Source organism: Pelodiscus sinensis, chromosome 20, assembly GCF_049634645.1.
Source record: "Pelodiscus sinensis isolate JC-2024 chromosome 20, ASM4963464v1, whole genome shotgun sequence".
In the NCBI taxonomy this organism is placed as follows: domain Eukaryota; kingdom Metazoa; phylum Chordata; order Testudines; family Trionychidae; genus Pelodiscus; species Pelodiscus sinensis.
In genome coordinates this window covers 18755127-18885710 of record NC_134730.1, presented here as the reverse complement: position 1 = coordinate 18885710, position 130584 = coordinate 18755127, and the positions used below count along the sequence as shown (strand labels likewise).

General features: G+C 44.1%; 3 protein-coding genes across 3 annotated transcripts; 1 reads left to right on the top strand and 2 right to left on the bottom strand.

Annotated features, from left to right (window-relative positions):
• Positions 1-9300: 9300 nt before the first annotated feature.
• LOC102455638 (meteorin-like protein) lies at positions 9301-21608 on the bottom strand. The gene is made up of 4 exons (XM_075903835.1): positions 21385-21608; positions 19505-19917; positions 17243-17302; positions 9301-11759 (listed from the first exon to the last, which is right to left on the bottom strand). The coding sequence occupies exons 1-4, from the start codon at positions 21474-21476 to the stop codon at positions 11443-11445; spliced, it is 882 nt and encodes a 293-aa protein (XP_075759950.1). The 5' UTR covers positions 21477-21608; the 3' UTR covers positions 9301-11442.
• Positions 21609-25590: 3982 nt separating this feature from the next.
• DGKE (diacylglycerol kinase epsilon) lies at positions 25591-58490 on the bottom strand. Its single transcript, XM_006125151.3, has 11 exons — positions 57132-58490; positions 49800-49959; positions 47151-47270; positions 43112-43255; positions 40823-40980; positions 40332-40383; positions 36830-36943; positions 35366-35437; positions 34288-34415; positions 33867-33978; positions 25591-33530 (listed from the first exon to the last, which is right to left on the bottom strand). The coding sequence occupies exons 1-11, from the start codon at positions 57581-57583 to the stop codon at positions 33339-33341; spliced, it is 1704 nt and encodes a 567-aa protein (XP_006125213.1). The 5' UTR covers positions 57584-58490; the 3' UTR covers positions 25591-33338.
• A 5609-nt stretch (positions 58491-64099) lies between these two features.
• C20H17orf67 (chromosome 20 C17orf67 homolog) lies at positions 64100-77166 on the top strand. Its single transcript, XM_006125150.4, has 4 exons — positions 64100-64240; positions 64996-65096; positions 73641-73760; positions 76449-77166. The coding sequence occupies exons 1-3, from the start codon at positions 64186-64188 to the stop codon at positions 73755-73757; spliced, it is 273 nt and encodes a 90-aa protein (XP_006125212.1). The 5' UTR covers positions 64100-64185; the 3' UTR covers positions 73758-73760; positions 76449-77166.
• Positions 77167-130584: the final 53418 nt, after the last annotated feature.

Genomic DNA, 130584 nt, shown 5'->3' with positions numbered 1-130584 from the left:
GACTGAAAAGGCCAGAGGCTGGGCAGTGCTTCAAAAGGGAGACAAACGCATATTTTGAACCAGCATGACTAAGGACTGCAACACTGGGCCTATGGGCCATAGAGCAACATGGAGAGTTTTGTGAAGGGATCGTTACCCATGTGCATGTAATTTTGGGGCTGAGAGGATCGTATGAAATTCTAGGGCTTGATTCCCATCTCTCAAATGCCAATTTCATGCCACTGCTTCCAGTGAAGTTTCTCCTGATTAACCTTAATACAGTAAACTTCCGATAATCCGGCACCTTTAGGACCCAGGGGGTGCCGGATTATCAGATATGCCGGACTATCAGAAGGGGGGGCTATGAGGGGTCTGGAGTACGGTGGGAGGGGATGCCACCCCAGATCCCTCATAGCCCCCCCCCTTACGATAGTCAGGCTCTGCCCCAGGAGTCCCTGATTCAGCCGCTGCTGGTCAGTTTCAGCAGCAGCTGAATCGGGGATGCCTGCAATAAAGCAGCTGGGGTACTGCAGGGTTGGTCCCGCAGCACCAAGGGGCGGCGCTACAGCACCAACCCAGCAGCACTCCAGCTGCTCTTGGAGACCCCTGGGGCAGAGCAGCTGGAGTGCTGCTGGGTTGGTCCCGCAGCGCCACCCCTCGGCGCTGCGGGACCAACCCGACAGCACCCCAGCTGCTCTGCCCCGGGGTCCCCAAGTCAGCCGCTGCTGAAACAGCTCAGCGGCTGATTCCAGGAAGCCTCAGGCAGAGCAGCTCTGCCCCGTCCTTTGGCGCTGCGGGACCAACCTGGCAGCACTCCAGCTGCTCTTCCCCAGGTGTCCCCAAGAGCAGCTGGGGTGCTGCCGGGTTGGTCCCGCAGCCCCGAGGGGCAGCGCTACCAGACCAACCCGGCAGCACCCCAGCTGCTCTGCTCCCAGCTTCCCCGATTCAGCTGCTGGTCAGTTTCAGCAGCAGCTGAATGGGGGAAGCCTGTCCAGCTGCCCCAGCACTTCCGGGTTCCTGATGGTGCCGGACCATCAGGAGTCCCGGAGCATTGGATGCCGGACTAATGGAGTTTTACTGTATTAGTGTAAGAGTCAGATTGCAAAGGAGAGCCTGTGGAAGTTTTCTGAAACTACTTCTCAAATGGTTGGCTTCCAAAGGTTTGCTCCCCTCCAAATAAGAAATAATTTTAGCCTTTTTACGTGGTGCCACATTCACCTCCTCTCCACCGCCCTTCAACGGAGGGGCTGCAACTTCTCGAATAATATGTCAGTTAAAAACATGTCCCGGTGTGCCTATTGTTTGGCTCCCATTCAAAGGCCGTGTCATTTAGACTTTCATTGGCAGCTATTTTGTCCCACTAAGAAGTTCAAGACAGCAATTTGTGAATCTTGCTCAGCCAAGTAGAACTGTGAAAAAAGGAGTTATTTTAAAAGTCAATTAATTGTGCTCTATCGGAGCCCTCCTCATTCACCGTTTTTTTTTTTTTCCAAGCCTTGTCCCTGGCTCACATCTGTCAGCCCTGTGTTTCCCAGGCTGCTATCAGATGCCGTTACATTGTAAATAATGGCTTTATTCAGGCCCTTTATGGGACTCTGTGTGGTGGACACATTTGTATGTCATTTTACGGTGTAACAATTCCATTTACATAAAATATAGGCAATTATGGGAGCCAGGCCAAAGCACTGGGAGAGGGAGGGTGGAGCCACCATTTAAAATAATAAAAGCAAATTGAAAAGAGGCAGATAATTTAGGTGAAGATGCCAACGTGAGCGAGTCTTGATCCCGAAATGATTCACCAGACGTTTAGGAACAGACTTGCTTGGTGGTGTGTGTGCACGTGCATGAAACACTTAATTTTTGCCTGTGGATTAAAAGAGTTTGTATTTTTAAATAACGTACTGAGCACTAAAACATCAAATGACTTTAATGAAGTATGAGAGAGAGAGAGAGAGATCACACAAACTACGACCATATTTCAGCAGTGAGTTGTAACTAGCTTGGCAGTATTACTTCTGCTGGGCTTGCAAACCTAGATTTGTCCTTGTAATTGCAATGGGATGACTTGCATGAAGCCCTGTATATGGAAAGTAAGAACAGAAAACGTTTGCTGTGTTATCCTGACAGCACTGAATAGACAGAAAATGACTGGAACTGGTTGTAGAATTTGGGATGGTATGGTACAGCTCCTGAAACATATTCTTCCCCCTTCCTGTATCCTTGTGACAATACATCACTGTCATATCATACTGAAATACAGGCATTTTAGCTGTCAATCTACAGGGAGGATATGTAACTTTTTTAGACAAACAGGTGAGTGCCATACCATTTTCCTGCTAATGTTTTCCATCCATGGGCGGATTATGTGCTCTGAAGCATGTACGAATGTGCACCCCAATAGGAACACAAAACCTAGCTGGGAGCACTCTGCTAATCAGCTGGGCAGCACTTGAATTTCTCCTGAGCGGCCGCACAGATTACAGGGAACACTGGTGCCGTATTCAGGTTGCCTGGGGGCTATCATAAGATTTTTTTTTGGTGAAGTCTTATGTGATGATAAAGCAGCATAGGTATTCCAATAGGATCAAACTGATTCCATCTTAAAAGTCTCGTTCATAACCTTTTGTAGGATGCATTGATGTATGTGGTGCGGTTTTTTTTTAAACAAGATACAAAATTATTAAACCTCTTTTATATATTTTGATATTAAGATCCTCACTATAGTATTTTCAACACATTTTTTTCCTTAGAAAGTTTTGAATGCTGAGTCAGCATTGTTTACTTGGTCCAGCATCAATCCGGTATGAGGATAAAAGTCCTTTCCTCCCTAATTAAAAAAAGATATAACCCTTCTGAGGAGGAGGTTACCCCTCCCTAGGGGGAGAGACCCTTACTTGGGAGGAGGCTACCCTTGTCAGGGGGAAACTACCCTTACCAACAGAGCAGAAATTTCTTGGGGCTTCTCACTCCACCCCATACGGGGGGAGGCGCCCTCTGCATTCTGCCTGACAATCCAAGCCCATTGCTGATTCTCACCACAAGGAGATGAGGGTAGAACTTGCCAGCCAGAGGTTTTTCCTCTAGGAGGAGGCTCTGTCAGCTTAATGTCGAGCCTTAATTGGAGTGTGCCCGAGACTCAGGTCTTGGCAGAGAGTGGCCCATGTGCCAGGAGTCACACCCTTCTCCACCTCACTGATGACTCAATTCACCATCAGCCCTCAGGTATAAAAACCATCTGAGCTCAACAGATGATCAGGGTCCAGGGACCCATAAATGGCCTTAAGAGTGTCAAAATGGGTGTTACAGTTGCTATGCAAGTAGTGCGGTTATTCTTTCCCAGAGCTGAGAGACAGGGTATGTCTACACTAGCCCCTGGTTCGAACTATGGTGGCTAATGTAGGCATTGGAACTTGCAAATGAAGCCTGGGATTTAAATATCCTGGGCTTCATTTGCATGTTCCTGGGCGGACACCATTTTTAAATCCCCTTAGTTCGAACTGACTGCCCGCGGCTACACGCGGCAGTCAGAAGTTAATCCGAACTAAATCCTTAGTTCAGATTAACTGTTACACCTCATTGCAGGAGGAGTAATAGTTAATCCGAACTAAGGACTTAGTTCGGATTAACTTCTGACTGCCGCGTGTAGCCGCGGGCAGTCAGTTCGAACTAAGGGGATTTAAAAATGGCGTCCGCCCGGGAACATGCAAATGAAGCCCGGGATATTTAAATCCCAGGCTTCATTTGAAAGTTCGAATGCCTACATTAGCCACCCTAGTTCGAAGTAGGGGGCTAGTGTAAACATACCCACATTGACAACCTTGAGCTCTGGTCTGAAGACTGCTGGAGCTTATTAAGTGGTTTGCTTTAAAAAGAAAAATCAAGTGCAGAAAGTGGGAGTTACTCAGACGTATGGCAAAACAAGTAAACTCGTATTTCTGTAATTGATCACAATCACCTGCACACAAAATGTTAAAAGTCGGCTGTGTTTCAGGAACGTGCGTGAAAAGGTCTGTCTGGCACGAGAAAAAGCCCCATTGCTCGCTGAAGGGGCCAAATTTCACACTGTTGTAAGCAGGCATAAATCCTGTGAGGTCAGCAAGCTGATCTTGGCCCTAGAGTCTATTCATGAGCTTGTTACTTGATGGTGTTGGTCCAGTCATTCAAAAAGTCATTACCAATTCTCAAGGCTGTGTTTGTCTCTTTAATGAATCAATGGAGATGTTCTGTTCCTCTTTTTTGAGTCTGGATCTACAGAGCAGCTCTCGTGTCCTGGAAGGAACAATCCATGTAGCTGCATAAAGATTTTTGCTGCTTTATGAAATATTACAAATCAGACAATTTACAGAGACAGCGTCCCTCCTTTCTTGGAACAGACTGATTTGCAATTGTAGGGAGGAAAAGGCAGAACACACTTTGTGAGTAAACCAAAATCCACTGGTTTAAATGTAGAAAGTCTTTGTTTTCACAAGCTTTGGCGGAGTAGCCGAGTTAGTGTGCAACAGGAAAAACTTTAAAAACAACGAATAGTCTGGTAGTACTTTAAAGACTAACAAAATATGTAGATGATATCATGAGCTTTCATGATCTGAAGAAGTGGGCTGTGCCCTCGAAAGCTCATGATGCCATCTACATGTTTTGTTAGTTTTTAAAGTGCTACCAGACCATTTGTTGTTTTTGTTTTCACAGGCAGTGGTGGGAATGACTTAGTTATAGCGGAGCTGTGCAAGGTCACAAGATCCGCTTCTGCCAATGTGACTGATTTTGAGGGCTTCCATTTTTGGGTATCTGACTGGAGATGCCTTAAGTCAGGGGTGAGCAAAACTTTTTGCAGGAGAGACCACTTAATGAATTTTGGTACACAGTCATGAGCCGGCTCACCTTGCCCCAGAAGGGGCGGAGTCTGAGGTGGAAGGGGCGGAGCTAGGGACTAGTCTCCCCCAGAGTTGTCTGGGGTTGGAGGCTTTGAATTAAAAACACAGCAAAGGGCTCAGGGCTCCTAGCCCTGCCGCTACTGCGTTGCCTGCTGTGTGAGCCGTCCCCTAGAAATTGGATGGCATGGGCAACAGGATGTAAATAGAAAGTGGGCAGATGCAGTCCGCGGGCTAGATCAAAGTGTTAGCTGGTTGGATCTTGCCCAGCCCTGCCTGAAGTCCTCTGAAACGAAGGTCCTTGAGTATGTTGCAAAGTGGGTGCATAAACTCATGAATCACTCGGGAAACTTCAGGTCCAAAGTGACTTTTGTCCCTCCCCAATATGAATGTGCTATTCCATTGTGTATGCATCAGGGTAGCCTGAAGGCTGAAAACCGATATTTATTTGTTGCCAGTGATTGGAACACTTGCGATTTGAAAAGCTCTCCGTGGAGTGCCTAAGTATCTGTATTTGGGGAGAGCTTTACTGGCAGGCACTGGGGTCCAATTCCCCACCTGTCTCACACTTGGAAAAAGGAGGCGGATAAAATGCTAATGGAGTCCGTGGCATGTTACTCACCCTGCACAGGTGTAAATGGCTATGCAAGGGGCAAGAGGATGACAAATCAGGCCTGTTTCTCCCATATCCCAAACCCAAGCGATCTGTCTTGAGGCGCTGGCAGGGAAACAGGCAACCACTGAGCATCCATCTGCCATGACCCTCTCCTGTCCTGGCCCTCTCTGCCTCCCCAGTCACCTACAGGGCGTGTGAGGCTTGCCCTGGTAGCACTTGTGCCTTTATGTTTCCTCATTTCTACTGCTACAATTACTGCAGAGGGCCCAGTTCTTCAAGAAGCTGTGCGCATCATCCCACCAGAGACATCAAGCAGTTGCACGTCACCTTGCAGAATTGGGCCCTTTTCAGTGGCAGAACAAGCACAGCAGCCACCATGTTGTTTCAAAGGAAGAGTTTTGAAGCTACCACTGCCCTTCCTTTGGGGAGATCTTCTGTGGGGATCAGACACTTGGCTGCTTGGGGCGCAGACTTTTCGGACTATTATAGATGCTTATTTCAAACTTGTACCCTCTTTGTTTTTAGGTGGGGGAGGGGGGATTTCTCTCACAGGCTGTGTCCAGACTCAGGGGTTTTTTCGGAAAAAGTAGCCTTTTTCCGAAAAAACTTCACCTGCGTCTAGACTGCAGCCGCGTTCTTTCGAAATTAAATTGAAAGAACGCGGCTTTTCTTTCGACGGCGGTAAACCTCATTTCACGAGGAAGAACGCCTTCTTTCGAAAGTGCTCTTTCGAAAGAAGGCGTTCTTGAATGTAAATAGGGCTTCTTCGAAAGAGAGCATCCAGACTCACTGGGTGCTTTCTTTCGAAAAAGCGGCTTGCTTTTTCGAAAGTTCCGTGTGCAGTCTAGACGCTCTCTTTCAAAAGAGGCTTTTTCGAAAGTATCTTTCAAAAGAGCCTCTTTCGAAAGAGGCTTGCAGTCTAGACATAGCCACAGAGACTTTTTTGAATCATCTTGAAGATTTGCATAGAGAGTGATGCCCTTTGTGTGCCATGCTAGAGGCTGGATCAACTCACAGAAAGGAGAGGGATGATTTTAGACTAATTTCTGTACGCTCTTATTGCTTATTTCCTGCTCAGTGATGTTCAGCAGGGTTTCAGAATTCCTGCTCTTTGGGAAATGTGCAGGGAATAGATTTTACATGGATGCCCTTTCCCTTGCCAGCTTCTTAAAGATGACCGCACATCTATGCTTTCAGCATGACTTCAGGCCAGCTCTTCACCTATGGGCTGTGTCTAGACTGGCAAGTTTTTCCGCAAAAGCAGCTGCTTTTGCGGAAAAACTTGCCAGCTGTCTACACTGGCCGCTTGAATTTCCGCAAGAACACTGACTATCTCATGTAAGAAATCAGTGCTTCTTGCGGAAATGCTATGCTGCTCCCGTTCGGGCAAAAGTCCTTTTGCGCAAAAGCTTTTGCACAAAAGGGCCAGTGTAGACAGCTCAGATTTGTTTTGCACAAAAAAGCCCTGATTGCGAAAATGGCGATCGGGGCTTTTTTGCGGAAAAGCGCGTCTAGATTGGCACGGATGTTTTTCCGCAAAAAGTGCTTTTGCGGAAAAGTATCTGTGCCAATCTAGACACTCTTTTCCGCAAATGCTTTTAACGGAAAGATTTTCTGTTAAAAGCATTTGCGGAAAATCATACCAGTCTAGACGTAGCCCATGTTTACATAGCTCCCTGTTTCTTGACCTATCTTGCAGGCTTTCCGTTGCCTGGTTATGTCAACTGTGTGATGTCTTTGACGCAGTTTCTCCTTAGTGCTTACCAACTGGAGCCAATGAATGGATTGTGTGTGAACTTGCATTGAACACCCTACATAATGCAAATCTGACACCCTGAACCAACGTCTAAAGAAACACTCAGGCTACGTCTATACTGTAGCCTTCTTGTGGAAAAGCATATGCAATTGAAGCGCTGTGTGGAATATTGCCATACTTCATTTGCATAAGTAATGAGCAGCCGTTTTTGTGCAAGAGACGTTTGTGCAAAAACGAGCAGTGTAGATGGCTCCCTTTTGCGCAAAACCCCTTCTTGCGCAACAGCCATTCTTCCTGAGGAAGAGGGGGATTTTGTGCAAAAAGGAGCCGTCTACATGGCTCGTTTTTGGGCAAAAGCCTCTTGCACAAAACCAGCTGCTCATTACTTATGCAAATGAAGCACGGCGATATTCCACACCATGCCTCATTTGCATATGCTTTGCCGAAAGAAGACTACAGTATAGACTTAGCCAAAGAGTGCTTCTCACTCCAGCAGATAATTTCCCATTCAAGTATTGTCACCGTCTCACCACTGCTGGAGATGAGCGGCATCCACTCTGATTTAATTAGCACTGATGCCACACTCCCATCCCTGTATTTTCTTTCTGTCTTTTCTCTTCAGCATCTGAGGAAGTGAGTTGTAGCTCACAAAAGCTTATGCCCTAATAAATGTGTTAATTTTTAATGTGCTACCAGGATGCCTGCTACATAATGCAGTTGTGGGCATTACAAACTGCTTGCATAATTTGCTTTGTGTAGGACTGCTACCCCCTTACTGTTGGGATGACTACAATAGACACACAAACATTCTCACTGTCTCCTATTAGGCATGGGATAATCCAGCTAATGCCAGGAAAACTCTTCCCTTTTAGTCTAGTGTGGCTTCAGACAGCATGATTCCCTGTGACTCTTCAGAAACTGGGGGGATGAAGGGAGGGACAGAGATAGTATTTACGCCACATTCTGAAATGAATTGGTGCTCAGGAAACCTGGTGGGCTGCCATTCCAGCTTTCCCAAATTGGCTCCTTAGAAACCAAGGGCCAAAATCCAAATTCCTGACCTAATCACAACCACTGGACTCATTAGCTTCAACAATGACTGTCTGTTTGTCAGGCCAATGAAATTGACCGTTACGATCTAACTTCCTGCTACTCTTTCCGTACGTTGCTGCTTGGGCAGCGTTTTTTTAACTGGCCTTTTTATCCAAAGTGAACTATGAGGGATGTTGCCCATTTATTACACATGAAGCCTCTTCTAAAGCTGGACACCCTGGATCTTGCTGTTGAAACACTTAGGACAAGCTTAGCCTTGATGTAAGAATCAGCAACTATTGATGTCAAGCTTACTACACCAGGACTGTTCTGGGTGCTAGCCCAGGCATCGCTCGTTACAATTCACACAGCATCACTTCACAAATACATGGGCAGGGAACACTTCTCTCCATGAAGCTCCCTCTTTTTTAAGTTCTTTACCTCTGAGAATTGTTGCTTTAGCACCTGGGTCTATTTGTTATTAGAATTTGTCCCCGCATGATAAAGTTTATAACAAATTTGAAAATGTCAAACTAATTTGCATTCTGTATGTTTTGTTTCTGCTGTGAAGTTTTTTAGTGTTTGTTTCCCCTCCCCTTTCTTCCCCCTTTTCAGCACAGGAAAAGAGAAGGGGGAAAGGAAAAACCCACCATAATTTTTTGTAAGTTTTAATTTTTTGCAGGGGAGGGGAAGAAGAAAAGGGGTTTTTCTCAATAAAAATGTTGGTGAAATTCTGTAATTTCCCCCAAAAGACCATTCTTTTAAACAGCAAAAATTAATCTGAAAAATTTCAACCAATTCTACATGTGACATTCGAGAGCCTGGACTTCAGAGCTCTTTTCATGCATGATGTGTATAGACTATGACACCACTGGAATAGGAACAGACTAATGAATAACACGAGAGATTGTGCATGTCAGCTCTCAGCCCGCACGCAGGCCAGGTTGCTAAATTCAAGATTGGTGAGTCATTGCAAAATTCTATATTAAATATCTGATATGTACATAATGCATGTGTATCTCTTTATACAGTTTAATTTCATAGGGGATCATTTATATTTAAAAACATTTTAACACTTGGAAAAACACCATGCCATGTCAAGTTCTTCTGAAAGACTGACACAGTGTTGAGCTATCATCAAGATTTTGAAAGCAAAATATTTTATTTTCCGGGTAATGTTGATATATAGATAAGGGCCTTTGTAGTCACAGGCAAAACAAATCCACGATCCTTCATAAGATCAATGTACAATGTTCCCAAATATACAAAACAGTCAAATACAGTAAATAGGTGATCAGCACACACAATGCTTGAAAGTGCGAAGGACAGCAGGGAAATGTGAACTGCGCTTTAAAAAAAATAACCAAAAAACACTAACCTTTAAGAGTAGTCCATTCTATCTGACTTCTAAAATCCACACCAACGGGGCTATGTCTACACTAGCGGCTTCTTGCACTAGAACATCTTGCGCAAGGGTTCTTGTGCCAGAAATCTTGAGCAAGAAAACGTCCCCACTGCCATGTGCGCGCTGTGCTTTTGCGCAAGAGCTCCCATGGCAATGTGGACGCTCTCTTGCGCAAGAAAGCTCCGACGGCCATTTTAGCCATAGGGCTTTCTTGCGCAAGAAATCCCTGCCGAGCGTCCACACTGCCCTCTTGTGCAAGAGCTCCTGCGCAAGAGGGCATACGCCTGTTAAAAAAGAGTGTAGCTCTTGCGCAAGAAGCCCTCTCTTACCACGCCGTACTGTCAATTTCCTTGCGTAAGAGTGGGTGGGCAGTGTAGACGCTCTGCGGATTCTTGCGCAAGAACAGCCATACTTGCGCAAGAAGCCGCGAGTGTAGACATAGCCCAATAGTTTTCAGTGGGCACGAACTTTCAGAAGAGCAGAGCAAGTGTTGATGCTGGGTTGTATGCAACCATCTCTGAAACATAAATGCCTGTTCATTTTAGCTGAGCAAAGTTCACAGGGCAAACTGTAACGCAGTAACACTGCTCATTGAGTTAATCACAATACTAAAAAAGCCCAGGAAGATCAGACTCAGTAACAGAACACCCATTCCACCTTTTTTCTGATACAGCACAATCTTCAGTTATGTCTCAGCTGGCTCTTTTTCTACATACCAACTGCTAGCTACAGTTCACTGTGATCCAAATGCATGGGGCTAAGGGCTAGCCAGGCATGTCTGGCCTCACACTGAAATAAGCGGTTTTTACCCGCAGTCCCTTTCTGCTAGAACTTGGATGAACTGGGGTATTACATCATATTGGTCACTTATGTTACCCAGGATGATGATAATTCACTACAGCGTTTTTCTATACTTGAAAGAAGGTCCTCAGCAGCTATAAACTGGTAAAGCTCCACAGCAGACATGGGAGCTACCCAGATTTACAACAGCTGAACGTATGCCCCATGTGTTGTAATATTCCAAGAAAGAAACCCACATAGAGCCATCAGGAAACTCACAAACCCACTGATAGGCTGTAGGCTGAGTAGTTCAACTCAAGCTCTGTGTTGCTGAGTCTGCCTCCTCCTTACAGGGAGGGAGGGGGAGGTTCAGTGAAGCGGGAGGGAGTCTAATGGGTAAACATTAAAACAGAGTGAAAATAAGAGGAGTCTGCGGAGAAGAGGGAAGAAAATGCTAATGAAAAATACAATACAGACAGGATGCCCACTTACAGCTTCCTAGATTTTGTGAAGCATTTCCTACCTCTAAACCAGGGTTTCCCAACCTATGGGTCAGGACCCAAATATGGGTCACCATTACATTTCAAAAGGGTCACCAAGTGTTCCCCCCAGGTGGCTCTGTCTCCTCTCCTCCCCCCATTTTTGAATTGCCTTGGGTCACCAAGTCTTCCTGAGTTGTCAAAATAGGTCCCCATCTGGAAAAGGTTGGGAACCGCTGTAAAAACACAGCACATGCTACTCTTTAGCTAGGGGGGGAAATCCAACCCTTTAAAAAAATGCTGGTGGCAGGAAAACCATCTGCATTTGAATTACAAGGCAAAGCAGTTCATGAATTTAAACCATTTTGCGGCCTCACTGTCCCTGTTTCAGAGAGGCTCACAGAATCAGAAACCTCTAGAGGCTCTCCCAGCCCTAGATCTATTGAACACTTTGCTGTCAACCTTTGCTGAAACTCTTGAGTAGCACCCCGAGCATCCTTTTACTCAGCTCTCCTGTGATGTGCATTTCAGCTAACCTGAAACTCACATGGGTTTGTTCCCTTTTCTCTGGCTGTTTGGTAAATAGAATTGAAGTCCTTAAATCTAGGGGCACAGCCCAACCAAGCTTCTCCGAAATGTTCATTGCCAGTGAACAGGAAATCCCCAGCACCTTTCTTCACTTTGCACTGCAGCAGGGTTTTTATGGGACCTCGCCATTCACCAGTAGCTTCATCTGGTCGGAAAATTCGGTTTTTCTGCCTGTAGACTTTCTGGACACTGACTTCAATCCAGGACATGTGATTTTCAGGGTCATGGGAAACATTCTGGATAGCTCCTCTCACCACTAGATGGGAAGACGACATGAAGACAGAGTTGGTTATGGCACAGCTATCTCGTGAAAATTTCAACTACCAGATGCTGATGTGGCTCATTCAACAAACTACATTATCTGAATGCTCAGTGCTTGCTCTCTTATTAGTGTTCATAATGGCTCCTGCAGGGTTCCTTGCTAGAAGGAATATTTTTCTGGTATTACAAAGCACCTTTTATACAGATGGTTCCAAATTCCTATATAAACAATTGCCTGTTTGAGAGCAGGGCTTACTGCTGCTGACATGTAGCCACTTCTGGGCTACAACACAGAAGCTGATTGATAGCGTGCACCAACACACAATCCTAGACTCATAGAATCCTAGAACTAGAAGGAACCTCGAGACCCTCATAGCAGGACCAAGCGTCATCTAGACCATTCCTGACTGGTGTTTGTCTAACCTGCTCTTAAATATCTCCAGTGATGGAGATTCCACTACCTCCCTAGGCAATTTATACCAGTGTTTAACCACCCTGACAGGACACTTTTCCTAATGTCCAACCTAAACCTCCCATGCTGCAATTTAAGTCCATTGCTTCTTGACCTATAATCAGGCATTAAGGAGAATAATTTCCTTATGAGAGTCTGGTTCAAGGGTGCCCTGTTTTCAGTCTCTGTCCCCAGTGAATGATCATCACCCCAATTCCCCACTATACCTTTTGTACACCAGTTGAAATACTGTTGCAAGCAGTAATAGGGTCAGAAGTCAGGACTCAGAACAGGGCTCTGGCTAAACTATAATTTCTTGTGTTACTGCCAGTGGTAGATTTGCATTGATAGACACCAGTGCAAATACAACTGAAATGTTTCCCTCTGAGACCCCCCAGGGAAGGGCTTTGCAGACCTCCGATGCTCCATCTGTCATAAATTGAGAACCATATGTTAGGTCATTGATTTTATCCTTTAGAATTCCATTTTGATTGCTACTGTACTATGTTACAGGTTTCTTAAACAAACACCATAACTAATAAAGCACATCAGAAAATACTTGAAACTAGACATTTATGTCATTCATTCATTTATATAACTGGACAGACATCAGACTTGAAACAAAATTTCCCCCTTATCACAATTGGATCAGGAGACTTGTTTTGACAAAAGTTTGATGTGACTTAATCAAAATCAATTAGCAGCCATGTTCTACCTGCGTAAGGCCGCGAGGGCACTCAATTAAAAAAAATATTGCCTAATATGAAAGTTTCCTATAGAAAAAATAAAATCAAAAGCTAGTGGACAGGACAGACATTTTAGGGTCAGCTGATATAAATCGATAGCCCCAGTAAAGTAAATGGAAGTATGCCAGTTGAGGATCTAGCCTAGTGTAAATTAGGTCTTCAAGTCAAAATAAAACAGGGAACAGCTATTCCTGGAGCCCTATTTTGGGATGTGGCTGTGGGTATCCACGGCTCATTTTTGCGGCTACAGATGCCAATACACATTTTGTATTTAGAACCCTGCAATTCTGCAGATATGCACTTTTTAGCTGAGGATAATTTTTGCAGTTGTAGATGCAGATACAAATGTTGCATCCACGCAGGGCTCTAAGTTATTACAATGGTTTGTGTTCTGTTGGACACAGTTGGTGATTTCCAGGGGAGCTTCCTGTGGATGCAGGGATGCTAGTGGACTGGAGTGCAGAATTGGAACCTTAGGTCTAGACTATGCTAGAAAATCGTACCACAAAAACTCAGCCTGGTGGGCAGCCACACCTAATTTTGTCTCCTACTGACAAAACCCTCCATTTTTCCCAGCATACTTATTCATTCCTGTTTTTTCAGAGCAACAGAAGCCTTTATGCCTCATTTAAATCATGTCATTTGCACACAAATCCATCCTCCCATAAAAGCTGGTATAGCTGATTTGGGAAATAAACATGAAATAAAGGGCTACGGAAGTGTAAACATTTGTGGCCACAGCATGTGGAAGGTCACCCATTGCACAGCAGCAAAACTCAGGTCTGTTGTTCGCCAGTGTAAAAGTCCGCCCCCCGGCCCCCGCAACAATGGGACCTGACCGTTCTTATTACATTTCTTCAAGAACAAATTCAATTTGAATCCAGAATACAGGGAATACTCAAGAGTGACCCTCACCCATTTTACCAACAGCCCCTGAGCAAATGAGAGGTTACACATTTAGCTGGAAATCTGCAAAATATCGGCCATGTAGCTCTTTCCTTTGGGCATAATGGTCTCATTAGGGTAAGGGGCACAAAGAGCTTATTTCTGAAAAGCCCACGAACCTCCTTAGCAAATTTCATTTCCAAGGGAGGCAAGGGCTCAGCACAACAGATGTCTCGGCTTTGCTCTTCATCTCCTTCTTTGTGTGAGCATCTTTAATCAGATGCAGTCAAGTCTATTGACAAGCTATAATGCACTTGTTCCTGTTGCTCCAAGTTGCTCCTGCCTGGCTCATGGTTTAGTGACTGAAGACCTCTGCCTTCAGAGGCACCATAAAGCCCCCATTCACTCCCGGTGTCATTTACACTTTCATTAGCAGCTATTTTCTCTAATCAAAATAGTCGATGATAGCGATTTGTGAGCTTAGGGCAAGGAAGTCAGGTCATAAATAGAGTCCGTTAAAAGGGCTATTGCTTCTGGTCTGTTGATGCTATGAGTATAAATGCCCCCCATTGTGTGCCCTAGGCCTCCACATCTGTCAGTCTCTGCGGCTGTAGGGCTGCGCAGAGGGAGAGCAGTTTGCATGGGAACTGATAACTTCATCAAGTAGAAACAATGAGGTTGATTGCATCAATTAGTTCAAACAAAGAAGAAAGATGACTGGCACAGGAATACATGTTGGCTAGACTCACTTTTGTACTAGTCTATCAGGTATATATATTACTAATACTGTGCGATCAGAACAAACCCTAGAATGAATGTAGTTATGTTCATCTCAAGATTCCTTGCACTAATTTCATTTATAAGTAGCCATAAGGAGTAGATTTTTATCAGTAAGGATTGGTCAATGTCCTCACAAACTCACAATGGACAGCATGATCATCAACATGTACAGAGAGAAAAAAGGTTTTTAAAAAACCCTGCCTGAGAACTTATTAGTTTGATGTAAGTATTTTTTTTATACTCCGACATATGATAGACAATTTGTGTTTTAATAGTTAGAAAGCTTTATCTTTTGAATCTCAATAGCTACTTATCATTACATCATTTCCCACATCTGTGAAAGTTTAAGTTGATAAAAGATACTTAAATTGATAAAAATTGAAAAATCTTAACTATAAACATTGATAGTATTTGCTGAAATGATGAAAATATAAAAGTCTAATTCTGCCAATCTTAGATATAGGATATCCATCGATATATAGATAGAGATAGATAGAGATATAGCCTAGTTATAAGCAGATTTAACTGTATTCACTTTAGGGATACTTGTACGACTTTAAATTGACCAGTGTAATTGATATGGTACAATTTTTTAGTATAGAGGGAAAAAAATCAGTGCAATAAAACTTAAAAAAGCATGTTATAGAGAAGAGACAATACTGAGAAGTAATAAGATCAAGAGAGATTTTGCAAGATGAAATGAAGGTGATAACCCTTTGCTACAGCATCATGTTAACTGTTTCCCATATTTATTACTTTACCACCTATTAGAGCATTTGTTTTCTCAAAGGCATGTGTAATGCTGTGACAGAAAGACGGTGTCATTAATAAAAAGTAAATCTTTTCATACAACTAGGTTCATACAAACAAGGATGTGTCTACACTGCACCCATAGCTCGAAATAAGTTACGCAATTTGAGCTATGCAAATAGCATAGCTTATTTCAAGTGTATTTCAAAATAGCTTATTTTGAAATTTGGTGCTGTCTACAAAGTGCCAAATTTTGAAATCGAGCACTATTTCGAAACGTCCCTTAATCCGCGTGGAACAAGATTTATAGGGATATCAGAATAGCGAGCCTGTTATTTTGAAAGCTGTTTCAAAAAACTGGCTTGTTTAAAAAGATGCGGAATAGCTATTTCTGGATACTGGAAATATCCCAAAATAGCACCGCTATCTAGTCACACTCCAATGGTGTGTCTAAACTACATGGCTCTGTCGACGGAGCCATGTAGATTAGGCTGATCGGCAGAGGGAAATGAAGCAGCAATTTAAATAATCGCGGTTTCATTTAAATTTAAATGGCTGCCCCGCTCCGCCAATCAGCTGTTTGTCTACAGAGCGGGTCAGTCTAGACGTTCCCCTGTCGACAGAAAGCCCTTTTGTCGACCGCCCTGGTAAACCTCATCCCACGAGGTATAGCGGGGAGGTCGACAAAAGGGTTTTCTGTCGACAGGGGAACGTCTAGACTGACCCGCTCTGCCGACAAACAGCTGATCGGCAGAGCGGGGCAGCCATTTAAATTTAAATCGCAGCTTCATTTCTGCCGATCAGCCTAATCTACATGGATCCATCGACGGAGCCATGTAGTTTGGACACACCCCAAGTGACTCCCTCAGAACGTGTGTGTGTGTGTGAGAGAGAGAGAGAGAGAGAGTGCGTGCTCTCGTGCTAAGTTTAGTAAACTCCATTGAGAGCACCATATGAAAAAAACTAGAATAAATGGTATCATGAGCTTTTGTGGGCAAAACGCACTTCATCAGATCATCTTTTTTTTTGTGATCTGATGGAAGGCAGTGGAAATGGGGCAGCGGTGGGTTGCCATTGACTTCAATGGATGCGGGATTAGGGCCATTAAAATAGCTTTGTGGGGTTGCAGCTATAATTAGACTCATTACTGGAAAGTTTGATGGAGGGTATAATGTACTGCCCGGGCTTAAATTCTCAGAGTATTTCCTGGAGCCCCCAACACACTATAAAAGCTGCAGGGGATTTGATAGTATCTACGAGAGCTGCACTCGGGACAACTCCATCTGAATTGAAATCCTCTCAACAGCTACATAGTACGACATAGTCAGAAACAGTCCCAGCATTTTAAAGATGTGATCAGTTTGGAAACAGCCAGCCAGCATGAATAGGTTTAAAATTCTTCATATCTGTGCAATTAGATGAAATGTAAGTAAAGAAAATTTCTGCTGCATAAGTGGCATGTGTGTAAGTGTGTAAAATTATCAGGACATGAAAGATACGGGAACAGTAACAAAATGATTCCAGCAAAAAACTTCAGGTCAAAGAGGGACTGTGTGCGGTGTATGTGGAAAGAAAAAAAAATGGCTTTGCCTTTCCGCCTACCTAGATTCATTGTGTTTGCTCAGCAGAACTGACTTATCCCATCTCATTATAAATCTTTTTTTTTCATTCTTTGACACAAGCTAGTGACGTTTTGAGACTGAAGAGCAAGAAGACTGAGGCATTTAAAGAAGAGGCAAGTAAAGGGGAAATAATCAGTGCATAATTAGAAGCAGAATCATAAAATGGCAAGGGACCTTGAGAGGTCATCAAGTCCAGTTCCCTGCCGTCATGGCAGGGTCCATGTTTTTCTGTAAGTCTGCTTACCAAAATCACTGCTGCAAATGGCCATCAGAAGCTCCGTGTTGTCACAGGGGCGGCACATTGCTAAAGAAGCAAAGAATCAGTTACTGATGAATAAAATAATGATTGTGAACAGACTGGTGAGTGTGTGAGGATGACAGCCTGATCCATTGATTTTAATGGACTTTGGATCAGTCTCTTAAACAATATTCTTACTTTCTTTACTTCAGTTCAATTGGTTTTGGAGATATAGCAGAAAACTTTGGTACTTGCTGCCATATACTTTACTCATCCATCTACTTTGAACCCTGAAAAATGTCAAGAATTCCAGGTCGGATTCTTGTTTAATTTCCAAAGTGAATTTCATTGGAAATCTTACAATGTAGCACCAACAGTTACAATACTCTGTATTTCTTAGCCTCTTCCATCCATTGCATGACATATTATATTCATTGCTGGGAATGCTGCAGAAACACTCTGGTAAGAGGCGGTGGGAGAGAGACCGTTGCTCTGAAATCCTGGAACATTTTTATAATCAGGATTCTGAGAGTTTCCAGACACTGTCTGAAATTAACAACCTAAATCTCCCAGAGAGAAGTGACTTGCTCACAGCCACACAATGAATGAGTAGCCCAGCCAAAAATAGAACACAGAATTCTTGACTCATAGTCTGATGCTTCAAGCACAGAGCAAAAGTCTTTCTTGCTGACTTTGTTACATTCCTTCTGGTCTTAGTCTAGGGCAGTGATATCCTGGGAGTTCATATGGCTATTTCCTCACTGTTGAAAGTCACAAATCTGAGGCAAGAATAATCAGAAGGTCAGAATCAAGGAGGATGTCTCTAATGACTCTGGGGCCACCATCCTTCAATGCCAAGTAAAGCATTAGGGTTGGGATTTCCAAATGGCCATAAAGGGCATTAGTTGCTCCACTACTATCTGAAGTCAATGAGAGTTGAGGGATTAATTCTGGAAATCCCCATCTGTGGCTCAAACCCTGTTTCCCTCAGGGGCTTTCCACTTCCTCGATAATGCATGGGTTTATTCAGGAATAGTTATGATTTTGTATTTGTAATTTACACATCCAGGCCAAGAGGATCACACACCTGCTTATTTCTACCTAATTCTAATTTACTCCTGCCTTTTGAACATACCCCTGGGAAATCAGGTAGTTTCTGTCCCAAATAAAGATGATTCCATTATGTACAGTCCAACACAGGGGAGAGGCCAGTGAAAAAGTCCTTTTTATTCAACCTCCTTCCCTCCACTTTCCTACAGCCAGCCCCAGCCCTGAGCCAATGCCATACAGGCAGGGGTGGATATAGGGCAGGGTGAGCGGGGCGGCCGCCCCGGGCCCTGCGCTTCAAGAAGCCCCACACATGCGCCGTGGCAAAGGGGGGCCCCACAAAATTGTGCTGCCCTGGGCCCTGCGAAATGGTCATCTGCCCCTGCCTACAGGTGGACGACGCTGTCCGAGTGCCAGCCCTTGGCTAACAGATCTGAGCAGCTCTGAACGCTCCTTTCCGTGGTTGTGTCACAGCCGCGATAGCTGGGCACCAATCCCATGGAACGGGGAAGACGCCCTGTCACTTTCAGTGGGCCTTGGTGACAGCGCTCCCGCAGGGTGCAAACGGGAAAAGAGCCAAGGCAAACATTTCAAAAGCACTTGAAGGACTTGGGAGCCTAACTCCCCTTTACAAAAGATACTCAGCTCCAGATCCTCAAAAGGATCCTCCAGGTCCTAATCTAGCCTTTGTGGATCTGGACTCCTGTCATTAGGAGTCTACATCCCACTGGCTTTCAGGGAGATCTGGGCTCCTAAAGTGCCTAAAGTCTTTTTTGAAAAGGGGACTCAGGAACCTAGTCACTTAGATGATGCTTTTGCATACATGATCTCCCCCCCGCTCCATTTCCCAGTGAATCTTGCTTAGGTGTCCAGAATTAAATTAGATGACAAATATGGGGACAGGAAAGAATTCCCTCTCATGGCACTGGGAGCATTTCCTGCTTTTGTAGCACGGAGCAGGCATACCTAGAGAGACTCTCCTGCTGTATCCCTCTCCCATAATCCACGTGCTGCATTAACAAGCGGATGGGGGTTGGGGTTCCTGGGGAAGAGATGATCCTTCTCCTGCTAAGAGACACTGCAGCCCCATTTGTGAAATTGGCTCCCTATTAATGAAGCCCTGCACCAGAGTGGGAAACCTATGGAAGTGGATTGCATGGGTGGACCCGCACAGATCCATTTGCAGGATGGATCAGGGCCCACGGGAGATCTCAGCCTTACCTTCCACAAGGGCCATTTTCTGGACATCAGGGCCGGCGGCGGTGCTCTGGTTGCTCAGCAGTTCGTATTGGAAGCTGGCCGTCCTGCGGCTGATGTCCCTCTGCGGGCTGGCCTGCAGGAAAAGGGCGACCCGCTGTGGCGTTTGGGCGCTGAAGCAGGCCACAGGGCGCAACCGTGCCGCCTCGGCTTCGCTCACCACCAGGTGCAGCTGGCCAGCGCGCTCCACGTAGATGCTGGCACCTTGGAAGTCACGCGCCGGCTTGATGCAGACGGTGGTGTGTCTGCTGCTCGACAGGTTGGGCTCCAGGACGACGCGCAGGGCTCGTGCGGGGTACAGCCATTCCAGGGAGCCCTCGGTGCAGCGTAGGTGGACCTGCTCCACTGTGCGGGAATGCGGCTCCCAGCTTAAGCCACTGCCAAGACAAGGCCAGGAAGACAGCCTTAATAATCATCAAAACCTCGGCAGCACAGGCTGGTGGCAGTTCCTGAGGCCATTCCCTGCTCTGCCACCAACCTGCTGTGTAATCTGGGGTAACCCATTTAATGACTGTGCCTCTGTTTCCCTTCCCACCTTTGGCCTTGCATATTAACATCGCCAGTTCTTCCAGATAGGGACTGTCTTTTTAAGTGTGCAGTGCCCTCTTCTCAGCTGGGCTTCAGAACACAGGTAAGAAATAACAATGCCCTTTTTTTGCACATGAAAGAGGAAAAGAACTGCCCCTCAGGAGTCAGAGACAGCCTGGATGATCTGTAAATCTCTTCTAGCTCCTGGCACCTGGATTGTTCTGTCTTTTCTCCCCGTTTTCAAGAGGAGCCAGCAATGTGCATCGAAAGTCCTGTTACAGCAACTACTGAACGTAGATTCATTGTCTGTATTGATTATGATTATAATCGAATGCTACTATATTTAATTCTTTCCCTAGGGGTTGCATGGCAGTTAATAAAGGAGAGCCTCTTCTGTGGGAAGCAGCACGGTAGCAGATGCAGGGTAACGTACGCAAATGTGTGGCAGAGTACATCTCCCAGCCCGGGGTGACACGGTGGCGTGGGGTTTGTTAGTGCTCTAAAAACAGCTGTGAAGATAGCACTTTGAAGCTGGAGGCTGGGCAGTGAAGCCCTCCCCTTGCCCTATGCTTCAGAGCTTGAATTGCAACTTCAACGCTCAGCCTATGTCTCCTTTTCCACAACGGATTCGGGGTAGAGTTTTCAGAAGTGCCCAGTAGTGACCTACCTTTGCTCCCCAGTCCAAACCAGGACAAAATCCCCATTGCTTTCAGTGCCTTTCAATGAGAATTAGGAGCCCATACGCTTAATCACTTTTGCAAATGGGCTTAGACTCCTAAATCAGGTGGACTTTGAAAATTTAAAAGCGGGCCGGGGTTAGTCCCCAGCTCGGCCACAGACTCGCCCGGAGGGGTGCCCACAAAGCTGCTGCCCCGTGCCTCAGTTTCCCCATCTTCAAACACAGCAATAACTCGCCACCTGCCAACGGCAGGTGGGTTCTGGCTCCCCTGGGAAGAAGCCGGCGGCCCGACCCACCTCGGAAAGTGCTTCCCACGCCCCATGCACAGTCTCCCTCCTCGCACGCCCCAGGCGGGGGAGAACACAGCGCCCCCAGATTTCCCTCTGCCCGCTGAGCAGCGGGGGGAGAATTGTGATCAATCGGGGGGGGGGGGGGTAGGTCAGACAATGCCCCCCCCCCGGCCAGTCTCATTTTTTTGGCTTTTCTGGGGAGTTTTCTGAGGTTTTTGGCAGCCCAAGTCCCCCCAAACCAACCACCTCCGTTGTGCCGGAAAACACCCCAGTCCCGGCCCGGGAGAGGGGACACGCCCGGTCCGTGGCCCGGCTCTCGGGGCTCCCCACCCCCGGCCGGCGCTTACCTCCCCTTCCAGCTGCAGCGATCGGCAGCGCCGGGCGCCAGCCCGCTCCCCGCCAGCAGCAGCAGCAGCCGCGCCGCCTGCGCGAGGGACATGGGGGGGGCCGCCCGGCCCCTGGAGGAGCGCAGCCCGCACGCGCTCGCTGCAGCCCCGGGACGAGGGCGGGAGGCGCTGCCGCCTGGCCTGGGGCCGCGGCGTTATAAACCTGGGCGGGGTGGGGGGAGGCTGTGCTGGACTCCCCCCCCCCCCCAGCCCTGTGGCGCTGGGCTGGCGGCAGGAGCAAGGGGGTGGGTGGGTGGGGGGGCTGCAGCTTGGCAGCAGAACCGGTTGCAATAGCAAATGACCCCCTTCCCCTCCCCCCTCAGGACGGGGCAGACTGGGGAGGGCGCATGGGGACTCCGGCCACCTGGTCAGGTGCCCCCCTTGCTGTCTCAACCTCCCCCCCCCCCCAGGATTGTTGGGACAATTTGGATAATGAGGGTATGAAGAGCCACTGAACCAAACTGACACCTGCATAGAATAGGAACCACTTGAAGCCAGGGGGTGCTGCAGCACCCATCCCCCTCTCCCCCAGCACTCCAAGGTCTAGCAACTATGCCCCCCCCCCCACCAGCCAGGAAAGGCAGCAGCCCTTGTTAGGTGCCCCCCAACCCTGTCAGGCTCTCGCAGGGGCTATGGCGAGCTGTTGCATCAGAGCTGTCCACCCAGCAGCAGGCCATGCAGCCCCCCCACATTCCAACATAGCTCGCACCCACAAGGTGCCTTCAGCCCATGGCTTTGGGATAAAGCTGCTTCCAGCCGCCAGATTCCAACCCTGTCCCTGCCCAGGGGGCTTGTGTCGCACCACGGCATATCCCTTAGCAATAAGCTGCTTAGACACACAGGGCCTGGGTTTATAGGAACATCCCCACCTGAGCCCTTGCCAGCAGGACGGTTTTTCATTGTCGCCCCGGCCCCGACTGCAACTTGGACCTTACGATTTGCTAACAGCACTAGTGGCTTTGGGTCATTTTTAGGAAAGCAAATTTAGGAACCAAGGAGCAGCTCCTCAGCTGGCGTGAATTAGCCTTGCCAGGCACTGATGCCAACAAAGCACAGGGATTGACACCAGTGGAGTAGCCTGCCCGAAGCTAGACTCCCCTTTGGTTTCATGCAGGGATTTGTGTTGCCCAATAGGAAATAAAGAGATATATGGCCATCTACATAGCACACAAAGTATCCTTTCTTAGCCCTTTCTGCCTCTCATTATGGAGACAATCCCCTTTTGTCTTAAAATATTTTAAAGTGATTAATAACACTTTTCTCACTGCAATTTAAGAACAAACAAAAAAATCATGTCAGCATAATCAAAGCGGACATTGAGTGACTGATGGAAATTCAATCGCTTTAACTTTGGCTTTCATGATTACCTTTCAGGGGGCCATGCACAAGAAAGCACGAGGGCCCTGCGATTATCATGTTAAAAGCTGGGCTGTGCCTGCCAATAATTAGATTTCTATATGCATTGCCCTTTCCATATTTTCAATGCGCAACATGGGGAGCTGCTCTTTTGCGGGTTAGAGAGACTGAGGGTCTTTTCTGCAGCTCTTAAGCGTGGAATTAGGATTTTACACTAGGATTACCACAATGTGCCTGGACTCTGTTGGGTGGCACAAGCTGATGTGCTTGGCATTGTTTCCTCCTCTCAATAAGACAGGGCCCATGGTCACGAAGCTTCCTAGGCCATCTGTTACCTTGTGGCTAACAGAGCATTTTCCTCAGCTGCATGTAGAGAGATATGGGGCCTTCGTGCTTCTGCCACAAGCTTTTTTCTTCTGCATGAGGAAATGTGATAATAAAAGGCTTCCAGAAATCAAGGAACGCAGGTCAAAACTTTCACTTTTAAAATGTCTAAAAACAAGACTCCTAAATCCTTCTTTAGACCCCTAAGTAAGAAAACACAAAAACAAAAACCAAGGAGTCCAGTGACACCTTAAAGGCTAACAAATGTTTTAGGGCATAAGCAAAGATGAGTTGCAGCGCTGTACTGAGCATTCCACTATTTTGATCATGTATTTAGAACCCTAACTTTCTTCACTCATTTGAAATCCTTGGGCTTAGCTTTCAGCTTTGTGAGGCTCTGAATAATACTCTTCACCTAAAGAAAGCTTTATGCCTAAAATGTACGTGACAGTGGATCTAACAGTTGGTGCAACCCTGTGGTCCTTGCATATTGTAGATCTATAGTTTACTTTAGTATATTGCATGAAAATATTTCTAAAAAATAAGAGGCAAAAAAACCTCCCCTGGCATTGTAGAATAAGATCTCGTGTGAACGATTGTGTTATAATGATGACCAAGCTTCTGTGAACCCATTGTTTCAGGCATTTAAGAAGAGAGCTGCTGAATATATATGACCTGACCCCATCCCGAATAAAAAGCAACATGCAAATAGTCTTTTAAAAGGTCTGATTGTAGCACAATATAAGAGTTAAGATCCTGGAGCTCCCCTCCTTTGTGCTTGTTAGTCAGGGTGGGGACATGGAAAGGAGAGGATTTGGGAGGAAACTGACATTATGATGAAGTGGCCCCGTAGGAGGATTTATTTAGTCACAAAGGACTCCACACCCAAACCAGCCCATCAGGAGAAAGCATTTAGCCACTTGATCTCTGAACCGCTTCCAAAAGGAGACCCACAGCGTTCCCTTTCCGCCAAGAGTTTGGCGTATACTTTGACTTGTTCTCAGGATTTTTTTTCTTTCCTCGCCTTCATATTATCACAGGTCATAACCAAACATTACCTGGTTCTGGTGGGGGGGGGGGGGGGTTATGAATCCTTGGCCTCCCCAGAGATAAGGAATAGGTGCCACTTAAGGGACTGATCAAAAACAAAACCAAGACTTTCCCTTCTGATTTCCTGTTAGTAAACGCACACCAGGGAGACATTTCAAGTTGTTGTACCTTTCATTTTAACGAAAATCACTCTGAAAAGCAACCTCCCTATTTGAAGACTGTGTAACAGAAATCTCTCATCATCTCCCAGAGAACTGACATAGTTTAGCAAGCATCAAATTATATAGAGAGATGTATATGTATTTGAGTGTACTTCCATATTACTAGCAAAAACTTAAACAACAGTCTAGTAGCACTTTAAAGACTAACAAAACATGTAGATGGTATCATGAGCTTTCGTGGGCACAACCCACTTCTTCAGAAGTGATTAAAAGTACTGTTACCTCTGAAGCAGATGAAATTCAGAATTGCAAGTCCGGTAAACAGCAGGTAAGAAATCAAGGATGAATTGGATTTCCAGTTTTTGAATTGAAATAAAAAATGCACAATTTCCATTTCCTTATATAAATGACTGGGAATTCTTAAGAGAGGTATTTAAAAAAATAAAAAGGCTTGACAGTTAATCATTACCATTCAAAACCTGGAGCAGTCTCAATAAAAACACCCATTAAAAAGCCACCACACATCCATTACTAATACATAGAATCATAGAACACTAGAACTGGAAGGGACTTTGAGGGGTCATTAAGTCCAGTCCCCTACCCTCACCAAGCTCCATCTAGAGCAGTAGTTCTCAAACTTTTTGACCCCACTCAACACAAGCCTTTCCATGGGCCACCAGTCAACCACCCATAATGACAAAATGCCTTTGCTGACACATTCATATTATGCTACTGGAGCATAACAAATTTAAATATGCAGCTATACTATAGGGGGGCATATATAAATGGTAAGAAAGGAAATATTATTAATCAAAATAATTAAACAGATTAAACACTATCATGTTAGTTTACCAAACTTCGTTTTAAACAAAGTAAAATATTAATTTATGTCCAAAACAAAAGGTTTCAATGTTGTCTGTTATTTATGGTAGGGAGAGTGTGGGGAACCTTTTTTGTGTGGGGTCACTGATTCACAGAAAAATCATTTGGGAGCCCACACAAAAGGCAACCCCCCAAAACACAATATCCCCCAACCTTCACTGATGTGGCCACCAACTAAGACACCTCACTTCCCTGGTGCTCCAGCCGGGGGAAGGGGAAGAGAGGACTGAGGTTCAGGGCTTTCCACAAGCCATATTGGGATAGGGGTGCAGGAAGGGGTGAGGAGTGGGGGTCTAGGTAGGATGTAGAGTGCTGGAGTGGGCTGGAAGTAAGGTGTCTGGCCGGGGGAAGGGTGTAGGGTGTTCAGTTTTGTGAATGATCATGAAAAACGAAACAGTTTCAAATGTTTTAATCCACACACATTTTCTTCAATCTAGTTTATACAGAGAAATACAATACAGATCAACAAGACATCAGAAAGAGGCTTTAGGAAATTCAGCAACAGAATCAGTGGTATGAAAACAGTTTTAATCTAAAACAAATATGAAGTCATCCTTTCAAAAGTATTCCTTTCTGCATATCTTCTAAGTCATAAAAACAAGCAGGGCATGAAACTGACCAATGTAAATCTGAATAACTCCACTGAAATCAATGGAGTTCTGCTGACTTCCCTAGAATTACTTTGAATTTACAATTGCTTACAAACAGAAGCTTGCTCAAATATTTTTTACTTCTCAACAAAATACACAACACTTGTATGCAATGATTAACCAAACTTGTCAGCACACTGTTGGAGCAACCAAACATATATTCCTCAGGACAGCAAAACTCCCATTCAAGTCAATGGGAGTACTGTCTCCTTAAGGAGAATATGATCAAACCCAAAAAGTGCATAAACATAAAGCAAAAAGTTTGACCATATTTTTTTCCAAAATTGCATTGCTGCTTGTGTATAGCAAGAATACAGATTATTTTAAAAGAAAAAAAAATAGTTCCTTACTTTTACGACTAGAATTTTGTATAAAACTTTACCATTTCACACACAGCTTATTCACTCTTTTTTGAAAGCAGAAGAGCAACTAATTCTATGAGGGGATTAAAAAAGATAAGTTTATCTTCCACCGTTTTAAAGATACTTTGGAGGTGCAATCCCTAGCTGGTTGGTCATTTTTTCTTACAAATAAGAACTCAAACACTTTGCAGCTGTGAATACAAAATGTCTTTTTTTTTGGAGGGGGGCTTGAAGAGGTGGTGGTGGATAAATGGGCATTTGTTAATTACTGGACACTTTACTGAACGATAGCCACATATTAATATGCAAAATGATGTCCCAATTTATGTTTCTGAATAAATTGATTCCCATATTAATATTCCATGGGAAAACAACTAACCAACCACACATCACTTTTACTGGATAAAAAGAACCCTAAAATGTTAGAAATTCAGCATTTTAACCCAGTGCTTGAATTAATAAATAGCTCTTCTTTTTTCTTATTTAGTGCAATTTTAGAATCTGCATGTGCACATTGACTACAAACATATTACAATACCAGAATTTTTTCTAACCTAAAGAACAGGCTTTTGTAAACCTTCAACATGCTGGTATTTTCTCACAAATATTGTTTAAGTGACTATGGCTAACTCACAGTTAAAGCTCTTGAAATTCACATTTTTACAATATTCAGAATATGGTTTTTGAATAGTTATTTCTGCTATACATACTGAAGATATATGCTACAAAAATAAAAAAAATCTGTTTTACTATAAAAACATCTATAAAGATTAGATGGCTAGAGTTCTGCAAGCTACAGGAGTTAGTCGTAAACATACATAATGAGGGATGTAAACTTTGAAGATACAGACTGAAATCCTTACAACAGTAGTTTTCTTTTCCTCTTTAAAGAGGAGTCAATACTATAATCAGTTTTATGTCAGATGGCTACAAATATTTTAAATTAACAACTCTGAACTTGGAAATGTAAAGACCATCATAGATATTGTGGGCACAGAAGACAGGACAATGTTAAAGACAAGCAAAAGATCATTTTAAATTACAAAGGTAATTGAGACTTCCAGAACATTACAGCTGGTGGAAGTCAGCCTAGCGCCACTTAGTTCAATGGACTATGCTGATTTACTCCAGCGGAAGATCTAGCTCAAAAGACCCCAATCCTAAGATCAGTGACTATTCAGCACTTAGTGCTTGCAGGATTGGACCTTAAACATATGGAATGAGAGAATACTGTTCATACCAACCAAATGGCGTTCTGTTACCCTACACTGTGCTGTAGGAGCAGCTACAGTTCCTCAGAACAAGATTGGAGCATTTTTTTAAAGTGGATAGTTCAAGTTCAGAAGGATCAGTCACACTATTGAAAACACTACCATAATCTCCTTTAAGTCTAAAATCATTCTAATTATTTCTAGTTGACTGTTTAAAAAAAAAGAAATCTGCAGTCACACTGTGGAATGAAATAGGAAAATAAAAGCAGGGGATTTCATAAATGTATTACTCTTATATCTGAAGTAACAGCAGTACATTTTCAACAACCGGACATTCTTTACAAAGTCAACGTGTATTACATTAACATTTTTAATGCTGTTGAAAACTATGGAACAATAGACCTACAGACCTTTTTTTTTCAGCTATAAGACAATAACTTGCACTTTGTAAGGAGGCTATTTTGGATCTCAACTTGCTTGCTTACCCAAATGAAAACCACTGTAAGCACATTGCTGATTGTCTTTGCTAGAGTGAAAAAAATCAAGGTCCTGGTCCTATAAAAACATATGCTCTAAAAATCAAGTTCATAAGTCTTTGAAGGTTTCAGGGCAAAGACCATAAAATCCAATGGAAATAATCAGCACTCTCTCCTTAGTCAATATTGTCCTCTGAAAAAAAGTGCACTGGACTACCAGGTAGAACCTACACTTATTAAAATATACCATGCCTAATACCACAATAACAAAAAAAAGCACAGGACACAAGTCTACATACACAGGGAAAAATGCCTGACTGAAATGCAATCTAAATATAAGCACAGAACTGTCCACTGACGTCAGAATGGCTCTGATTTACAAGGACACCAAAACCCGAAAAACTAGTTAATTACACAAACACACAAAAAGAATTAGAAGGACGTTTCTAGAATTACAACTGCCCAGGTACCCTCATCAATTTTAGTCATTTTACTATCATGTTTTACCATTACCAAATATTTTTTTATTTCCCTTGTTGCTGTGTGGAAAAAAATAGAGCAGCTTAATACAATTGTGAAAATCAAGTGAATTAACATAATATCTGTACTGATAATCATGACTATGGTTAATGGAAGTCATGACAAAGTTTAATCATCATCATGACAGTTAACTGGGATTAGACTTTGCTGGGACTAGGTCTTAATCCTGGTCTGTTAATACGGTGCGCAATAAGATTTACCTTGTGTACAATGATTGCAAAGTCATGGTTGTCTGCATCCTGTTATCAAAATCAGGTTCTCTCACTTACATTCTTATAGGATACAATGTGAAAATATAAATAGGGCCCAACAGAGAAAAATAAGTAGGGGCCTGTTTTTCAAAGATATTAGCATCCATGACTCCAGTTTATGTGAATGCAATCCAGAACAATTAGTAGATTACAAAAATGTTCAAAACACATTTGTGATTTTAAATTTGGTGTGGCCATTTAAAATGGGAGCCTTCTCAGTGCATTGGAAAAGAGAATTTGGACCATATTATTCACCCATTGTGGTAGTTTTGGGTGCTATGCTGGACTCCACTGTAAACACATGACCAATTAAATACCAGGTTATGAATATATCACAGCCAATAAGTAGCACAATTTCTTATAAAAAAAGATAAACGTGATTGGCAACTACTTTCAGAGCTCAACTATTTTATTTCAAGAGGAAAAAAGAAAGGGTGTAGGACCCATCTTATGGGCTAGGAACACTGCTTTTAAAAACAGGCTGCAGAAGACCAAATGTCAATAAAATCAGACATGTGTCAACACCCCTCCCCCCACCAATTTACTCTGATCTATAAATTATTCTAAGAAAAAGATATATAAATAATGCGAAGATTAATAAGGGGGTTGTGAGAGGAGAAAAAGAATTCACTCAATAGCTAGTCTTTGTGTGAAAGTTTAAGCCCATCCAAAAGATTTTCACTTGTAGGCTATAAATCCAGGAAAAGGATTTATAACAGATGCAGTGACCAGTCTTTAATTACACTAGCATATACTGCAATGCAGTCTCAAAATAGTTTAGAATTACTGCTTTGTGAATACTCTGAATGCTTGCTAAATTAATATCTTTATATTTCCATATCTGTACATTTTATTCAAATTATCAGGGTTATGAAAGCCTCTAAGAAGTTACATGTATTCATAATTTAAGTCATCCTAAAATGCTGTGTTGCTTTTCCTATAGTAGGGCATGAATTTCAATAGCAGAGCACCCTCTTCTGAGTAACTAATATATTGCAATATTTTTATGTTTCCAGTTGTCAACACCTATTTTTAATTAAAAATATTAGGATAATCAATAGACAATATTGTATCAGGTGCTTCATGTTTTTTACACCAGCTATTATTTTAAAATGTGAATTTTATCAGGTTCACAGCCATAATATAAAAGAGCACATGAGCAACTAACATTAAAAATGAAAGTATCTTTATCTAATTCATATGCAAATTAGGCATGGAGGCAAATGATAATGCCTTATAACTAGTGTAGTCAGACTAACGTGACTACACTAGTTGCGAGAAACTGACAGCAGAATCTGACTCTGAATTTGGGTGCACATAAACTACACCCGTGGGTTGAAATAAAGCGCTATTCCAAAACATCCCTTAAACCTCATGGAACGAGAGTTACAGAGACACCAGAATAGTGCACCCATTATTTTGAAATCTATTTTGAAATAACGGGCAGGTTTATAGACGCGGTGTTGCTACTTTGGAACAATTCTGGTATCCTGAAATAGCACTGCTATCTAGACGCAGCCTTTGTGGTGAACTGAAACGTTTTGATTAAAATAAAACAGTTAAGCAAGAGAAGTTAAAAAATCCCACAGGATGGTAAGATGGGAAGTCCTATGTTCACCTGAGATATTTAAACTTTAGCCTTAACATTTATATTTTCAAAAGTCCTCTGGCCTGCAGACAGCTAGACACAATTACAGGAAAACTGGGCCTGGCATCTCTGACTTTGTAATAGCTATCTATATCCATATCTAGTGACTACAATCGTCTCCAATCTTCAAATAAAGTTTTGTGAAAGGCTTTCCAAGCTTACAACACCTCAATGCGTTACCTATCAAATGCCCTCAGCAATCTCAACAGTTACTTCTAATTGCTCAGGGATGCAGCACAATTCTCTTCCCATCAGCATGCAAACAGCCATGATCTGGCTGAGACAAACAGGGCAATCCTCAAAAAGCAGCTCTCCAAATTTTCCAAGTTGTCAGATGACCCGTTGCCCTCATTGCCCATTCTCCATCTATACTACACGGCTATTCATGGATTTGTATTACCCAGAGTATTTCACTCATGTGGCTCCAGATCCTGAGAAGTGCTCAGCGAGTTACAGTCAGTGGAAGGATAGAGCTCGTCTGCAATCAGGGATGTAAAATCCCATTTAATTGGTTAACCAGTTAAACAGAGTGTTTAACAAGTTAACAGATTAAAAGGGAGTGGGCGAGGGGTTGCCTATTGCTGGGTACTAGTTAATTGTTACCCAGTAACCATCACCCAGCAAGGGTGATTCTTACTGGGTAATCGGTCAAGTGTTCCCATCTCTAGTTTGTGTACAGTACCACCACTGCAATACCCCATTTTCTGAGGTGCTGAACCTGCATTTCCTTCCTCTAGCCCTGAACAAAACAAATTGGGAGACAGGCTGCCCTCACCAACTGTGCTGTCATCTAGAGTAGTTTCTCAACAATCGGCCTGTGAACTAGCGCTAGTCCCTGAGATCTCCCTTGACACAGCTGAGGATTTCAGCAAGATGGTCCTTGATATCAAAAAGGTTGAGAAACACTGATCTGGAGAGACAGGATGGATTTTTCATCTTCACTGGGCCAGGAAAAAAAAGCATTTTTATAAGCTTTGTTTTAAGGGTAGGGTAGGGATTCAAACTGCTGAACAGTTTTTGATCCTATGAATACTGAAATAGATCTTGCAAATTTCCAGAAAAAATGTTAGATGACTCTTTCCAACAGTTTGATAAGCATAGGTCAAGCAACCCTGTCATTGTCTAACTTATCTGCATTTCAGAGCTTTATAATTTATCTATAAACATTAGTACACAAGCATTAGAGCCTAATACATAAATAAATACTTATTTTAATAAGTGTCAATAACTTATTCAAATATAAATAAAATAAAACTTACCAATTTAAAATGATTTCTAAGCTAGTATAACCTAAAGTATGCTTTAACTAAAGAAGATCTAGCTATAACATGGAATATCTACTTTGGGTATTTTTAATTTACTCTTATGTGGAATTTTGTGTCTCAACTCGCTCTATGCATTTACATGATAAATTATAACATCAAAGGAGGTATACAAGGCTACTGAGCATGGAATTTACATTTTTTGTCAACATTTACAATTCATTACATTCTAATCACATCTATAATAAACATCTTGCAAATTTGTCTAAATAAGAATGTATTAATGTCAGTAGTATACAGAATGTAAACTTTTAAGGGACACTGTCAAGTTAAAACATTTTTAACTTGCAAGATTATTAAAAATAGAAGAATTTCAAAAAACATAATTAACTTTTTACACATAAACTATGTTTGCTTTTTGCATTTCACTCAGCATGGAGAATTTAGGACATAAAGGGTTTGTTTTACTTCCTGGTCTCTGATGCACTGATACAATGCTGTTGTGTTCAGTTTCCATAAACCTGTATGAAAAGGCTTAAATAAACTGTTTAAAAACCAAACATTTTCATTAACATTAGGTAATCCACTGAGCCTTTTTTTAGATTTTGTAAAATTATATATAAACTACCCTACTTGAAAGTGTCCCTTTAAACTAGCATACAGAAAACAAAAGGAAAATTATTTGAGGATGCTGCCTTAAAATGACAAAAGACGTTAAACAACAACAACAACAACAACAAAATTCAGCGTTTAGACCAAGACTATTTCCTTAGCTTCTCACTGGGTTTAATGTATGCAGCACATATCTACTATACATTCAGTTACTATTTTGCAATCTTCAGTACATGGAACTGGAACGATTAGTGACAGGTTTACTCCTCCGCTTCAAATTCTTTTGTAGGGTTAAGTTACTTGCTAATAAAATAGCTGAAGAGCAACTACTGATTTTGGCTGGGTTGGCCATGAAGTTTTAAACCTGAGATGCTTTAACCTCATCAATATTCATCTTAAGAAATTTTGCTGGTTATCTAAACAGGATGTTTATATCTACTGTTACATCTATTCCATATTTTTGTATCACATGTCTGTAATAATGCTCTTTTCTGGTCATAAATTTAAAATGGGAGATAAAGTTATAACTCTTGCAAAACTATTCTTCATCTTGCATGACCTTGTCAGGAAGTAAACATTACTTCCGTTCTCTATTTGTTTTAGCAGATAATACATTTTTACTAAATTAGATCATATATGTATAAGGGATCATCATCAGACAAGATCAGTTATCTGTAGCAGTTTTTAAAAGGGTTGCTAACTGTCACCAAAAACAAACAAAAAAACAAATCTTGTGATACAGGTCTTAAAAGATGGCTGTGCTATACAAAGTCTCATTTCAATATCTCTTTTAAGTGCACCTCACAGTATATTGTTGAATTGAGTAAGACATCACTTATTTAAAAGAGAAAACAGTATTCAAGACATACTAAAACATTTAGCTTAAAAAAAAATCAGTTTAAGTTATGGTTTTCATTTTGACAGTATACACCTAAGTGTTTTACTAAAGTTTAGCCCAGAGGTTTTTACATTGATACTTGAAAGCATGGCTTTTGTTTTTCACCTCTCCGCCACTCACAAGTCTATACCTTAGTGCATAAAGGTTTAGTTATTGAGACAGTTAAATAGATATTAAATGTTCTAAGTTAATGAAAATTAATATATTATGTAAAATTATTTAAAAAAAAAATCTATACGTCTTCATCTGTCTGTTCCCTTGTGTGTTCCTGCTCAGACATGCTGGAAACATCATCATCTGTTTGTTCACCCGAGTGATATAACATCAGTGCATGTGTCTTATGAGTTATGGTAACAGTGCAGGGTCCCTGTGCCCATGGCTCTCCATCCACCTGCATTGGCATCTTTGAATTCTTCAGAATCAACTGGTATTAAATAAGAACATATATATAATCAGAACTGTTCACTACAAGCAAAGATATCTCAATTACAATGACTGCCAATGATACAACAAGGTTTCAGCCTCCCAGCAGGGAATCTTAGTATATTGTTGATTACACGCATGTATAGGGCGCCTATCACGGAGTTATGTGGGTGCAATTTAAGTGGCAATTCATCTTTCTTGGAAAAGTTAACACCAGATTTCCTGACAAACTGCAGCTTTTGAAGACAATAACGTGATCGGACAGCTGAGTGCCTAAAATAAGATGATACCGTTGACTCAAAAAACCAATTAAAGGGTAAGCATAAATGCTACCTACCCTCACAGTGTGTGCCCGTCCTAGTCGAACAGGATTTGCTAATTTCACCTGAATCTGTGCACAGTGGAAAGAACCATAAACCCCAGCAACTTCCAGAAGTCCATCATCATACCTAAATTTTAAAAAAGGAGACATTTACCATTAAAAAAATCCCAGTTGTGAATAACACTGAAGTAACTAGGAAACTACAGTGTTTCAGATACAAATAATGAAGGTGACTGATAGAGTATCTAAGCTTAAACCAATGCATTTGCCTTCTGTTGTATAACAAATTCAACACACTCTGTAAAATGTGGTGGCCCAGTTCTGCAGCACCTACTCATGAGCAATCCTTCTGATTAATGGTATTGCTTACTGAACCCACTTGCCATTACGCTGTAATAAAAAAAGCACATATTATAGCCCTTGAGGCACTACATACCTTGCCAGGGGATAAGTCTCATCCCCCATTCCTTCCCACAATCTGCAGCCACCTCCCCAATATCCGATATTCAGGACGATGATGCCTTCCAAATTCGGCAGCTCAATTCTCTCACCATCCAGCTCTAGCTTTACAGACACACAAGAGATTGTTAGTCAGTTATTGGGGGGCGTGTCAGTTCTCTTCATGCATTAGGGTAGGCATCCCACTTAAATCAATGGGCATGGGTCCCACATGATCAGCATGTGTGTTCTTTATAAAATACAATTGCTTTAGAAAAAAAAACATTTTTGACTTTATAATATGGTAGCCTTGCCTACAACCCTCATTTCCATTAACTATTACACTACAGTTGCAAGGGTTTGTGACTCAGACTTGTGCAGCCCCTCTACATTCAAGTCAATTTTACCTATGTATCAGGATTTTAGCTACACAGGCCTGGTATCGGGGGGCAGGGTAGGGAGGAGCAAAGAGGGCAACTGCCCTGGGACCCAGTGATTCAAAAGGGCCTGGGGCTCCTGGCTGCTGTTGCTTCGGCAGGAGCTGTGGCAGCGGGAATCATGGGCCCTTTCAATCTCTGTTGGAGTACCAAGTGACGCGTTCTGGACAGCCCTGAGGGCTGAAGGGGAAAGGGGGAGCAGCGTGCTCTGGGAGGTGCTGAGGGCTGGCTGCCCCAGCTCTGTCATTTTTGCCTGAAGCCCCGTCCCTTCCAGGGGCATGGTGCTGACCCGTCTCACCTTCCCCAAGAGCTTGGCAAGTCTGTCAGCCCCACTGTAACTTCACCAGGGGCTCTCAATCCAAAGTCTACAAATGTAACTAGGAATTTTTAATGGGCTTAGGATCAGGCACCAGATACTGTACAGTTAGTCCTGAATAGTTATTGCCACAGGTTAGTTTTGTTACTCTAGAAAAAAGGTAAGCAATATATGGTGTGCTTTAAGAGACTTGGGCTTTGTTTAGATTTTTTTTTTTTTAACAAAAAAGCAGATCATTTCCTTTTAAGATCCTACTTTCTCAAGAGAGGGAGAATGTATGTTCCCCAGGGAAAAAAGTGAATTAACTCACAAGAGAATCTTACCTCAACTTTTTTGTTAAGATCTTTACATTCCTGTACTAAACAATCTTTAGTTCCATAGAAAAAATAAACAGCCTACAAAAAGTTAAAGAGAAACCAGTATCAGAAACAGGGAAAAAAATGAAGGTAATTTGATTATGCAAGAGCTTGATCTGAAATTCTTATTTAAGATAGATACATGTGTGTCCTTTTTGCTTTTAAAGTTTTCAGGAAGAGGACTACCCTACCTAGCACAAGTAAGAGGTTTCCCCTTTTAAAATAAAATCCATATTACATTTTTAAATAGAGTTGGGCAATGCCATTGCTCTGTGGAATTTAGGAAGCCACAGTGGGGGTAGCGGTCGGACCCTGCACGAGCTGGGACTGAGCCAGCGTGCCGGCTCTCAAGTTCTTTAAACGCAGAACCGCTGTGGGGTAGCTGTCTGACCTGGTGTGAGCTGTGACTGAGCCAGCGTGCTTGCGTACAGACTCCCAAAATACTTTAAATACAGAGCTGCAGGGGATGGGAGAGAACTGCATGTAGCGGACAGCATTAACCAATAAGCGTGGCTACACTATTACATCCGTACATTGCTCCAGTCCATTAAGTTTCCAAATGACTGAGAAGGTCTATAGAAGAAAACATATTTAGGACTGCCTTGCAGGTAATTAAAGAGGCTTTCCCTCTACTTCCAGAAGGCAAGAGCAACCCAAGCAGATGGAACCTGGCTGGAAATGCATCTGATCCACCATAAGCTCCTCATGGAAGTTTATCCACAAGAGGATTAGACCTCTTCTAAAACTGGGAACTAAGTACTTTCCATTGTCAGTATTAGAGTGTACATTCTCAGTCACTAGTGTATAAACTTGGGATATGGAGACATAAGTAAGCCAACAGCAGCATGGTGGTGGACCAGCAGGACAGCTACATAGGGACAATAGTCCCCCCGGTTGACCAAGATCCCAGTGCATCTCAAGACATACTCAAGAGAAATGAACATCCTGACCAAGGGAGATAAATGGAATGATAAGGATGAAACTCCATGAGCTAAAACTCACCCATGTAGAAAAGTTTCATGTAATGGAAAACATGGCCCACATGGCAGTTTCCGAGGTTGGACAAAGCTCCAACAGTGTTAGTCACAACTGCAACTAGTCAGTGGCCTCGGCTGTTCCCATGGAAGTGATTTTGCGATAGTATTGGAATGCAATGCCATGATATTGAACAACACAATAAAAATGTAAATACACATTAGACTAAACTAGACACTAGTAAGGCACAAGCTCAGATTAAGTTGCAGAAAAATGTTTAGCATGTTTTCTGCTACATTTAAAAAAAATCCAAGTTTGTCTCATACTGTTATGCAAAACAGCCTATACTTAAACACTTGCATGAATTAATGGAGGCTATGTACAGCCTTTGATTAAAGGGTGCCAATCCTCAATATATATGGCAAGAAGTGGGAAATGCTATTTTATCAATCACACCTTATTAATAATTCTGCTGGAAAACAGAGAGGGAGTCTTCTCACGATGCGCATGAAAGTTGAGAGCCATGAGAGCATCAGGTCCTATAGAAAAATAGTTGTTCATTGTGAACACCTGCGGGACATAAGGACATAAGAACATAAGCATGGCCATTCAAGGTCAGACCAAAGGTACATCCAACCCAGTATCCTGTCTGCCAACAGTGGCCAATATCAGATGTCCCAGAGGGAGGGAACACAACAGGTAATCCTCATGTGATCCCTCTCCTGTAACTCATTTCCAGACAAACAGAGGCTAGGGACACCATTCCTACCCATGCTGGCTAATAGCCATTGATGGATTCAACCTCCATGAAGCTATCTAGCTCTTTTCTGAACCCTGTTAAAAATTCCTAGTGTTCTCCACATCCTCTAGCAAGGAGTTACAGGGGTTAACTGTGCACTGACTAAAGAAAAACTTCCTTGTATTTGTTTTAAATCTGCTGCCTATTAATTTCATTTGGCGACCCCTAGTTCTGATATTGTGGAACATACATAACATAAGAACATAAGAACGGCCGTACTGGGTCAGACCAAAGGTCCTTCTAGCCCAGTATCCTGTCTACCGACAGTGGCCAGCACCAGGTGCCCCAGAGAGGGTGGACCAAAGACAATGATCAAGCAATTTGTCTCCTGCCATCTCTCTCCAGCCTCTGAAAAACAGAGGCCAAGGACACCATTTTATCCCCTGGCTAATAGTCTTTTATGGACCTAACCTCCATGAAATTATCTAGCTTCTCTTTAAACTCTATTATAGTCCTAGCCTTCACAGCCTCCTCTGGCAAGGAGTTCCACAGGTTGACTACACGCTGTGTGAAGAAGAACTTTCTTTTATTTGTTTTAAACCTGCTACCCATTAATTTCATATGGTGTCCTCTAGTTCTTCTATTTAGGGAACTAATAAATAACTTTTCTTTATCGGCCTTCTCCACACCACTCATGATTTTATATACCTCTATCATATCCCCCCTCAGTCTCCTCTTTTCTAAACTGAAAAGTCCCAGTCACTTTAACCTCTCCTCATATGGGACCCGCTCCAAACCTCTAATCATTTTAGTTGCCCTTTTCTGAACCCTTTCCAAGGCCAAAATATCTTTTTTGAGGTGACGAGACCACATCTGTACACAGTATTCAAGATGTGGGGGTACCATAGTTTTATACAGGGGCAGTAAGATATTCTGGGTCTTATTTTCTATCCCTTTCCTAATAATTCCTAGCATCCTATTTGCCTTTTTGACCGCCGCTGCACACTGCGTGGAAGTTTTCAGAGAACTGTCCACGATAACTCCAAGATCCCTTTCCTGATTTGTCATAGCCAAATTAGCCCCCATCATACTGTACATATAGTTGGGGTTATTTTTCCCAATGTGCATTACTTTACACTTATACACATTAAATTTCATTTGCCATTTTGCTGCCCAATCACTGAGTTTGGTGAGATCTTCTTGGAGTCTCTCACAGTCTGCTTCTGTCTTGACTATCCTAAACAGTTTGGTATCATCCGCAAACTTTACTACCTCACTGCTTACCCCTTTCTCCAGATCATTTATGAATAAGTTGAAAAGGATTGGTCCCAGGACTGACCCTTGGGGTACACCACTAGTTACCCCTCTCCAATCTGAAAATTTACCATTTATACCTACCTTTTGTTTCCTGTCTTTTAACCAGTTCGCAATCCAAGAAAGGACCTTCTCTCTTATCCCATGGCCATGTAATTTACACAAGAGCCTTTGGTGAGGGACCCTGTCAAAGGCTTTCTGAAAATCCAAGTGTACTATATCTACTGGATCCCCCTTATCCGCATGCTTGTTAACCCCTTCAAAGAACTCTAATAGATTAGTAAGACAGGATTTCCCTTTACAGAAACATAACTTTTTCTTATTCAGTTTTTCCACACCAGTCATGATTTTATAGACCTCTATTATGTCCCTCCCCCCTTCATCTCCTCTTTTCAATCTCTCTTCATATGGGACCCTTTCCAAACTTGTAATAATTTTTGTTGCCCTTTTCGGAACCTTTTCCAATGCCAATATATCTTTTTTGAGATGAGGCAACTACATCTGTACACAGTATTCAAGTTGTGGGCATACTATGCTTTTCTATAGAGGCAATAAGATATTCTCTGTTTTATTCTCTATCACTTTTTAAATGATTCCTAACATTCTAATCTGCTTTTTTCACTGCCGCTGCAAACAAAAGCTGTAGTTAAAAATTCTAGAGACAGAAAAACAAAATCCTAATAACTTCCAATTTGCCAATTACAAGTGGGTAATCTGAAGTACAGATAGCCGTTTGTATATTAGCTAAGAACTGGTTAAGGCTCTGAGTTACATAGGTGCTATGATGAGTATTATATAGTGATGGGAGATGTGCCCATGTTACAGAGCGGAATTTGGTCCTATGAAATTAAAATAGTCAAACTTTCACTGACTCTCTGCACTTACCAATACACTGTCTGTGCTTAAATTATTGTTGGATTCATGGAGTTTTGCTAATACTTCTCAGATACCACAGGCTTTGACTTCCTCAGAAAGGAAATCTCTGTGACCACTTTCAAAGAATATTTTGTTTGAGAATGCTTCTTTTGGCACTTTCAGTGCTCACAATGGCACTTTTTAAAAATAAGATAAACATTCTAAATATCAGGTCTGCAAGCAAAACATGTAGGGATCTAGTAAAGAAACAGTAAATCCTGCATTTATTTCTGTAGATCCCTACATTTTCTAACTGACGGTGCTACATCACCTAACTACAATATGCATATATTTGTATGTATGTATCTATCTATACATACATATATACACACACAGTTCATTGAAGTTTAGAATTGTATTATAGGAATTTTGACATATCCTGTGACAAGTCAGAGATCAATTCCCACAACACTATTCCAATATCGTCTGTTCCCGATACTAGGGCCTGATTTTTCTCTCACACTAATGAAAATCAGAGGTAACTCTATGGATGTCAGTCACAAAAGTGTAAACCGACGTGAGAATATATCACTCTTAAAGAAGTGTTCATTTTACAGTCAGGTTACTTATAACCATTTGATGCATAGAAAAGATATCTTTTTTTCCTGAAACTTTGCAGAGTGGCAACACACAATTTGCAACCTTCTTCACATTTCCTGTTTTATTATTCTAGTTAATTGTGAATTAGAAGACTGTCATGTAATAAGAATAGTATTCTGAGAGCTGCTGTAAACTTGCATGACAGTTTCACTTCGGCATCAGCCAATCAACAAAGCAGTTCAGTGTCTTCAATGCTGTAATATCGTTATTGCTAAATCTTCCATCTCCAGATGCTGTTGGACTATAGAGGTCCAACTTGTATTATTACTACACAACCTTCAAGCCAATTTATTTTATTTTATTTAGAAATCATATGCAAGTAGGATATAAAATAATCAATTCAAATAAGCATCTGGTAAGATCAACGCTTCAATAGTTTTGAAATCATACCTTTAGCTTTCTTAAATTGTAGTATCCTTTGTTTATTATCTGAACCTTCCATCTGAAAAACAATAAGCTATTAATCAACTGACAGAGGATGAACTAGTCTCACTGAACTCAAATTGCAATCAAGAAACTAACAACTGCAATGCACAAAATTACAATCAGAAGATGACTGTTCGTCAGAAGATTCAGCGATTTGGTTTCCTATTTAAAGATGCGGTGCCCAACACGTTAGCCACTAGCCGCATGTGGCTATTTCGCTGGTCGAGTGTGGATAGTTTGCTGGTTAGACATTACAGATTTAAAGGTTCAGCACTGGAGAAGCTTATCAGCAGAGGCTCCTACACCTGGGACATCCATTAGGTCCTACTTTCCCACTGGAGCAGTTACACCTCATTTGTGTTTCCTTACTCTGCTCTCACTGGGTGTTACTGCTGATCGGTAATGCTTTCTAGAGTTTATAGACAAAATAGTTAAGGCGCCGCCGTGTTACTTACCTGTCTAGTTTAATTCCATCTGCCTCCATTACATTGCGTAAAATTTGTTCCGCTGGGACTTCTCCAGCATAACCAGCACCCCAGCCCAAAGTATTAGACAGGTCATTACCTGTTCCGAGAGGTAAGATCGCAACTTGTGGAATATGCCGTTCTTGTCTCTGTGACATAGAAATGTTAAATTTTAAAATCTATTATCCCCAGAAATGTTAGAGATAGCTGAAAATCATTAACCAAAAAGTTGTTTCAATGGTTATTAGCGAGTAGCACAGCTGGTACCGTAAACATGGCAGATGTCAAATCTAAGCACTTGTGATGGAGAAAATGTGACAGGTGGAATTTTTAAACTAGGCAAAAACCAAATGCACAAAATTACACATACCCCCAAATAAGCAGTCCTCCTGGAAAACATCTTGCCCTATCTTTCTCTCTGTAAAGATGGTATATCTACTTAGTTCATAAAGCTGTTGTGAGCTTTTAAGTTTTCAACTGTGAGAAGTAACTTGAAAAACTGTCATCGTGGTTACTGTTGTTTAATTTGGGTATATATGTTTATAAGAAAATATATGTCCTCACTAGGGGTATGTCTAGACTGCATCCTTCTGTCGGCAGAGGGATGCAGATTAGGCAAGCCAACATTGCAAATGAGGCAGGGATTTAAATATCCTGCGCCTAATTTGAATAAAAATGGCCATCACGTTTTGCCAACTCAGCACTTTGTCGGCAAAAAGCAGCAGTCTAGGGGGGATCTGTCGAGAAAGAAAGTATTTTTCGACAGATCCTGTAAACCTCCTTGCAGGAAATCCCCCTCTAGCCTGCCACTTTTTGCCAACAAAGTGCTGAGTCGGCAAAACGCAGTAGCCATTTTTATGCAAATCAGGCGCAGGATATTTAAATCCCTGCCTCATTTGCAATGTCGACCTGCCTCATCTGCATCCCTCTGCCGACAGAGGGATGCAGTCTAGACATATCCTCAGCTCTCTGGTTGCGGGACTGCAAGGGTAAGCTGACAAAGCCCCATCGCTACAAGTCAGCATGTGTGAACGCTGTTGGTCGTCACTTTTGCCAACAAAATACTTCCACCTCCTGTGAGTGGCTTTCACTTTCTTGGCAGGAGTGCTCTCTTGCTGACAAAGGAGCATTCACACTTGCATTTTCTAAGCAAAACTTTATCGTTCACAGGGGAGAGGGAAGGGGTTTTAAGCACCTCTAAACATCGATAGTTTTGTCGATCAAGTGCAAGTTTAGACATAGCCTGAGAGTCAAGTTAGGTTTTTTTCTCCTTTCACTTATCACCAGTAATAAAGATTTCATAGCTAAGCTCTCAGAGGAATAGCTGGATACTTCCAGTGCTTGTAATGTGTTTTCAGGAGCATACCGTTTTGTCAACAATTCTGCTAAGGAGGCATGAGAGGAACTATAATGCAGCTCACACCATCTTCAGCATATTAGCTTTGCAGGGGTAATAAGATATTTTCTTCAATGTAATTCAATGTACCTGCAAATCTATGTCTCTCAAAAGAGTTCACGGGTTGATGATGTGCATCAGGACCCAGTCTCAGCTTTCAGTACAGTACGCTATAATGTATGAATTAGTTAACAAATAAACCATTCACTTTGATATACTCTAGAAAATTGGGAAAAGGGAATTACATTTTTCTTATCCAATCTTGTGGATTTGCCACTTGTTTTCTTTAGAGAAAAGGATGTGCGTGGATACTAGGCAGAAAGTGTGACAACCGAATTAGATACCCTTCAGAGTTTAAACATCCCAAGACTTCTTGTTGACAAGCTCTTCAACTGAAAACACATTTTATTTAGAAACAATACCAAACACACAAAGTTTCATCACTTCTTATCAGTAAGTAATGGCAGAATGAAAACCACTTCTTCAATAATTTATCTACTTCTGTCTATTAATCTCTTTCTGAAGTCACAATCCTGCAATCGTACCATTATTTTGGTGGCTTTAGAAGTTGAATACTGTTTGAGAGAAATAAGCAACCAGAGCAGAAGAATCTTACTATATTAATAAAGCCTTTAACAGCAAAATAAATCTCTTTAGATTACAAGGGAATGCATAAAACAGGCTATGCTCTATAAGCAGAATGGTTTCTAAATTAAATGTTCAGTCTCTATCTCTTTATTATACATAAGCTACTTCACAAATACTTTTCTTAATAGGTTTACTCAAAGACAGGAACCACTCATATGCAGATAAGAGATTAGGACTTTGGCCAGTTACAAAAGGCTTTGCACCACAATACTTGCAAAGGTACTCAAACATCATACCTTTATCTTCATTTCATCAATTGCATCCAGGACCCAGCCTACTGTGCCATCCCCACCACAAACAAGTACCCTTGCAGAATTATAAGGCAGCAAGGTACAAAGCTGGAGTGCTTTGGAAGGTGAAATTTTGCTGAGATCAAAAACCTATGAACAAATTAAAATAAAAGTGAAAAATGTCATCAGTCTAGGGTTTACTTCACAGATCAAACATCTTTATTTTATATATATTACGATGCAAATTGATCTTCCAGTGAACTACTCTGGCAAAGGGTCATACCAGAGACCAAATCCTACTCAAGAGTCATGTGAGTACAGGCAGTCCCCGGGTTACGTACAAGATAGGGACTGTAGGTTTGTTCTTAAGTTGAATCTGTATGGGTATGTCTACACTAGAAAGTTAGTTCGAACTAACGGACGTTAGTTCGAACTAACTTTCCTATGCGCTACACTAGCGCTCCGCTAGTTCGAATTTGAATCGAACTAGCGGAGCGCTTAGTTCGAACTAGGTAAACCTCATTTTACGAGGACTAACGCCTAGTTCGAACTAGCTAGTTCGAACTAAGGGCTGTGTAGCCCTTTAGTTCGAACTAGTGGGAGGCTAGCCCTCCCCAGGTTTCCCTGGTGGCCACTCTGGCCAACACCAGGGAAACTCTATGCCCCCCTCCCGGCCCCGGACCCCTTAAAGGGCACGGGCTGGCTACGGTGCCCGTGCCAGGTGCAAGCCTGCCAGCACCCAGCTAGCAGACCCTGCACCTGGCACGGCACAGAGCCACCCACCCGATGCCCCCCAGCCCACCCCCTCTTGCCGGGACCAGGCTGGCGGCTCCCGGGAGCTTGCCCTGGACCGCAAGAGGCGGGCACCTTCCTGGGCTAGTGCGGACATCGTGGACCTTGTCCACGATCTCCGCACTAGGCACAGGAAAGTGGCCGTCTAGGGCAGGAGAGCTGCCAGCCTGGCCACCCAGGACCAGGTGTGCATGAAAATCAAGGGGGTCCACTGAGACCCCCGACACTGAGCCCTGAGCTTACAATGGCCGTCCTGGGTCAGACCAAAGGTCCATCTAGCCCAGTAGCCTGTCTGCCCACAGCGGCCAACCCTAGGGACCCTGGAGGGGATGGACCGAAGACAATGACCAAGCCATTTGTCTCGTGCCATCCCTCTCCAGCCTTCCACAAACTTTGGGCAGGGACACCACTCCTACCCTCTGGCTAATAGGACTCCATGGACCCAACCTCCATGACTTGATCTCACTTCCCTTTCAACTCTGTTCTAGTTGTAGCCTTCACAGCCTCCTGCAGCAAGGAGTTCCACAGGTTAACTATTTGCTTTGTCAAGAAGAACAACTTTCTCTTACTAGTTTCAAGCCTGCTACCCATTCCTTTCCTTTGGTGTCCTCTAGTCCTTCTTTAGGGGATCTCAGGAAGAACTTTTCTGAATGCACCCTCTCCACCCAACCCCTGCTTTTACAGACTTCTATCCTGTCCCCCCTCCGTCTCCTCTTGTCTAAGCTGAACAGTCCCAGTCTCTGTAGCCTCTCTTCATCTGGGACCTGTTCCCAACCCCTGATCATGTTAGTTGCCCTCCCCTCTCCCAGCCTTTCTCTTCCCCTCTCCCACCTCCTTTTCCCAGTCTCCCCCAGTTTTTTTCAATAAAGACAGAGTCAATGTTGGAAGAAACGTTATCTTTATTTTGTACATCAATAAGAAGGGGGGCTAGGGAAGGGCAAGTGGAAGGAGGTGAGGGAGGAATGGGGTACGAGCCCCCGATGGGGAGGACTGGGCTGGCTCTGCGGGCTTCTGGGGGTGGAAGCTCTCCTGCAGCCCCCCAATTACTCCCTCTCCCCAGATGGCAGCCTGCGGCAAGTGCAGCCGGGCTGATGGCCGAGTGGTGTGATGTGCCCAGTGTGGGCACTCAGGGCACTCCAAGCCAGAACTTCTTTGCAAGCGGGGCACCCCTTAGAACTGTGTGTCCGGGGTGGGGGTCGGGACCCTTTAAGCGCAGCCCTCGGCTAGCCTGAGACAGTATCTCCATGCTCTAAGTCCTCCTTTTATGCCCTGCCGGCACTGCTTCCGGCCATCCTTAAGCCCTGTTCAGAGTCCACTCAATGTGGACTTACTAGTTCGAACTAGCAAAACGCTAGTTCGAACTAGTTTTTAGTTCTAGATGCGTTAGTTCGAACTAGCTTAGTTCGAATTAACTAATTCGAACTAAGTTAGTTCGAACTAGCGCTGTAGTGTAGACGTACCCTATGTAAGTCGGAACTGGCATCCAGATTCAATCGCTGCTGAAACTGATCAGTTTCAACAGCATCTGAATCTGGACACCAGTTCCGACTTACATACAGATTCAACTTAAGAACCCCAGGCGTCCCCAAGTCAGCTGCTGCTGAAACTGATCAGCAACTGATTCCAGGAAGCCCGGGGCAGAGCAACTCTGCCTCGGGCTTCCTGTAGTCAGCCGCTGGTCAGTTTCAGCAGCGGCTGACTTGGGGACGCCTGGGGTAGAGCAGCTCGGGTGCTGCTGGGTTGGTCCAGTACCGCGGCTGCTCCTCGGCGCTACTGGACCAACCCAGCAGCACCCCAGCTGCTCTGCCCCAGGAGTCCTGATTCAGCCACTGCTGAAACTGATCAGCAGTGGCTGAATCAGGACTCCTGGGGCAGAGCAGCTGGGGTACTGCCGGGTTGGTCCAGTAGCGCCAAGGAGCGGTGCTGCAGGACCAAATGGCAGCACCCCACCTGCTCTACCACAGGCCCCGGGCTTTGCTCCACATCTCCCTGGTCTGCTGGGGGGGGGCACTAGCTGCTCTCCCCCCCCCCCCAGCAGACCAGGGAGACGCAGAGCAAAGCGGCAGAGGACCCGGGCCGGACCCGCGGCGCTTCCAGATCAGCGCCACAGGTCCGGCCCGGGTCCTCCGCCGCTTTGCTCCGCGTCTCCCTGGTCTGCTGGCTCCCCCAGTAGACCAGGGAGACGGGGAGCAGCTTTTCTCGCCCCGGAGGAGGCGGGCGGCGGGACCAGGTGTCCCGCCACTCCAGTCCTCCGGGGCGAGAAAATCCCCGTTCGTAACTGCGGATCCGACGTAAGTCGGATCTGCGTAACTCGGGGACTGCCTGTAGTTACTTCAGGGAATATTCACATAAACAAAGCAAGTGAGATTCTGCCTCAAATGAATTTTTTTTTGTATCCACTAATGTCAAACTCTCAACTTTTACAAGCACCAAAAGTAATTAAATAAAAACAGTTTTTAAAAGATTTAAAATTCAGTTTGTAAAAAAGTTTATTCATTCAGACTACTCTTGGCATTTTTTTATTTTTTTTTAGACACAGAGACCTTACTGATTTCTGCCAGTCAGAATTTTAAGGCTTTTGCTTTGAACTTTGGAAGGGGAAGGGAAGAGAATTAAGGTGTAGACAGGAAATCCAGGAATAGCTAAATTACGTCAGAGCATCCTCTGTCTTCCCATTTGAGCTTAAGGGACAATAGCAACACAGGAAAACAGCTGGATAGGTTGCCATCTTCACGAGTAAAACCAGGATTAAAAAAAAAAAAAATCACAAGAAATGAGATCAAACACACCAGACCACTGCACCAGACAGTGACCATGGATGATGGTGTTGCATGAGGTATCATGTAGTGAAAAGAAAAGAATACAAGTTATGATTTTTTCAGGATTTAAAGTTTTTTTAATTGTTCCCTATCTTAAAAATCTCATACCTTCCTCAATGAATTCCGGAGATTTATTGAAAATAAAATCAGCGAGAGGATTGTTGCAAGTTCAACTTCTATAAATCTTAGTGAGACTTAGTTCCTTATCCAAACTCATTGTTAAAAAAACAACAAAAACGCTCCTTAAATTGAGTTTGCTTAAAATCCTGGGGACCATTTTTTTCCAAATAAGAACTGAACCAATCTGTTTCCTTAGCTGGAGATTTGTATCACATTACTTAAAGAGATACTATACTCCATATATAAGCAAAATACAGGTGATTTTAATTGAGTCTTTAGTTTATTACATAGTTATGGCTTTCCCCCCTAGTTACCTGAACTGGGTTTAAGAGAATCTTAAACTCTCCCAACAATGTTTCACCCATGTTGTTTCCACTACGAGTATTAGCCAGGATTATTATTGGGGTCCAGTGTTTACCATAGGAGGATGCCAACTGCAGAAAGAGAAAAAACTCTGTATGTACACAAATATGACAAACCTAAAAGGAACGAGGAACTCTGAATTCCAAATTCATTCCCCATTCACACAAAGGACAGGAAAAATGAATTACTGTACTCCATAATTCTAAATGAAATGTAGCTAATTCCCTCTTTATAGTGAGAAGAGAAACAAGCAATATTTGCTAATAAGTGATTAATTTACAACTTATTTCAACCAGTAGCATTCCAAGTCAATGACGATTAAGCAGAAGTGTCAAAATACAGCTACTAAATGTCTAACTTGTGTTTTTTCAGTTTCTTGTTGCCAGTATTGCTAAACCTCATTATCAATACAAGCTTTCATACAGTCTCTCCCTCTTCTACACCTTGATCTTGCAATTAAATCATTGCAGTGCTATCAGAATAAGCTCCTTAGCAGCACCGAAGTCTTAAATGCAGGACTATTCCTTCACTGAATTAAGACAGATAATGCTTTTGTTCAAACAGATGATTTCCATAATAGCAGAAATATATAGAAAATTAACAGCAAAGTTGTATATTTCTACAAATAGTTTGATCAAATTTACACAAGAATACAAGTCCCCCTCTACAATGAATTCATGTTTGCAGCACTGCTAACTTCAAGGGTTCTAATACCATGAATCAGAACCAAATATTTTTATTTCTTTTTAATCTTGTTTTTCAGTCTTCTGGTTTTTGACTCCCGCTATGAATATCCCAATTGGCATATGGTAATTATAGGTTGAGAATTCACCTTGACTTGTACACAGTAATGCAGGCCCCAACTCTCTTTCCTTTCACCTTTACTTTCCAGCCCTCCAGTCTCCCTACTGGCTCATTCCTGCAGCCATCCCAATTCCCCATCAAGCTCCCCATATCCTCTACAAGCCTATAGGCCCCCTATTTCTCCAACTTCTCCTCTAGCAGAATCCAGCAGTTGACTTGTGGTTAGTCTTCAGGGAGGACGTTGGCTCTATGCTCCTACATCCAAAAACTCTCCTTTCCTGCACTGGAGTGGGGATAGCAAGGTTAAGACTACTGAGCTTGGTACTTGGGCTGGCTCTGCTTTCCTAGAATCTGCCCTGCTTAGAGCACAAACAATTGGCTGGCTGTGGCATAAACAGCACTGCCACTTGTAATGACTGAAGGGAAAGTGCAGGCAGTTCAGGTAAAAATTTTGGGCTGCTTGTGTTTTATTACAAGAGCCCCCTAAAATTGGTCTGAAATCATTCATAGATTTAAAGATCAGAATGGATTATTGGACCTAGTTTAACATCATGTAAATCTTAGGCCACTAAATTTCACCTAGGTAGTCCTGTAACCAGCCCACTAACTTGTGTTTGACTAATGCCTATTTCCAGAAAGGCATCCAGTTTTGGTTTGAAGACATCCACTACTTTCCTTGGTGGTTTGCTCCAATGGTTAAAATGTGTGCCTTATTTTTAATTTGTCTGGCTTCAGCCTCCAGGCACCAGTTCTTGTTCTGTATTTCTCCACAAGACTGAACAGCCATTTAGCACAGGTATTTTCTCCTTGTGAAGAACTGTCACACTGGTCAAGTTACTCAGTCTTCTTTTTGTTATTCTGTTTAGTTTAAGCTCTTTAAGTCTCTCACTGTCAAGCATTTTCTTCAGCCATTCAGTCATTTTTTGCAGCTCTATTCTGTAGTTTCTCCGGTTTTTCTAACATCCTTTTCAAACCATAAACAGCAGCACTGTACATAGTGTTCTAGTACTGGCCTCACCAATGGCATATGCAGAAATAAATTCACCTCGCCTTTCTTTTATTGACTACTCTCTTGTTTATACATACAAGGGTCCCGTTAGCCCTTTTGCCACAGTTTCACTCTGGGGAGTTCATGCTGAGTTGAGTTGCTTGTTCATTATGACCACTAAACCCATGAGACTTTGATTTCCAGGATACAGCCTCTCCCCGCCCCCAGTCACGAAATTTGTGTGAGTACTACAAGTGTTGATACTTTGCATCATGCAACACACTATATTTTGGAACACAGAACATATTTTTATTTGACAGCTGTGCCTCTTTGAAGGGTCACTTTATTTTTTAAACTTCCATTGTATCCTAAATTAAATACAATGAAAACAAACAGGTTTATTCTCATCAGGTATCCCTTTAAAAAGACTTTATAGGATTTCTCTCTAATTCCATGTTTTGTAGGTAACTGTTTTCTTTTACATAGCTTTGTTTACAGATTTTACTAAAGACTTAATGAATATTCTACAACATATAACAGGGAATTGAGCATAAATTACTTTTGGAATTATTGACTAAAGAAGATTATGGGATTTAAACAATTGTGGCTAAGATGTTTTGAGGTACTATAGCTTCAGTGTCACTTCAGAATAATTAAATGTAAAAATCTGTTCAATCTCAACCAGGATGTTAATAAAATGACTAACATTCAAAACGACACACTGAGCATTTATGTATTCGAATACTGATCCAGTGTATAACCAGTCATTGCGCCAATTCTAAATATTAAAGAAAAGATAAGCAGTTACCTTTCCATAGTCAATTCTTTTATCTTTACGCATCTGATTAATGGTGGATAAATAGTATGGTGGAACAATTAAGTTTCTAAATTCTCCAAAACTACACTTTTCGCTCTTTAAAGAATTCTGCATGCATTCATCATGTACAATGTGCTGACACCAAACACACCTGAAAACAGAAACAAAAATAGTTACAACGGTGGTTTAACTTGATTTCTCACCAGCCACTTGGATTGAAAGGTTGACTTTACTTGTATAGGGCAATGCAAAAACACTTTATAAAATAAAGTATATTAATACAGCACAAGTTATGCAATGGGATCATGAAACATGAAGAACTTTGCCTTAGATTCTTTATTAGATACACAGAAAAATTAGTTGTCCTTTTCTTAGAGAATTAACAGAAGAGAATAAGCATGGGCTAAAGATATCTTTTAAATGAGTCAAACGAGAACAGAGGCTCTCAAACTTCATTGTGCCGCAACCCCCTTCTGACAACAAAAATTACTACATCATCTGGGGAGGGGAAGGGGGGAGAGGAAGGGAGGGCAAAAGCCTTAGCCCTGCTGTCTCAGGCGGGGGTACAGGGTAGAAGCCCAAGGGCTTCAGTACAGGTGCCCAGAGCTGAAGATGAAGCCTGTGCCTTGCCACCCAGGGCTGAAGCCAGTGGATGAATCTATCCCCACAAAGGTTATCTGGACAATGCATCAGTAAGGTCCTATTTAAACTTCCCAGCCCAGGCTTTTATAAGCTATACCTGGCCTGATATGGATCTGCTGCACAAGACTGATTTTTTCCCAGTCTGAAGGAAGCAAAGACAAAAAACCCCAAAGAATCTCTGGGAGACTGCTGAGGATTCAAAAGGACTTGAGATACATTTGTATTTTAATGGGAGCAGAATAGAGATATAAAGGCCAGAAGATGACGGAGAAAGATTATAATGGAAATTGTAGAGATGCAGCATGAGACTACAGAACACTATGCAAATTAAAAAATTATGCTAAACAACCACTAATTTTAAAATGTGCAGCTGATAGAGCACAGTAGAACTAATGAAAGAACTGAACCCCTCTCCCCCACCTCAGAGCAGATTTGCAAGAACCTTGGGACAAATGAATTATTATACAATACTCTTGGATTTTTTGTGCACAGTGACCACAACTTTGAATATATTGGCGCTTTTATTAAAGCTGATCTCCAGCAGACCAAAAGAGTATTAATGGGATGAAATTAAGAAAGTAAAAATTCAGACTGAATACTTACACACTTGATTAATAATTTGCATCGTCTAATTCAGGCTCTAAACAGTAGGAAAAACCCATCTCCTTCTCAAAGTAGTTTGGCATATTAAAACTAGACTGGATAAAGCACTAGTAAATGTAACATAGGGAAGCGTCCCACACTGACAGAGATGAGGACTAGCTGACCAAGTAGGTCATTTGCACGTCTAATGTCATTGTATGATACATTAGAAACTAAATACATTTCCTAAACTATGTGAATTTTAGAAGTCGTGCATTCTTGAACTCTAACAAACAGGCTACAAAACAAATATTCTCTGAATGATATAAAATAGGAAATAAAGTTAAGGTTCTTAATATTGCATTGCTCATAATAATAATAATCAAGTCCAAGTAACTACATTGAATACAATTTCCTAAATAGACAAAATGGCATAAACTGTCAGTAGATAATTTATTAAGTGCCTTGAGATGAAGTAGTTCCCCTCCTGCATAAATATTTTCTAATCAACTAACTACTGATCAAATAACTACTTATATAAATCAGATCATCCCTCTATTGGACTTCTACACCCACAATGACATAAGAATAGTGATAGAAATGTAGCCGTGTTAGTCTGGGGTAGTTGAAGCAAAATGCAGGACAATGTAGCACTTTAAAGACTAACAAGATGGTTTATTAGATGATGAGCTTTCGTGGGCCAGACCCACTTCCTCAGATCAAATAGTGGAAGAAAGTAGTCACAACCATATATACCAAAGGATACAATTAAAAAAAATGAACAAATATGAAAAGGACAAATCACATTGCAGAACAGAAGGGGGATGCGGGGGGGGGGGGGGGGTGGGAAGGGGGAGGAAGGAAGGTAAGTGTCTGTGAATTGCTGATATTAAAGGTAGGGAGAGTGGGATGTTTGTGAGTTAATGGTATTACAGGTGATAATTGGGGAAACTGTCTTGGTAATGGGTGAGAAAGTTCAAAGACTTGTTAAGTCCTTGTTGGAGAGTGTCGAATTTTAACATGAATGACAGTTCAGAGGATTCCCTTTCAAGTGCAGATGTAAAAGGTCTTTGTAGCAGAATGCAGGTGGCTAAGTCATTTAGAGAGTGTCCTTTCTGGTTAAAGTGGCAAGAAACTGTTTTCTCTTTGTGATCTTGTCTGATATCTGTTTTGTGGGCCAGCTTTGTCCACATATTCATTCTGCTGATACCATTATTGGACCTAACCAAGTGAGTTATAAGATCAAGAACACATATTCCTGCGCATCCAGAAATATAATCTATGCTATCATGTGCCGAAAGTGTCCGTCTGCTATGTACATTGGACAAACATCTCAGACACTTCGCCAAAGGATTAATGCCCACAAAACAGATATCAGACAAGATCACAAAGAGAAAACAGTTTCTTGCCACTTTAACCAGAAAGGACACTCTCTAAATGACTTAGCCACCTGCATTCTGCTACAAAGACCTTTTACATCTGCACTTGAAAGGGAATCCTCTGAACTGTCATTCATGTTAAAATTCGACACTCTCCAACAAGGACTTAACAAGTCTTTGAACTTTCTCACCCATTACCAAGACAGTTTCCCCAATTATCACCTGTAATACCATTAACTCACAAACATCCCACTCTCCCTACCTTTAATATCAGCAATTCACAGACACTTACCTTCCTTCCTCCCCCTTCCCACCCCCCCCCCCCCCCCGCATCCCCCTTCTGTTCTGCAATGTGATTTGTCCTTTTCATATTTGTTCATTTTTTTTAATTGTATCCTTTGGTATATATGGTTGTGACTACTTTCTTCCACTATTTGATCTGAGGAAGTGGGTCTGGCCCACGAAAGCTCATCATCTAATAAACCATCTTGTTAGTCTTTAAAGTGCTACATTGTCCTGCATTTTACAATGACATAAAGGAGAGAAAACTGTGCATCACTATTGCACAGGTAAGCAGATATGGATTTTATTTATTTTTGCATTTATTCCTGTGAAAAGCACAACTTTTACTTTCATTTCTGACTTATTTGGGGAGGCAGGAAAAGGGAATAAGGGAATTTGTGTGCAGCCATCTTGGTCTTGTATACAAGAGAGCAAGAGTCAGGCTAAGTCTGTGGCCTGACATCGCAAGATCTGTAATTAGACGCTGCCTTCGCCTCTCGCCTCCATACGGAGATAAGGATAGAATGCTGACTCTGGCAGGGACCTTGAGATAAGGAGCATCTGGGTGGAACTAAATAACTGTTAGCCATTGGTGTTTATAATGGGAAGGAGACTAATTGTTATTGTTATTATATTTAATAGACAGTATATAAACTGCTTCATAATTGCTTGTATTCGAAGATCTGCCTTGGAAGGGGGGGGGCTTCCCCCCCCCCCCCTTGTCCGAACCAGTTTTTCCCTTGCTGCAGCTCATAATAAAACTGCCTCTGGCTACTTGTTGCTTACAAACGCAGAGTGAAGACAATGTTTTCTTCCACATATTGAAACTCGTTTACTGTTACTACTGCCAACACAACTGAACAGGCAAATACAGAAAAACTGCTGATGTACAATCAACTAAATCTTCACTCCTTTGTTCTCAGGGTCTACATTCGCTTTTCTTTAAGTTAGACAGCACACTACACAGCACACAGTCTTGGGCTGGAATATCTGAGCAATGACATCATGGAGTGTGCAGGAAGATGTTTATTCCCAAGGAACTGGGAATAAACTCAAATAGATAGATATCAAAATAGAACTAGAAAAGTTTCAAACCTTTGGACAACTTGACAAAACAGCATCCTGGAACACTAATTACATCCATCTAAAAACAGAGCAGATATTTATATCTTAAACCATGTACGAAAAAACTAATTTTTTGTGTGTACTAATTGAAAAAAAAAAGTACTCTGAGTATAATTATGGCAAAATGATGAATATCTAATATTATGAAACATGCTACATATTCATAACTCATTACAAACAAAAACTGAACAAGTTCTCTGTAGAGTTAGGAAAACAAACATATTGTGCTTCAAACACACTCCTGAAAGGTCACTGTCAACTCAAGTTGAGCCAAATATTTAGGATTTTGTAAAAATGGGCTTTTGCAAAATTTAAAACCTTTGGAAACATTAATCTTTTTTTCCAATTCCAAAAGAAATAGTCACTATAAACCTATAAATAGTCCCTTGCACAGCTGAGAACAGCTGACAAACGCTACAGAATTGAAATCACGTAAGCGACTATAAACAGAAGTTCAAATAGCTTTATTAATTTTCCTTAACTGAAAAAAGAAATTTCAAATAGTTAAAAAATAATTAATTTCAAAAATGCTTTTTAATTTAATAATTTAGTGATAGTAAGAAGAAAATACATTTGTAAACTGTCAGTTTTTGAAGATGACAGCATCCCTTTAAATCCTAATCTCTAAGGGTCGTTTAGCATTATGCAGCTCTGTAACAGAAAAATCTCACAGCATATAAGTGCTCATCTATTTATCCTATTCCTACATTTGTCCAGATGACAGCCAAATATAGGGGGAATTATAATAATATCCATTGCCATTCTCTGCAGAAGGCTGATCCTGGTTCATCACATCCAAAAACTGATTTAAGCAGCTGTAGAAGCTATTTTTGGAGTTCCTCCCTTAATCCAGTTCTTACAACCATGGACACTGACATTCCAGGTAGGTGACATTTTTATTCATTGCTGGTCATGAATCCCGCCCTTAACCAAACACATGTGAAGCTCCATTCTGATGAGTTGGTGGTTCACTCTGCTGAAGCTTTACTTCTTATAAAGTGTCACATAAGAGCTGGATAAAAATAGGCAGCAAATATAACCTAGGAATGAAGTAAAACCCTTGTAACATTACAATTATACTTTCTCTACTCTCATATGCACCTACTGATATCTGCATGTCAATAATATTTAACTGAACAATATAGTGAAGTCAGCAGATAATCTAAGAGTAGGTACCTAGGAAAACTCAGAATGCACAGATCTGTAACAGTAGATTTAATTTAAGAGTTACTACTACATCTCCAAACTTTTATTGTTTAGCTCACACTGCTGCTGACAACATGCAAGACAATTCCAATGTCCAGATATAAAGCTATAAAGACAACTTAGGCATTCCAAGAAAATCCATCTGCTCCTAGGGCAGGTTTTACACTGAAAGAGTTCAGACACTACAGTTACGATATGCCAGTTTTGTACATAATTTGCTATTGTTCACATTGAGGACATTTGCAACCTCCAACTCATCTTTTTGCTACCATCTCTTCAACAATGTCTTAGTATTTCCTTAATGCCAACACACTAATTATTTTTAGAAAAACAAAAGAATACTATGCATATCATGGAAGACAATTAACTTGAATCTTATTTAGTGTGTATCCCACTCTTCTCCTCTGCTGTAATCTCTCTGAGTTACTGTATGTATATCACCAAAGTTGTAAATCCCTTGAGTTTCATTCTCTAGGCAAAGCACCATACACAGCTAATTATAGCACTATACAGAAATCTTAAATAACTACATTATTTCCACAAATATTGGAAGAAACAATGAAACCTGAGAAACACAAAAATTCCACTGGAGCGCAAAGAGACAGGAAGAAAAGATGAGAAACAGATATAATTTATGTTATAAACTGCAGATGACTCACATAATGCTGCAACTAGTATTAAATTATTGCTAGCCAAGGCTGAATGAGAGTTTGACAGAAGAAGAATAGCAGTTTTATACATAGAAATATATTAATTGACTATTCAATCATGCTGCTGTACAGTTTCAGAGCCTGGAAAAGATCCCTGGTGGTTCTTCTAATTAGTTTGCCTCATTAAAATTACCTGAAGTAAACATGAAGCAGCAGGCACCTGTCCATCCCACAGAATAACAGACTATATTTTGTTCATGATAGCCTCACAAAAAACAAAGGCACAAAACACAGCCTTGCAAAAAACAGCTACAAAATGGACCACAAATCCTCAGTGCATGATTTACAACAAGCATGTGACAAAACCTATTCACAAACATACATAATAAGACACTGGGGTGAAATCCCGGCTTCAATGAAATCAGAAGCAGAACTCCCATTGACTCTGGTGAGGGCTAGGATTTCAATCTAGACATTTATCCAATAAAATGAGGGGAGTAAATATGTGAGGCCTAATTCTCATCTCAGTTACACTTACGTAAATCCAGAGTATGTCCAGTGAAGTCAATAGATTTACAGTGGGAATAACTAAAGTCAGACCTTGGTCCATGAGGATAATATTTGGCAGAACCACTATGACATTCCTCCTGTGTACAATATGCTACAAGTAGTCCCACTGAAATCAACAAGAGCTAATTTCAGGGTACTGAGAACTTTTGAGTTGATATTAATGCTCTATTAACTTTCATAGGGAGTTTTGCTTACTAATAATTATTAGTAGTAATACTGTAGCACTTATGAGCCCTGGTCATGGATCAGGACTCCATTGTTCTAGGTGCTATACAAACACAGAACAAAAAGTCCCTGCCCCAAGGGGTTACAATATAGCCTTAGGAGGATTGACTTCTTTTGTGCCTATACTTACTTAATTTATATTGTGTTTTGTCATAAGTCCAAGCCCCTATCCTGCCAACATTTATGCATCTACTTAACTTCATGCACTGTAAGTAGTTCCATTTAAGTCAATGGGACTATGCACAGTGTGTCAAGTTAAATTGTAAACTGTGCAGGAGCAGGCTGTACATTGTAAGCAGTCTGGGTCAGGCACTGTCTTACTACATGCCTGTATAACAGCTAGCAAAATACAACTTTAATTATTGATTGGGGGCCTTCGATTTTACAGTTATACAAACAATAATAAAATAGATGACATAGTAACTAACTTATGACTCTATCCTCCCACTTTTATTCATGCTGAATATCAGCATTTTAGTTCATGGCAGCCTTATTGATCTCAGGCCCTGAGAAAAATTCTAACAGAGCTTCATGCTAGACAACTTGTTGGACCTATTCTAGCATTTCATTTAGTAGCACAGTGACCAAATATTGCCACAGCAACTACAATAATAACATGCTACTGTACTTCCTGCATATGCAAGCACATTCCTCCGCTGTACCTGTAGTCACAGAGCTTGGGTTGGGTGCCACACTGCTGCTTGCATATGACACAATAGCTGCACAGTGGGACGTTGCCTCGGATCCAGCGATGTGCCATAGAGGTGGGGACTTCATCACTCCTCATCATAATTTCCTTGCAGAGGAAAAGCTTGTCAGCCTTCTTGAGACACTCTTCGTTGACACACAGCCCACAGCAGTTGCAAAAAGCTCCCTGCAGAATGTGCTGGGCACACACACAGCAATAGGTTGGCTGGCCAAAGAGGTCTGTGTAGTGCCAATCATGCTTGCTCTTGTGGAAGATGTCCTGCCTCAGCACCTGCCTCCGGGATCGCTGGATGCTGCACCACAAGGTGATCAGTACTGGCAAGATCACTGAGCACAGAGTCCAGAAGGCCAAACTCCACTCTGCAAACACTCCCGTGGGGGGACTGCTGTTTTCCTCCCTTTCCATCCCTTTTGGATTTTAGCTTTCCCTGTCTAAATGGTCAAATTAAACAAGACAAGTAGGGCTAACTTGGGTCTCACTTCTAGGATCCTGTGGGTGGGTTTAGGAACCATTGTTTATTGCATGCTTTAACTTATTATTATACTCCCTTTCCCCCTGAAGCTTGACTCAACTCATCAGACTGGATATCATTATAACAAGAGTAGGGTAATTAACCTCTGCTTTTCTTTCCATCCTGGCATTATCCTGAAAACCTCTCTTCCTCCTTCTGGCCTGATATACCAATTACTATCAGAACATGCACCCTTCTTGTGAGACACCTGCGCCTACATCACTTTTCCTGATGTAAAGTCTTATTCTCCCAGTAACTCCCTCCCACTACAAGGGGTATGAGAATTAACCTCTCCTGTCCTTAATTCAGGTCCCCTTGCCCAGGACTGGTCTAACAACTACTACCCCCCCACCCTTTTTGGCCCTTGTTTACTTCACCCAGCTCCCCTTTCATCAAGTCTAGCTTTAATTCCCCATCACAGGAAACCCCTGGTGTAAGAGTGCCCCCCCACTAACAACTTGCTCCTCTTGGGGTTTCTCTCACCCCCAGCTATCCTCTCTCTTCCCCTCAGTATTCCCCTTCCCCAGGATAATTACCCTCGCCCCGATGACCGGGGGGGGGGGAATTAGGTACCTACCTTTGTTATCTCCCCCCCAGCCCTGCACACTCCCCTCCCTCAAAGCAGCTTCCGCCCCAAGAGCTGCCCCCGCGACTGCTCGCGCCCAGGGGTCCCCGGGCGGGAGGGGATGGCAGGCGGCGGAACCTGCCCCGGCCGGCTCGCGGCACTGGCGGGGGAGGACCGGGCGCTGCGGCGGGGCCGGGGATGAGCCGCGGAAGCTGCGGAAGCGGAAGAAGCCGAGACGAGGCCCCACGGAGAAGGGGGGGGGGGGGCGGTGGCTGCTGATGGGGGTTGCTAGGAGACGGGCAGGCTACCGGAAGTGGCCTAGAAAGGGCTGGGGAGAGGGAGGGATGGAGAGAAAAGGGAGGGGCAGAGGGGCACAGCAGAGAGGAGGCAGGCAGGCAGCCCCAGGAAAAGGCAGAGGGGCACAGCAGAGAGGAAGCAGGCAGGCAGCCCCAGGAAAAGGCAGAGGGGCACAGCAGAGAGGAGGCAGGCAGGCAGCCCCAGGAAAAGGCAGAGGGGCACCGCAGAGAGGAGGCAGGCAGGCAGGCAGGCAGGCAGCCCCAGGAAAAGGCAGAGGGGCACAGCAGAGAGGAGGCAGGCAGGCAGGCAGCCCCAGGAAAAGGCAGAGGGGCACAGCAGAGAGGAGGCAGGCAGGCAGCCCCAGGAAAAGGCAGAGGGGCACAGCAGAGAGGAGGCAGGCAGGCAGCCCCAGGAAAAGGCAGAGGGGCACAGCAGAGAGGAGGCAGGCAGCCCCAGGAAAAGGCAGAGGGGTACAGCAGAGAGGAGGCAGGCAGCCCCAGGAAAAGGCAGAGGGGCACAGCAGAGAGGAGGCAGGCAGGCAGCCCCAGGAAAAGGCAGAGGGGTACAGCAGAGAGGAGGCAGGCAGGCAGCCCCAGGAAAAGGCAGAGGGGTACAGCAGAGAGGAGGCAGGCAGGCAGCCCCAGGAAAAGGCAGAGGGGCACAGCAGAGAGGAGGCAGGCAGGCAGCCCCAGGAAAAGGCAGAGGGGCACAGCAGAGAGGAGGCAGGCAGGCAGCCCCAGGAAAAGGCAGAGGGGCACAGCAGAGAGGAGGCAGGCAGCCCCAGGAAAAGGCAGAGGGGTACAGCAGAGAGGAGGCAGGCAGCCCCAGGAAAAGGCAGAGGGGCACAGCAGAGAGGAAGCAGGCAGGCAGCTGGAGGGCCCCAGGAAAAGGCAGAGGGGCTCAAGAAAGAGGAGGGGAAGGAGGCAGGGCAAAGCAAAAACCCTTCTGGTGCAGGGGCTGGAAATGAATTCTCTGCCCACAGAGTGAAGGCCCCTCGGGCACAGGGGCCAGGCCCTGCTGCAAACACTCACCCCTCTAAACACACAAGGCCAGATTCTGCGGTGGACTCCGCAGGCATGATTTGGTAGCCACTGCAGATGTTTCGCACTAGAAGGCAGAATCCAGCCCCAGGGGCCAGGGCTCTGTAACTCGGACAACAACGCACAGGGCTTCACTGGTGAATTATCAGGGCCTGATCCCTCAATTCCGAAGTACTGAACCGGCTGCGTAAAGATTCTCACACTTTCCTTTTGTTAAGGTGACCAGAATTTGAAAATGTGCGAGGAGGACACTGAGTTGACAAAAAAACCCACCTTGTATATGGATATAAATAATCATATAAATAAATGATCACGATATTAGTCGTCTTATAAGACAAACAGATTGAAAAACAATCATATAACATTAAAAACATCAATATTTTTCGCTCTTTTTAAGAAATTTAAAATCTCAATCCATTTTTTATCGATTTCGCATTCAGTCCATTCATTGTATTTTATTATATTGTTAATTCTTCGTACTTCGTCTAACAATAAATTGTCATTTATTGTGATGCTAATTTTGTCTTTAACTAATAAAACTGTTTCAAGGATTTTATTCCATTGAATTTCTTCATTCAGCAGAATCCAATCAAACACATACACTGGTTCGTCATGCTTTGTCCAATTTTCTAGATATTCAAGAGCATTTTTATAAAAACTCATCGCCTCCCTCATAAATTCTTTCTTCATTCCTGGATTGCTCTATTGTAATTTGTTTAAATTAGTAATTACAACCAATGGAAGGAAGTTGGACTCAAGACATGACTGAAGTTGCTCCTTGAATTGTTTAATATGCAATCCCACTTCTGTAGAAGTTATATGCTCTTTTTCAATACTTTCTTTAACTGACTGGAACAAAGTTGATTGATTGTGAACAAAATACAGAGTTACTTCAGCAGATTCATTCTTTAAAAAGTTTTTCAAGATCAGTGGACATTTTTCCAAACTTAGAAAATATGAATTTTACTGTATATTAAGCCTTTTAACAGGGGTTCAATTGCAGTATAATGATACTTTAAAAAACAGCGGGATATATTTTTTTTGGCAAAGTAGGACAAGAAGGACAATTTTTTTCAAAAGAGGACATAATTATTGGGGAGGACAAGCCCCTCAAAAGAAGGAATGTCCTCCTCAAAGGAGGATGTCTGGTCACCTTACTTTTGTAAACTCCAGTTGGGTTTTGCAAGAGCCCACCAAAGGTGAATTTTCAGCCATTAACACAGAAGTGCAGTCCAGCAACTCCACAGTACATTCAATGGCTAGAAAATATAGCGGAAATCCTGAACAAAGAAAACACGGGCTATGTCTAGACTGGCATGATTTTCCGCAAATGCTTTTAACGGAAAAGTTTTTCCGTTAAAAGCATTCGTGGAAAAGAGCGTCTAGATTGGCACAGATGCTTTTCCGCAAAAGCACTTTTTGCGGAAAAGCGTCCATGCCAATCTAGACGCGGTTTTGCGCAAGAAAGCCCCGATCGCCATTTTCACGATCGGGGCTTTTTTGCGCAAAACAATACCGCGTTGTCTTCACTGGCCCTCTTGCGCAAAAGCATTTGCGCAAGAGGGCTTTTGCCCAAATGGGAGCAGCATAGCATTTCCGCAAGAACATTGACAATCCTACATTAGATCGTCAGTGTTCTTGCAGAAATTCAAGCGGCCAGTATAGACTGCTGGCAAGTTTTTCCTCAAAAGCAGCTGCTTTTGCAGAAAAATTTGCCAGTCTAGACGCAGCCAGGGTCTCTCCCGCTGGTTAAGTGCGTAGGCTTATATTGTTGAACTTTTCTTTTTGTTACCTCAGATATAAAGAATTTTTCTCGAAATTCCATTATATAGCTGTGAACAGAAATTATGATTTAATTCTGCACTGAGAATCCCCCCACCCCATTTTTAGTTTCAGTTTATTTCTAGTTCTTGAGCTTGTCCTCCCCTCAGTCAGACTTTTCTGTATTCTAGAAGCTGCTCGCTACCACAGTTGTTCTATATGATGAAGAGGTTTTGACCCATGAAAGCTTATGTCCAAATAAATCTGTTAGTCTTTAAGATGCCACAGGGCTCCTTGTTGTTTTCACACATACAGACTAACACGGCTACCTCTCTGAGACTTATTATCACTTTGGTGGTGTTCTCTTTTTAGGCTAAGTTCAGGATGGATTGAATTTTGTGATGGAAAATGGGTGTATATAAAAGCTGCACAAATATCATGGATTAAGCCTTTGGCCAAGTTGCAGCTCTATGGACATCTCCTGTGCTGAGTTCTACTGTCAAGGATGGAAATCACCAGCATAAAGTTTAAGTGATGCTAGGGCATGGGTGAGCAATAAATTTTGAAGGGGGGGCCACGTCACAAATTTCTGAAGTGGTCGCAGGCAATCCCATAAGGGGCAGGGCCTTGGGTGGAAGGGGTGGGGCCAGGAGGCTTCCCATGTTCCCCCATTCACAGACCCTAGGGCAAGGGATTTGGGTACAGGAGGGCTTGTGAGGGAATTTGGATGAAGGAGGCAGTTGTGAGCTGGGGTATGGGATGGGGGTTGTAACCTAGGGCAGGGGACTGAGGTGCAGCAGGGAAAATAGGGGTTTGGGTTGTGATCTAGGGCAGGGGATTACAGTGCAGGGATTTGGGTTGTGACCTAAGGCAGGAGGGGATTGTGATCTGGGGCAGAGGAATGGGGTGCAGGGTCTGGGAGGGGGTATAGGCTCAGGAAGGGGGCAGAGGGTGTGGCTTATGTGGGATAGGGTGTAGGAGTTGGACGGCAGAAGGCACGGAGGGGCTGGGGTGTCAGAGGCAGGGTCTGACCACGAGACTTACCAGTAAGACTCCCGGCCAGCAGCCCAGCTCCTTTCTCAGGCAGGAGCCTACCCTACCCCTGCACATGCTCTGTGAATAAAAGCCTGAGGGGAAAGGAGAGTGGTGCTTTGTGTGCTGCCTGTTTAAAAATGACCGGCCAATGGGATTGTGCTCAGAGTAGGAGCAACCATGAAGCACTACTTCCCCCTCCCCTCCAGGCTCACAGTTTGTGGAACACAAGCAGCCCAGCAGCCACTTCTCTGAGTGGTGTGTGGGGGTGGGGCAAGCAGGGCAGTCTGCCTGAGACTCCCTGCTGCATCTGCAGGCTGGATCTGGTGGCTTGGCGGGCCAAATCCAGCACACAGAACGGGTTTTGCCCAGACCTGTACTGAGCCAAGCCATGTTGCATTAAAGGAGGCTAACTTTGCCCTCTCCTGAGTTTCAAAGCACTCTGCTTTCTTTCTACCTCCAGAAGTTGGGGTTTAGGAAAACCCCAAACAGCAGGGCAAAACACTGGTTCCTGACTGTTTCCCTCATAGTTTATCATTCTTCTTCTTATGCCTTTGCAGAAGAAGCGGCCTGAATTTGACTCATAATCTATTATTTTACAAATAATACACTCCTCGTGCTATCATTTTTCCAGATAGCAGAGGAGCTGACAGCCTGGAGGCAGCCCCAGTAGCCCCAAGCCAGAGTCCCTGTGGAAGTGGGGCCAGAGCCCTCAGTCTACCAGAGGACTAGGACAAGAGCCCAAGCCCTCGGCAGCCCAAATGGGGCTACAGCCAGTCCTCCGCAGTCCGCGGCAGCATGGAGCCAGAGCCTGTGATAGCCTGCTGCAGTGCAGGCTGCCGGAGCACAGCAGGCAGTCCAGTTGGGGAAGTGGCAGGAGGGCCAGCAACCCAGCAGGCAGCCCTGTAGGGGCTGGAGGTAGTTCTCTGCTTTCCCACCCCCTGCTTCTGGAGCTGGCAGAGTTGACAGCTAGGGGTTGTGGCAGGGAACCTTCTCTAGTCCAGCAAATTCCCTGGTTCAGGATCGGATAAGTTCTGAAAGTGCTGGATAAGAGATGTCCAACCTGTACAATAGTTCAGTTTTTAGAAAGGCAGAAACCTGTAAGCTATTTTTTTTTTGAAAACTATATTTTTACTACTATATGAGGCATCTATCAATCTGCCAGGTGTGTCCTCTTCCCATCACTTTATGTTACCTAGCAAGGATATTTACTATCTTGTCCATTGATTTTCCCTGTAAAGAGTAGAATTAAATGAGTATAATTCCCCTTATTCTGTCCATTTGATAAACTCCCCATACTACAGCTATGGTAGTTTGACTCTGCAATAGTTAAACCAATATATTAAGATATAACAGTGTTAAATAAGGTCATATACACAGCGCCTGTTGACACAGGGGCCCTCCAATGCCTTCCTGCCATATTAAGGCTTAGGAGTCTAGGTTTGGTTTTTTTTAAATATATTTTTCTTAAATCACACTATTAAAACTACATCTTGCCATGTTGAAAGTAATGCAATGTGTTTTATCTTAACAAATAAAAATATGTAGTGTAACTTCAAAAACCCCAGTGGAATAGTAAGCTTTTCTATTTTCTTTTGCTAGGAACAGAGAAGGGTTAAGTTGAAAAGAGTCATATTCAAAAAAACTCAGACCCAGATGTCTTCAAAGTCAAAATCATAGCGTAAGTCAAATTATTCAAAGCATAAACAAACATCTATGACTGACGTAGCTGCTTCAAGTAGGCTAATACCTCAGTCAGTGTTATTCATTTGGTTACAGGCTGAGAGAAAGAAGAATCAAAATGAAGAAGTTATTTGTGTTTGTCTTCATTTTGGTCACCCTGACCATTTTTACAGGTAGGAGTTCATATAAAATAAATTTGCTGATGTTCATAGAGCATAGTTCATGTCCACAGCGCAGAGCATATGGTAATAATATTCATGTTTTAACCTTGTCTTTAAATATCTTAATATGTCCCTTTTAAAACCAGTTACAATATAACAGCATTAAATATCACATTATACTGCAGTCTTCTGGTAATATTTTTACTACTATACTACGCATTATATCTCTGAATCATGACTCTGGAGTCATTATTAAAAAAATTAAAAGATTTTTAATTTATAAATCTACATTTTTACATCACTTACTATTTCACCATATAATGCAATTTCGCTTTGTCTTAATACTTATTTCAACAAAAGTCTGACAAGCTAGCTTTGTTTTGAGAAATAGTAATAAAAAGTAGTGCAACATAGAAATGTTTTTAACAAAAAATTGGCGGGATTAATGGCTATCTTAAATAGGTTGGTGTGTGAAGTTATATTTTTCTCATTTTGTGCAGGTTTTGTAATAATATGGTAGTGTTCTGAGTAGGTTTTGCATATTGTTAGTACGCTAGCTTATATAAAGCACATATATATTTTAAAATTGTTTAAAATTACACTCATCTCTTCTGGAATGCAATATCCCTTGGGAAGGGGCTGTAATGAAAGAACACTTTGTGTATTGACTAAAATCAGATTTGAAAACCCTTCACCATGGACCTGAAAGATAAAATATTAACTTCTTGTTACTTTCATACTTTATTTCTTCTTCCCCCCTCCTTTAGATGCTTCACCTATTTTGACTGAAAAAGAAGCTAAACAGATTCTGAGAACTCGTCGTGAAGATAGACCAAGAAAAGCTGGTTTCCCTGATGAGCCAATGAGGGTGATTTTTCATTTTTATTTAAAAACTGAATACACTAAAACAATTCATTGTATTTAGTGCTTAACATTGTATTTGCATAGATACACTGATCGAAAAGAATCCTATCTCGTTGCAAATGCCACTCTTTTAAACAATGGAGTGAAATATTTCTTAAACCCTTTTGCACTCTTTAAACTATTGTGGGGTAGCATTCTCTGAATTATGATTATACCTTGGGACTGTGCATACGTGCAAAGTGTGGCGGTTGTCTATAATCTACGTCTGTCATCATTCTGAAATGTAGACGCAATAGCTGACAAAAAATAGCTTTTCATCTGTACAAACATTTAGTTCATCATGTTATAGCTGTAAAATTAAACTCACTATGGAAGATAATTTGCTTGCTTTACATTTTGTGCAGAAAGCTGGCGGATGTAGGTGTCAGTGGTCAGTGTGGAGATTTAGGTAGCTCGGGACTGACTTTAAAATCCATTTTGCTGCATCCATTAATATTTTAGACAACTCCCAAGGATAGGTTTATATACTAAGAGACTGTACACTTTTTTAATTGTTAGAGCAAAGTCACTGTGTTGTTTTTAAACATAGTATTTTATATAATTTGCTTAGTAAGCACAGTAAAAAACAAAGGAATATATTAAAAAAAAAGGCAGAGAGGCACCTTCCAGTTTACTTGGTTTTGATAGGGAGTGTGCTATAGCCCCAGACTTCTCAAAAACTACTTACAGCATTTTAAAATTACTGCATATTTCTCTCCAAAATAAATAAACTATGTTAAAATTATATGGTTGTAAAGAGGCTAAAAGCCACAGAAGCCAAAAAGCGGACAATAGACCATGCATATACGATGAGCATAATGGGCTTAATCTGACAAGGTGCTGAGTACACCTCACGTCAGCTGGAGTTAAGGGCACTCAGCACCTTGTAGACTTGAGCCAGTGTGTACAGAATATGTGGCTGGAGAAGGCTGGTAGTTCTCTCTCACCTGGTTAGTGCACTCTAGCCAGGAATAACCCATCTGGCAATCAGGGATAGCTGAATTTACAACTCTGCCCCACTTACATACTCTCCTCTTTGTCTCCCACTTTGGCATCGACACATCAATCCTGATACAATGATTCTTCCAACATCAGAGTGCCTGAGACAATGGAAGCCATAACCCCACATGGCAAACTGCAGTAAAAAAAACACTCCACAGCTGACCCTCCATATCCAGGTTTCTACTAGCTTCAAACTGCCCTCAAAGCAGCCTCATTCAGCTGCAGGAAATTAGCAGGAACCTAGAACCCATTTAAAATGATATGCAGCAATTAAATATACAGGCAGTCCCCGGGTTACGTACAAGATAGGGACTGTAGGTTTGTTCTTAAGTTGAATTTGTATGTAAGTCGGAACTGGTACATATTGTAGGGGAAACTCTAGCCAAACATTTCTCCAGAGCTCAGTTTTATTCTCCCACACCTCACTTCCCTCAGTCCTTTATTCTCAAGCTGAGGTGTCTGCTGAGAAAAGCCTCTCCGGGTCTCCCTGGTCTGCTGGGGGGGCGCTAGCTTCGCATCTCCCTGGTCTGCTGGGGGGAAGCAGCTAGTGTGGGGTTGCCTCACCCCGTTTGTAAGTAGGGATCCGATGTAAGTTGGATCCATGTAACCCGGGGACTGCCTGTAATAGGATAGACTGGAAACAATGGATTGGATAAACGCTGGCATAAAGAGTATGTTACATAAAACTTGTGATCCATCATCCAGGTAAGGATGTAATAGTTTAACTCCGCGCTTGTCAAACTGTGGATCCCGACCCTCCGGGAGGTTGCAAGCAACTTGGGGGGGGGGGGGGGCGTCACGAGCAACTTAGAGGGGGGTCGTGGTATCACAAAGTTTGAGAACCCCTGGTTTAGCTGATGCTTATCAGTTTCTGTTCTGATTAAGCTCCCACAGCACAGCCGGCTCCCCTCTTACACTACAGAGCCCGCAGTGTGGGGCAGCTGGCTCTGTGCTGGAAGCGGGGCTGGTGACCTGGGAGTGGGGCTGACAGAATCCACAAAGCCTCCAGCTGCTTGCCCCGCTCCTGGGGAGCCAGCTGCCACGCTGCACTGTAGGTGGTGCAGTATAAGCCTGGGAGCTGCCAGGGCATCCCTCACCATCTTTCCTTCCTTAGTCCCACCCAGCCATAGATCCATAAAAACAGTTAACCGTGTAACTGCTAGGATTTTTAACAGTCACATGGTTACTATTTTTAAAATCTTTCTTACATTCCTACATCCAAGGCAGCTGAAATTCACACAGCCTTCACAGCTGGTCCTAGGAAATGAGCTAGAGTAATGACTGCTGCCTCTTGTCCCCACTTGCATGGGGGTTTTAAGATTATACAAGCCACACAGCAGTGGATCTCTGTTCACTGCTGGTCTGGCTTTGCCCTCTCCCCAATGCACTTTCCACACCATTAAGGCTGGTTGAAAAATTTCTGTTGAAGCTTTTCCTTTTAACGAAACATTGAGTTTTAGACTAAACAGACATTCCCACAGAAAAGTCTGCTTTCTGCAGAAAGAGGAAGCTTTTCATTAACCTCCCACATCTTTGGGTTTGGATGAAAAATTTTAATTTTCCAGAAGAAACAAATCCATTTTCCCATCAGTTTTCCATACCATCCTGCGCTGAGAATGGAGATTTCCCCTTCTCTGCACATACGGGTGCAGAGGGTCCCCTTGTGCATCTCTGGCAGCATCCTGCATTGTCTGACCACAGAGTTTAAGTGGTCCTTTGCACCAGGGTGAAATTTACACTGGGATGAGCATATTTGCTAAACAACCTCTGTTAATTTAAGTAAATGGTTTATATAATAAGCCAGCTCATGCTCATTCTGGGCTGAAGAAGAGCTGTGTAAACTCAATAGCTCGTCTCTTTCATCAACAGAAGTTGGTCCAATAAACACTATTACCTCATCCCACTATTACCTCCCTACAGTCCTTTTAGTTTGCTAAGCTCTGAAGAGCAATTAATCAGCCATCCCTTCGCAGATCATGTGTACTAAGGAGAAAATACATCCTGTTTAAATGTTGATGGACACTCAAACCTAGTGCAAATGAAAGAGAAAGGATTTTACCCTTAATGTTCTCCGCATTTCCTCTGACTCCCAAAGCAGCCAGAATGCTATGAGATAGCTGATTACATTTGTGCATCTTACTTAGGGGGCTAAAGGGAAAGTTTATTGTCTTTATCCATTAATACTACATTTCCTAAGGAGAGGAATTTAATGTGCCTAATTTAAATGTTAGCTATATTCAACATGTCATCAATTTTTTTCTTTTTTACATAAGCCTTCTTTCCCTCCCCCACAACTAACCAAACCAAAGAATAGTTAATAACCAATGTCTCTGTACTCCCGCCTCACTACTCCATGTTGCTGGCCCTGCTGTTGGTAGGGGCTTTTCCGTCCAGGGCCGGGATTCCCAGGCACCACCTGGTCCAGCCGCTGCTGACCCCAGCTGAGGCTCTCCAGCCCCTTGCGGGACTCCTGGCTGGCTCCTGCTCCAGGGCTCTTTGGTCCAGCAATATCTATGGCTCTGCTGGACCACAGATGTTGCCGGTCCAGAGAGTCCCAGATTTGAGAAGTTCAACCTGTAGTACTAAAGCTAGGCAAATATTTTACCACACTGTGTGAAACTGTTGGGGCAATTGAAAAATTGGAAAGCAGAGAACTTGAGGTGTTGTCTACTACTACTGGGAAAAAGCATTGGATTCAGTTCTCAAACTGTGGGTTGAGACCCCAAAGTGGGACGTTTTAATGGGGTTGCCAGGGCTGGCATTAGATTTGCTGGGACCCAGGGCCAAAGCCTGTGCCTCACCCACCGACCTAGGGCCGAAGCCAAAGAGCAAGCTCCCCCATCCAGGGTCAAAGGCTAAGGCCTTCATCCATTTGTGGCAGGGCTCAAGCTACAGGCCTCCCTCCTGGGGAGGAAATCGTTGGGCTTAAGCTCCCCTTTGCCCCCTGCCTGGGGCAGTGGGGTGCAGGCAGGCTCATAATTGGTCTCCACACCTGGGATCATGAAGTAATTTTTGTTGTCAGAAGGGGGTTGCGGTGCAATGAAGTTTGAAAACCCCTGGTTGGAAAACATGTTTTAATGCAATGACGGTAGCCAGTGTAGATTGTCTTGAGGTGGAGAACTATCACACGTTTCATTTTGTGCAAAATATATTTTTTTCAAACACCTCTTATTGAAAGGTGATTATCTGTGGTATAAACATCTGATTAGTAAAATGAGTAGCTAGTCTTCTGGTGAGACACTGCTTTGTTATCTCACATCAAATCGATAGAAGATGTGGCTGTAGAGTAATATATTCAGCTGTGAAAGTAACATATTTCTCGGCTACCTGCCTGTGGCGAGATCTAATGGCTGCTGAGCGTTTTCATTTCTGAATGCTGAAAATGCACTGGATTTTATTTTGCAGACGAGGGAGTCTGCTCCCAATGAAAACAAGGGGGTCTGCTCCCAATGAAATTGACTGGGAGGGTTCTAATGCTTTTCACCAAGGCTACGTCTAGACTGGCATGATTTTCCGCAAATGCTTTTAATGGAAAAGTTTTCCGTTAAAAGCATTTGCAGAAAAGAGCGTCTAGATTGGCACGGACACTTTTCCGCAAAAGCACTTTTTGCGGAAAAGTGTCCGTGCCAATCTAGACATGCTTTTGTGCAAAAAAGCCCTGATCGCCATTTTCGGGATCGGGGTTTTTTTGCACAAAACGTATCTGAGCTGTCTACACTGGCCCTTTTGTGCAAAAGCTTTGCGCAAAAGGACTTTTGCCCGAACGGGAGCAGCATAGTATTTCCGCAAGAAGCACTGATTTCAGACAGTAGGAAGTCAGTGTTCTTGCGGAAATTCAAGCGGCCAGCGTAGACAGCTGGCAAGTTTTTCCGCAAAAGCAGCTGGCAAGTTTTTGCCAGTCTAGACACAGCCTGAAGGTATTGGGCCCTTGTGGTGTGTCTATACAGCAAAGTTATTTTGGAATAACAGCCGTTATTCAGAAATAACTATGCAAGCGTCCACACAGCACTTCCGTTATTTTGAAATTATTTTGAAATAATGAACAACTTACTCTGACTTCTCTAAACCTCATTCTATGAGGAATAATACCTATTCCGAAATAGCTATTTTGAAATAAGAAGTGGGTAGATGCTTCACTGCTGCTATTTTGAAATAGCCCCTCACCAAGGCCATTCTAAGTTATACCTCCTGGGGCTCTAAATCAAGATAGCACGTCTACATTAGGGAAGCCTGCCTTGGACTAATTCTGAGGCTTCCTTGCAGCGTAGATGTGCTATTTCGAAATAAGCTATTTGGGAATAACTGTGCAGTGTAGATGTAGCCTTGGGCTGTGTCTACATTGGCATCCCTTTCCGGAAAAGGGATGCTAATGAGACACTTCGGAATTGCAAATCCGCGGGGCATTTAAATATCCCCCGCGGCATTTGCATTTACATGGCTGCCGCTTTTTTCCGGCTTGGGGATAAGCCGGAGAAAAGCGCCAGTCTAGACGCGATTCTCCGGAAAATAAGCCCTTTTCCGGAGGATTTCTTATTCCTACTTGCAATTCCGACTCGTCTCATTAGCATCCCTTTTCCGGAAAGGGATGCCAATGTAGACGTAGCCTTGGAGATCAGATTCCACAGAAATGGGAGTGGTATAACTACATCAGATCTCTAGTGAATCAGCAGGTTGAGGAAGCTCCCACTTGGGCAGAAAGTACCACAGATATCCGCTGTCTAATATTTTTCTTTGCAAGACTGTTGCAAATAATGTCAAAGGTAGTTTTAAAAGCCCCCTATTTCTGAAATGGACTTTGATAGTGCCTGTGATTATTGTCATGTGACTCATTTCCACTGTTCCCTCTCATTTTTTCCATCCATGTGCAGAATACATTTTATTATGTTCACCAAAGTATGCATGGGTGTGAATCCCCCAAAGAAACACATGCTACAAGAAGTGGGAAACTGTGGCCACACTGCCAATCAGCTGGATGGCATTTAAATCTCTTCTAGGCGGCTGCCCAAGCACGTAGCTTATAGGCAACCCTACTCATTTCCCCTCTGCCTTTAATTAGTTGGGGCCTGTGCCCACTGAAGTCAATGATAAAACTCCTATTAACTTCAAGGATGCTGGACCAGGCCTGAATTATTTTTCACTACTGTGGTCCTACTTTTTCCACTTACAATGACAATGGGCTGAGTTTTCCGTGCTGCACAAAGTATTTGGATACTTACTGGAGCATCCGGGGAGCAGACAGCCTGCGCGGGCCCCTGGGCAAGATTGGGGGAGTGGTTCTGTGCTCCCGGAAGGAATGAGGCCTCAGGCAGAAGGGCCAGGGCCAGGGCCACCAGCTCTCCATGCTGCCTGGAGCATGGTGCCTACCCTTCCCCCAGCTTCAGAGTTGCACAGAGTGCACAGTGCAGCACTCAGGCAGAGAGCTAAAGGGGCCCAGGGCTCCAGCTGCTGCAGTAGCAGCGGACAGGAGCCCCAGCCTTTTTGAAACTCTGGGTTCCAGGGCAATTGCCCCTGCTGCCCTGCCTTGTCAGCAGGCCTGGAAACATCCAGCCTGCCTAGGCAGCTTTAAATATCTCAGCCAATATAGTCTGATGGTTGCCTCATCTATCTTGCATCCTGAATCTAGTGTCTTAGGTTTAAGCAGAGGACTAACTCCACCCGAACTGATAAGTGACTCATATCAGAATGTGCTTAAAGGGGCATGCCAAGTTCTTTGAGGCAAACAATGTTTTGGAGCCTATACCTCTCTAGAGAAGGCCAGCCGGCCAGCTGAGATAGCACAATCTAAGTAGCATTATTAGATCTGTGCTAATTATTGATGACCTAACAGATGGTGCTTTTGTCACATAAAGAAGCAAGCAATTCATTGCTACCGCACATTTACATATGCATATGTTATAAAGTCATTCAGAAAAGATACTGGAATTTCAGAGTGGATTGAGTTTATTAGCATAAAACTGGAGAAAAAGAAACAGAACTTTGGGTGCTTTTGGAGGGGAAGGGATACCGCAAATGACCTTTCTCTTCTGGTATAAACAAGCCTAGGATACTGAACACTTCCAAGGAACCATGGGATGATAGCTCGTTGACCATCACAAACAGTAGTAGACTATTTAAAAAATGAGTGATCCTGTAGCACCTTTGGGTATGTCTACATTTGCACCCTCTTTTGAGAGAGGGATGCAAATGAAGACATTTGAAATTGCAAATGAAGCCAGGATTTAAATAACCTGCACTTCATTTGCATAGTTGCGTTATGGCGCTATTTCAAAATAGCACTATTTCGAAATAATAGACGCTGTTAAGATGCGGTTATTTCTAGAGAAAATCCTTCTTTCGAAATACTGGGAAACCTAATTGTATGAAGAATAAGGATTATTTTGAGAGAAGGGTTTTCTCTCAAAATAACTGTCTTAATAACGTCTTTTATTTCAAAGTTCGCTATTTCAAAATAGCGCCATAATGCAAATATGCAAATGAAGCGCGGGATATTTAAATCCCGGCTTCATTTGCAATTTTGATTGTCTTCATTTGCATCCCTCTCTTGAAAGAGGGTGCAAGCATAGATGTACCCGACGCGACTAACAAAAAAATATAGATACCATCATGAGCTTTCATGGGCACAACCCACTTCTTCAGATGTTGAGTGCTGCAAGAGGCACAGAGGGGCACAGAAACCCCCAAAATTAAGCTTTCTAGCCATCATAGTTTGCAAGGTATCAGACCTCAGAAATCACCCAGGAATGGGGAAGAAGTGACACTGAAGATTGGCTGGCATTTCTGTTAGCCTGGTGACAGATGGGGTTAAATAGATACTATCGGAGAATGTGCAGTATAAAAGTTCAGCATCATATTCATAGGTATAATGGTAATATTCAAACATACAATGTAAACAGAGAGAACTGTTGATGTTTGTAAGAAAACTGATTTACACTTGTGAACTAGAAGCCTTTTAAAGGGCAGGGGAAGTGTCAAACCAATACATTCTAATATTACTTACATGAAAAAAACACAGAATTGTATATATCTTATAAGAAAGATCAGGGAATGACTGGAATGACTGGTACTTATCAGAATCCCCTTTGGAACTGCTCCAGAACTCAGAATCATTCCATGGTTTTAAACTAATTAAGCTTGATCTTCAAAGAAGACTGCTATAGATGATCCTGCAAAAATCCCTGTCCATTCCCAGGCCAGTAGAAGCTTTAGTCTGTGTATTCAAAAAAATTAGTGTCTATGCAAATGTATCTCTTAGCAGTGCAAATGTCTGTCTGTAAAAATGTGATCCATAAGGTATCAAACACCACTACTAGCCTAGCTATTAATGGAATTCAATAACAATGGTGAGATTTGATCAACCTGATTTGCAGGCTGTTTTCAAGGTGACATAGCTTAACTGTCAGGGTTAAATTCAGTCCAGTTGCTAGGGGTGCAGTTCATTTAAATTCAATGAGCTTGCACCAGAATAGAGTGAATACATGTTTAAAGCTGTTTTCTTTCCTCTAAACAGGAACACATGCTTTACCTCCAACGCTTGGAGCAAAGATCAGAAGAACAATTCCTTGAGCACTGGTTAAATCCACATTGCTACCCACATTGCAACAGGAATGTAGTTCATCCCATCTAAAGGGTTTGTTTTTTCCCCATTTACTGGAATGTGTTCTACTTTGTAAAGCACCATAGTTCCTTCAAAACAAAGCGCTGAATTTCTGCTGGTGTCTACTGAAGGTAGAGGAGTTATGCTAATTCACACCTGCAGAGAATTTGGCAGAATGTTATTTTTTTTCATAGATTCTCAGGCCAGAAGGGACCTTTGTGATCATCTGGCCTGACCTCCTTAGCACAGGCCATAGAACTTTCCCAAAACAATATTCAGAGCAAATAATTTACTAAAAGTTCCAATCTGGATTTTAAAATGATCAGTGAGGGTAACACTTCCACAACTCTTGGTAAAATATTAAACGGTTAATGTCCAAGGTACAAGTTAAAGCTGAAACCACTGAGTGTACAGTTAAAACCTCCTGGATACCATCACTGCTCAGCTGCCTTACAGAATTGTAGGTGCCAAAATTCAGACAAAGGCCCTGATCAAACAAATCTTGGCGTAGAGCAGGCGCATAACCACAGGTGGGCCTGAATGGGCCTTGGGCCTGAATTGGCCGTAGCCCACCCACTTGGCATCGAGGTCCACCCCACAAAGGCTTACCCGCTCCACTCCAGAGTTCTGGGAAGGGAGTGGGGCTGGGGCTTACCCCACTCTGCCCTGGCACTCCAACCAGAGCAGGGCTGGGTTTACCATGCTCTGGCCGGGGAGTGGGACTGAGGCTTACCCCTCTCTGCCCCGGCGCTTTGGCAGGGGAGCAGGGCTGGGGCTTACCTCCATCCTTCTTGTCATGCTCCCCCCCACCTCCCATTCTTGCCCACTTGAAGTTGGGTTTCACCCAAGTGTAGAGAGCAGCACCTGTGTATGATTGTTGCATTCTGCAGCAAGTGTTAGTGGAGGCAACACATGAGTGTCAATTAGGTTATTCACTAGTCATACAACCAGTGGTGTAGCGAGTGCGAAGCTGGGGGGGCAGTTGCCCCCAGGCCCATGCTAGGAGGGGCACCAATTTAGCTGCCAAAAGTTATGTTGTTAACTTTTCTCTGCCCACTCACCTCCTTTGCAGAGCTGTGCAGCCACATGCGGATGGAAGGTGACCTGCTGCTGCTGCTGGGGGGACAGGATGGGATGGGGAAGGCTCAGCTGGCCCGCTCTTTGCTGTCCCCGACTCCCCAGGCCTGTATCCAGGGCCACATAACTGCTCAGCTGCTCCGGAGTTCAGGGGACAAATGATTGGGGGGCGCAAATTTTGCTTTTGCCTCTGGCCACATAACACCCTTGCTATGCCACTGTATTCAACTCGATACTGAGCTGTAGTCCATCCCATGTTCTCTGTACACCTGCAAATTCTCTTCCTTGCAAATGCACAGATACAAACAGGAGAAGAGATGGGGAGAGTGGACCTGTCTGAGGGAACAGGAATGTGCACAATTCTGATGCTAATAAAGTACTTGGCTACTAATCCCTTACTACCTTGGAGTAAGTTGGTGATTGCCTAGCACTTCCTGACTTCCTTCCGCTCCTCTGTGTCTACCTTGTGATTAATTGCACAGTGTGATGCACCGGAGTTGAGGCAGTATGAAATTCACAGTGTTCATCATTAAAAGGCAGCATTTAACAACAGTCATGCTGTGATCCTGCTTCATGTGCCTGATCCTGCAAAGAGTGGGGCTTGTTCTGTGGCATCTGTTATAGTTTCATAGCAGTTGTGCTCTCCCACTGAAATGGTGCTGTGCACACGAGCATAGGTATATCAGCATAGGTAACTAGTGTCTGCGAGGGAAGGAGGTGCAGGGATGGCCACCCAGAGGAACTGGGAGGGGGTATGAGGAAGCACCCCATTTAGCAATCAAAATTTTGGCAGGGGCACAGTGCATCTCCTGGGTGCTACATGAGTCGCCCATGTTTGTTAGCATATGTTATGTTGCTCCGTGTGTGTGTGTGTGTTTGATGTTAGTTATGCCAACAGACTGTAGTGCAGACATACCCATAGGGTCAGATTTTAAAAGGTATTTTGGTGCCTGATGGGATTTTCAAAAGTACCTAACTTTTGCTGAGTTCCGTAGGAGTTAGTCACCTAATCTGCGGTGGTATTTTTGAAAATCTCACTAGGCATTTTTATGCATTTTTAGATGTCTGTATAGCTTTGAAAATTGGACCTTCAGTGGAAAAACACCAACTTGTCTCAGCTGAAGATCCAGCCCTTTTAAAAATAATAAAATGAAAAGCTTAGTTTCTCACACAGAAGATGGCAGCATTCAAAAACTGTATCAGGTGGCCCAATTTTACCCTTGCTCCTAGTATGGGAGTATTGTGAACTTAGACCAGGTCTACTCTACAGGGGAAGATCCAATTAAGATATCCAACTCCAGCTAAGTTAATTACATAGCTGGAGTCAAAATACCTTAATTTGCATTAACTCACGGTCTCCACAGTGGGAGGTTGACATGAGCAAATTCTTCCATTGGCTTCCCTTACTCCTCACAAGGAGCAGCCAATGGGGGTGCTCTCTGAGTTCTATTTAGCGGGTCTTTACTAGACCTGCTAAACTGAAATCTGGAAGGTTGACTACAGCAATGTCCATCTTCTGCATAGTGAAGACTTGGCCTTAGATTACTGTTTGTACATCACTTACAAGCTGTGAAGCTCTATGTATATTCTTAATGCTGTCAGCATGTCTTTCTGTGAACTAATATTTCCTCATTCCTTTTCCAGATCTCCCCAGGTGCATTTAAGAAGAAACGGTCAGAACGAGGTTCATCCAGCATCTGCAATGTATTAACTGTAGAGCTAAAAGTATTTGGAATATTGAGCAATCTTAGTATGTAGCAAGGCTTTTGTAATCATACATATTTCAAATAATTTAATTGAATCATATCACCATATATTTTCAACCCATGGGTAAGCTAAGGGTTTATATGCATGAATCTAGAGCTTCTCCCAAGATTATAGAAGTGGGGCAGAGCAAATCACCAGCTTGTTTTAGAACATGGTTATTTTGGCTACTGTCTTATATATTGAAGCAGAAGGAGGCTTTAAGAGAAAGGAATGACACAGCTGGAAAATAAAAGCATGATGTGGCTCCCACCCTTTGGGGTTTTGGAGGAAACCTTGATTACAGAATTTCTGCAGTTTTAATAATATTGTAGTGAAGCATAACATTTATGCAGCATTAACCTTTTATACTAATTGCCTTGCAAATTATTTCACCTGTTATATCATAATAAAAGCTCAGATCAAGTCAGTTGACATTTAATTTTGTTACACTGGCATCAGACAGTGAGTGTAGATAGAATCAGTGAAGTGTTGCTCAATATATACCGCCTGAACTGTGCATGTTGTTCACTGGGGCAAAGCGTGACAGAGGCAATGTATAGATTGGGTATATGTCTTTGGCTGGGGACAATGTCCCCACTTAGCAAACTTTCTATATGAAAATCATACATTTGGGGCCTCAGTTACATACATGCAGTCACATGGATTTTTCAGGAGGATTTCATAAATGGAACTGAGGGCAGAATTTTGTAATTCCAAGCAGGAATAAATGGATGAGTCCCTTAGGGACTTGGCGAGTTCTGAAACTAAGGACACTTTAAAGTAGGCAAGGCAATAGTATCATTGAATGGCCAGTGTCTGTCATCTTCCCTTGGCATATGAACCTATAGAAGGAGTATGGGAACAGCTGCTAATGTGCAGCATTCTTGGGAATCAAGCTTTTAGGCATAAGCTGAAACAGTGAGGATTTGTTTCCACTTAAAAGCGCTTCTCCAGTAGCACTCCCCTGTTTGTTCTATGGCATCTGTGCTGCTTTTCAGGGAGAAGCTTAGCAGGGCCCGCTTTAGGAAGTGCAGGTCCCAATTCGAACAATATCGACGGGGCCCTGCAGCAATTTTGGTTGAGCAAAAAAAAAGAAAAAGCACACAAAAAAATCCCCAGCTACCTCCTCCGCCAACACACCCCCTCCACTCCCGCAGCGCAGGGAAACCCTGTGCTAAACTCACACCTCCTGCAGCACAGGCAGCCGCCGCACTCCTCCTCCGGAGCCAACGCCCCCTCCCACAGCGCGCCCCACACACTTCCAGATTCAGGATGCGGGGCCCCTTTAGGCACGGGGCCCGATTCAGGGCAATTGGGCGAATCGGCCTAAGGCTGGCCGTGAAGCTGAGTGTGAACCTTCTTCTGCTGTGTGTGCGTAGACGCACCCAGGGTTTCTTGCAGTTAGTGAAAAATAAGGTGGGGAACACAGGACCCAGCCGTCAGCCTCTGTCTTTCATGTGGGTATTAGGCAGATCAGGGAGGGACCCTTACATTTAATGCCAGAGAGTAGCAATGTTTGCTGTTACGGCCCCTTTGGTCATAGCATGCCTTCTCCACGGGACTGGACAAGGATGGGAGGGTCTCAGTGTTGGATTTTACTGACTCTAAAAACACAAACCCCTTCTTCCCCTATGGCTTCTAAACACTCATTGTGCAGCGCGGAGGAGCACATGGATCAGACAGAGATATCTCTTAGGGGAGGGTCTATTAATAGAGATTCTCTATGTTCTAGTCGGGAGGACAGGATGGAAGTATGAGTCAGATCAGAAGAGACACAATCACGTGAAAAAAAGTAACACATCAGGAAATGGCCGACAGATAAATAGTGACACATTTTTAAAGTGCTTATACATGAACGCTAGAAGTGTAAATAATAAGACGGGTGAACTAGAGTGCCTCATTTTAAAGGAGGATATTGATATAATAGGCATCACGGAAACTAGGTGGAATGAGGACAATGAATGAGACACAGTCATATCAGGGTAGCAGTGCACAACCCGCAGGGGTGGGGGGAGTGACAGGGGAGTGGACTGGCGCTTTAAATTAAGGGGTAGCAACAAAATGTTCCCTGGGCTTTTTTTTTTGCTCATCCAAAACTTTCCCAGCTCTGGGGGAAGGGGAAGGAGGATTGCAAATTAAAAAAGGTTGAGCACTGTACCAGACAGAACAGCTTGGGCTGGTGGGGGAGTGGTGCTGTACGTGAAAGAAAATACAGAATCAAATGAAGTAAAATCTTAAATTAGCCAAAATGTTCCATAGAATTTCTCTATGGATAGTAATTCCATACTCCAATAATAAGAATATAGCAGTAGGCGGGGCTCGACAATCTTTGTAATCTACTTGCCCATGGCGATTACAACCCGGAAGAGCTGGGTTCCGGCGATCTGTGCCTGCGCAGAACACCGGACAGCGTGACTGGCGAGCAGAGCTCACCGTGGCTCGGTGAGCCCTGGCAATAGGGATATATTACCAACCACCTCATCAGGACAGTGATAGTGACTATGAAATGCTAAGGGAAATTAGAGAGGCTATGAAAATAAAAAACTCGATACTAGTGGGGGATTTCAACTATTCCCATACTGACTGGGTACACGTCACCTCAGGACGGGATGCAGAGATAAAATTTCTTGATACCTTAAATGACTGCTTCTTGGAGCAGCTGGTTCTGGAACCCTCTCCCGGCCTGGGTTTTTACCCCTTAAAGAGCCAGTCTACGTCTACACTGGCATGATTTTCCGGAAATGCTTTTAACGGAAAAGTTTTCCGTTAAAAGCATTTTTGGAAAAGCACGTCTAGATTGGCATGGACGCTTTTCCGCAAAAGCACTTTTTGCAGAAAAGCGTCCGTGCCAATCTAGACGCGCTTTTGCGCAAAAAAGCCCCGATCACCATTTTAGCCATTGGGGCTTTTTTGCACAAAACAGTACTGTGCTGTCTACACTGGCCCTCTTGTGCAAATGATTTGCGCAAGAGGGCTTTTGCCCGAACGGGAGCAGCATAGTATTTCCGCATGGACACTGACGATCTTACATGAGATCGTCAGTGTTCTTGCGGAAATTCAAGAGGCCAGTGTAGATAGCTGGCAAGTTTTCCCGCAACAGCAGATGATTTTGCGGAAAAACTTGCCAGTCTAGACACAGCCCCAGTGTGGGTCAAATGCTCTGTCACATTCAGTGATCTGCTTATCTAAGTCTTCACCAAAACAACACCTGTGAATAGTGAATTAAAATAGCACGAGAAACATTAAAATACTTTAAAGATCACATCACGATAATTCTCAGAGACTGTCATTACATTCACATTGGAATCCTGTTGACAGGTGACAAAATAAAGCCAGTTCAGTGAAGGTTTAGATGATCAGAGGATTTGCCATCCTAGAATAGGCCATTGGGTCATCTAGACTATACTTCTATCACAGAGATGATCCTACTGGATAATTCACAGGAAATTATTCAAATCTCAAAGCATTAAAGGGTTACTTTCAAATATTGTCAAGAACCGCTGATTAAAGCTTTTAGAACAGCTGCTTCTCTGCCCTTCATTCTCCCCTTCTAACCTGATACCAAATGTTAAGGAAATACTGAGCTAGATCCCTAAATTTGACCTCTCCATTGCCATTCATCTCATTGGGTGAAATCCTGGCTTTACTGAAGTCAATGTGAAAACTGCCATTGACCTTAGTAGGGCCTGCATTTCATCCACTGAGATCATTGAAGTCACAGAAGTTACATCTACATTTACAACAGTGGAAGGTCTGGACAGTGGCATAGTGAAGAGGAGGTGGGGGGAGGAAGTTGCTCCCGAGCGCCACTCTAGGGGGATGCCAATTTAATCTCCCTCCATTCCCCCGTCATCCCTCCGCTCACTTGCTCCTCTCCGTCTCTCTGCCCCCAGCCCAACCCTCTTCCATCTCTGCTGGCGGGTTAGTGCATATGGGGGCCCGGCCCTGCACTGGAGGGGGCGGGAGAAGATGTGTTACAACCTCCTCCCCACCTCCCAGGTCAGGCTCAGCCATGTGCCGGGTTCGGGGCACCGCCGCATGGCGGTGATGACAGGGGGGCGCAAATGTTGCCTTTTTCCCCAGGTGCATAACACCCTCACTACACCTCTGGGTTTGGACAATTAGCAACATTCTTTGAGTGGCCTTTGAGCCTGATCTGGTAAGGCACTGAGCATCTCCAGCAGGGCCCTGAGAACTTACAACTCCCACTGAAGTTGATGGGAAACAATGGCCCGATATAGCCCTAGGTTTGAATAGTATTGGGCAAAGTTGCTGAGCTATGAAGACCGAAGCAGAAACTTTATAAATGAAGATAAACCACAGGCTTTGCTATGGCTGCACAACAGATCCATGACCAGACGTACATGCTTTCATGTCTCGTCTCTTATTCCTCCACTCCACAGCATTCAGGACTGGCTTTGCAGTTCTGCTAATGCGCTTCTACGCTGTTTTACAGCATACAGAAGCTTGAATTTAGGAGGAAACAGCCCAACAAGAATACCCCTAGCACAGACCGTCTGCAATTGTCAGAAGGGCTCTCTTCAGGCTCTGCTCCCAGCCCCATAGTGTGGAAAGCTGTCTGGAGGCATAGCCACCGTGCACTGCACTATGGTTATTCACTGTTTCCTGTGGGGCCTTAGGAATCAGAGCTTCAGTGAGAGCAGCCCTAAGGCTCATAATCACAAATGCATACCTGGAATTCAAGCCAAAGCTATTTAAGAAGCATGGCGCCCCTCACAATTGGGCCCGGGCTGTCGCCCAGTCAGCCCATAGCTTGGGCTGGCTCTGTGGCCACCCTGCCAAAGATGCTTAGACTCAAAAACAGCCTGACTGGCTTTGCACAGCTGGCTTCAGGGGAGACCTCAGGCCACATGTTTTGCACAGACTAGATAGTAATTCTCATCTGAGACTCTCCAAAGGTATGTAAGGAGCATTATCCCTCCTTTTTACAAACTAAGGCATGAAGACTGAGAAGAGAAGTGACTTGCTCAAGGTCACAGATAAATCAGTGGCAGAGCTAGACCCGAACTCGGGTCTTCTGATTCTCAACTTGGTGCCTAGTTGAATCCTGCCCTTCTACTATTGTTTAAGGGGGAAAATCCTGGGCTGCTTCCTTTTATTTACATAAGTGGTTTGATTTCCAAGTTTTCATTAATTCGGTACACAACTGGGATGAGCCAGCAGAGGAAAGATGAATCAACCCACACTGACATCAAAGCACAAACCAAACCCTAGGTAACCCTTCCCCCTCCAAAGTTCCACACAACTTTACTAAGTCAGACTCTCCGGTATATCCACCTGCAACTCTTGGTCCTGGCACTGGACACTGAATGGATGAATAATACGGGATGCTGTTTTGGGCATGTTCATGGCCAGATGAGAGGTACAGGAGATCTGAGCAGGCAGACAAAGGGGGAGAGGAAACAAAGAAGAAGAAGAGACAATTAACGATGATGACCTAAAGGGAAGGAGAGAGGAAATCAGAGTGGGCCATTGCTGTGTCTTTAGATCAGCGGTGGCCAACTTGCAGCCCATTGGGTTTCTGTGCATGGCTTGCGGGACATTTTTTTACCTTTGCCCATGTACAGGGTTACCAGATTTGCTGGTTTCCATCCATATGGTTTTTCCCTACAGGTATTAACGTAACATGTAGGTAAAACAAGGGCACATGAAGTGGGCTGCATGCTGCTTGCACCCAACCTTGACTGTGAGAGCCAGGAACTCCCTTTGCATCCAATCAAAGCGCTGCTCTGGTTCAGCCGGAACACCCTGACAATTCTAGGTACACAGGCACAATTAGCAAAACTGCCCTGTTCTGGGAGATCATCTTGGTGTGACAATCTTGCAGCGCACTGAGGTGAAGGAGGGCCACTGATGCAGCCCACTCGCTAGCCCGGGTTGCCCACCACAGCTTTAGATGTTTTGGTAATTTGTGTAAGACACTTAGATGCAACGAAGAGGAACTCAGTCAAAGAACCCTGATGGGAGATTTCTCAAGATTTCCAACCTACTTCTGCAGATTTAAGAAGCCTGCTGCTCAGTTGGTATAAAATGGGATAGCTCCTCTGAAGTCAATGGGAAGTCAGCTGAGGATCTGGCCTAAGAACTGAATATATCCAAAACATATCAGACTTCCAACCCTTCGGAAGCTTGCTCAGCAGTGGCAAAAATCATGGGCTACGTCTACACTGGCATGATTTTCCGGAAATGCTTTTAACGGAAAAGTTTTCTGTTAAAAGCATTTTCGGAAAAGGGCATCTAGATTGGCACGGATGCTTTTCCGCAAAAGCACTTTTTGCGGAAAAGTGTCTGTGGCCAATCTAGACACGCAAAAAATTGCCATTTTCGCGATCGGGGCTTTTTTTGCGGAAAACAAATCTCTGCTGTCTACACTGGCCCTCTTGCGCAAAAGTTTTTCGGAAAAAGACTTTTGCCCGAACGGGAGCAGCATAGTATTTTCACAAAAGCACTGACGATCTTACATGAGATCGTCAGTGCTTTTGCGGAAATTCAAGTGGCTAGTGTAGACAGCTGGCAAGTATTTCCGCAAAATCATCTGATTTTGCGGAAAAACTTGCCAGTCTAGACACAGCCACAGTGTATAACTGAAGGGAGGGCATGTGTGGGGTATAGCTGCAGATTGCTGGCTGCTATCAAGACACCAACACAGGACTGTGCAAATAGAGATCTAAATTATTTTTAAGAGGCCATGATGTGCTCGACAAAGAACAGGATCCCTCTCTCATGTCAGCTATGGGCATGAAAGGGTATAATACAGTTAATGCAGCATGAATGAGGGCAATGAAGGTGAACATCGCGTGCTGTGTCAACACTGAAAGCTCGGAAGAAGAGATGGCAGGCAGAAGCTCTTACAGGAGAGCAATGGGAAAGACTTGGGAAAAGCTTTTATCTAGGCAAGAAATGAACATGATGTTTTTGTTTGGTTTTATGGTTGTTTAACTTGTTTTATATTCAATATTCCTGATCCCATTTTGCCTTCTCTGACTGGGAACTGGAATGAGGCTTGATACAGGAGAAATTCAGGCCTGTGAGTAAACTAACTGACCACTAGATGTCAATGTTTCTGCATACAAATTGGAGCAGTTACTTGATTTGAAAGGGCACTCTTGCTGGTTACGAGTTTTTTTCATATTCATGTGCACCCTTTTCCTAAGGGTTCAGATACTGAAATAAAAAGTCACTTTTCTTTTTAAATAACCCAAACTTATAGAGCGTGGTTAAACATTTCCCCACTTTGGATCCAAGATTCCTGTGAATATGAGCTTAATTGTGGGTCTATCTCTGGTCACATCTTGGTGCCAGTGGCAATGCCATAAAAAAGAATGTTTGAATGGTTCCTTTTCTGCTTTCGCACGGGAACTGGAGCAGCTCCTGGTTATTTGCTGTTACCCTTTACTTTGCATTTCGACACTAGATTCCAGAGATGCCATTTTGTGCTCGTGTTAAAATCTTCGCTCCCAGAATGGATTCACATTGTGCCACTTTCACTACTTGATTATTAACTGTGAGCGGTAGAATAGCACAAATACGGATCGTGCTTTGCATTTCCAATGTGTGGTGTGAACATTATATTATTACTAGGTATTATAATATTTGAATGTTGATAGCATTTGGAGGCTCTGGTCAAAGATTGGGGCTCTGCCGTGCCAGGGGCTGTACACACTATATCAAAAAGACTGCCTGTGCTCCAAAGAGTTTTTAGACAAAGTTTCTATACCCCTGTGAAATAGCAGGGAAATATTACTAAGCTCCTTTTACACAGAAAGAAACTAGGAAAAACAAAGCTTGCATCTGGAATTTTCAAAGGCGCCAACTCCCTTAGGAAAGCCAAGCTGAAAAGACTTGCCCAAAAGTCAGATAGAGTCAATGGAAGAGTTAGAAGAGTAGACTCAGGGATTCTTTGTTCTCAGCCCTGTGCCTTTCTCATTGGCCAGCATACCCTTTGCCAATCAAGAGCTCAGCTGCTGCTGAATGTATGTGACATCCTAGCAACAACCACCCCATTGACTTGATAGAAGAACTGCTGTCATCTGGTGAGTCCATGCAATGGTTCTTGATTTGTAATAAGGGGAGGTAGAAAGTTCTATGCAATTAAAAGATAGTGATAACAATCTCATATTTATAGAACACCTTTATTCTCAAAGCACTTTTGTGTATAACTGCACCGAAGTGGGGCGTATAGGCAGACAGACTCATGGTAGCTCTGCATGAGCTAAGGGGCTAACGATAGTAATGTGGACCCAGCTAAGCTTGGATGCAGGGGGGGTCAGGCAGCTAGCCTCTCCTGCAGTGTCCACCCTGCCATTTTTAGCACACGAGTTCGAGCAGAGCGAGTGTAAGTCTGTCGACACAAGCTGGGAGGCATGCTCCTAGCTGCAGGAGAGCCAGACCTTCATTCATTTAAGATCTACTCCCGCAAGCTCTCTTTTTATTGATTTAAGTAGGAGTGGTGTGTATTAAAGTCGTGTAGGTCTGGGCTCTGATTGTACAAACTCGGCACTGTTCTATGGCAATAATTTTCCAGACAGCAAAGTCCAGCCACTTCTGGGCTGAATTGAGCAATTGCTTAGCACTGCGCAGCAACACTACACAGTGGTTCAGGACAGGAAGTGAAGAATAACTGTGGCGATGTGAATTACTGTGGAGATGATTTAGGGCTTGTCAACACGGCACAGTAGTCTGGACTCTGTGTGTGTGTGTGTGTGTGTGTGTGAATTGCAGAGCATGCTCGTATGCTGTATTCTAATTGCCCCAAGTAGACCCTTCTGGTGCAAACACCAAAAAGTTCCTAGTGTGCTTTGATGTCTTTCCATTTCCATAGGACTGTGTTGGCCTATATGGTAGCATACTAGATGGCTTTTTTAGTTCACACCTGCAGGGAGAACATGGGCGGTGCAACATGTTAGAGAGCGCTACAATTCACCCCCACCCCTCTCGCCAGACCGCAGCATAGGCAGGACAAGGCCCAAGACAGCACTAGAGCGCTGCTTCCCAAACTTGTCATTCTGTGACAACCATGTTGCAAAGTAATATGAGTCTGAGGACCTTTGTTCCTTATTTTCATCACTGCCTCCCATTTAGCCATCAAAAATGAGGGTGGCCCCAATTGTACTGGGCCTGGTCATGACCCCAAAGTTGAAACCCCTATCCACTACAACACCCCTATATGTGCTCTGATAGGTCTCTTTGGACTAGTGCTAGACAAACAATTCATAACCAATAAATGTGTCCACTAATGTTGATTTTGAGTTTGTTTGCAGATGGGCTGTGTGCAAATTATGATTTCCTCAGATCCTTTGACTGCTTGAAATTACTCTCCTTTCATGAGTGTTTGCACTTGGAACGCTTACTTGCTAGAGGCAGAATTTTCAAACAAGTCCAAGTCCCATTGAAAACCAGTTAGTCAGTTGCTTCGATTTATTTAAAATCCCATCCTAGAACATCTGTGAGAAGCAAACACAAAAGAGGCATGAACATAGCCAAAGCAAATGCATTTAAAAATGTGGGCTAGTGTGCATGGAAAGCAGTGTTTCAGAATTTGTAGCTTGTCTTCTTTGCACAGTCTGCAATGATTCAATGCCTGTGGAGTAGAGATTATTCTGAATGCACAGTTCTGCTGTTTTCTGGGAATGTATGTAATAATAACACCAATCGGTGTTTAGGTTGGTGGAATGTAATTATTTGAGCGGGACTCTAGCTAAGATATTGGGGAGAAATGTTATACTTTCATAACCAAAAAGAGTCAGGGGTGGATTTTGGTTTTCAGTCTCATCCTAAAGACACATCCCCAAATTGGGAAGGTATCTGAAATTGTTAAGGTGTAAAAAAGGGACTAGAACATCTTGTGAGAACAGGGTGTCTTGAGTTGTCTGATACAGGGTTAGAAATGGTGGGAGCTTTGCAAAAATTTTAGTCATTTTCCAGATTCAGAAGATGAAGAGGTGCACAAAAATGGAAAACAAAACCAAACTCAAAAAAACCCAAACCCCAAAATGAACCGATGAAAATGACAAAAGGTTAATTACATTTTGAATTGAGGTAAATTATCTTTTATCAAATTTGCCATTCCTTACTCTTGATTTAGCATCAAGCCAAAGATATGCAGGCTTAGGGGTGACCCACACCTCAAACTTGTCTTAGTTTCCCGGGGTTGTAATTCAGTCTATTACAGAAAGAGGGGGCAGTGGCTATGTTCAGGTTCAATCATCTCCAACTCTGGAGGTGGTAGGATCCAGGTTTCTCTGGTGCGTATCTCTTCTGGTACATCCCATATTATCTCTGTCACAGCCCAATGAGATGACTTCAGGACAGGGGTCAAGACATCATCATCATCATCAACAACAACCAGGGGCTCAGTGCCCAGAGGTGTCCGATGTCTCCCTCACTATTTCCTTCCATCTTTCCCTGTCCAGTGCGGAGTGGCTTAGTTTCTGCAGACTAGCTCCGCACCAATCTACTATATCATCTACCCATTCTCTGTGGGGTCTGCCTCTCCTATTCGGACCATCCATTATGCTGAATACCATTTTGCCGAATTAACTTTTTGCTCATCGTTCATTCTGCAGATATGCCCAAATCGCTGTAACTTCCATTGTACAACCTTCTGCAGCAGGTTCTCTTTCGGCTGTATCTTCCTATACATAGGAGAGACATGGGATCATTGCCTGGGTTTGAATTTTCCAGCGTCAAGAATATTTCTTGCACAGTTACACAAAATGTGTGCAGTGGCCCCCCCTCCCCCAAACCAAGGGACACCTGCATGTGAGCAGTCCCATAATCAGTAGCACTACTTAGGTAAGTAATGTTACATTCTTGAGCATTTGCAGGATTAGAACGTGTGTTGGTCATCCAAATCATTCAGCCTAATATGACAAGCATTTTAATGAGGCAGTATTGCCCAGCAGTTAAATCAGAGGACTGTATTCACTTCCTGGTGTGACAGCTGCCCTCTTGGCCAACAGCAGAGATGGAACGAGGGAGCCCAGAAACAGAAAATGTAAAGATTTATAGTTTGAGCTAAAGAGCCTGATGCTGTAATGAAGGACTGTACTGGACACATATCGTCTGTGCATCAGCTACATGGAAGCATGTCTCATACAGGCAGACCAGCAGGTTAGGCTGGGTTTGCCACTGACTGTCTGTGTGACCATGGGAAAGTCACTTAAATTCTCTAGCCAAGATCCACAAAGGTATTTAGGATCCTAACCTCAACTGATTCCACTGGAAGCTAGGAGCTTACTTACTTTTGTGATGGAGGATGTGTGTGTTTTAAAACACTTGAATACCTCATTTATTATTGTGCATATGTTTACAGTTGCTCCCTGAGTTACGATCACCTCCACTTACCACCATCCGCACTTACAATCAAAGCAGTCGTAAATGCAGATCTGAGTTACGAACGGCGATACGCGCTTACAAACAGCGCGGTCGCCATGTCACTCTATGGGATCTCAGTTACGAACACTTCGAGTTATGGACCAAGTGTTGGTCCGTAACTTGTTCGTAACTCGCAGAGCGGCTGTAATTGGAAGACACTATATATGCACAGAGTTTTATTAATTCATCATTGTTGTTGCTAATGAGAACCAAAGCAAGCGAGAAAGGAAATCATTCCGTGTGAGCAATTGGAATGGAAAATGATGTAAATTTATAATAATCTAGTGTCTGCTTGGGCTTTTGCTCTCTGAAGAAAGAATGCAGGGGGGTTCCCAGCTCCCCTGCCAGACTCACCCAGAATCTAGCTGCAAACAGCAACTATGCAGATATTAAAAGTCCCTGCAGGCAAGAGGACAAAGAGCTGTCAAAAGGCTGTAGCACCAGGAATGTTAGGGATATGTTTAATATTCAGGGTCTGATGGTCAGTTGGTGTAAACTGACTGGCGTAGACAGGCCCCCAACAGGAAGTCTGGGCCCCAGGACAGCACAATGAATGGGCTCCCCTGTCCCCCACCTTCTGATGGAGCCACAAGTCCTCCCACCCCGAGAAACCCTGAGCACCACTGATCAGAGAACCCTGTGGTCGGTCGGTCGCAGCCCCAGTCCCCTGCTCAGAAGTATTCCTCCCACCTTCCTTCCTCTCCCTGCCCCCCAGTGGTCCTGTGCCCAACCCGGCTCCTTCCCCTCTGCCCCCCACACCTTTCAGCCAACTCTGCCCCCCAGCGGTCCTGTGACCCCTCCTCCCTCCATCGGCTCCTTTCTCCCACATAGAGCTGCCTAACTCTGCCCCCACCCCTCTGCTCTTTTCTCTTCCCAGCCTGTTCCTCTGCCCCCATTAGCCCTCGCTCCCCCAGTCCCATGCCCGGCTCTACCCTTAGCTCCTTCTCTTCCCAGCCCTGCTCTCTCCGGCCCACTCATTCACATGGTTACAAAGCTCCAGCGATTGCTGCTGCCTCTGGCTCCCCCTCGCCCCAGCTCTGCCTTCCCAGTACAGCTGCGGGCTGTTGTCCCGACTCGCCCCTCTGGCCCCCCAGGGTTGTTCCTGCCCTGGCATTCTCCAGTGGGGTGCACCACCGACCTGGCGGAGCCGCTCTGCAGTCTGCAGTGGAGGCTGGGACATGGGAGCGCATGCTCAGGAGCCTGCAGCCCAACCAGGCCATAGAAGAAGGCCCCCAGACTCCTAGCAGCTGCTACTGCCCTTGGCCAGGGGACCCTGAACCCTTTTAAATCACCTGGAGCCCTTGGGCAATTGTCTCCCCTCCCCCGGTTGGCAAGCCTGGACCTGGCTTCCAAGCCCACCAGGGCCTGTGAGATGAGAGCCGCAGCGAGGGACTCTGGGGGACAATTGTATGTCAGTTCTCGGCCACACACACAGTTTTCATTCCCAATCATAAGGGCCCCAAAGGCACGGGCTACACCCATCCCGTCTCCATCGCCCCCCGCCCCACCCACGTCCACAGAGCTCCAGGACTTGTTTCCCTCCTATCTGTGCCCACCCACACAACCAAACTCATCCCATAGAAATACCCACAGCCCGGCTCGTTCCACTCTCCTCTGTGCCGAACTCCACTGCCGCCAGCCTCGGGTCAACCAGTACCTGCTCCCCCTCCACTCTATACCTAACCCAGACCTGCCGTGTGTTTAAAAGCATCAGGGATCTCCGGAGACCTCTGCAGCAGCGTTATTTAAAAGGCCCCGGGCAGGGCTACCGCAGCCACTGTTACTGTCACCCAGCCCCGGGCCGCCTTAAGTCCACTGAGCCCCAGAGCAATTGCCTCCTTTGCCCCCCTCTGCCTCCTGGCAGTGGAACTTCACTATCCACACCAAGAACCTGGCCTGGAGATCTGTGTGGACATTTTTAAATGGTTTGCCCCATTTGTTACTACACTCTGCTGTCAGTTTTGACAGTATGAGCCTTTGCACCTCACTTGCACACATGTTTGCGCGCGCGTGTGCATGCGCACGCACACACACACTCACAAATCAAAGCTGAAGTTTGCTAACTTTCTGTAGAAAATACAAAGGCCTTGCAATCCTACAAGATTTGCGGTCACTTCACTTACTTTGGCTAATCTTAAAAAACAACGAATAGTCTTGCAGCACCTTAGGGTATGTCTACACTACCCCGCTAGTTCGAACTAGGAGGGTAATGTAGGCATACCGCACTTGCAAATGAAGCCCGGGATTTGAATTTCCCGGGCTTCATTTGCATAAGCGGGGAGCCGCCATTTTTAAAACTCCGCTGGTTCGAACCCCGTGCCGCGCGGCTACACGGGGCTCGAACTAGGTAGTTTAGACTAGGCTTCCGAGGTGTACCGGTAGTTCGGAATAGGAAGCCTAGTCCGAACTACCTAGTTCGAGCTCCGTGTAGCTGCGCTGCACGGAGTTCGTACCAGCGGGGTTTTAAAAATGGCGGCTCCCCGCTTATGCAAATGAAGCCTGGGAAATTCAAATCCCGGGCTTCATTTGCAAGTGCGGTATGCCTACATTACCCTCCTAGTTCGAACTAGGAGGGTAGTGTAGACATACCCTTAGAGACTAACAAAACATGTCGATGGTATCATGAGCTTTCGTGGGCACAGCCCACTTCTTCAGAGGACTAGAGTATTAAAAGCCCAAGTCCAAGAATAAAATCATGATACCATCGACATGTTTTGTTAGTCTTTAAGATGCTGATAGACTATTCATTGTTTTTTAAGTTTTTCTAATTATAGACTAACTCGGCTCCCCCTCTGAAGCTTTTGGCTAATCTGTCAAAGACCAAAAAAAAAAAAAAAAAAAGAAAGTGCTCTCTGCAATCGAATCCATGGTAATTGTGCAGTGTCGACACAGCTGTTTTGGCATTAATATGTCTGCCCTGGTGATATTTGTAATGCTCTGTGTTTGGGGTGCGGGATGTCCTGTATATGAAACACTGGTGCAGCTATGAAGCATCTCCAAATGGCACCACCAGGTGGGGAGCATTGGGGTGGGAGGTCATTAGAAAGAAGGAACCATCATGCCCAGGGCAATAGAACAGGGGTGGGGAATCTTTTTTTGGCGGGGGAGCGGGGGAAGGGCAGTGACCCACAGAAAAATCATTTAGGGCCCACACACAAGCGACAAGCAAAAAGTTAAAAAAAAAAAAAAAAGAAGAAGAGACACTCACCTCATTCACACTCAGCTTGGGGCACCGGGAATCTGCTCATGCCGCAGCCCCATGGGAGGGCGCCAAGGCTTCGAGGTAGTGCACCGCTGCAGGGAGGGGGGAAGCCCCAAGACTCACTGGGCCTGATTAAAGTAAGCCAGGGGCCAGATCCAACCCCCAGGCTGTAGGTTCCCCATCCCCGCGCTAGAGCAATAGCAGATCTGTTCCCTGGAGGCAACTGCTACCCATGACCTGTTAAATGTTCCCACCGCAGAGTGGCATAAGACGGGAGGTTCCATAGAGCAGCAGATCCAGATCCTCTGGCCCCACCCCAGCTGGCCCCACCCCTCCTCCCCTGCCACTTGCCCCTTGTGAGTTGACACTCAGGGATTACATACTGAGCTCTTTTCAGTGCAGGGAATGCACCCCACCCATCAACAGAACATGCCCCAAATTACACCCCTCCCTGGTTGTGCTGCCACAAGACCTTTGTCAGCAGGTGGGGAATGTGCCCTGATCTGTGTTGCAAGGAGGAGAAGGATGTAACGACAGATAGTGTAGCTCTAAGCAAAATGACATACAAACTAGGGGCAAATTCAGGACTCAGTGACACTGGGGTAAAGCCAAAGTGATCTGAGTGGATTTTACACCATTGCAGCTGAGAGTAAGTATTAAACCAGACAAGCTTGTCACAGCAGTCAGCCCACTGTGTACTTAACGGAAGCAAGATGCTTAATTTGGATCCCACTGCAGTGCTTCAGGAGTGTGGCTATGCCTGGGAGTAGCTAGGAGCGCACATGGGAAGGCATTTTTTACTGGCAGAAGAGCTGATCAAGGTCTGGAAAAATGTATCAATTCGTAGAACAGAAAGACTAACTCTGAGAGCAGCAGCAGAAAGGGTTTTAGTTCTCAGTTTATAGGTGCTGTAGTACACACACGAACAGCATGGAGCTCTTGTTATCTGTAGGGAATGGAACACTCGATCAAAACAGGGTCAGTCTGTTTCTGTAGTCATGGAAGAATACTAGTAGGGTACATTTATAGGTCCAATGGAAGACCCTTTAATTTACTAGGAAATGACAAGGCGTCTGTGGCCAACTTGTGTAAAATTTACTCCTTTATACCCGAGTTACATGCCATTGAATATTTACTCTGAGTCTGAGGATGTATTTACCATTCATGCAGCATCACAACCGATCAAAGAACCCTACTCAGAGTAGGATGTGTTGGGTGCCTCACTCTTCTAAACATGAAACTGCACTGACTTAAAAAAAAAATCCTTTCAAATGTTATGTTCACAAAGCAAAAAGTTCCTGGAAGCACACTGACACGGATTTAGGGTTACGTAAGGACAGATTTCTGCACAGAAAACAAACTATGGGTGTCAGATGACTGGTTTTGTCCATATATGGACTGGCCATATGGTCAAAAACTAGATTTACAGATTTTGTTTGGCTATGCGATATTACGTTGTGCTCTTCTATACTGCGCTTAAACCTCTGTATTGTGGGGCTATGTCTACACAGCAGTGTTATTACAAAATAACGAACATTATTCCAAAATAAAAAAGAGCATGTCTACGCTGCAAGCCATTATTTCAAAATAATGGTGAGCTGGAGGACTTCTTACTCAGACTCCTGGTAGTTCTCCTTTTACAATGAGTAAGGGAAGTCAAAGGAAGCGTGTTCTTCCTTTGACTTCCTGCTATGTAGACAGCGCCAAAAGCCGAGTTAAGCTACAGCTGCTCCCCAAATTACGAACAAGTTATGGGCCAACACTTGGTCTGTACCTTGAAGTGTTCGTAACTCGGATCCCATAGAGTTACATGGCGACTGCGCTGTTCATAAGCGCGAATCGCCATTCGTAACTCGGATCCGCATTTACGACCACTTTGGTCATAAGTGTGGATGGTCGTAAATGGAGGTGGTCGTAACTCGGCAAGTTTTTCAACTTAAGCTACGCAAATGACGTAGCTCAAGTTGCAGAGCTTAATTCAACTTTAGCCCTGCTGTGTAGATGTACCCTGGGTGTCCATAATCCACTAAGGGTGAGGTTTACCAATTATACAGGTTACCCAGTGTGACGGCGCATTGGGGTTTTCCCGTCTCCTGCACCCCGTAATGGCACGAACAGACTCCACCAGCCAGTAGAATAGAGGGAGTTTATTGCTTCTCCAGGATACAGCGCAGCACAGATGTAATCTGGTTACAGGGCAGGCCTAGGATGCCTCAGCCCCCCTTGAGATGGGGGAGACTGGGCCCTTAAATTCCAGCCCCTTTCCCTAGGCTGTCTCCTCCATGCTCCCAGACAGAAATTAACCCACTCACTTCCAGCCCTGCCCCCCAGCCAGGGCTCCACTCCCCTTCTTCCGCTCTGTGGGGAAGAACTCGTCAGACAGGTTCGAAGCCCCCTTGCATAATGACTCATCTCCTGCCCTGCGGGGCCATGCTGCAGACAGCAGCCAGTGGAGGTCACTCACAATGCAAGCTTAGCAACCAGCAAGGTACCCACACTATGTCACACCCAGTTAACCTTTTACATCCCTTCTGTGTACCACTAGAGGGCTGATCCTCCCAGAGCCAGTTACACTCACTCTGGGGCCAGATTGTGCTGGCATTGGTAGTATACAGAGAATCTGGCCAACTGTGTTTTATGATTGAGGAAAGCATGACCTAGTGGCCTAAGCGCAGGATCTGGAGTGAGCTGCTCCAGTGTCCTATCTCAGACTCTGCCTCTACTTGTGCCCACAGGTTACTGTCAACTTCTCTGCTTCAGTTTCCTCATCTGTCAATGTTGATACCTTTGTCACATGAATGCTATGAGGCTGCTTTGGTAATGTTAGTACAAAAGCCCTTGAGGGTTAGGTATTATTCATCTGTGTCCTTTTATAGCTCAAAGTGGAGAGGAGAGAGACTTTGGGCTCATGCACTAAGCTGAGGTTCAGGTATTCTAGGCTCCAGTCTGAGCTCTGCTACAGACTTCCTGAGTGACCCAGGGCAAGTCACTTAACCTCTCTTTGCTCCCATTTCATCATATGTGGATTGAGGCTAATGATCCTTTCTTGTCTATTTAGATTTGGGCCAGGGTCTCTTTCTTACCTTACCCAACCCAGTGGAACTTTGATATCCAATAACTCTCTGCCTGCAACCATAACACTACACTGTTGGAACAAAGCAGGAACCTCATATTCTTGTTAATACAGAAGCTGTCAACTGGGTGATAAGGGGTATTAAATCTACTCTGGATTAACACATAGGTACTATCCAACCCCAGCTGTTGGGGGTCACATGATGAGATCAGAATCTCAGCTCTCATTAAAAAAAAAAGTCTATGCTCTGCTATGTGATATTATACTGTGCTATTCTATACTACACTTAAACCTCCGTATTCTAGGTGTCCATAATCCATTAAGGGCAAGGCTTACCAGTTACCTGGTTATCTGGTGGTTGCTAAGGAAAGCTTGAAAATGTGAATCCAGTACAGTGGATACCTGCCTGAGTCTGCAGGCAGCCTGAAACAATAGCGCCAAAAGGTGTGAACTGTCCCGTTCATCTTAACTTTAAAACCTGCCTCCAAAGAGGGGAGGGGCCAGGGCACAGCAGGTGAAGTGTGCTGAGACCACAGCTTGCCATAATTAAGACCTGTTAATGATAAAGTTACATTGATTTTACAATCTGCACAATCAAAACACACCCAACAACGCCAGATGAAAGCAATATCCAAATAAAGAAATAAAGCTGTTCCAAGTTACAGATCACAAGTCAATATTTTAACATGGAATGGATCTGAATTGAAGTAGGAGCAGCCCAGCTGCAAAAATGAGCTTTTCAGGCATGCTTTCTCACTGGAGTAATTCATTCTTAAACCCTGACTGCTTTAGAGCTGTTCAGCAAGACAGGAAGTTTTGCTAACATCAAATCTATAGTCCTGGAGGGAATTTGGGGGTTTAATATTTGATATTTAGGAGAAGTTCCAAAGCAGGAACAAAACTTTCCTTTTCTTGTTTTCCTCCTTATTTACCATTTGGTGGTTTAGAGCTGCCCAGGGACAAAAAGATTTTTTTTTTTATTTGCATTGTACAGCTGCTGCAGGGCTGGAGGAAAAACATTTAAAATATTAAAACGGCTGCTGGGCAGAAAACGTTTCGAAGGCAGGGTTTGAAGTGGCTGAGCTTACTGCAAGATGAACAGCTACCAAACGAATTGAAGGCTGAAATTTTATTCCAGTCCTACCATGCAGTGGAAGTGAGCAGCAGCACTTAGAAAGGCTGGCCCACGAGTGGGTAGGAATAGGATTGTGACTCACAATCTGGTCCCTTCTTCCCCCATGCTCCTAAAGGAATTAGTCTGCCCCAATTCATTTGGAGGCATGGGCCACTTTGTCCTTGACAACAGCTATGGTGCTTGGGACGCTGGAGCCAAGATTCCTCCCACTTGCTGTACTCTACATGCTTGGGTTAGGGACTAGCTGCTCTCCTTTCTATGGGGAGGATACCCAGGGGCATATGGGGATTGCTTACATCTCCTGTCTTCCTAGGATGGGCACAGCAGGAATCACTCCTGTGGCCAATGGGAGCAGGAGCAGGCCCAGCAGCTTTAGTTCTCAAACTTTTGCTAGTAGTAAAAGGCCCAGTCATGCCAGGTGAATGAAATTCATGGTAGCTGAGGTGCTTGGCCCTGCTCAGATGGTTCTCAGAATCTTGCAGGACTGAACCCTCACAGAAAATACTGCAGGGTAGGGAGCTAAGATATCACAAGTATCCAGTCTCTGCTGGCTGTCACATTAGAAATACGGACAAGGCTGCATCTAGATGACAATCTTTCAAAAAAGCCTCTTTCTCAAGAGAGCGTCTAGACTGCAACCACTTCTTTCGCAAAAGCGAACTGCTTTTTCGAAAGAGAGCACCAGGCAGTCTGGATGCTCTCTTTTGAAAAAGCCCTGTTTGCATTCAAGAACGTCGTTTTTCGAAAAAGCACTTACGAAAAAAGGCGTTCTTCCTCGTAAAATGAGGTTTACTGCGGTCAACCCCCCTCCCTCCGTTCTTTCGATTTAATTTCGAAAGAACGCAGCAGCAGTCGAGATGCAGGGGAAGTTTTTTTGAAAAAAGGCCACTTTTTTTCAAAAAAACCCTGTAGTCTAGACACACCATGGACGATTTTGGAATAATTTGCTTAAAAGGGAAGATACTTCCTTCCCCCTAGAGGTCACTTAATGCCCTGAAGCACGAGGTTTTGTTTCCCTTATTAACAATCAATCAATCAATCAAAAATTGAATGTAATTGTGAATGTTCTCATTTCCCATATAATTATCTAATACTTAAAAAAAAATCCTTCTAAGCTCTAGGCCTCTGCAGCGTTTTTGTGGCAAGGAGTTCTATAGGCTAATTAAGCATGTTCCCTCCATCAGCACTTTGTTCTTCAGTTATGTTGAATGTCCCTTTGTTCATCAATTAATGGGAAGCAGTATGACCTAGTGCAGCAGTTCCTGACTGGTGCCAGTCCGCAGACCGCTGGCTGCCAGGCTGCGGCGGCTGCCAGAGCTCAAGCCAACTGTTCGCGGCAGCTCAGCTCTGGCTGCCATAGTGGTTGAGGCGGTGGCAGGAGGAGCCTCCCTCCCTCCTTAGTCCGCCCCCCTCGGTGCTTGGGGAGATGCACTTAGGGAGGGAGGAGGCACAAAAGAGGAGGGAGCACAAGTGAGGTGGCCAGGGGAGGTGGTGGAATCTCCCTCTCTGGAGATATTTAAGAACAGGTTAGATAGACATCTGTCAGGGATGGTGTAGACGGAGCTTGATCCTGCCTTGAGGGCGGGGGGCTGGACTCGATGACCTCTCGAGGTCCCTTCCAGTCCTATTATTCTATGATTCTATGATTCTAAGTGCTGCCAAAGGCTGCTCCCCCTGCCCTGCCTGCTGGTGGTGGCGCAGGGGCTGAGGTGGTGGCAGGAGAAGATGGAGCAGGAGGCACCTCCCTCCCCATTCAGTAATGATGGCTGTCCGGGGCTCCATGCACCCCACCCTTCTACCCATGGGGGTGCAAGATGCGGGGGAGAAGGAGGTGCGAAGGAGGAGGGAGTATGTGCACCAGCAACAGCCGTTCCCCCTGCCCATGCGTCAGTAACAGCCACACTCCCTAGAGGGGCAGCCTCGCTCTGGGGAGTGCAGGGGTGAGGTGAGGGCAAAGGGGAAAGGGGTATTGAGTAAGGGTGTAGTGGAATCAGAGGCCAAGAGGGTGTTGATGTGGGTCAAAGGGCATTGGGTGGGGGTCAAAGGGTGCTAGGCACTTGGAAGCAAGGAGCTGGGTTGGGGCTAGGCAGACAGGTAACATTTTATTTACATTTGCATATTCATTATTTGTATATCGAATATGAAAATATGCAAATAAAATGTTACCAGTCCGCCAAAAGTTTGTGAATTGGTTTGCAGGTTCATGGCATGAAAAAGGTTGGGAACCACTGACCTAGTGGATAGCACACTGGGCAGTGACTCAAGAGACATAGATTTTGTCCTTTGCTCTGCCTTGGTTTGCAGGGTAATTTTAGGCAAGTAACCTACCTCCCTGTGCCTCAGTTGCCTTGTCTGCGAAGTGGAGATACTACCTCTGTGGCTATCTGCTTTGAGATCTCAGGATGAAAAATGCTAAGAACTAGGTATTAATTGTAAGGATATGTAAGTAGGAGTACTTAGCCTATCATTGCTATATCATTCATTAATTTCTATCTATCTATCTATCTATCTATCTATCTATCTATCTATCTATCTATCTATCTATCTATCTTAAAATAAGGGATAAAGGATCTTTCGGAAAAGGCTTTATTTTCCGAAAGATCCGCGTCTAGACTGGCGCTTTTTTCCGGCAAAGCTCCGTGCCGAAAAAAAGCAGCAGCCATTTTTATGCTAATGAAGCGGGGGAGATTTTAATCCCCGCTTCATTAGTAATTGTGATATGTCTAATTTGCATCCCTTTTCCAAAAATGGGATACAATCTAGACGTAGCCATCATGTTCTATACCATTGTTGGGCATTGGGTGACTTGGGACATACCCTTGAAACTCTGGTTTCCTCTGCTCACAGTGTGCCTGGTAACTCATGCTGAATGATATTAAAAAGGCATTTATTTATTTCAGAGATACTCAGTCAACCTTTAAGTCCATGAGAACCTCAATTCTTCAGAAACCACTATTCACACTGACTACGTGTAGACTGGCATAATTTTCTGGAAATGCTTTTAACGGAAAAGTTTTCCGTTAAAAGCATTTTTGGAAAAGCACGTCTAGATTGGCACAGACGATTTCCGCAAAAGCACTTTTTGCAGAAAAGTGTCCATGGCCAACCTAGACGTGCTTTTGCACAAAAAAGCCCCGATCGCCAGTTTCACGATCAGGGCTTTTTTGCGCAAAGCAAATCTGAGCTGTCTACACTGGCCCTTTTGAGCAAAAATTTTGCGCAAAAGGGACTTTTGCCCGAATGGGAGCAGCATAGTATTTCCGCAAAAAGCACTGATTTCTTACAGTGGGAAGTTAGTGCTTTTGCGGAAATTCAAGCGGCCTGTGTAGACAGCTGGCAAGTCTAGACACAGCCACTGAACCTGATGACCTGCTAGTGCCTCTGTCTCTCACTGTTGACACCTGAGTGCACAACCCTTGATTATATCAGATAATCATGATTCTACTGTGCAATAAAGCCATGACATTTATGCTGGGACAACTAACTATGCCTTGATTTCAAATTCCCAAGACTCATGCTCTGGTGGACAGCGAGAGGGAGACAGTTCGGAAGACAGAGGACCCCAACTGAGCAATGTATTAGCCTTGGGGTATTTTAACTTGGAAACTGACAGCTGGTCCTCCCTGGAGGATCTTAACTGTTGCGATGGCGTATAAATTGGTCTCTCATATGAGCTGGTCCTAAGCCATTCCAGGCATAATAACACCTGGAAGTGCTATATGGCACCTGGAAGTTACCTACAGCACAGGTTGTATGCTCATTGCATCTCACACTACTCAAGCAAGCAGGTGTAAGGATTTCAAATGGAGCCCTAGGTAGAAAGCATTGCTGGAACTCAGTCTGGGAATGGGAAAGTCATGGATGACCATTGGAAGGCCTGTATTAAGGATGAATGGCAGAAGCTTCTTAACCAGATGTGTACAGATGTGGTTGCCTCATCTCAAAAAAAGATATCTTAGCATTGGAAAAAGTTCAGAAAAGGGCAACAAAAATGATTAGGTGTTTGGAACAGGTGCCATATGAAGGAATATCAAAAAGACTGGGACTTTTCAGCTTAGAAAAGAAGAGACTAAGAGGGGATATGACAGAGGTCTATAAAATCATGACTGGTGTAGAGAAAGTGAATAAGAAAAAGTTATTTACTTGTTCCCATAACATAAGAACTAGGGATCAGCAAATAAATTAATAGGTAGCAGGTTTAAAACAAACAAAAGGAAGTTTTTCTTCACATAGTGCACAGTCAACCTGTGGAACTCCTTGCTAGAGGATGTTGTGAAGACCAAGACTTTAAAAGGCTTCAAAAAGGAACTAGATAAATTAATGGCAGATAGGTCCATCAATGCTTACTAACCAGTATGGGTAGAAATGGTGTCCGTACCCTCTGTTTGTCAGAGGCTGGGAATGGGCAACAGGGGTAGATCACTTGATTATTACCTGTTCTGTTCATTCCCTCTGGGACACCTGGCATTGGCCACTGTTAGAAGACACCATACTGGGATAGATGGACCTTTGGTCTGACCTAGCATGGCCGTTCATATGTTCTTATGTTCTTAACTAGCCCTGAGTGCAAGGACTCCAGAAATGACTAGAGTCCTGGATTATTTATACACCATCCACACGCATCTTCATTTCTGCTCCAGAGGCCATTCTCTGCTTTCACTGGTTGAGATGCCTAGCTGCCTTAGGGCTGATCAAGGCTATTTCCAGAATTTCAATCGCCCCCTTGTTTCCTATTGACCAGGGAGGCTGGGTGCTCAAAGACACCCAGTTAATTCACTCCCCTGCTTTTAATTTGGTTCCATTTGCCCAAATAGCTTTGCTGGTGAAATACAGGGCCCTGCTCTCTGTTGAGCATGTCTACAGAGAACACCATCTGCAGCTTTAGGCTCCTAGCAGCAGCATGCCTACCCCCACAGAATGTCTTAGCTAAGCCAAGAGAGAAATTCATTGCAACACCATAGCCTGTGTGGTCAATTACACATGCAGGGAAACAAACCATTCAGACAAGAGAGATGGCTAAATAGGGTTGCTTGGATTGCACACTGCCCTCAATGAAACAAAAATGAAAATATATGAAATGACAGCAAGAGACTCATTCTTCACTGGACACTGTGGCTACGTCTACACTGGCATGATTTTCCGAAAATGCTTTTAATGGAAAAGTTTTCCGTTAAAAGCATTTTCGGAAAAGCGCGTCTAGATTGGCAGGATGCTTTTCCTCAAAAGCACTTTTTGCAGAAAAGCGTCCGTGGCCAATCTAGACGCGGTTTTCCGCAAAAAGGCCCCGATCACCATTTTTGCGATTGGGGCTTTTTTGCGGAAAACAGTACTGTGCTGTCTACACTGGCCCTTTTGCACAAAAGCCTTTCAGAAAAAGACTTTTGCCCGAACGGGAGCAGCATAGTATTTCCGGAAAAGCACTGACCATCTTACATGAGATCGTCAGTGCTTTTCCGGAAATTCAAGTGGCCAGTGTAGACAGCTGGCAAGTTTTTCCACAAAAGCAGATGATTTTGCGGAAAAACTTGCCCGTCTAGACATAGCCTATCTGCTTCAAGGCCAATGTCCTTTCATTTTCAGCTGCATTGGTCTGCTGTCTTTGTCTCAGCATCAACTGGCAGGCAGCATTGAGAAAGAAAGAAAGAAAGAAAGAAAGAAAGAAAGAAAGAAAGAAAGAAAACCAGAGATGTTTACTCGATAATAACATATGGACACTTCAATCATTTTTCTTGACATTTCAATTTTTGTTAATCCTTATTTTTATTACAGAGGTCCCAGTGTAGTAGGTGCTTGTGATGGGTCTCTGCCCTGCACTGGCCTAAGAAAGGTTAAATTCAGTCTTGGGGTAGAGCTGAGGCACTGGAGCAAGCAGCTGTGGCAGATATTAGCAATTAGGGCTCAGCTGAAGGCAGTATAAATAAGGGCTCCTGGAGAGAAAGGAAAAACTCACCACTCTTGCTCCACCTGGGGAGCAGGTGGGATCTAGTTGTTAAGGATGCTAGAAGCTTCCTGAGGCAGGCCAGGCAAACTCCCAGGTTGAGGCCTTGCTTTCAAGGTCTGAGGCTACTAGGGCTAAAGGGAGGCAGCCAGAGCGGGAGAAGGCAGCAGGTCCACACCCCTTGCCTCTGATGAGTGATGATTTCAGACTGCAGTTTGCCCTTGAAGTAAGGGGCTAGATGACAACTGGCATTAGGGTCACTGAGGCAAGGCGAGCAAAGGGGATGGGGGGGCCCAGAGGGGGAGGACCCCAGAGTGTGGAGGGCACTACAGCAGGGCAGTACCCTGAGGGAAGGGTGCTGCAGTCTGGGAGGGACATGGGTCCTAATAGAAGGTGACAGAACCATTAAACACAAATAAGGGGGGCCAGAAGGGGGCGTTCCAGCTCTGAATGATGCTCATTCCTGAGTGACCAGCAGGAGGCGCAGTGGCAGCAAGTTGCACATGGTGAGCCCTGGTCATTTGATGCAATCTTACATTTAATATGCCCAGGGGAGCCAACAGCCTTGCCAGGCCACTGGGCAAGGTAGAGGGGCGGGACGGGACAGCTCTACCGTCCCAGATGGGGCAGGGCCTCAGGATGAAGGGGTGAGCTGGGGCCAACCAGCCCTCCATGCTGTCTCGACCAGGCTGTGCCCTACCCCCTGCCTTCAATGCTGCCTGGAGCACACCATGCAGTGCTCTAGTAGCAGTTTAAAGGGTCAGGAGCTCCAGATGCTGCTGCTTCCGCAGTAGCCCTGGGCCCTTTGTAATCTTCAGGCCCAGGGCAGTTGATCCCTTTTGCCTCCCTGCTTCCTGTTGGCAGGCTTATGATACCCATAATCACTCAGGCTATGTCTACACAGCAGCGTTATTTCACAATAATGTCAGTTATTCAGGAAGAGTGCGTCTAGACTGGCAAGATTTTGCGCAAAAACTTGCCAGCTGTCTACACTGGCTGCTTGAATTTGCGCAAGAGCACTGACGTTCTAATGTAAGAATTCAGTGCTTCTTGCGCAAATACGTTGATGCTCCCGCTCAGGGATAAGCCTTCTTGCACAAGAATACTTGCGCAAGAGGGTCAGTTAGACAGGCACCTTAATTTTTTGCGCAAGAAAGCCCGAAGGCTTAAATGGCCATAGGAGCTTTCTTGCGCAAAAGCGCATCTATACTGGGCATGGACGCTTTTGCAGAAAAGCACTTTTTGCGCAAAAACATCCGTGCCAATCTAGACGCTCTTTTGCGGAAATACTTTTAACGGAAAAACTTTTCCGTTAAAAGTATTTTTGCAAAATCATGCCAGTCTAGACGCAGCCTAATAGCATAATGCATGTCTATTCAGCAAGCCTGTTATTTTGAAATAAATTAGAAATAACGCGCTTCTTACTCCGACTCCTGTTACCCTTGTTGTACCAGGAGTAAGGGATGTCGGGGGAAGAGTGCTCTATTTCGAAATAACCACTGCGTAGACAGCGCCAAAAGTCGAACTAAGCTATTTCAACTTAAGCTACGCAATTAGTGTCACTCAAGTTATGTAGCTTATTTCGAGTTTAGCCCTGCTGAATAGACGTGCCCCTCAGCTATTAAATTTATACTTCAACTCAGGTAATATGCGCCTAAGTTGGGACAGGGATGGGTAAATTATATAGCAGATGTAGTAGAGGGTAAAAATCCAGGAGATCTCCAGTTACTGCAATGTGTCCAGACCTTGCTCAGTTCACATGTCTTACAACCCAGTTGTAACTCACATGCAAACTTCTCAAAGGCTCTTGCAGTTATACAAACATCTGAGCACATACTCAACTTTTACTCTGACCTCTGAACTTTTTAGATTGGTATTATGTACAGTAGAATTTAACAGCATGAGTACTATACAATACCTGGCACAATGAGATCATGTTCCATCTCTATGACATGTAAGTGCTATGGGTAATACAAATAAAAAGTAATAAGATGTCAATTGGTAAAATACCTTAATCTGGTCAAAGCTAGAGTTAAGGTTTTGTTTTTGAGTATGGCCATAAGAGCTTCACCAATTTAAATACTTGCTGTTCCACTTACTGGTTTCCAAGGGATCTTAGTCAAACTCCCCAAACGACAGGCCCAGTTTTATACATCCAAACATTTAGATGTGAACTAGACAATTATCTGGTTGTGCAAATCAAAGTATGAATTAGTCACTGGTCATCCTGATTGACAGGCACACAAGCATTTTGCATGCATGAAATAGTTGTTATGATTTGGGTGCAGAAAAATTGCCCTCTCAAAACTCAGATATGGAAAAACAGCACCTGCCATTTGAGAGGCAACCACAGAAAATTTGACCCTGAGTGTAAAAATGTGCAGCTTCCAAAGGGATTTTGGAACAAAACACTAAAAAAGACAGAAGTTCTTGATCGAAGGCTTTATTGCAAACCCCAGGGCTGGAACCTTGAACTAGGGGCTCAGTCCGAGGGAGACCAAGATACTCAGATGCCTGTGAGCTGAGGTAGGAGGCGGTGGGATGTGAAATAGGAACCCTTAGAGTCTTAGACTGAGTTTTTCATGAATATCTCGGGGAGCAAGATGGGAATGAACTTTACACTGAGTTTTTGGGGATCCCCTGTGCTGATTGATGGGGGATTCTTTTGCGAGGGGAGGCAAGCAGAATTTTAGTCTCTTTTGTTGAGCTTTGCATTTGGCCTTTTAGATTCATTAGAATGACAGAGCAACTTAAGATGAAATTGTGAATGTGTGTGTTGAGTTGGGGCTGCCGGTGATGAATTCTGACAACCCCATGCAAATGGGAACTAGCAACTTTCCCTCTGGAGCTGAGACTCTGCTGAGTCCTGTCCCATCCTGATCACAGGCTCCCAGAGCACAGCTGTGACATGCAAAAGGATTTAAAAAAAAAACAAAAAAAAACAAGTGCTTAAATAAGCAGAGACTTAAATTATGAAACAGGCATAATACCATCTTCAGGATAAAATCTTTCTAAATGCCTGGGTCTGTTGTGACCCCTCCATTGCACAGAAATACAGCTCCCCACAGAGCCGGGCTGAAGAAAAATCTCTTGTCGCTAATAAACCTGTTCTATCTTGGGCTGCACTGGCAAAAGTCAGGGCTTGCGTTTAAAAACGAGAAGGCATTGGACCAAGTGTGTGTGTGTGTGGGGGGGGGGGACACTTCTTGCAAATGTCCATTCCTGCTGTCTGTCTGTCCACTTCTCTCCTCAACAACAGGATGCACTCTTCTCCATCTCTCCCTCGCCTCCCATCCCCAGGCAGCAAACAAGCTGGGAGCCGCTCTGTCTGCCTTCAGCTCTCCCCGTTTAAAGAAACAGACACACATTTCTCACCGAAGAACAGTTAGGTAAACAATAATATTTTTTTAACACAGAAAGTAACTCAGCATTAGCAGCATGAAGTCAATGTGTCTAGTAAACCCCAAACTAATTTTAGGCGGGCTGCAGCGACAGGAGAGGTAGGTTTTTTTTCATTTCTCTTTTTTCCCCCAAATAAAATCATTTACATTTGTGAAACTTGTGGCTGTTAGCATCTACTGATTCAAGGGCACAAGTCAACGTGAAAAAACACCTGATGTTGTCTTGTTCACGCAAAACTGCCTCCTGCTTCAGGGCCCCATGCTGGCATTGTAGGGATGTTTTGCTCTAGTAGGTCAGACCATGGGTCTGCCATTTCTGGTATCCTGCTTTGAGAATGGCCAGAATTGGATTTTGCAGGAATGGTGAGTGCCTTACACTGGAATGAGTCAGGCCAACTGTGCAACTATGAAATGGGGGACACTGTAATGCTCTGGAGAGCTCAATGAATATCTGTCGAAGTGTTTATTTGATGCCCCTCATCATGCTAATCACAGGATGCTGCAGCATTATAGAAAACCAGGGTTCTCAAGAGTCAGGGAAATGCTTTTACTTATGTAACCCTTCTGCCAGCTGGAACCAGCAGCAGCCAGGGCCGGGTTCAATATCTTAGGGGTTCTTCTCCATCCATCTGACACAGAACAGGCTTGAGCCCTTCCCCCACTCCCCCAGTAACCAGGAAAATTCACACACCACTCCTGGGCGCCTCTGGGAGGCAATGCTTCTCCACTCGCAAGCACTGAGTCTGAGCGTAGAAAAGGAACTTTTAATAAAAGGGAGGGAAATAACTTGGCATTGATTTGGGAAAACACCACAAACAGAGTTCATCACATAAACCAGGAGTAAAAGTCCCACCCCAAGTAGATTGGGCAATGTCCTTTTCCTCTCCGGTTCTTAAGTCCAGCTATGTAAATGTCCCCTTCACATGGCCAACCCTTTTCTGGACCTCATTCACATTTGCTGCCCTTGGTCAGTGCGGACCCAAAGTTCAGAGGTGCATCTGCAGAATTTACCTCCCATCCTGGGTAGGGGGACATACAGGGGCATGTTATTCCCTCTGCTGGTCACTCGCTCTCTACCTGCTCACTGCTCTCTGCTCCCGCCCTGCTGGCTGCTTGTTGCACTGCCACCAGCCTGCGGCCTTCTCATCGCATCTCTCCACTGCCGCCCTGCTGGCTGTCAGTCACCATCCACTACCACCCACCTCATGGCTGTGCCTTCTGCCCATCAGTCTCAAATGATTTCAGCTCCCAGTGATTTCACTCTTAGCAAGCAGGATAGAAGAAACCCAACCCCAACACCATTAACATAAGAAAAGAAGCTCTAGTCAACTTTGGAAGCTCTGGAGGCTACAAGGATACTCACAGGACATGCCGAGGGCTGCATCTTAAGTGTGGTTGCATATACATGCAAATATATATGCAAATATATGCAAATAGCTTCTTTCACACTGACAGGCATGAATACAAAGATTAAGGCAAGACTACATAACACACAGGCCCCATTTAAGTCTGTTCTGCTAATATTAATAAAATGCAATATTTACTCGATTTCCACCCATATGACAGCACTTTTAATGAGGAATGACAGTCCAGGAATTTAACTACTAAAATGCATTTCAACAGAAGACCATTATATTGACTCCTTTTTTGGCTCCCACCCCCGGGCTGCATGTTGAGCCCTGTGTAAACCCAAACTGCACTGCGGGCTGCAAACAAATGGGCCACAGCCACATGCAGCCCATGGGCGGCATGTTGAGTAGCCCTGCTCGTAATGATGCCTATTTAGCTTTGTTCTTTGACCAGCCTCTCTCTCTCTCTCTCTCTCCCTCTGTGTGTGTGTGTGTGTGTGTGTCTAACAGTCCAGGCAAGGGATGGCATGAAGCCTCCTGACTAGAATGACCTTCCCACACCCCTCAGCGCTCTGAAGGATGAGTCCCTGCTTAGCAAGGTTCTTTCTGGTAACTGCGAACCCTCCCCTTTGGAACAATTGAGCATAGTCCTACTTTTCTATATTCCCACAAAGTTACAAGCATTGGTAGCCATATTTTAGCTGTCCCTGCATTTAGTGCAAACGTGGCTGGTGTTGGGTCACAAATCAAGTTGATTGCAATGAGTTGATCACTGAATTTGAAAGTAGTCACCCTACAAAGGAATTTCAAAACCAGATTACAAAGGGAGATAGCTGAACTGGAGTTCATTTGCAAATTCAATACAATGAATTTAGGACAGAATAAGTATCTTAACTGCATCTGGCGAAGTGGGTCTTTGCCCACGAAAGCTTATGCTCCAATAAATCTGTTAGTCTATAAGGTGCCACAGGACTCCCTGTCGCTTTATCTTAACTGGTTAACACACTACAAAGGGAATTTCCCCTCTCTTGATAGTCACATCCTCACATCAGTGGCTGTGGAAGAGCCACATCCACCCTGACTTGACTAGCCTCATTAACACAAATAACTTCTTTCTTTTATTGTCCTTATACATACCCCGCCTCTGTAACTTTCACTCCAGTTCATCCAATGAAGTGGGTTTTACCTACCAAAGCTTGTGCCTTAAAGAAGTCGTACGGTATGTCTACACTTGCACCCTATTTTGAAATAGGGATGCAAATGAAGACATTCAAAATTGCAAATGAAGCTGGGATTTAAATATCCCGCACTTCATTTGCATAATTGTGTTATGGCGCTATTTTGAAATAAAACACACTGTGTAGGAGTGTTATTTTGAGAGAAAACCCTTCTCTCGAAATAACCCTTATTCCTCATAAAATTAGGTTTAACGGTTATTTTGAGAGAAGGATTTTCTCTCAAAATAACGTGTCTACACAGTGGCTACGTCTAGACTCACATGATTTTCCGCAAATGCTTTTAACGGAAAAGTTTTTCTGTTAAAAGCATTTGTGGAAAAGAGCATCTAGATTGGCATGGATGCTTTTCTGCAAAAGCACTTTTTGCAGAAAAGCATCCGTGCCAATCTAGAAGCGAATTTGCGCAAGAAAGCCCTGATTACCATTTTCGCGATCGGGGCTTTTTTGTGCAAAACAATACCGCGTTGTCTACACTGGCCCTCTTGCGCAAAAGCATTTAGGTTTTGCCCGAATGGGAGCAGCATAGTATTTCCGCAAGAACACTGATAATCTCACATGAGATCGTCAGTGTTCTTGCGGAAATTCAAGCCGCAAGTGTAGATAGCTGGCAAGTTTTTCCACAAAAGCAGGTGCTTTTGCAGAAAAACTTGCCAGTCTAGATGCAGCCAGTGAGTTTTATTTCAAAATAGCACTATTTCAAAATAGTGCCATAACATGATTATGCAAATGAAGCACAGGATATTTAAATCCCGGTTTCATTTGCAATTTTGAATGTCTTCATTTGCATCCCTATCTCGAAATAGGGTGCAAGTGTAGACATACTCGAAGTCCCTAAGGTGCCACCAGATCCCTCATTGTTTTTGCAGATACAGACTAACACAGCTACCCTTCTAAGACTTTTCACCTGTTTATTGAGTTTATCATAAGGTTGGCCAGCAGAGAAATTCTCATTTTGTTACTTGGCAACATCATGAAAAATCTGTTACTGATAGAGTTTCAAGGAACAGGATACTGTGTTTTAAAAGAAGGAAGCATTTAAGGTTGGGCTTTGGACTTGTCTCTTCAACTACATTGTCCATTATTTTGAAATGCTGCTTCAAAATACAACTTCTGGGACAGATGTAAAGCAGAATATTGGAGCAGTATCTGAAACAGACGTGTAACAGATCCAAGGATGTGCTTAATGTTTTTATCCTGACCTGTCTGGATGATACAAATCAAATACAATGTGACAAAGAAAGGCAATTAACTCCTAAAGAAGTGAGCAAATCTAACACATTGGGGTAGTTCAGGGAAGCAGAAAAGGTGGGTTGAAAAAATTTGAAGTTTAGAAAGTTTTTGTTGGTAAAAATATTTAAATATTTTTTTGACCACCTCTGTTCAAGATCCTGAAGAAGATGCTCTTTAGCAATCTTGATTTTCTTTTCTAAATATGTCAATTCCATCATTCTGTCTGTGTGAATAACTTCATGATGCTTGTTACAGTTAAGATAATAATCAAGATACTATTGATTGATACTTAGATACTACTAAGATACTCACTAAGGCTATGTCTAGACTGCAAGCCTCTTTCGAAAGAGGCTCTTTCGAAAGATACTTTCGAAAGAGCCTCTTTCGAAAGAGAGCGTCTAGACTGCACGTTGAACTTTTGAAAAAGCGGCTTGCTTTTTCGAAAGAAAGCATCCAGTGAGTCTGGATGCTCTCTTTCGAAGAAGCCCTATTTACATTCAAGAACGCCTTCTTTCGAAAGAGGAACTTTCGAAAGAAGGCGTTCTTCCTCGTAAATTGAGGTTTACCGCCATCGAAAGAAAAGCCGCGTTCTTTCGATTTAATTTCGAAAGAACGCGGCTGCAGGCTACTTTTTTCGAAAAAACCCCTGAGTCTGGACACAGCCTAAGGGTGAGAGGATTGGCCCCTGTGTAAGATAATATTGATCATCCTTACTCATATTTAGTTGCTTAATTCCACAAGTAATTCCACTGAGCCAGATTCTACTAGGAGTATTGGATGTATGAAGGTGTGTGATAGAATCAGATAAATTGATTTCAGGGATGCCTATGACTAGAATTAGAAATCCAGAATTCAATAGACATTTTTTTCAAACCATGAATTTCAAGTCACAGTCCTCAGGTGTTTTAAACTGATGTAGCTCCACTGACTTCAAATGTCCATTTATATTAGCTGAAGATTTGGCTTATGGCTTGCTGGGAAGCATTTCGGGATCCTTCTGAATGAGGGTTATTATAGGCTCAATTTTGCCCATTTAATCAGTAAGATCAAAATAGATATAGAAAGTAGAAAGATTTTCAAAGATCTTGTTTAAATGATTCTTAACCCTTCTCATTGATTTATCCATGATTTGTCCCTAGTACCTTTGATTTTTGTGGCCCTAGGATGCAAAGAGATGAACACCAGTTATATCATAGTTCTCCTGCAAGGAAACTAAACCTGTACAGCAGTCTAGGGCCAGATTCTCTTACCTTTTCTTTTACTAAGCATTATCTTCCTTGAAATGAACAGGACTACTTTTAAAGTAAGGTATTACTCAGCATTGGTAAGCATGGCAGAATTGGGCCCAGAATCTAACTAACTGTAGAGCTGGGTTTTTGCTAGTTTTGATTCTCATGGGTTTTGACAAACTTACTTTCTTTGTTTCATAAGAACATAAGAATGGCCATACTGGGTCAGACCAAAGGTCCATCTAGCTCAGTATCCTGTCTGCCGACAGTGGCCAGCACCAGGTGCCCCAGAGAGGGTGGACCGAAGACAATGATCAAGCGATTTGTCTCCTGCCATCCCTCTCCAGCCTCTGACAAACAGAGGCCAAGGACACCATTTTATCCCCTGGCTAATAGCCTTTTATGGACCTAACCTCCATGAAATTATCTAGCTTCCCTTTAAACTCTGTTATAGTCCTAGCCTTCACAGCCTCCTCTGGCAAGGAGTTCCACAGGGTGACTACACGCTGTGTGAAGAAGAACTTTCTTTTATTAGTTTTAAACCTGCTACCCATTAATTCCATTTAATTTCATTAGTTTCAGTCTATGGGAAGTGATGGCGCTGAAAGTGAGCATGCCAAATTGACATGGAGCGTGTGCTCTAAGCCAGTTAGTGGCAGTGAGTGATGACGTACTGCAAGATTTCTAGTGAGGAGGTCGTTGTACAGTATCTAGTGGTACTGCCTATTCTGCCTGCTCTAAGCATTACTTCTGGCTCATGATTTCAAGGCTCTTTGGGGTTTGTTTGAACTCAGGGGTAAATCTCCATTTGAAACTCTTAGGTTTCATTAAGCCTTTTGCTTTGTTCAGCAGGGTCCCAGTTGTTTGTTCAGTTCATGAGAACATAAGAACGGCCATTCTGGGTCAGACCAAGGGATCATGTAGCCTAGCATGAGTGTGGCCAATGCCAGGTGCCCCAGAGGGAATGAAAGCTTCTGACAGAAACCAGGGAACCATTCCTGCCCATCCTGACTAATACCCATTGGACCTAACCTCTATGATTTTTTTAGCTCTTTTAAAAACCCTATTCTAGTCTTGGACTTCCCAACATCCTCTGGCAAGAAGTTGCACAAGTTTACTGTGTATTGTGTGAAGCAATACTTCCTTTTGTTTGTTTGTTTCATCACCATCTTGGTGACGAAACTCAAACCAACATGAAAAATTCAGCCCGGAAGATTTGTGTCTGTATTAGAGACACCTCAACGTTTCTCCTTCAGTTTCAGTCAACAGTTCCTGGGTCTCCCACCTGGGTCACTGCTGATATCACAGTTCCTTATGCAAAATCTACTCCAGCTGAGTTTTACATTGGTTGGGAAGTTGGTGCTAAACAACCCAAAACCACTGTTTTAATATATATTTTAAAATTAATCAAAATCAGGGGAAAAGTAGCTAAGGCTACATCTACACTACCAGGTTATTTCAAAATAAGTTTTTTCAAAATAATAACTCCCGAAATAACTATTCAAAATAAGCTTATTCGTCTTCACAAGCAGGAGTTATTATTTCAACATCACAAGCCCCTTATTTCAAAATCACAGCCTTAGTAGTATGGACGCTCACCAGGTTATTTCAAAATGAAGGGAGTTATACCTAAAGGTATGTCGACAATACAGAGAAGATCGAAGCTGCCACTGTTGATCTTCCAGGGTTTAATTAGCAGGTCTAGTGAAGACATACTAATTCAAACTGAAAGGGGTAGTCTGGTTGACGCTGGTGATCCTGCTTCCACGAGGAGTAGGGGAAATCGAAGGGAGAGTGTTCTCCCTTTGATTTTCTGCTGTGTGGACAGTGCCAAAAGTCAAGTTCAGGTACTTTGACTTCAGCTATGCAGTTACCGTAGCTGAAGCTGCGTATTTTAATTCGTCCTTATCCTGTAGCATAGTCGTACCCTAAGAGTGCTACAAATTGACCAGTATTAAGAGCTTGAGCCTACAACATTCCACTTCAGTGGGTGAGATAATTTATTATGCCTATTCAGAGGATTTTCTCCTGTATTGTACATATAGTAGGTTATAGCAGTGGGGAAAGGGGCTGCTACTTCCCCTCTTATGTAGGCGAGTAGGTGGGCAGGGACAGGGACTGGGTGGTGGCTTGGCTTGGCACCTACCCACAATGTGCCAGCCAGTGGGGATGGAATAGGGAGTAAACTGCTCCAGGCATGTGACTCTATCCTGGTCTGCTGTTGGGGCAGCACAAGTCTACGCTGCTCCTTACTCAGGGCATGGGGCTCCCATCAGGAGTGGGTCCTAGGACAATGGCACCCAGAAGAGGGGATGAATCCTCGGACTCAAATGGCCAATGCCTAGAACATGTGGAAAAATATCTTGTTTCTCTCTGAGTGACTGGCTTTTGGAAACTAGAGGGAGGGTCACACACATGGTGGTCAAGGGGGTGTGTGAATGGATAAACAAGCCATTTGAATTATTGTGACATGCTGGGAGCAGGAGGGCTGGGCGAGGGAGCAGAGGAGCTACAGAAGGGAAAGGATGAGTAAGCACAGGGAACTGTGTGTTTACTGTGGCAGAGGAGTGCAAAGGAGTCCCAGGACAAACAGTGCCTGGAAGCAAGTAGGAGCTCAGTGGCTTTTGAGAAGCTTTTCAGAACGGAGCAGAAACAGCATCTGCTCTCGTGAGGAAAAGCAGAAAACACTCTCCCCACCCCAGCTGTGAAGTGGGGCATCGCAAGAATGAAACATCCCATGAAAGAGTGTTTGGCAGGATGCTGTCGCTGACAGTCATTATATAGCTTCAGGGGGTAGCCGAGTTAGTCTGTACAGGAAAAAACAACAAATGGTCTGGTAGCACTTTATAGACCAACAAAACATGTAGATGGCATCATGAGCTTTCGTGGGCACAGCCCACTTCTTCAGCTGACTGGAGTTTTTGAATTATATAGTTAAAATTGAACCCCAGGGCTGCTGTATCACATAAAAGGAATGAGAGGGAAACTCAAGCCAGCTAAACTAAGATACTAATCAGGCTCCCATGACCATGGTATCTGGGCCCCTCATCCTCTTTAGCATATTTAAACCCGCTGCATTCCCAGCAGGTAAGGAAGTGCTATTATCACTATTTTACACATGGGGAACTGAGGCACAAAGAGGCTGAGTGACTCGCCCCAGGCCACACAGAAAGCCCATGCCAGAGCAGGGAATTAAATCTACGTCTTCCAAGTCCTAGGTCAGAGCCCAACATGCTGGGCCATCCTTCTGCATAACCGTGTCTTCATTCTCGGCACTCACAGCACATGCTCTGATAGTTGGAAAGATGTTGTTTCTCAGGCCAGACTGGGCACCTCTTCCACGTGGCAGTGACCCCCTTGCATGCAGTGGTGAGCAATTTCACAAACAATGCTTGCGCACGTAACTGCTCCCCAACATGTGTAAGGGGTTCACAGACAGATCAGTTTCACTTAGGGCCAGATTCTGATACACCTACACATTGAGTAATTCTACCCAACTCAATGGGTCTATGGGAGGAAAAAGGGACTACTCAGCAGCAGTCCAGGTGGCACAAGTTGGCCCGTGGTGTCTGAAGCGCTGACATTTGTGAAGGTTTTTAATCTGCCTGAGGTTTTGTTGGCATTTTCAGCTGGAACAGTGGCAAAGATAACAAAGCCCACCACAGACAATATCATTCCAGCATGAGATGGATGTCATGCACTGGTCACTTTAGCAGCTCTGTCTGCCATGAAAGCAAATGAGTTTGGGGGCAGACAAGAGCTGATATGTGAAGTTACAGTATAAACCCGACTGCATAAATTACAAGGACAGGAACGCGACGGATTTTTGAATAGGTTCTTTCACATGATCGTGTTCGCCTGGAATCAGAAAGCACTCATTGCAGCAAAAACGCTTTACAGTATCCTGAAATAAATATTCGTATTTTTCTAAGCACAGAGGAGTCAAACGAAGTGACCAATAAAAAAAAAAAAAGTCTTAGTCAGAGTCTGGGAAGTGTGGATGGCAAAGAAAAAGGGTTAGCTCCAGAATGTACAAGAGATCACCACTATAGTGAAAGATGCATCAGTGTCTCCCCTCCCATGTTAGCTAGTGAGACCTAGTGGTGAGACTGGAAGCCTTGAAGTCAGGACAACTGGGTTTTATTCTCAGCTTTGGCAGTGCATGTGACAGAGGTCCACAGTCACTGATTCAGGGCCCCTCCCTTTTTGGGTATTCAGCTGGAGACATCATCTCATTTTCGGAGGTGATGAGCAACCACAAATCCCACGGACGTGAACAGGGGTGGCAGATCCTTGGCATCTCAGAAAGTCAAGCCCTGGCAGTCTCTCCTTGAGTACTCAAAGGCTGAGACAAAGGCACTTTTAAAAACATTTTATTTTCTTTCTGCAGCTTTGAACAGTAAAATCGATGCCTATGCAAAAGCTCTAGGCACACTGACACTTCATGCCAGGGCAATCAGTCTTCTCAATGGTGTTAATGAACAAACACATCAACAGGAACTAATAGCTCGGCTCAGCCAAGCCAACATGGCTAAATGACCAGCCATTCCACCCCACCCCACTCCAGTATCGTTCTGGGAATATGTTCTCAGCCCTTTCCAAGCTCCTGTCTAACAGATGGTGTCTGCAGCATGCCCAGAAGGCCACCAAATTTCAGGCTCCTTTGGATTCTTTGCAGAAGCAAGTTCTAGAGATTTGGACACCTACTAGGGGAGGTGTCTCATTTTCACATCAGAAGTGGGCGGAGCTTATTTTGTGGGTGGAACTTGGAGAATATACCACTACTCTTCCCTCCTCCCTCCACCAAACCTTATGGCCTAGGTAGACCTGTGGAATAAGGAGCCTAGAAGATGGTCCTTATGTGGACAAATCTGAGCCTTAAATTGTTGTATTTATTGCCTAACTGTCACAGTGAAGAGTACATTAGAAAGGCACTGAAAGGTTATTAGTGAGACAGGATGGTTGATCTGTCATTGAACCCTTTAACTTCTCTGTGCTTAGAAAGTACAAATACTTTACAGCTAGGCTAGGTAAATCACACTCATTAGATAGGCATCAGTACAATTATTTGCTTTACCTAGAGCATGATCAAGCAAAGCTACGGTATTATGATATGATACAAGCATCACTGAGGGCAGGTCTACACTACAGAAGTACTTTGGCATAACTACCCCATTCAGGGATGGGAAAAAGCCACAGCTCAGAGCGATATAGCTACACCGACCTGAGTGCTGGGATAGACAGCGATATGCCGATGGGAGAGCTTCTTCCACTGATTTAGCTACCTCCTTTCACAGAGGTGGACTAAGTGTGCTGTCAGGAGAGCTCTCTCCCAGCAGTGCAATGCAGTGATGGACAACTTAGGCTAGAGAGTGGGCCACACGAGTGACCCTCATTCATCTCAGTGGGCTGGGAGATTGTCGTAACCGACACGGTTTCCCAGGATAGTTTTGCTAACTGCGTACCTAGAATTGGAGGGGTGTGCCAAGGGAACTGTAGCAGCACTTTGATTGAATGCAGAAGGGAGCGTAGGGCTCTCATAGTCAATGTTGTGTGCAATCAGCCTGCACCTCACTTCACGTGCCCTTGATTTATGTATGTGTCACCTTAGTACGACCATTTGGAAAAAATCGATGCGGATGGAAACTAGCAGAATCTGGCGACCCTGTGCATGGGCAACAGCGAACAAAAATCTCATGGGCCACACATAGAACCCCGATGGGTCACACGTGACCTGCCAGTTGCCCACCACTGACATAGAGTATCTTAATTACCATGCCACTCTGCGGTTGCATCTGTGCCAAAGGAGTGTTTTAAGAATAAGACCTGCCTTGATACTAATTAGTTAGTGTCAGGAATAGACACTAGGAGAGGTGGGGCCAACCTGAGCCTGAGAAGGAGCTACAGTTTACCAATGTACATTGCCAAAGAGCTACAGTAATTTGTCAGCAGTCTTCATCAGGTGCCTCCTTTCCCATCTCCAGCATCTTTTGCCCACCAGCAGCCCCACCAATCAGTGCCTTCTCTTCCTTCCCCATGCCTCCTAACCACTGCAACCAGCTGTTTCCTGGCACTCAGGAGGCTCTGGGGGGGGGGGGGGGGGAAGAAGCGAGGGTGCAATATGCTTGGAGGAGGAAGTGGAGCCAGGAGTTGAGCGCTGGAAATTTGGCACCTGTCACTGCAGCCCCAGAGTCGGTGCCTGATAAGGTTGCCAGATACTTTCACAAAAAATACTGAGCATGGGAGGGTGGGAGGGGGAATTGGTTGAGCCAAAAAAAAAAAAAAGGGGGGGGGGACCAAAGTTATTGAGAAGAAAAAAAAAAGAAAAAAAAAGTCACTGCACCTTTAAATTCCCACACTCCCCACTTCACACCGCCTCCACCAGACGCAGCAGGGGAGGAATGTCCCAAGCGGCCTTCCATCCGAGAAAAACATTTTGCATGCCCAGTATTTTCTGTTTTTTTACTGGACAGAGGCCGCGAATACTGGGCCAATACCGGACACCTGGCAACTCTGGTGCCTGAGCAAGGAGCTGCATATTAATTCAGAAGAGCCACAAGTGGCTCTAGCGCCACAGGTTGGCCACCCCTGCTCTAGGACAACTAGATAAAGTAGCCAGGGACAATTCTGAGTTTGTAGGTAGGGACTTGGGGCTAATACGCTCTCCATGTCTCCACGCATCATTATTTCCAGTAGAAATCTTGGTTTGTGATATCACGGGCCTATTTTGAAATCTGTCATTCAGTGAAACATTCAAAGCTGCATTCAGTTAGGTCCTTTAGAAAAAAAATCGGATGGGACATTCAGAGAAACATTTATTGCCATCTCTTCTGCTTTCTTTATACCATCCTTATTCATCCAGAAGATGCTACTATAGCAGCTGCTCCGGCTCTTGACACTTCTATTGCTGGAGCCAGCATTAATCTGTGGCCAAACTGGTTCTCCATTCAGTTAAGTGTCTTTTAGAGAGGAAGCAATTTCAATGCCTGCCAGGTAGGGACTAAGGCGGATGCAGAAGGCTACTCCAAGTAGAGTTTTTCAGCATTTTGTTGAGTGAGCTCAAGCGGGAAGCCCCCAAGCACCAGCATTTCACTTTGCTCCATTTGCTTTGCTGCTGTTCTCCCTTCACTACATTGCCTCATTGGGCTCCCCACACAAGAGTCCCTTTCCTGAACATTTTGTCTCCCTCTCAGTGTTAGCAGCTAGTAACAGGCTTTTTCAGCTTCACTTGGACCAGGGTAGGGCAATCTCAGGTACTTATTTTCAGAGATGAGCCCAAACCGCTACGTTCAGATCCGTGCCCGGATTCTGCCTCAGACCCGAATTTTCCTAAATGTCATAGGTATTTGGATCCAGGCCATTGGTTCAGACCACAGCACAGAGAGCAACCAGATTATAGATCTGGAGCAGGACTCAAATGTCAGGCAAGTATGTGGCCCCCCAAGCAGAGCATCTCTCAAGCACAGGAGGTGGCTGAAGGGCTACGACAAACCTGGATTTAAATCTCTGTTTGCTCAGTACTTGGAAGCCTGAGTCTGGTTAACTGGGAAACAGCACACGCTGCATGGTACTTATGGGCGTTTTCCAGGGAATTATGGGACTCTGACTTCTTGTCCCTTAATTCTCTTTGGTATTAGCATGTTCCTTAGCCCCCAAAACACATGACTAGCTTAGACACTGCACTGCTGGTGCTTTCCTACTGGTTCTGCTAGCATTGGTTCTCTTTCCTAAGCTGAGATCTTTGCCATTAAGTTCCTCAGTTAGCGCTGTGGGATTTAATTATTGCATTTGAGTGACTTAGACACATCTGTGCTAGACAATAACACCATTGTGTTAGGCAGCGGTGGGTTATTTGTCTTTTCACCTCCTTGGATTTTTGTGTAGGATTTATAAGAATTGATTTTCTGCTATATTAAATCTATGATATATGTAATTTGATACTAATTCAATACTTTTGTTAATGTATTGTCTTGTTAATTTGATTTTCGTTAAGCAACTGAATCGTATTAATCCTTAGTTTGGTAGGAATTTAATCTTAGCAATATGTTTTCCTGATTTTAATTATGCATATTTAATGATTTTAATAAACTCCTAGGAAGAATACTGAATCATTTTCCTTTCAATAAGCAACTCAGGACAGAACCACTGAGCATCCAAATAAAATAGCTGGTTTACCTGTCCATTTGTCTGTCTTTAAATTAAACTGCTTGGGTCTCACAGGACAGACAAGTTATAACCAGGTTTGCAGGGTTGTTGTAGCTCTGTTGATGTCAGGATACTAGAGACAAGGTGAGCTAGGTAATATCTGTTATTGGATCAGCTTCTGTAGGGCTTTGTCTACATCGGCAGTGAGTATGCAATGAGGTGAAGAGTAGCATATCATTGCACCTCATCTGCATAATTTATGCAGTGTTTTTGTGCAGAATAACATTTTTGCAGACAAAAAGTAGTGTGGACATTTTTGTGTGTGCAAAAACCCCATTTTGTGCAAGATCCTTATGCCTCTCCAAGAGATTTTTGTGCAAAAAATGGGGGTTTTGCGCAAAAAACCCCATGCACACTACTTTATTTCCTGCAAAAATGGTGCAAATAAATTATGCAAATGAGACAAGGCAATATGCTAATCCACTCCTCATTTGCATATTCACTGCCAGCAAAACTGGCAGTGTAGACGTAGCCTAGGTGAAAGAGACAAGCTTGTGAGCGACATAGAGCTCTTCTTCAATCATAGAATTATAGAATACTATAACTTGGAGGCACCTCGAGAGGTCATCAAGTCCAGTCCACTGCCCTCCTGGCAGGGCCAAGCTCTATCTAGATCATCCCTGATAGATCTTTGTCTAACCTGCTCTTAAATATCTCCAAAGATGGAGATTCCACAACCTCCCTTAGTAATTTATTCCACCATTTAACCACTCTGACAGTAAGCTTTCCCTATTGTTCAACCTAAACCTCCCTTGCTGCAATTTAAGCCTATTGCTTCTTGTCCTATCCTCAGAGGCCAAGAAGAACAATTTTTCTCCCTCCTCCTTGTAACACCCTTTTAGGTACTTGAAAACTGCTATCATGTCCCCTTTCAGTCTTCTCTTTTCCAAACTAAACAAACCCAATTCCTTCAGCCTTCACTCATAGGTCATGTTTTTTAGACCTTTAATCATTTTTGTTGTTCTTCTCTGGACCGTCTCCAATTTGTCCACATCTTTCTTGAAATGTGGTGCCCAGAACTGGACACAATACTTCAATTTAGGCCTAATCAGCAGAACAGAGCGGAAGAATGACTTCATGTGTCTTGCTCACAACATTCCTGTTAATGCATCCCAGAATCATGTTTGTTTTTTTTGCAACACCGTCGACTCACATTGTCTTGTGGTCTACTGTGGCTGCTGGATCCCTTTCAGCAGTACTTCATCCTAGACAGTCACTTCCCATTCTGTATGTGTGAAACTGATTGTTCCTTTCTAAGTGGAATACTTTGCATTTATATTTATTAAACCTCATCTTATTTACCTCAGACCATTTCTCCAGTTTGTCTAGATCATTTTGAAGTATGACCTTATTCTCAAAAGCACTTGCAACCCCTTGGTATCATCTGCAAATTTAATAAGCGTACTCTCTATACCATTATCTAAATCGTTGATGAAGATATTGAACAGAACCAGTCCCAAAACTGATCCCTGCGGAACCCCACTTGTTATGACCTTCCAGCATGACTGTGAACCATTAATAACTACTCTCTGATCATGGTTATACAGCCAGTTATGCACTCATCTTATGGTAGCCCTTTCTAGATTGCATTTCCCTATTTTATTGATAAGAAGGTCATGTGAGATTGTATCAAATGCTTTACTAAAGTCTAGGTATACCGCGTCTACTGCTTCCCCCTTATCCACAAGGCTTGTTATCCTATCAAAGAAAGCTATCAGATTGGTTTTTCATAATTTGTGCTTTACAAATCCATGCTGGTTGTTACTTATCACTTTATTATCTTCAAGATGTTTGCAGATGAATTCCTTAATTATTTGCTTCATTATCATTCCTGGCACAGAAGTTAAGCTGACTTACTCAGCTAATCATTAAGTGCTGACAAGTCACTTAGTCAGCTAATTGCTAAGTGCCGACATATCTTAAGCCCACCCCTTTGGGGGAAGCTGTTACCTTTTTTTGGCGGAAAAGAGGGGTGGGGGGTTTGTTCTTCCCTTGCTGTGCCTGATCCAAAGCCCAGCAAGGTAAGTTTCCATTCCTGGGTCTCAGGCCCATTATGCGTGTCTATTTCTCATTTGTGACATGGGAAGTCACACACAAGCCTTCGTATAGTAGAACCTGCCCCCTCCTTTCTAACAAAATCATGTTAATTTCAGATGCCCATGCCCATGACTGAGTGATGGCCAGATCAGGATGCTTACTTAGCCTTGCCAGAACAGTGACAGGCATTTAAACCGTGGCTGTCCTAGTTACAGTTGCATCTGATACATTCAGACTCCTCGTAAAAAATACGAATTACAGGGAAAAAATGAAACTGTTGCAGAATTCAGTGTGTCTCCCCATGCCATCAGCTAAGTGCTTGCGCATTTTATTTGATTAAAAGTGAAACATCCAGCCTTTCCAAACAGTCTCGTTACATCAGACCACCAAAGCGATTTTACATCTCTCTATTTCACCCACCAAGTATTTTTTATGATTTTCCACATAAACAGCCAGGGAAAATGCGAGTAACCACAATGAGAGTGTGGAGGCACTTCATGTCTCCATGAAAGGAGGGGAAAAAATAAAACATCTCTGGAGGAGCAATGCTATTATAAAGATTGTTTTTTAAATTCCATTCTGGTATTTGGAAATGGTAAACAGAAGCAAGGCTTTGATCTGACCACACAGGGACCTCTGCGCAGTTCAGTGCAGGGTGTAGTCCTTGTGTAGGAAAGGGGAGAATTTCAAAACCAAAGGGATTTAGGCATGTACGTCCCATTGATTTTCAATGGGATTCATGAGTCACACAAGTATTCAGGATGCAATGCTCAGCATGACAACACCTAACCCCTAGTTGCCCTTCTGTTTTGTGCATTGCTCAGCTCTGAGATAGGCACCCAGCTATGGGAAAAGTTCAGCACCAGAGAAAGAAGAGTCTCAGAAGTCAGAAAGTTGAGAACATAAGAACATAAGAATGCTGCCATATTGGGTCAGACCAGCGGTCCATCCAGTCCAGTATCCTGTCTGCCGACAGTGACCAATACCAGATACCTCAGAGGGAGGGAACACAACAGGTAATCCTCACATGATCCCTCCCCTGTCAACCACCTCCAGAGAAACGGAGGCTAGGGACACCATTCCTACTTACGGGCTAATAGCCCTTGATGGACCTAACCTACATGAATCTATCTAGCTCTTTTTTGAACCCTGTTAAAGTCCTAGCCTTCATCACATCCTGTGGCAAGGAGTTCCACAGGTTGACTGTGCTCTGAGTGAAGAAAAAGGAGCTGTCTAAATTAGTCAGGCATGAAATACAGAGGAAAGGGGTGGGGCTTAGGTGCTGGTTCTCAAAGATACTTAGATGCCCAACACCTGTTTATTGGGGACCCCAAATGTTAGAATGCTGATGTGAGAGATTTTATCTGTATAAATCAGGTGCAAATTGTGGTAAAGCACTGGAATAAATTGCCTAGGGAGGTTGTGGAATCTCCATTGTTGGAGATTTTTAAGAGCAGGTAGACAAACACCTATCAGGGATGATGTGGGTGGTCCTGCCTTGAGTGCAGTGGACTGGACTTGATGATCTCTTGAGGTTCCTTCTATGAAATTTTAAACAATGAGGGTCATTGAATATTGGAATATCTGACGTGGTGGCTTTTCCACCACTTGAAGTCTTAAGGCAGGATCGGAGATCTTGATAACAAAGACTCTGTAGCTCAAACAGGCATGGAGGATGCAACAATTTCTCAGTGAGGTTCTTTGGCCTGTGTCAGACTCGATGAGTAGGCTAGTTCCTTCTGGGCTTGGAAAGCCTTTGGCTCCCCAAAACAGTTGCCTGTGGTTTGCATGAGTGAGATAAGCACAGCAGTGGCTGACCTCTTCCTTTACCCATTGTTTGCATAGCACGTTGACTGGGTTTCACAAATTATAATGCCCTAAAATTGCTGTTCTGGTACTGTGACATGGTTGGGGAAGACCATGCTCAGTGTGGGTCAAGCGTGCCCATCTCCCTTCTGGAGAATACATGAAATTCCCGGCTTTGGTCTCCCAAACCCGTGTCTATAAGTTTGCCTTCAGTTGTATGGCATTATGGTCCGGTGGCCACAATGGGCAAACTAGCCCCAAGTTGCAGGGCAGTGCAGCCCAATAGCCAGAGTCAGTAAATTACCACCACTCATTCTTAGAGCAGTGTGGCCCAATGGCTAGTGTTAGTAAACTCATCCCAAGTCACAGGGCAGTTTGGATCAGTGGCCAGAGTGAGTAAACCCATCCCCCGTTCTCAAGGCAGTGGGGCGTCCTAGTTAGGAGCAGGAGACAGGGGAGGGGTTTACATCCCTTAGGAGGGGGTCTAGGCCCTCCCTCTCCACTGGATCCTAGCCCAGGGCCCTATTAGTGGCTGTAGGTCCAGCCACTGAGTCAGCAGGGGAAAGTTCCTACTGAAACATGCTGACTCCCAAGCATCGACTTACTAATCAGCCATCTCCTTCTCCAGGACTACTTCCTGCTGCCGTTCCCCACAGCTGTGGTGTGGGCCTCTGTCTCACCTCCCTGGTCCATGGGCTGCCCACTCCTGGGTGCCTCTGAGCTCCGGGAGGCCTCTGGGATGCGTTCTTTTACCATCCCTGGAAACCTCATCGTATGAGGAAAAAGGGATATACCGAAAGAGGAGGTTTTTCTGAAATTTGGTGCCGTGTAGACGCAACACATTTTGGAAAAGCCTCTTCCAAAAGGAAAGCGGAAAAAGATACGCACGTTGCAGTTTGCCATTTGCGTATCTTTTTCCGACTTTTCTTTGTAGTATAGACACAGCCTTTGTCACACATCGGACATGAATGGTGAGGACTCTTTTCCAGTGCTCACTGGGGTATTGGGAACTGTACCTTTAAGGGGACCAGCTTCCCAGCCAGGGAGTCTAGGGGAGTGGCATGGCAGGGGCCCATACTCTGTTATGCAGAGGCAGTTGCAACTGGTCTCAGAATAAAGAAGATCTCTGTCAAGCCCCCTGGACCTAAAGTGATTCCTGAACACCGCACTCATGGGTCACAGGGTGGTGTGAATCGGAGACTCCAACGGCTACTTGAGCCGTGCTCCTTTGGCTACACTCTGTGGATTTTTTTCCTGGCACACACACACTGTCTCTTAATTCTGTTCATTGGCTATTTACGAATAAGTGTATCCCCATCCTTAACTACTGCAGGCAACAGGCAACCCTGCCACCCTGAATGGCTGGGGTTCCGACCCTCTCATGTCAGGCTAGCGTCTCACATGGCAGGGCTGGTTGGCACAATGGGCCATTTCACCAGCTGGAGAAACTGGGCAATTTCAATCCTGCTTTATAATTTGCCACCCGAAAGTCAAATGCGGAAGCTAAAGTGCTGCTGGTGCATTACTGCTGCTGCAGTATCTTCTATAAGAAAACATGGATTTTTGCCATTAGACAGACACAGAAACTAGTAATCTATTCCCTACATTCTTCTATCCCCACGGGGACTTTCAGTAAGGGAAGCCATTGATGCTTGCCATCAGATAGACACACAAACTAGTAATAAAATACTCATGATTCACTGCGTTTTTATTCCTTATGGTGCCTTCTGCAGTGGGAACTAGTTTTTACTTATGTTTAAATGATTTGTGCAGAAAAAAAATCTATTTTATAGTCGGCACTTTTCGCCAATAGGAAACATTGTATTTCATTTGCTAGCCAGTTTTCTTGCAGTTACAGTATTTGTCTTCAGCCTGGTTGCTCTTTACAAAGCTAAAAAGTTTCCTTCCTTGTCTTCAGAGGATTTGAACTTTGGAGACATCAAAAGTTTGCTTCCAGAAGGGTCAAAGTCCTCACTCTGTGTTCACTCAGGCAGACAGATATTGACTGCAGCAGGAGAATTGAAGCTTTGGTCTTGAATTATTGTTATTTTTGATTGCAGTATCATTTAGAGGCCCCCTTGAACTCCCCTCCACAGAGCGGGACAGTCCCTGCCATGGAAGGCTCACAATCTAAATAGACAAGGCAGACAACAGTTAGGATGGGAAATAGAGGCCAGAGATTTTCACAAGGTCATGCAGAGGACCGGCGATGTGCTTTTGCCCAAGAGAGCATTCACGCTGCATGGACACTCTTGCGCAAGAAAATTCTGATGGCCATTCACAGAATGGCCATCAGAGCACCTGTGCTTTTTCTGATAGGCTCTTTTTGTGCAAGAAACCCCTGCAGTGTCTACACATGCATTGTCGCACAAAAAGAAGTTATTCCTCATGGGGCGAGAAATAACTCTACTGGAAAAAGTCCTGTCAATTTACTGTATTTTTTTTTTTGCACAAAAACGCGCTTGAGGTGTGGACACGCTGCCATGTAGTGTAGGCATAGCCCCAGTGTTTTCATGATACTATATTTGTCAGCAATTTCTAAATACACAATAAACAGAGTGAGAAAATTAACTTTGAAGCCTAAAGTCTGTTGCTACAGGCTGAACCTCTCTAGTCTGGCACTCTCTGGTCTGGGAATATCGGTGGTCCCACTTGATATTAGTAAGCTGGATGTCCATTTATCATGGGTGTGGCCAAAATTCCCATGGTCCCATAAAGTTTCCCTGCCTCTTAATGTTCTGTGCTGTTATTTAGTTCTAATTTATCCCTAAGGTTACGTCTAGACTGCAAGCCTCTTTCGAAAAGAGTGTCTAGACTACAACCAGTACTTTCATAAAAGCGAGCTGCTTTTTCAAAAGAGCACCTAGGCAGTCTGGATGCTCTCTTTTGAAAAAGCACAGTTTGCATTACATGCAAAGAGCACTTTCGAAAAAAGGCATTATTCCTCATAAAAACTGCTGCGTTCTTTCGATTTATTTTTGAAAGAACGCGGCAGCAGTCTAGACACAGGGGAAGTTTTTTCGAAAAAAGACCACTTTTTTAGAAAAAACCCTGTAGTCTAGACATACCCTAAATGTCTTCTAAGAGCCCAGGAAGCAGTGGAAGTGTTAGTAATGCAGCTAGACAATATTGGTGGTTCGGTAAATTCTCAGGTTCGGCACTGGTCAGGTCCTGAAGGTGCCAGACTAGAGAGGATCAACCTGTACTTCACAGTTTCATGCGTTGCATCAGGTGGAGCCAAAACAGAACCATGCTCTTTTCAAGCCCAAATCACCGCCCCCTCCCCACGCTGCTGGCCCCTAATAGCAGTAAAGCTCCCAGATGCAGAACAGCGTTCAGGCCTGTCTGGTGCAGCACACAAAATGGACGGGGCTGGATCAGAAGGGGTCAGGATCCAGCTGGCTGATTTTGCACGTCTGCAAGGGAGCAGACTCTGAGAGAGCTTTTAGAGAGCCCCCACTGTGAGATAAAGCGTCACCTGGGAAATCCTGCTGTTAAGGGCTTGGGGGTTCAGCAGCCTACCCTTTCCTGGGGTGAACACCTCTGCTGGCAAAGTCTGCGCCAGGGCACAGGGCTCGGCCCCCTGGCTGTACCACCCTCTCTGCAAGGTCAGCATCTAACAGCATCGCACGTGAAGCTGGGAGATCTCAGATCGCACATGAAGCTGGTTGTGCTTTCTCCCTCTCTCTGACTCCCTTCTACTAACGTGAGAGTGACAGACCGCCTCGGTCCGTCCCAGCTCCGGTCCCCTACACAGTGGTGCATGTCACCTTTCCCAAGCCATTTTGAAAACCAGCTGCCCAGGATGATGAAAAAAGCCCCTGATATCAGGCAGCCATCAGCATTTCCATCTTCCTCCCGTCTCCTCCAGATGGCTCCAGCCAGGCCAGTGATTGGGGTGGTGGTGGTGCTGATTTGGCACTTCCAATCCTGATAGATTGTGCCGGTGACAGGCCTTCTACCCCGCCCTCCTTCAGACGGATCTGACGACGTCTACCGTGGGGGCCAGGCAGCCACCAGTCTGAATGTCTCATTTCTGTGTGTCCCTCATCCCTCCGAGTTCCTCTTGGCCTAAGGGTGGAACGTTCCAAGATCATTTAACCGGTCAGCCTTTACAACTAGTACCTCTGGGGACTGTTTATTTGACTGGGTTTGCCCCGCGACTAACATATGAATCATTTGTGTTATCCTATCTCTTGCCTATTGTTTAGAAGGAGGTATTGTGTTTCCTCCCCTATCTTTGCTGACACTGCCAGAACCCCACCTTAAATGAGTTATATGCACATGGAAAGCCTAGCCAGAAGAGATGGGCCAGGAGATCAGACACACCTAAGCAAAGCCTGAGAGGCAATGACATGTGTATCAGATTTGTAGTTAGGGGCCAAGGATAATGTGCTATGGAGCAGGAAAACAGGTCCAACTTTGGAGGTCTCTGTGAAGAGATGTGCCCTGGCAGCATCCGCAGGGTACAGCACCTGTTGCAGGTGAGGTCACAGAGATAAAGTAGAGGCCCCTCTCCCTTCACTCCAGTATAACTCAGTGGCTGTGTCTAGACTGGCAAGGTTTTCGGAAAACTTTTATTTTGCTTTTGCAGAAAAACTTGCCAGCTGTCTACACTGGCCACTTGATTTTGCACAAAAGCACGGACTTCCTACTGTCTGAAATCAGTGCTTCTTGCGCAAATACTATGCTGCTCCTGTTCGGGCAAAAGCCCTTTTCTGGAAATGCTTTTGCGCAAAAGGGCCAGTGTAGACAGCTGAAAACTGTTTTGCCCAAAAAAGCCCCAGTGGCGAAAATGGCAATCGGGGCTTTCTTGCACAAAACCGCGTCTAGATTGGCACGGACGCTTTTCTGCAACAAGTGCTTTTGTGGAAAAGCGTCCGTGCCAATCTAGACGCTCTTTTCCACAAATGCTTTTAACGGAAAAACTTATCCGTTAAAAGCATTTGTGGAAAATCATGCCAGTCTAGATGTAGCCAGTGGTGTCCATGAGACACTCCTGATTCACACCACTGTCAGTGAGTCCAGGATCAGGCCACACCACATCTAGGGTATGTCTAGACTGCATGGCTCTGTTGATGGAGCCATGTAATCTAGACATATCCCTAGAGTACAACTCAATGGGTGCCACAAGTATTTATCACACATGTTGGCCATAAACCCTCATTAAATCATATGCGAGCAATGTGATGACTTTGCTCTAACCAGAGCAGAGGGGTGCATGGACCGCAACCCAAATCTGACTATTCTAAAGGATTATACTCAAGTTAGCTACATAAATTCCTGGGGCTAAAATGAGATCATGGCTTGAAGGGATTCACTGTCTTTTTACAAATGTCTTCCCAGTTATTTTTTCACTTCAATTCTTCCTGCCATTCAGCCTCACCAGAAGATGTCTTATTCCTGTGAGGCCCATTCTTCTATAAGCTGCATGGGGCTGCTTACGGCCATAATACGGAACCAAATATATAAGAGCCTCTAGGGATAAAAGGTGCAAATTCTGGTAGGGCCAACTGAACGTTGCACAGAGGTAGATGGACTGAGCTCCATGCACGTCAGTCTGGGTGTTTCAGATTCACTGACATCAGGGCTGTCCTTACCCATATACAGATTATGCAGTTATGATAGGCACCTGAAAATGTGGGGCATCACTGGGTCTTAATATCCACCCACCTGCCTCTTCCTATCCCTGGTCTATGGCTCTGTTTCCTCCGGACAGGATTTAGTTAACTGAAAAAATGAAAGCCTGAGCTATTAGCAGAACACTGAACCTGTGGAAGAGCCATTCAAGTGGTAATGAAGCCATTGAACAAGCATTTGCCAACCCCAGCTCTGTAGTGTCAGTGTCTGAATTTACTGTGTTAGTTGACAGGACCTGAGTTTAAAATTTTCTTTAAAAATATACAGTAAAACTCCAATAGTCCGGCATCCAATAGTCCGGCACTCCTGATAGTCTGGCATCAAAATGGCAAGAGCCTAGTGAGTGAGCTTTGGAAAAAATGAGTTACAAGGTAACAGCAGCAGCAGGTGAACTGAGCAAAAAGGATAAAAAAGGCTTAAAAAACCGAAAACATTACAGTATACCGTATACAGTATGTACAATAAAAAGGGTTAAGAACACTTTATATACAGTATATAATGTATACAGTATATATATAACCATCTTATAGTACCTCCTGATAGTCCAGCATATCTGATAATTCGGCACCACCTAGGTCCCATAGGTTCCAGATTATCAGAAGTCTACTGTATCAGGAGTGTTTTGCTGAAGATTATAAAAGCACATCTCCAAAAAATTGCTCCCCCGGCTGCCATTGGACATAGGAGTACCAATTTAATAGTACAGTGTTTGCCCCATAAATCCTATGGATGGCCCTGACTGAGATCCTGGTTTATCCGTTGGAATGTCAAAGATCCCATGGTGCTTTTCCTTGGTCACAGCTTCTCTTTTGAGTGTTGTGGCATGTATCTGCCTTCTCCCCTGGAGGTGGCTGCCTTCCAGTGTTATCTGTGAAGTGTTTGAGGAAGGTGCTATATAAAGTTAGAAGTTGGGCCAAACTGAAACCCTGGATTAACACAACCCTGTGAACTTGGAAGACAAGTGTCTGGAATCTCCATCTGCATCCCCGTTTTGCCATTTGGTTCCTTGTGGGTCAAGTTCTCTGCTGGTGTAAATTAGCACGCCTCTGTGGACCTGAAAGAGCTCTGCCAATTTACACCAGCCAAAAAATTGCCTTAAACCCAAACCCTGGTTCTGAACATGGCTGAACTTTGCATCTTGGGTCATCTTTGCCATGAATGAATGATGACAAGCTGTTTGAAAGGTATGCTTCTCATGATAGCTAGCAGAGAAAGAAGGTGAGAACACGTGAGGAGAAGGAAAGTGGGAGAAGGCACAAGGGAAGGTAACAGAACATGGGAAGAAAAGTCACAGAAAGAGAAGGGATAAGGAGAGAGCCAGGGAGGAGGGGCAGAGTTATTAAAGAATCTGCTAAAGATACACTGTGATTTTGCCACAAGATATTGAACATGTGCCACGGGTGTACCGCAAGCTTCATTTACATATGAATGTTGGGTCTGCCGCATGTTTACAGAGTTTGTTTTACTCAGCTGTATCAAGACAACTCCAGTGAACTTGTAGCTAGCTTGCTACAAGAACATGCTATGAGGCAGCTTGCTTATGAATGAGACATTGGTATGAGCCTCTGGCTAGGAACACATCTATGTCTCATTACAGTCAGTTATTGGGTAGAGTGGAGCCCCTTGCAGGATGGTGGTGGGGAGGGGAATATTGTTTAACTTATGGTCACTGATTATCTGTTTTGGACTGGGTGTTGGTGGGGATGCAGACTTAGGCAGCAGGACGTAGTCAGAGATGGCCGCAGAGAGCAAACTTTATGCCCGAGGAGTTAGAAGGCAGGGCAGCTTCCTGGTATTGTTCGTGGACGTTTCCAGTGGGACTCCTGAGGTGGAAATGGATCTGTTAGGCTGTGTCAGCATCAGAGTTCTCAGCTGATGCTTCCAAAGGTGGCTCTCCCAAGTCCCTTCTCAATGAGTGTGGCAGAACGAGGACTTTGTTAAAAAGGACGCTGAACCCAGCTGACCTGGTCCACACCTGTTTGACATTCAAGTTGAGCACCACGGAATCAAGTTGGGCGGAAGGTGGCCCATTGTGTAGTGGGGTCACATGAGTTCTTCTGCATGCAGGGATTTCCAGGGCCCTGGCCTGAGATATTTCAAAGGGTTCAACCACTGCTCATTACTGGCTGGCACCCCTGGAACTGCCTGAATGTTAGGGTGTTGGTGAAGGTCAGAGGGGAGGGACGAGCTGCGATGGGTAATGGGCACTTTCTCTAGCCATGTGTAATGGGGTGGACCAAACCCTGAGCTCAGAAAAGGCCATAGAGAAGTCCTTCATGAGACTAGAGTAGGAACAGAAGAAACAGACCAATCAAGGGCCAGGGAGGCCTACAAAAGGTGCAGGAAAGCTCACCAGCAGGTCAGGGTCTCTGGAGCCCTGAACCAGTGTAGACCAGGTAGCTGGCTGACTACAGGAGCAGCAGCACCACAGGAAACTCTGTGTGGGGAGCTCATGTGGACAAAGGTGGACTATATTCTGGACTGGAAAATAAAGCCCTGAGGTAAGGGCAAAGGAGTTGTCTCCAGGAGGGGAAGCCCTGGAGACACCACTCTTGTCTGGAGTGGGGCAAGAACTGAGAGACAGAGGCGCTCTACAGAGTGCACCAGGATGGGCCCCTGTTAGAGGTGTACCCCAGAAGTGGCTTGTGATATACAGGATGTGACTCGGCCGGAGGGCTGAGTTGCCGAAGAGGCTTTCAGCTAACACACTGAGGCATTGCAGGAGGAACCCGCACTCAGCCAGACGGGTGCTTGCATGAGGTTGAGTGCCAACCCCATTATACTGTGTGAGGAGGTTCCTCTCCAAAGAGGACCATCAGGCAGAGGGCCACTATGGGGAGAAGTGCCTGGCCCTCAAAGCTGAAAAGAGAGAGCGAGAAGGAAGGAAAACGAATGAACTTTCTCAAAACTGGCAGCTGACCCATCCGGAAAAGTTGATTCCTACTGTGGGTGTATCTGTGGTTCCAGGATGGGACTCCTGAGTCATCTCAGGCCCCATATGTAAATCTGTGGTAGAGATCATCCTCGAATCGAGAGATCACCGGTGGATTGTTGAGGCTGCCTGGTGGTTTTGGGGGTACTTTGCTTTGGATACCTCTGAATGAAGGAGCTCCACAAGCATATCTCAGAGCTCTATCTTCACCCCCTTTTCTTC

What these genes read in the sequence shown, in the direction of transcription:
- LOC102455638 (XM_075903835.1), bottom strand. Translation starts at nt 21,476, where the DNA reads ATGTCCCTCGCGCAGGCGGCGCGGCTGCTGCTGCTGCTGGCGGGGAGC. An exon ending in CGCTGCAGCTGGAAGGGGAG is followed by an intron (nt 19,918 to 21,384) that starts GTAAGCGCCGGC and finishes TTGTCTTGGCAG; the next exon opens with TGGCTTAAGCTGGGAGCCGC. An exon ending in GAAAATGGCCCTTGTGGAAG is followed by an intron (nt 17,303 to 19,504) that starts GTAAGGCTGAGA and finishes TTGCTTCTTTAG; the next exon opens with CAATGTGCCGCCCCTGTGAC.
- DGKE (XM_006125151.3), bottom strand. Translation starts at nt 57,583, where the DNA reads ATGGAAAGGGAGGAAAACAGCAGTCCCCCCACGGGAGTGTTTGCAGAG. An exon ending in GAGACTTATCCCCTGGCAAG is followed by an intron (nt 33,979 to 34,287) that starts GTATGTAGTGCC and finishes TTTAAAATTTAG; the next exon opens with GTATGATGATGGACTTCTGG. An exon ending in GACGGGCACACACTGTGAGG is followed by an intron (nt 33,531 to 33,866) that starts GTAGGTAGCATT and finishes ATTTAATACCAG; the next exon opens with TTGATTCTGAAGAATTCAAA.
- C20H17orf67 (XM_006125150.4), top strand. Translation starts at nt 64,186, where the DNA reads ATGAAGAAGTTATTTGTGTTTGTCTTCATTTTGGTCACCCTGACCATT. An exon ending in CACCCTGACCATTTTTACAG is followed by an intron (nt 64,241 to 64,995) that starts GTAGGAGTTCAT and finishes CCCCTCCTTTAG; the next exon opens with ATGCTTCACCTATTTTGACT. An exon ending in TCCCTGATGAGCCAATGAGG is followed by an intron (nt 65,097 to 73,640) that starts GTGATTTTTCAT and finishes TCCTCTAAACAG; the next exon opens with GAACACATGCTTTACCTCCA.